Genomic DNA, 144,179 nt, shown 5'->3' on the forward strand with positions numbered 1-144,179 from the left:
ATTCAATGGTCTGTGGTCTTATGGTCTTGTATGATTATACATGGAAAGCACTAGTTAAATATCAGTTAAAGAGTAGTCACATAGTAGGAAGTACTTAGTATGTAAACATCCACCAGATGTCTGATGTTGGACTCAGTACTGGATAGAAAATACCAAACGAAGCAGAGATGATCTCTTTCCTTCAGGAGTTTACAGTCTAGAGTGGGAGACTCAAAAAGTAACATTTTTAAAAAAAACTGAATTTGTGACAGTTTGTTGGGAACAAGTGAATGAAACCATGAAATGCTTTCTCAATGGAAAGTGGAAATTTACATTATTGTGTTTCCTTTATTCAGAGTTTTATCCCCTTTAAATTTTTGTATTCCACAAGAAAAGAAAGACATTAGTGTCAATTTCAGGCAACCAAAACAATAGTTAAGTAGAAGGAATTTCTGGGCACAAGAGTGGAAAGAGAAATTTTGGAATCAGATAGACCGGGAATTAAATCTTGGTTCTACCACTTTGAAGTCCAAAACTACTGCAATCTCATCTATAAATCACAATGGTGATACTTAGGTTTCAGAGTAGCTGAGAAAATGAACTCATTTAACTTTTTTTAGCATAAATCCTGTTCTGCGCACTGTTAAGAATTTGGGGTGTTGTGGTTTCTAGTCAAAATCGTCAACCTGTATGTATTAAGGAGAAGAAGGGAAGGAAGGAGGCCTGATATAGGTGAAATCTCTGTATTTCTCTATAATTATGTCCCTGTAATTGTAATTAAGGCCACCTTGGGAATAAAATGCTATGGTAACACTCTCCACATGATTCCAAATTGTGCTCTTAATTTTCTACGCCAAAGAAAAAAAGCACATGATTGCACATCAAAAAAATGTTGGCTCACTGGCTGAAGTTTCAGATTGGAGTCAATTTCAAGGTTGCTTGGAACGTCAGAGTTAATGATTTTGTCCCCCAAAACTTGGAATTTGTAATTATCCTAAAAACTATAAACAGTGTTGGAAAGCGCCTATTTGTCTTCAACTTGTTTTTCCCAGAATTACCCCCCACCCATAATCTCTTTCTGCAAAACCTCAACTGCCTGCAATAGTAGTTAAAATCATGGTGCCTGACACTTTCTCCTGAATTTATAAACCACTGTCTGTTATCAGTGTTATTAAGTCACCAAGACCGTTTAATCAAAAAGTGACCTGATTTTCCTCCCTGTAGTATCTGGAGAGGTGGCTAAATAATAGATGTGAAAATATATACATAAGTTAAATAAGTTGGTTTGGAAATTAGATAATAAAACACATGCATCAAAAAGAGAAGTGAAAGAAGCAAAGTTCTTGAAAAATGAGAAAGTAATTGTCAGTAGCAAACCAGGACTAGGGGAGGAGAAGGGAGGGGAAAGGAGCCTGGAGAGAAAGAGGAGATGGAGGAGGAGAAGAAAACGGAGGAGGAAGAGGAGGAGAAAAAGGAAGAAAAATACAAGAAAAAGAAAAGAAAGCAAGCCTGAATTCAATCCTGCAAAAGTTCACAATCGACATTAGAGTTTCTAAGAAGAGTGAGTTTTCTCCTCTATTTTGGCATCCAGTGTCATTGCAGATTTAAAAGATTCCACTATCCAGGGATTATTTATGGACTCCAAGACTGTAAATCTTTTCTGTATGACCTTGGAGCATGGCTTGTGTCCTCTGGGACATGATATATGATACAGCTGAGCCTCCTATCCAGCCCATTCCCCACCCTTGATGCCTTTCTCTCCACAATCTCTCGGTCTTCCCCCATTAACCTGGAATTCCACACTGGCAGAGCTGGTGGGCTCCTGGAGGTCATTAGGTCCAACCCAGACATTCTAAAGAGAAACTGAAGTCCCCAGAAGAAGAGCAGCAATTTGTCCAAAGAACCAAGGCTGGAAAAAAAAACAACCCTTCTTCCACACCAGAGTGCCTTGAAAAGATGAGTTTTATATAGAGCTGCAGTCAGGGTGAAGGGATCGGGAAATGCCTACCTACCTCTCCCCCAATCCCTTATCTGCTCTTCCCTGTGCTCAGTGATTCCTTGAGCAAGAAACAAAGCTCCTTACTCTTCAGGGAGAGTGAGGAATGTTGGGACTCACATTTATGGAGCACTTCCTATGTGCCAGGCACTGTGTTCACATCCATGACCTCATTTAATCTTCACAACAATCCAGTAACACAGGTTCTATGAGTCCCCCTATCCTTCTCTGAGCTTCAGTTTCCTCAGCTGTCAGATGACCTTCCCAAGGTCACACAGAGGAAGTTCCAGAAACAGGATCCAACCAGAGGTTTGTTTGCCTCTCGAATAGCAGTAGTGTTACAATGGGGGAAAGAAAGGATTTTGGAATCAACTTACATTGGATAAAAAAGCACAAAGAGGGCTTCTCTGATGGCGCAGTGGTTGAGAATCCGCCTGCCAATGCAGGGGACACGGGTTCGAGCCCTGGTCTGGGAAGATCCCACATGCCGCGGAGCGATAGGCCCGTGAGCCACAATTACTGAGCCTGCGCGTCTGGAGCCTGTGCTCCGCAACAAGAGAGGCCGCGACAGTGAGAGGCCCGCGCACCGCGATGAAGAGTGGCCCCCACTTGCCGCAACTAGAGAAAGCCCTCGCACAGAAGCGAAGACCCAACACAGCCAAAAATAAATAAATAAATAAATAATTTTTTTTTAAAAAGCACAAAGATGAAAATTCTCAATACGTTCTGAGTAATCTCTTCAGAATCTCTCCTGAGGACAGACAGGTAGGGACTGGAGGCTGGGGCAAGAAGAAAGCAGTGTTCATTCACTTACTTTTCGCATAGTCTGCTGAGTCATATTAACAATTGTATTAGTCAGGATAGGCTATCATGTGTTTCTAGAACGGCACAGCTTTACTGTTAAGCCACTAAGATTTAAAAGTTATTTCTTGCCCACTCCATAGTGTAATCAAATGTTCAGGGGCAGCCTTCAGGGTGATTTGGGGCCCAGACTCCTCCCATCTTGGGGCACTGCCATCTCCAACATGTGACCTCCAAGGCTGCACAGAAGGGAAAAGAGAGGGTGGAGTACCTTCAAAGGAGAATATAGCAGTTTAACCCACCTTCCATCGGCTCCATCATAAGTGAAAGGGGGCTGGAATGAGGTGTAGCTATGTACCCAGGAAGAAGAATGGAAACTGGATCTTTCTCAAACACTAGTGTTCTCTGCCACCATGGCTGCCTCAAAAGGCAAAGAACACTCTATCATTCGGTGAGATTCCCTCCAATAACCATGTGATTGCAGTGCTCTCAGGATGAGGCTCTGAGAGGAGAGGAGAATTGCATTTGATCAAGATCACACGGACTTAAGTTGCAGAGGCAGAAACCCTCTAGATCCAGAAGTCTCTCCTACAAGCTGTGTGTAGGTCCTGGCCAATCTCCAGGCTGACAAAGGGAACCAGGTCAGATCTGGCCCCTCCTTACCTAGAAGAGCTCTACAAGGAGTTTCTCATCACTGTACGTACTATGATAATCATCACACACATTGAGAGCCCCCTCCACTCCTCTGTTTGCTTCCATCAGAATCATCAGATAAATGCAGCCAAAGAAGGAAGAGTCTGGGTTTTTCTGTCTGAATTCTTGGAAGCACTGAGTCAAACTGTCTGGCCTGGGAAATCTCAGGAAACCATGTTGGCGCAGTCTCAGTGGAGGAAGTCAGGCATTCTGACTTCTCACTCAGAACTCTCTAAGCTTCCAAGAGCACTGAGGCCCTCTGGTTTCTGCCCATGAGATAATTGGTCATTTTCCCCCAATGTCTCCCCATACAAGATAATGGTTTACAGATTGGAAAATTAAAGCTCAATCTTCAAATGCAAAGGGTGGGTTGGCTTCAATATATGGTTGAAATTGTAAAATCAACAGAATTTAAAAACAAAAAACCACTGGGAAATAGAACATTAATAGAAACCAAAGCAGAGTCACGAAATATGAGTTCGGGGCCCGACCTTGACGCTTCCAATCTGTGAGACCCTGGACAGCCAGATCCTCTCTGAATCTCGACATCCTTTCCCTTTGAAATCAAATGGGTTTTGTTCAGTGGTTCTAGACTGGGGTTAGCTCCGTGATTTAAGGGGCATTTGTAAAAGGGTGAAGGCATTTTTTTTAAAGAGATTTCAAAGAAATTTTATTTGTGTGCTAGGCAGTTTCTGATTGTTCCCCAACCCTCTCTACCTGAATGTTTCATTTGCTATCATTAAGTTTATTTAGATATGAGAATTTGAGAACTACTGCATTTAGAAACTTATCTTTTGTAACTTTTTATTTTGTATTGGAAAATAGCTGATGAACAATGTTGGCAGAAGCATTTTTTTTATTGTCACGGTGACTAGAGGTTACAACTGACATTTATCAGGCAGAGGCCAGGGAAGCTCCATGTCCTGCACTATGTGGGACAGTCTCACCCAATCAAGAATCTTCCCTCCCATAAATGCTAATGGTGCCCTTGTTACAAATCCCTGGATAATCTCTACTGCTAGGATCAAAGCTTTGTAATGTAAAACTGGCCTAATTTTCTGCTTTGGTAGCTAGGAAACTCAGAGCAAATTAGAGAATTCTCATTCACAGCTCCTTGTAGCCTAACTCCTTGTTATTAAGATACTTTCTACCTATACTTCCCCATGTCTCCACTCCACACATACCAATTTCATACTTCTAGACTTTTCATCTTTACTTTAACAGTCAAATTTCAAATTAGTCTTTCTTTTCTATTGTTATAACATTTTTTAATGTTTTTCTACTTTAAAATCAACATTGTTTCACTGTGAGCTCTTCATACATATTCCCCCACTAGACTAAACTCCTTAATGTCAGGGAATGTGTCTTATTGATATTTATTCATTCATTCAATCATTCAAAATGACATTTATAATAACTTACATACATTGAGCACTTACTATGTACCAGAAACAGATGAGGAAATTGAAGCTACAAGAAGTTAAGTAATTTGCACAGAGTCACACAAGTAGGTATTGTGTTAGGCACTGGAGATTCAGAGATGGAAGCAGGTTCCTGAACTCATGAAGCTTGCATTCTGACAGGTAAATAAACCAATATATACAACACAGCACAAAAGTTTCCAAGTGTTATTGTAGAAATGCCAAATGAGCCCCAAGGAAGGGCACAAAGTCCCATGTCTGGAGAAGAGCCCCAGAGCAGATGATGCCTCACCTTAAACTAGAGGCCCAGGGAGGGTGGTCAGATAGTCAAACAGAACAAGGACACACCAGTGGGGACCCCAAAAATGAGAGAGTGCCTGTTACAAGAACTGCAAGGGCTCAGCATCATTAATTCATTGCTCAGAATATAATTGACCAATAGGAAAACTGAAATCCAGGAAGAAAAGATGCCTTGCTCAAGTCCCAAAATTTGATTCTACTGGAAGTTAGGGTGAATAGATGTTTGTGGCATAGTCTGTGGCCTCGGTGTCAGTTGTCCTCACATCATAAGTCTCCTGGCTGACTTCCCCAGATATTCCCCAGGCCAGGAAGAATGGCGGAACTAAGCTCCTCCTAAAAGGCATACTTGCTGTTAGGCATCTTCCCTGCTATCTCACTTCACCCTTCCCTCAGCCCAACTGGGAAAGCATTATTATCCCATTTCACTAGTGGGAATGCTGAGGCTCAGAGAGGACAAAAATGGTAGTAAGTAGCGAAGCCAGGAATTAAACTCAGATCCGTCTGACTGCAAATTCCAGAATCTTAGGAGGGTACCACGTCATTCCTGGGGGCTCACTCGACATTTGCTCAGCCCAGCCATGCTTATCAACTCTGCTTCTCAGGGACTCCTAGAGGCCTGTGAATCTCTCTGTCAGGTCTGCCACTGCTCCTAGACATCAGTGTTTACTTGAAAGGTTTTCTCCCCTCTTCTGTGTGGTCTGAAGCAGCAAATCCAATGTCAGTTTTGTTCATGTTCCATCTCTTAGATAAACCAGTTAGCAGAATATGTATGATAAAACTCTCTGCCAAGTTATAAACTAAGTAGTCAAACAAACAAACACAAAATCAAATGAAGATCTAATTAGCTTGGTCCAATTACTCTGTTCCCTAGTCTAGGATAATGTATAACAAACACCAAGGAAGAAAAATAAACTACCTGGTTTCAAGTCTTTTTCTCCCCCCTTCTTTTTAGCATCTCTCATCTTTCCTTTCTCTCTCTCTCTCTCTCTAGTTTCACTTCCCCCTCATTTTTTCATTCTTTCTTTTTTCCCTTTCTTTCTCTTTCTCCCTTTATTTTCTTTCTCTTTTCCCTCCTTCCTTTCCTACTTTGCTTCCTCCTTTTTTTCTCCTTGTCTCCAGGGCTCAAGCAGGGAACTTTAGCCCGGGAGAAATTTAAGCACTCATAAAAGCTGAATTCTGCAAGTGATCTGTCAGTTTTTCCCTCTGACACAAAGAGCCTTGAACTAAAAATCATCTCAACATCTTTTAGCCATGAAACTAGATCTGGGATGCTGGAACCAGAGTGGGTCTCCTGCCCTGTCAAAGTGTCTCTGATCCAGCTGACGTTGAGGACCGCTCCTTGTTGAAACTCCAACCGGAAGGAGGCAGAGCGGCATGGAATCGCCTGGCAGGCACAGTGGGCACCAGACCCAAAGCCTTCTTTTCATTTCTCAGTCCCTGCCCCAGTCAAAAAAAAAATCCATTCCAAGCAGGGAGAAGATGACAAGTGAGCCAAGCTTTAGCTTTTTAATAATGTGAAAATTGAAGCAATTGAGGAACAGTTATTAATAAACACAGTTCACACTATGAAAGCATGGAAATTTTTCCTCTGTAACATAGCACAACCATGAGAGTGGAAATATTGATTCATTTGAAATGTAGCTCTGGCCCTAACCTCCAGCAATCAAGAGGAAATGTGCCTAGTGGGAAGAGCATGATCTTGGAGTCAAACTGTCCCCCACGTGAGAGTTATATGACCTTGGGCAGGTCACTTACCTTCTTACACCTACCTTCCCACCCGTCTCTTCCCCTGTAAAATAGGGCAAATAAATAAGCGAGCAAACCAATAAATAGACCTTCCCTCACAGAGTTCCTCTTGAGAATTACATGAAATGAATGGTGTTAAATCTCAGGTTAATAAAAGGGGAGCAGGAGTGCGAGTTATACGAGTCTTTCCCACATTTCCTTGTTTGCTTTGTGATCAAAAGGAAGTCACTTCCCCTCTCTGGGCCTCACGTGTCCTCCATTCAAAACTAAATCACACTCCTGGGAATGCAAAATGGTACAGCCACTCTGGAAAACAGTTTGGCATGTTTGATAAAATTAATCATATACTTAACCTGTAATTCACCAACCCCACTACCGAGTATTTTCTCTAGGGAAAAAACAAAATAGGTTCACACAAACACCCGAACACCAATAGGTATAGTTGTTCTCTTCATAATCACCAACAAGTGGAAACAGCCCACATTTCCTCCAGCAGGTGACCGCATAAACAAGCTGTGATACTTCCATGCCATGAAATCCTGCTCAGCAATAGGAAGGAATGACCTGTTGACCCATCCAACAACTGCTCATATGTCAAGGGCGTAATGCTGAGTGAAAGGAGTCAGTCTCAGAAGGTTATATACTGTACAAGTCCATTTATCTGTCATTTGCCATTTACAAAAAGATAAAACTACAGTGACAGAGAACAGACCAGTTGCTGCCAGGGATGAGGGGTGCGGGGATGCTGGGACTATGAGGGAGTTTTAGGGGGGCTGATAGACCTATTCTATATCCTGATCATGGGGGTGGTTACATAAATCTATACATGTGTTAAAATTCCTAGAACTGTACACCAAAAAAAGAGGGCATTTTCCTCTGTTATTAAAAATAATAATAAATTGAGTAGAAAGAAGAATAATAAATTACTCTTATGTGCCCATCATTTTTGACCCACAAAGTATTTTCATTTGATTCTCACAGCTCAGAAACCACAACTGACAGACACAAAGTGACTTGCCTGGTAAATTTTGATGTGAACCTTGAAATCCATCCTTCCAAGTTTAAATTCTGGGTCCTTTTCAACACACCTCACTAGGTGATACTTGAAGTCCTTTTCTTGTCTAAAAGGCTGTGTGAGAGTTTGTAGGAGAACCAGTTATATATTGTCTATTTTTTTGTCCTGTTTTATTTTTTTTTCCAAGTTCCTATGTCAACCTGCTCATGCTCCTGGCAATGTTTATATTTTCTTAGAGAAAAACAAAATAGGCCAACGCACAATTCAGTTAAATGACCCCTTAGTGGGAAGGCGCTTTTTTGACTGGCTCTTGGAACAAATGATTAGGAAAATCAGTTGTTGTAAATGCTAAAGCATTTGTTCATGTATTAATTCCTTTGATACATCTTTACTCAGCTACATCACAGGGGGTGCTGTGACTTAGCACAAGTCATTTCTACTGCTGTGAACACTCTCCCAATGTCCCCTTGTGGCTAACTCCTACACATCCTTCAGATCTTTCCTGCAACATCACTTTCCTGGTGGCTGTCCCTGTCCTTCTCCAACAAGAAGGAGTGCTTAGGTGTTTTCTTGGGACCCCATAGCATCCTGCACACTGCTCTACATTGATGCTAATAATTTCAGTACAACAGGGTAGCTGTCTCTCCCCCTGGGGTGTGAGCACTAAAAAGGGAGGGACCAGGTCTGAATCATCTGACACAGGCCTTAATTACCACAAAAAAGGGGCATTCATTCATTCATTCATTGGACAGTCGTTTAAGTCCTTTCTTTGCATCAGGCAATGCTCTGTTGCAGAGAAAAATGCACAGCCCATGTCCATATGGAGCTTATCATCTAAAAGAAAAAGGGACAATAAGGAAACAAAGGGCATGCACCACTTCTTGATATTATATTATATATCAATGAAGGAAAATAAAGGAGAGCAAGGGGACAGAATGTAATGGGTTCTTGAGGAAGAAACATTCAAGCAGAGATGCGAATGAGGCAAACCCTTCACTCAGTCCTCACCCAGCAAGCATTTCCTGAAATCCTAGTACTTCATTTTCTTTCTCCCAATCTTCCAGGGCTGGGGTCCTTCCCTGGCCCCTATGGCTCGGTAAACATGGGCCCATTGGCTAACATTGGCCCGTTGGGCGCTGGCCCCGTGGTGACTGGAGCGACTGAGATTCCATGTGCCTGGCCCCGGGGCTCACCTCCCACTCCACGGCCTCTGACAGCCTCAGCAAACTCTCCTGGGCAAGGAGTGCTGGGATTAATTTTGTTCTGCAATCCGAGTTGGTGTTTAGATTTCAAACAAGTAACCTGCAGTCTCCAGCCATTTGAGAACTTGGTTTCCTTTGACTCATAAAGTGCCCTTTATGCCTCAGAGGTGACATAAAATATCATTCCATCTTTGCCCTGAAATACTCCTGACTGGTGCATGAAATGGGCCTTTATGGTCTCTTTTCCTGGACCTTTGATATTTTAATATTTGGCCCATGGAAGTATTATCTCTTCAATCCACAGAGTACTTATTTATTTTGTTGGTTATATCTTTGTTATTACTTCAATGGTGAGAGGACTAGGCCAGGAGAATGTCCCAGCCTCCTGGCAGCTCCAGATCTGAACGTCCTCTGATTTTCATCTCAAAAAGCAAAGGCACTCCGTGTTTGAACTCCTTTGGCCCAGGTCTCGTAAGGGAAATGTCAGACAACATCCCCCTTAATGAGTGCCTCTAATTTATGCTTCTTCAGAAGCCACACAAATTCCTTCACTGGCCTCCCATGGGGTCTAGATCTTGAGGAACTGCTACTCAGTTTAAAATAGGAGCCCAAACTTCCTTATTAGAAATGTGCTGCTCACATTCAGCTGAGGGGTATTGAATACCTACTATGTGTCTCCTTTTAAATTAGAAACCTGAGAACCATCTGAAATCTCTTACCCATTTATTCTTATATTCAAGAAGTATTTATCCAGGTTCTAGTTTGCATCAGGCTCTGGGCGAACACCAGGGATACTAGTTATGAGACAGTCTGACCTCAAAAACCCTTCAGATGAGTTCATTCTCACATTATCTTCATCTTAATTTATTACCAAGTCCCGTGGATCCTGCCTCCCAAATAATTCTCAGATTCATCCTCCCCTCTCCATACCCTCTGCCTCAGATCAGGATCTCATCATCTCTCCACTGAATTACTGCCACTGTCTCAACAGGATTCTTGGCCTCCAGAGTTACCCCTTATTTCCCCCCAGGGATTCAGCCATAGGCATCAATCTTAAACTCAGATCTGATTTCATCAGCACTCTGCTCTAAACCTCTCAAGCTCAAAGGCCTACAAGGTCCAGGCAATGAATAAAAATAAGTGAAGGAGCAGAGTAAGGTCAGGGCTAGGAAGACGATAGAACATAGAATTGGAGAGCGCACATCCCACCTAAATTAAGGTCCCACGTCAGTCAAGCAAAACACATCTTTGGGCTAATCCGCAGGCCACCAGCCTGTGTGCTCTGGCTCATGTTGAATTATTCCTCCTGAAGCGTCTCACTGCAGTGGCCTCATGAAGGGGCCCAGACCAAACCCTCTTGCCTCACTTCTCACCCTGACCACCCCTTACCCCCACTTTTCTTCTGTGCTCTAGCTATATTAAATTATTTACTATAGTTTTCCCCAAACCCTACACGTTCACACCTTCATGCATTTACTCATGGTATTACATTTCCCTAAAATTACCCCGATTCCTCACCTAGAGAGTTCTGTTTCATCTTTCAAAACTTATTCTCCTGTATCACCTCCTCTGGAGGGCCTCCTGTAACTACCTAGAAATAATTGATCCCTCCCTCCCTCCCTGTCTTACTTCTTTGTCCTCTATACCATTCTATTGCTGACTTTCTGTCACTGTGCATTTATTGATTAGTGGGTGGAGAAGACAGATGTGTTATCAGGAAGCTCTCTCTTGGTGGTGCTTGCAGGGTGACACTGAGCCATCCTTGCTGCCCTGGTGTCTTGCGCAGAGCAAACACTTCAGTAGAAGTGTGACAAACTGAATTATCAAATTCAGCAGTTGCTGTAAAATTTGTAATTTTTACAGCAGCAGCTTGACAAGCATGCATTATTTTCACGCCCATTTCCTAAGTGAGGAAACCAAGGCTCCAAGAGACAAAGCAGCAGCCTGAGGTCACACAGGGAGTGAGGAGCGGAGTCAGGGTTTGGCCTTAGGTCTTCTAACACAGAGGCCAGCCCATGTCCAATAACGGGGCCCAGCTGCCTCCAAGTCAAATGAAAATACGCCAGTGAAGAGTTCTAGAAGCATCTACTGTGTCTGGAAATGGATGAAAAAGAAAATGCAGAACCAGTCATACACAAAGCATATGTCTCTCCTTAAGCATGCTTGAGTACCTATCACAGACTGTTAAGTACAGAGACTGCTCTCTGACGCAGGCGTCCTAGGTTCTGGCCCAAGTCTTGCTTCTCACTTGCTGGGTGACCTTGGGCAAGTCACTTCCCTGCTCTGAGCCTTCAAGTCTTCACCTTTAAACGTGGGGGCAGGACTCCCTGGTAATTGAGGTTCCTTCCTGCTGTGTGTCTCTCTCATTTCATGTCACCAGCATCTGGAGAAGTGGCCAGAATTAATTGTTCCCAGTCCATCATTCCTGGGACTCCGCCTACCACCCATCTTTCCTTGTCTATCTTTCCCTTTGGAGCCCCTAGAACCTGGGAGGCCAGGAATGGGTATAGAAAGTAGCAGCAGTGAACAAGGATGACCCAAAGTTTTCACATAAAGTGGGCGGGTTTCCAGGTGAACAGACCAGTCAAATGCATGGCCTCACGCAATAAGAAGTCCTGCTGTTTTGAAAGACTTGCATTTCTCATCATTTTTGTGTATATCTTTAAAATGCAGGACTAAAGAATTTGCTGATATTTAACGGGAAAGATCTCAACTCTTTTTAAATATACTTGATTCCTATCCTTTCCTCCTTGCGGAAAAAAAAATAAAAAGCAAAAGAGAAAGAAATGCTTTCAGTGACATATTTACCAACCATTTATTCAGGAAAAATTTACTGGTCTTATGATAATTTCTGGCTTTCACTATGTCTTTTGCCCTCAAATCCATACCTCACACTGGGTGCCAGAGCCTAGAGATGGGGAAATTCATGAGGAATTGTAGTAGATCAGACTTTCATCAAGCCTGGCTTGGATTTTGACAGTGATTGAGGAAATACGAGAAGAGGTAATTCAGAAACAGAATCCACAGGACTCAGTTGACAATTGGACATAGGAGGTGATACCAAGGAGAAATACTCTACGACAACACCTCAGTTCTGGTTTGAATGGTGGGGTAGATAGATGGTGGTGCCATTTCTGTATTGAAGACATATAGAAAGAGGGGTCCATTTGGGAAGCTAAGGTGATAAATTCAGTCTCGGACACGTTGAATTTGAGATGGGACACCTAAATGGAGATGTTCAAGAAATAGTTGGATACACTAAGTTTAACCCCATCTTGGTAGACTGCATTATTGTCAAACATGTTCCTTTAGGACTCTTCTCTACTGGGCCTGTCCTTGAGGAGAATCATAATTTCCATCCCATTGACATTGGACTTGTCCATGTGACTTGCTTCAGCCAAATGTAAAAGAAATGATAAGGGTTATTTCCAAGCAAAATCTTTAATAGACAAACAGTGGTTCTGCTTTGCTTCTTTTCTCTCTGCCATGAGACTGGCATGTGCCAGAGAAGGGCTTCTCCTTCCATTTTGATCCAGGAAAAAAGAAGACCCACAGCAGAGTCACAGCTGGTCCAAGAAAGCAAGAAATAATTCTTTGTTGTCACGAGCTGTTAACATTGGAGGGTTCTTTGTTATAGCAGCCAAACTTAGGCTATGCTAAGGGATATGCCCACCCTCTCATTTTATGGAAAAATAAATGGAGACCCAGGAAAAGAATTTGGAAGAGGAATAGGAAAAGAAATTATCTCAAGTCTTGCGAATCTTAATAAAGCGTATTTTTTCTCATATCCATGCAGAAGTTCTCGTGTCAACAGTCCTTTGTGTTCCTTGAAATTAATATGTTAGAGTTGAATACCTTGGTAGCATGGCCCAGTTTCCTTTCTTTTGAATAAGTAAAACATTATTTTCCTCTGCAGAGATTTCATCTGTAGCTTGTTTTTTTTTTTTTTTTTCCTCAGTGTAAAGGTTCCTGTCTAGCATCAAAGTCCATTAATGTGAGATTTCTTTCCCACCAATTTTTCTCCCAGCTTCATAATGCTGACTTTATACACAAAAATATTACTTGGAGTGAAGGCCAGGTGTGGGAAATTTTAAGACCAAAAGCCACTTAAAAATATTTGTATAGAGAAAGAAAGAGCACAGGACCAATAGTTTAAAAATCTGAGTTTTACTCCCAGCGGGGCTGTCAAATTGTTGTGTGACCTTGGAAAGTTCACTTCACCTCTCCGGACCGCAGTTCCCTATCTATCATAGAGGAGTAATATATGCCATGCTCATTTCTAAGGTTAATTGGAAGAGTTTGTTGATTAAAGAGTCTATTTGGAAATGTCCTTTGAGAGATGGAACATTGAAAGAGAAGATGTGTGGGAGGTGGGAGACTCCAAGTATTGCCAAACAACCTTGGACAAGCAGACTCTTGGCACTGATTAAAATCCTAGCTGCCTGTGAAATCATCTGCCCCATGCCAGGCCAGGAGGCAGAAGTTTGGATGGAGGAAAAAGATTTTTAAAAGTGCTTCCAGCATTTGCGTTTCCCGTAGAGTGGGATTTTTGGCCCAAGGTTCAAGGGGGCATGATTCTAGGGGCCTATTCTGCTGTGGTGGAGGTGGTGGTGGTAATGATGGTGACCTCTTGTCTTTAGAACCATATAGTACAGATCTCAAAAGACCTTCACAATAATCCAACTGCAGTCTGTTGTCATGAATCCTCTTTCTATGAGAAACTGGGTCTCGGAGATGTTAAAACGTGCGAAATGAAGACCCAAGGATAACTTTTGAGGAAGGGAGAGAAACCATTGAAGGCACCCTTTAGAAGCTGGAGGCGGGCTAGAGGGGTGAAGTGAAGGCAGAGAGACCAGGAGAAGGGAGACTATCCCAACTGTCCAAGGAAGACGATTAAAGCCTGGTCCACACAAATGATCTGGGAATGAACTGGAACTATTGTCAAGAGAGGCCATTTGCCCAAGGTCATGTGTTAAATTAGTGAAAAATTAGACCTGGATCTCATGTCTTGGACTCGCAGCCCACTGCTCTTCCCCTTATTTCTACTTTCTGCCTAGCAAAAAAAAGGTCCTCATAGGATAAGTGAAAATTTACATTGAACAAACCCTTGAATCTTAAAGAAAAAAAAAATTTAAAGAAGGAGCACATTGATAAATGGACTCAGAAAACAACCATGTCAAATGGTTTCCACACCACCTAACAAAACTGCTGGGGCTGGACGTGTGCCCTGTTGTCTTTCCTTATTCCCTCTCCCACACTGCCCCCTTTGAAAGAAACACTGAGAATGTATCAAGAGAGTTGTAGGAATTAAACCAGTGGGGAAGGGATATATGCATAGATGTACATATATATTTTTTTAATAATCTATGCAAAAACAAAGCAAAACCTTTTTACTCATCTAAGATCATTCATTTAGGACAGGAATTGGCAAATGTTTTCTAGGAAAGGCCAGATAATAGAAATACCAGGCTCTGTTGCATCTATTCAACTCTGCCATTACAGGGCAAGAGCAGCCATAGGCAATATTTCAATGGAGTGTCTATGTTTCAATAAAGCTGTCTTTACAAAAACAAGGGGTGGGCTGGATTTAGCCCAAGTAACATAGTTTGCAGTCCCCTGCTTTAGAATAAAGTTGTTTGTCTAAAATGGTGAAACATCAGAACGGAAGCTAGGGAAATAATCAGCATTCAGTAATCACGTCAACACAGTAGATAAACATTCTAATAGCTATAGGACAGCCATCTTATGGTATATTGTAGAATCATTAAAACAAAGGTTATGGAGTCTGGAGAGGTGCATTGACATTTACCAATTGTCAGGCTCTGTTCTAAGCATTTTGCATGAAATAACTCATTTAACCTTCCCAACTATACCTACGAGGTAGGTGCTGTTTTACTTCCCTACTTTTCAAAATGCTTTTATTGTGCTTGCATAGCTTATGTAAAGAATAGGTGGATAGAGAGGGGGCAAAAAGAGAAACTTACAGGCCTCAGAGAGCTCAGGGACAAAGGTCCCTGGCTAAATCCAGGCCTTTGCCACCTGGGTGGCTCATTCCTGGACTCCTGTCCCCTTAGGACAGACTCCTTAGTGAAAAATGCTGCCATCAGATTCTAATAATTGGGGCTTCCCTGGTGGCACAGCAGTTGAGAGTCCGCCTGCCAATGCAGGGGACACGGGTTCGAGCCCTGGTCCGGGAGGATCCCACATGCCGCGGAGCAACTAAGTCCCTGCGTCACAACTACTGAGCCTGCACTCTAGAGCCCACGAGCCACAACTACTGAGCCCACATGCTGCAGCTACTGAGACCCACGCGCCTAGAGCCCCTGCTCTGCAACGAGAGAAGCCACCGCAGTGAGAAGCCCGTGCACTGCAGCAGGGAGTGGGCCCTGCTCGCCGCAGCTAAAGTCTGGGTACAGCAACGAAGACCCAACACAGCCAAAAATAAATAAATAAAATAAATAAATTTATTAAAAAAAAAAAAGGCTTAGAGAAATTCTTTAAAAAAAAAAAAATTCTAATAATTTCCAAAAGCTGAACGATTTGGAAGTTTACAAAGCCAAACTACCATTTGAATTTAGTTTCTTGTTCACTAGGAAAAACTTGAAACCTGAACGGCTCCCTTATCGCACAGACTTCCAGAGAAAGACCGAATGTGCACACAAGGGCCTATTCTCCATTTTTCATTGTAAATAGACTGTCTGCATGGCCCAGGAGGAGAGCAGAGTCAGGAAGATTGTGTTCTATCCTGGCCCTCACGCCATCTCACTTTGATCCTCTCACTCAAGCTCTCTGGATGATGATTTCCTTTTGTGTTAAATGGGAGCGTGATGATAGATCACACCCAAGCTAGTTTTTCCCTCTAAAATTTTACGTCTATGTTCAGAGGGAGAGGGGCAGAAGCTGTAATTTGAGAGAATGGGATTCTAGTTCAGACTCTGTCACCACATAGTTCTATAACCTTAAATAAGTCTTAGGCCTCAGTTTTCCCAAAAGGTAAAAGAATAATCATTGCTAATTCTTACATTTACTGTGTACAAGGCACTAACCTAAGTCTTTTACGTGTATTTCTGCATTTAAGTTCTTACAACCGTACAGGCAGATATATTATCATCAAGCCTATACACAGGTAACAGAGGTACAGAGAGGTTAAGAAACACGCCCCAAAGTCACATGGATGCATCTGAACCCAAGTCATCTGGCCCCAGAGGCCATACCTTTAAGCTTGACATTAGAATTTCCCTGAAATAGGTGAATTAGATGATCTCTAAGGACTCTCCTGGTTTGAACATACTATGGGTCTGTGATTCTGAGTCATCTGTACCTTTTTACTTTTCTCTCCCCTGTGCCCGTCTGCCCTATGCTCCCCTCACCTCCCGCGCACCTCCACCCCATCCAACATTCTGTATGTGGTCGTGAGGACTTTCTCTGTGGCTAGAGAAGAAAAGACAGCCTACTCTGTTGCCCTCAGCTCCTCAGAAGCCCAAGGCTCTGGCGAGAGGCAGCTAATTCATGTCCCTGGTGAAAAGACATGGGCTCAGGCCTTCCCTATGTCAAGTGGGCCTTAATAACAGAAGGTAACAGTTATAACTTTCTGAGATCTGTACCTGGTACAGCCTGGGGTAGAGGCTGCTTCTTCATCCTCAATTCAAACCCAGATTTTTAACAAGGACATTATATTTTTATTAAGCAAAACAGTATTACCCACCGACTGTGTGTTGGGCACCTTGCTAGGAGTTGGGAGAAATAGGAGTGAATCAACAGATCTAGTCTCTGCCCTCCTGGAGCTTCCAGCTATCAGGGAAAGAAACAAGCCACGGCGTCTGAAGTGTGGGTACACAGCAGGTAAGGCTGATGATGAAGAGTCACTAGTCAAGGGGGTGGGGGACAAAAATCAGGAGGAAAAAGAAAAATCCAGGCTGAGGGGACAGTGTGGTGCCCTCAAAGGGTAGGAGCAAAAAGTCAGACCTGCCCTTGTTTCTGCGGAGTAGAAAAAGAGCATTTGGGGAGCAAGCACTGAATGCTAGGAGCCTCCCATATTTTACCTTGTTTAATCCTCAAAGCAATCCTGAAAGGTTGGCATTATTTCCCCACTTCAAACTGATGGACCTGAGCACCTAAGCCTGAGGGCATCTACAGTCAGGCTGCATTGGGGTTTGATCGCAGGCCGGAATACTCCCAAAGGCCAAGCTCTCTTCTCCGAGCCAGGCTGCCTCTCAGGGGCGTTTGGGGGGATGAAGGAAGGCAGAGTAAGAATCAAAGACCCGTGTCACTCACACTACAGTCCAGGGGCAGGAGTCCAGGCCCTGAATTGAGAACAAGCGTTTAGACACTTTAGAGCAATTTAGCAGAATACTTTTCATAAGTCTGTTGAACTTAATAATAAAAAACTCAGACTTGTAGTTGGTGTGTCTGGTTTTTTCCACTATATTTCTCCATGAATTTATTTTTCTTGCATTTTTTTAAAGTATTGGTCCACAACAGGTTGAAATTTTTAAACACTAGTTTTGAAATGCTGAGAAATGCTGCTCTCCAGGAAATGCCCTGGATTTGAAATCTGGAGACCTGGACCCCGGTCTCTGTCAGCTCAGCTGGTGACACCCCGCCACCACTACCAAGGGAACTTAGCAGGACATCAAGCCTCCTTTGGATGAGCTACAACTTGCTCTCAATGGTTAGATTGTCAGAGGAGGCCTCATATTAAAAGTCAAATCACCATTTGTTGCTATGGGAGAGGGGTGGTGCTGGAGGAAGAGGAGGGGAGAGGAAATAAAATCAAGATTATACACTTGGCTCCCTTTTTATTATTTTCATTATTTGATGAAGGAGACTAGAAAAGACAGATGAAGGCGATTATTTTCTCTAATTTTAAAGAAAGTCACACACTACAAATAAAGAAGAGGAAGACGAGGCTCCCTTTTGGAGAGCGCTCGTAATCAAGGTGTATGATCCAACTTCTCCTAGTGCCAGGAGGGTCCACAGCTGCTATGACCTCATGTCTTGTGCTCTGGGGTCCTCCCCAGCCCAGCCCTCTGCCCTGGCAATGTGAAATAGGTGCTCCCTTTGTCCCCTCGAAAAAGGCTATCCTTCAAAGTCCTGTTTCCTCCCCTAGAACTAGAAATCCCTTCCTACCCCTGCCAGGGTTGGGAGTCATCCAATTTCCTGTTGGAGAAACTGGGAAAATTTCACTTCCCGACTTAATACTCATGTTTTAACTACGGAATAATTGAGTCCCCATGGTGGGGAGTGACATACTCAGGATGGGTATGTCAGATCTCTTATCTCTCAAATGTATGTTCCCTTTCCCCTGCTCCAGTATAGCTCCCTGCCCTGAATTGCCTCTCTTTCCCCCATTAATGTTTGTGTCAGAAGCAACCCCAGCATCGTGGCTGTGAGTTCATTTTTCACTCTGCAATTCCTCAGGCAGGTAATTTTATTTCCATTGCCCTGAGCAAAGGAATTTATGAAGCATGTGGCATGCAGTTCAAAGAGAGGGGCAGAATGAAAGTACAGCCACCCACCTTCCGGATTCCCTCCCCCGCCCTGCCCAACCATTTCTCATCTTGTCTTACAGCTCAAACCAAATATGAGTCTAAATGAAAGAAGGAACCTTTGCTGGTGTTTTTTAAGTTAAGTGCAGCCAAGGGCAATGGCTGCGCCAGACTCAGAGGTCATCTTTTGGGAACACTCCGAGTGCCAGAAGATTAGTCTGCCTTGCAGGGCTGTTTTGTAAAACCAGACAGGTGGGTTATGTTTTGTTCCCTGCCTGACAACTGCCAAGAGCTCTTTGCCCCCCTCCTTTTTTGCTTTAAGGCAGAAGGCAAAAATCCTGATCCAACCCCAAACATAGGGGTTTTCCTCCCTTCAAACAAGTATTTCGGGGTCTCCTTTGCCCGAACCTGGATGTTCCAAGTTCCTCCTTTACCTTCCCCACCAACAATTTTGCACCTGAAGTTTCCTGCTGCTCCCTCCTTAAACAGCTCACCCAGTATCTGAGGGATAAACTCAAATTAGTACAAAGCTTTGATGCCTTGCCGATAGAGAGTGCCAGAAGCATTCTCTGGATTTTCCAAACAACTGGCCAAATTCAGCATCATCATTTTATTTGCTAATTTTAAAATTGATTTTACACATACACAAACACACACACACACACACACACATATCTATGCTTCAAAGCCCTTCTCTGTAAAAGGAGGGAATAGAAGAAGTTCAAACAGAAAATCTTGTTTTAGAAGAAGCAGGGGTTAAAAGCATGAATCAGCCAAACCTGGGGGCTAACCCTATTTCTGCCACTTAGTAGCTATGTGACCTCAGTCAGTTAACCGAACCTCTCTGGGTCTCAGATTTTGATAATAACAGCACCAATATCATAAGGTGCTTGGAATAACCAAAGTTATCCTTGTAAAACACTTAGCACAGCCCTAGCATAGCTAACATTCACTTCATAGTTATTATAATTATTATTAATATGATAATTAATATGATCTGATATGAAGCCCCATGAGGGCAGGAACCTCAGGTGTCTGTTTGCTTCCCTATCCCCATTGCCTGGAACAATGTCTGTCTCAGAGAACATTCTCAATACATATTTGTTAAATAAATAAGTAAATAATAAATGTTAAAAAAAAAACCGTAAAGATGACCTGCTCTTAATCAGATGCTTAGAGTTCTACCAAGATATTAGCCATCTTAGCTTATTTATTTTTGCATATTTATTTTTCTGATTTACAAGTTTTCCAAATGGACAAGCATTCATTCTTTTCTATTTTTTATTTATATTCTTTGTGTTTACAAATTACCCTTAATTCCATCACTTAGAGACTTCTAATATTACCATATCCACATACCTTCTTTTTCTCTCAGAGCAAATTTTGATATACGATACAAAGACATTCATTTCCCAGGGAACCCTCCTACACTGTTGGTAGGAATGTAAATTAGTGCAGCCACTATGGAAAACAGTATGGAGGTTCCTCAAAAAACTAAAAATAGAGTTACCATATGATCCAGCAATCCCATAATCCCAATACCCAGACAAAACTATAATTCAAAAAGACACATGCATCCCTATGTTCATAGCAGCACTATTTACAATAGCCAGGTCATGGAAGCAACCTAAGTGTCCACTGACAGATGAATGGATAAAGATGATGTGGTACACACACACACACACACACACACACACACACACACACACACTGGAATACTACTCAGCCATAAAGAAGAATGAAATAATGCCATTTGCGGCAACATGGATAGACATAGAGATTATCATACTAAGTGAAGTAAGTCAGACAGAGAAAGACAAATACTAATGATATCACTTATATGTGGAATCTAAAATATGACACAAATGAACTTATTTACAAAAACAGAAACAGACTCACAGACATAGAGAACAGACTTGCAGTTGCCAAGGCAGGGGGAGGGGCGGGAGGGGGAGGAAATGGGGGAGGAATGGATTGGGAGTTTGGGATTAGCAGATGCAAGCTATTATATATAGAATGGATAAATAACAAGGTCCTAACTTGCACAGGGAACTATATTCAATATCCTGTGATAAACCATAATGGAAAAGAATATATATATACCTAATATAAAACAGAATCACTTTGCTGTACAGCAGAAATTAACACAACATTGTAAATCAACTATACATCAATAAAATTAAAAAAAAAAAAAAAAACATTCCTTTCCCAGAGGTGAAGCCACATAAATGAGACTTCTTCAATTTTGGTTGGAAACCTGTCAATTTGGTGGGATCATATTGCTGGATATGAGTTAGTCTCTTCTGTGGACATTTTCATTATTTTCTAAGCTATATATAATGTGTTGAGTTTTCCCCCATTTTAAATTTATCAGTTTAAGAAGCAAAATGTTTCAAAACATAAGCTCCTGTCTGGAATTATAATAGATGAGGTCATTATTGATGAAAAATTAGGGAACCCTTGAATATGTCTAGTACCTTAATTTAACCAGTTGGTTAAGGGAAGGTAATTAATGTTCATAAACATTTATTATATACCTTAATCCAGTTAATCTTCAGAAGAGTCTACAGAGCTAGCTAGGTACCTCAGCTGGGTACTGTGATAGGACAAAAAATATGTATTTGGTCTTTGCCCCCAGTTCCTGGGACAGAGCTTTAAAATCCCTTGGACTTTCTTGAGTGACAGAGGTGTCTTTTGATATTCATAATGAGTCCCTTTACACTGCCCCTGAGTTTATTTAAATGGGGTGATTCAAGTTGGGCCCTTAGATGGTTTCAAGGAAAAGGTTGGCCACACACTTGATCAGAAGGTTGGAACTTTCAGCCCAACCTCCTAACCTCCAGGGAGGAGAACGGAGCTAGAGATCAAGTTCAATCACCAATGACCAATGATTTAATCAACCATACCTACATAGTAAAGCTTAAACAGAAACACTTGAACAGTGAAGTTCGGGGAGCTTCTGGGTTGATGAATACGTCAATGTGCTGGGAGGGTGGTACAGCCTGAGAGGGTTTAGAAGCTCTACACCACCTCCCACCAGTGCTCTTGTCCTAGGCATCTCTTCCATTTGGCTGTTCCTGAGTTGTATCCTTTATAATAAAATGGTAACTGTAAGTATGGCACTTTCCTGAGTTCTTTAAGTTGTTCTAGTGAATTATTGGATGGGGCGGGGGGGCGGGGGTTGCAGTTATGGGAAACCCTGAATTTGTAGCCAAGTTGGACAAAAGTACCAGTAGCCTGAGGACCTGGGACTTGCTACTGGCTTCTGAAATAAGGAAAGACTTGTGAGACTGAACCCTAAAATCTGTGGTGTCTAACACTAACTCTGGGTAGTTCACGTGAGAACAGGATTGAATTGTGGGACATCCAGTTGGTGTTTGAGAATTGGTATTGGAAAGATCTAAGTAGCTCATCTGTTAAATGGGAAAAATGAGGCTCAAAAGGGAAAAAAAAAAGTAACCAATGTCACATTTCCTTTTTTCTCTCCACGTATTTCATAGGGAGACTGCCTTCTTCAGAGTCAACTTGTAGCCCATCTTCTCCACATCAGACTCAATTGGAGAAGAAATGATTCCTCTCATAGCTGAGCAGTGAGAGCCTGACTCTCACTGGCTCATGTTTCTAAAGCAGGTGGGGTTAAGAGCCTTTATCTCTATTCCTTGCTACTGGAACTAGCTGGTTGAGGGGCAGCAATTCTTCTTGCACCAGGCTGTGGAAGCATTTGTACATTCTGTGGACTCACACTTTCTTAAATGTGTCATCCAAAATCCTGTTCTTGGCGAAAAGGATAGGAAGTCTATTTGGCCTCAGATCCAAGGCCTGCCATCCAATGCAATGCTACCAACAGTGAGGCCAGAACTTTTACTTTCATCCTTCTGTCTCTTGTGTTTATTTCTCAATTGGTTCAGAGCTCAGAGAGTGCGAATTATTATCACTCAAACCCCTATTCATAAGGCACTGCTTTCAACTTTGATTCCAAAGCCTCATTCCCTTCTATTATTCCACATAGTCTCATAACACTGAGGCAAAAGACTTAGGGAGAAAAGAATGAATATACAAATAAGCATGTTTTTCAATTTGTAGACCAGAACATTAATAATATTTTGTAAAAGAAAGCAGATAGTCTCCATATCCTATCCAAACTGCCTCATGTGGCCTGAAAGTTTTGTAATAGTTCCTGGAAATACTTTTTGTCAAAAGAGAACTCACCATGGGTAGTGCCAGCATATGTTTCCATTTGTCATTTTATATATTTTATATTTGCTTCAATTATGGAACCGGCCCTTTTAAAGCCAGGAAGTGTGCATTAAAAAAAAAAAAAAAAATGTGCGTAGAACAATAATTTTTCTAAAGGTTTATTTCATTTAAAAATAAAATAAAATAAAACCCACCATGGGTCAAATGAAATGACCCAGTTAAAGACAACCCTTCTCTTCCTGCAGGTCTTTTCCTAACTGTGGGACTAAACTTTCCAAGGTATCATTCTGTTTTCCTAAATTGTTAGCATATTGAAAACAGCTGTTAGGTAGGTGCAATGAGCTACAGGGAAAATGCCAAAGGTATCCTTTTCTCTCCCACATGAGTCTACCTGTTGACCAGCGGGTCATCTCTGTTCCTTTGTGATTTGGGAAAGATGAACTTTAGTTGAAATCCATTGTTTCCTAAAGGGCCCTGCTTCCTGCCTCAATGGATTTTCTGAAATTTGCATTTTCTGCCCAGGTGTGTTTAATCAGCTCATTAAGCCTCTCCCACTAAGACTGCCCATAAAGTAAGGACCAGAAGCAATCATTTACTACCTGTATGTATGCAGCTGCCTTGCCTAATCCTCAGGTCAACCACACAAGACAGGTATTTTTAGTCACACTTTACGAATAAGGAACTAATGTTCAGAGATGCCAAAAGATGCAGGGCCTTTCCAAGGTCACAGATGCTAGTGGGTGGCTGAGAAGGGACCGAAATGTAGATGGGGCTGGCTCCAGAGCTGGTGGTATTAAATGAAACAGCATGCCTGGGGAGGAAACTCCAGACCAGGAAGCCAAAGGGAGAATGCACAGATGTTGCCGAACTAGTGAGCTGGCAGCTACAGCCTCCGTAAATGTTTAGCAAATGCACAGGGCATAGAATCCTATGTTTTGTTTTAAAGTGAAACCATCTGAAGCGGCCTCATTTCCTCCTGTAAAGCAAGTTTTAAGGAGAAAAAAAAAACAAAAGATCTGAGAGGCTGCAAGGCGTTGATATGGTTGGTGGCTTTCCATGTTATCAGCCGCCTATGAAGAGAAGGAAAAGGAAGCATGCTCCCTTGGAGCTGTGGTCCTGGCTCCGGAAAGCATCTCACTGCCCCTCAGAGCAAGGGAGGTGATGAGCTTGGAACCCTACCTGCCTCTCCTCCTGTGGCAAGGTGGGGTTGCTGTGGAAAAGCGCCAGGAAGTTCAGTGTTCTAGAAGACTCCGGGGTGGGGGGAAAGGGAGGCCTGTGACCCCACCCTCCGCTTCCTCCTCAGACACGTTCCAGCAGTGGAGTAATTAGACCAAGGAGAATATGCCTCAGGAAGCCCTGTCCCCAGAGGCCCGTCCAGACTTGTTTAAAGACAGCTGCTCTGATCGTTAAAATGAAATAGGACATGTAACCAGATTATGGGGAAATTATTGCTATTAACAGCAATAATTACCCTCTGTTCAAGTAGCTTCCTGAAATAAAAAAAAACATCAAAGCAGAAGCTTTCAATTACTTTACTTAGCACCCTGTGTGAACCCTTTGGGTATGTGTGTACCGCCATGCATCAGGGAGAAAGAAAGAGAATTGGGGTGGGGAAGAAGGGGAAGGAGAGTGCGTGTGTGTGCGTGTGTGTGTGTGTGTGTGCACGTGCTCATAGGCACACTGGAGAATGGAGGAATAGTTTGTGCTTTACTGGATATGTATTTTAGATTGTGTAAATACCTATTTTCTCTAAAACAAAACAAAACAAGTTAGTGAGTACCTGTAGTGTGCCAGGCTCTGTCAGAGGTGCTGTGGATACCACCCCAAATAAGACTGAGTCTTTGCCGCCCCCTCACCCCAAGCTCAAGTCTGGAGCAGGAGGCAGACAAAGAGAGGACTATAGCAGGGCATGGTAAGTGCTGTGCTAAGGGAACCATGGGTGGCCTCAGTTAACACCGGGGAGCAAGCCTCATTCCACCTGGCTGGGGATAAGGGCAGGTAGACTTCCTGGAAGATGGGATGCCTAAGCCACAGCCTGAAGGGATGTATAACGGGAGTGAGATAGAAAGGGGAGATTAGGCAGGGCTTCTGAGCAGAGAGTCCGGTACAACTAAAGGTTCATGGTTCGAAACAAACAGCTGTAATTATCTCAGTCACGGGAGTTGAGGCTGTGGATGAACGGGTAATAGACAGAATACGGAAATCCACAGAGGATTTTAAAGAGGGTAAGGAGTGTTTTAGAAAGACAACTCTGCTCATAGTGTGAGGAGACCATGCTGGAGAAGAGATAGCCCCAAACCTAGGAGGGCATAGATAATAGAAATCTTTAACGATCAAAAACTTCTAAGATGTGGTTTGTTAGTGGTAGATGCAGGGAGGGGATATTCAAAAGGCTCTACAACAAGAACAGCACAGGCACTGACCCATCACAATGAACACCAGCCCAACACAAAGCCAGACTATGCATCCTGACAGATGGCAGCCCTGGGCAGGGGGGTATAAGTACTCTTCCATCCAGGTCACCCTGCGGTGAGGGGGCCAGTATGAAGTATCAATAGTATCTTGTTTTCACCAGGATTTCCTCTCTCCCCTGCTGTGCTAAATTGATCGCATTGAGGCCTCCTCTATTTTACTCCTCCCTATCCTTCTGGACTTCGGAGTTTCTCTCTAAAAGGTAGAGTACATCTCCCACACCCTCACGTGACCCACTTTAGCCACTATCACCAGGTGGACGTGACAGTGTGCCAGTTCTGAGCCTAGGCCACAGAGGCACCACATGTGTCCCTTTGCTCACTTGCACCTCTGCCATTGTCAGAAGGCCGTGCCTGGGCTAGTCTGCTGAAGAATGAGGGACACACAGAGCAGGGCAGGGTGACCCCAGCAAACCCAGTGGAGGCCATGCTGGAACCACCATCAGCCAGCCAATCCCCGACATGGTGAGCAAGCCCAGACGAGATCAGCAGAGCTGCCTTGCTGATCCCAAATGAGCTCCTGACAGAGGCTTATTTATTGTCGTAGGCATTGAAGTTTTATGGCTGTTTGTTAGACACTCTTATTATGGCAAGAGATAATAGATAACACCCTCCCTCCCGCCCCCTGCTTTTCACAGAGCTCATAGACAAATCTGTTTTACAAAACTGTCGGTGCGTCATCCAACTTTCTCATCAGCATTCCTTATACAAAAATATCAAAAATATTTAACAGGGAAAATACTTGAAAAATCAATCTGCAGGTGGCTTACAAGCTGAAAGTCTCCCCAAATCCCCACTCTCTCCAGAAAAATACCCTGGAAAATGTATACAGGTGACTGGAAATGCACAGGTGGGGAATTAGCTGGAGCATCTCTGCCCTCCATTGTTTGAGCGACCTGCACCCACATTAAGCATCTCTTTGTTATTAATCCAGTGCATAGCGACTTTAGGATATCAGCAAATAACGTACCTTTTTTCTTGTAATTCAGACCAACTAAGATAAACCTGGGAGACAGGCAGATATACAGAAAAATGTTAGCTTTTATGCTGATAAATGGAGCATATGGTTTGAGATATGGTCAAAGGGCCAGTCAACAACACTTCAGCCCGAAATTAAACTCACCCACCTGGCACAGGGTGGGCGGGGGGAGGAGGGGCGCTCTGGAAACTGCTGGTTCCCAGCAGGACAGGCTGCCTAGGCATGGCCGAGAACAGACCAGGACACACTCTCCCTGGAGGCAGGCAGCCTCCCACACCCACCATTGCAGGGGCGTTCCTCTCCCCAGTAGGAGAAGGAAGGAATGAGGAGAGATGCCACGTGCTTGAGGCCTCCACGTAGAAAGGTGAGGGGCAAGGAAAAAGGTGACCGCTGATGTCCTGGCAATACCCTCTTGTCCCAGATTACAATGGACTTTCCGGTGAAGTTGCTGCTGACTTAGCCTGGGGACAGCGCATCTTCCCTGCTCCCTGACAGCACATATGGCAGGAAGATTTACTTCCAATCCTGCTGTCCACAGAAGCCTCTTCTCGTGTAATCCGGCCACAGGGATACACGTGCATGCACACGCGCGCGCACACACACACACACCCCATGCAGCAAGTAGAAGGCCTTCACTCTTGACAACTTTCTCACCTAAACTCTGAGGACCCACGCCTCCCGGCGAGAGGCACCCTGGCCAGAGCCACGCAGATCCCAGAGAGGTATAACTGCAGTGCTGAGAGCCGTACGCTAAACTAAATGAGTCTGAACCCTGCTCTGTTACCTCCTAGCCATTTGTCTTGAGGGAAATTAATCTCTTTGAGCCTCTGTTTCTTCATCTGTAAAATGGGATAATAATAGAACCCCATAAGTTTGTTGTGAAGCTTGAATGAAATAATTCATACACCCAACCTTTGGTAGTTAGGGTCATAGCTCTCACTGAATTGTATGTTATGTAAAAGCATACGCATAAGATGTGTAACTGCACCTTATCTGGGGGCAGTAGGGCCCCCTGGAGGGATTCTTATCCTTAGCCTGGCTTACTGGCCCAGCTTGACCGGTCCAGCTACCCCTCCGCCTTCATCTCCTCCACCCTCTATGTTCTCTATGCTGTAGTTGTACCGAACACATTTTGTTCCCCATGCTTTCCACATACTGCCCCCTGCGCCTGGAGTAGTCTGCCCATGCCTCTTTCTCCCTTACACGTACCCTTAACCTGGCTAACTGCTACCCATGGATCAGGGCTCAGCTAAGTCTCATTTTCATGCATTCATTCATTCATTCAATAAATATTTGTTGAGTGTATACTTAGTACCTCTTTTAGTCCGCTCAGGCTGCCATAACAAAGTACCACCAGCTGGGGGGCTTAAAAAATAGAAATTTATTTTCTCACAGCTCCAGAGGCTAGAAGTTCAAGATCAAGGTGTTGACAGGGCTGTGTTTCCTTAGGCCTCTCTCCTTGGCTTGCAGGCAGCCATCTCCCCTCTGACTCCACTTGGTCTTTCCTCTGTGCTTGTACCTATCTGTGTCCTAATCTCCTCCACTTAGAAGAACACCAGGCATATTGGACTAGTGCCCACCCACGTGACCTAATTTTACCTTCAGTGCCTTTAAAAAAATCTCTATCTCCAAATACAGTCACATTCTGAGGTACTGGGGGTTAAGTCTTCAACATATGAATTTTGGAGGGACATAGTTCAGCTCCTAACAGCACCAGAATACAAAGCATTTTCTCCTCGCCAAGTCTGGATGAGGAGACACTTCCAAGCACTCCTCTACGTCTCGAGTTATGTCAGGATCTTTCATTATTACCTGCTTCTTCACAAAACAAATTGTGTCTCCAGCCAGACTCCAGCCCAGTGAGGAAAGGCTCTGTATCAGTCTTAGTCACCTTGTTAAGCTCTTCAGATACGATGATGAGCAATATATAGTAGACGACAACGGTTATATTTTGAATGAATGAATGTCCTTTGTTGCCATTTCTGCATGCCAAAACCACATCCTTAATAGAAAACATGGCCAGGAAGAATGTGTGATAATCATCCTTTACACTTAAAGAGCCCATTACATTGTCAAGAGCCTTTACATCCCTTATCTTATTTCCCCTCCTAAGTGGCCCTGTGGTGTGGGTACAATTGTCTTCATTTGGCAGAAGGAGCAACTGAAGCCCCACTAAAATAAGGATCTTGGCCAAATTCCCTCTGCAAGCAAGTAGCTCCAATGGACCCATGCTACCTCAGGGGATAACCACAGCTTTTGAAATTACAGTGAAATTAATTAAATTTGTAGTAAAATTTCCTGCCTCCCTTGAGAAGCTTGAAGCTACCCTGGCGATTGGAATAACCGAGAAAAAGCGTCTCGGCTTCCCTTGTGCTACTCTGTGTATCATTCTTTCTTCCCAGGGTGACAGGACTCTATGCATCCCACATATTTAAAGGCTAGTCTCATCCTTTAAAGTTTGAAAGGCTAAAAAATAGCCTGAACTTCAAAAGGCAATTTAAGAGCTCTGCCCTTTCAAGTTTAACATTTCTTCAAGAACAAAAAATAGTCCGGTGCTTGTTGCTTTTGGAATCCAGTTCTTATTACTCATGTATTTTTGCTCCAAAAGAAAATCATTTCACATTTGGGTGATGCCTCTTGGCAGCATTTGTTGAAAGCAGTCTGCGAGCACCTTCTGGATCCAGCACGACCTGGCTATAGAAAGGGAAGCAGGGCATGGGAAAGTATGTGCCCTTTTAGAGCAGCCATTGGAAAGAGGGAGAGTCATCAGAGAGGCTTACTCCAAAGTACCCTGTGACCCATGGGTGAAGGAGGCACAGAGTCTGGCTAAAAAACATGAGCTTTGGCACATCTGTTTTCAGATCCAGTTTCCCCCACTTTCACTGTGTGATTTGGAGCAGGTAGCTTAGCCTTCCTAAACTTCAGTTTCATCATCTGTAGAATGGAAATATAGTAAGACATACTTCAAAATATTGTGAGAATTCACAGATTACTACTGCATGTCAAACTCTTGCACCAGTGCCTGGCACATTAAATACCAACATTTGTGCAGAGCTTACCCACACCCTACCAGCCTTGGGGGATGGTCAAGAAGAGGGGTCCCAGAAATGATTCAAGATCCAGCATGGAAGTCCCATCCCAGTCCTTCCTCTCTAATCAGGGTGCTCTTGATGGTGGCTCTCTTGGTCCCAAAAGACCACAACAGTCTCCCTCTCCACTTATCCTTGGCATCTGCCCTCTGCCAAACCATTCCTCCTCAAATTCCCCCTGTTCATCTCAAATTTCCATCCAACTTCAGTTCTGATGCTCGAGCCCCCCTGACTAGTAGCCTTCCACCCAACCCCACATCCCCATCCCCAGGCAGGGCTCTTTGGTTGCAAAGACAATAGGTCATACTTGAACAAGCAAAAACAAAATAAAACAAAAACCAGAATGGTAGGAAAGTAGCTACATAGACATTGCCTGGAAACAAAACACAGAACATCATCACAGAACATCAATAGGCACCAACACTATCATGGGGTCTCAGCTTCTACGTGAACCTGTTAGAATCTCCCAACCCTCTCTGCCCTCCAGATTTCTCTGCTTGGCCACCATATGTAACCAACCTCAAATTCAACCACTCACCACTGTTTGACTATGCACTTTGAGTCTCTCTCAAGGGACAATCTGGTTGTCCCTGCTCTCTCCTATACACAACTGCCCTTGAATCAGCTGCCCACTTGTACCCCAACTGGTGGTCGCTAGGTAGGGTGTGTGGCATCAACATGGCCAGCCATGTCCCCTCCTTCAGCAGGAACCTCAGAAGAGGTTTAATGCTCAGAGAACAGGTTAGGGACTCTTGTGACATTATCTGTGTTGCCATGAAGTCATCTCTCTGTCTCTGGTTTTCAATTACAGGACTGCAAAGTCTGTTGGGAAGAGGGGAAGAAGAAAGCACAAAGAAAGGGTGGGCTGGAATTGGGGTGCACTGGCAGGGATGTTTGCTAGAGACAACAAGAGGCAGGGTAATCAGCTGGGTTACCAGAATTATTGTCTAGAGACCCTGGGATCAGCACCAAGGAAGTGGGGTCCAGGATCAAATCAGCCAAGTGAGGCAGGTTGAGCAAGTAGAAGAACCTCATCACAGTCAGAGACAGGCAGTATCAGAAGCAGCTTGGAACTAGGTAGAAGTACAGGTCAAAGAACTTGCTCAGAACTAAGATAGGGAATGGCATCCATGGCTGAATCTTAGGAGGAATTTGGATTGTCTTGCCAGGGTGTGTTGTCCATTTTAAGGTGACCATTAGGAGAAGGTTATCCATTCACCCCAACAGTCACTACATACAAGGATCCTTCTCTCATCCTGGTGTGGAGAAGTACCCTCCTCCCATGTACATTAAATTTCCGATTTTTCTGGTACCCAGTAGCATCTCCAGTGGCTCCACTCTTTAACCCAATTTCATTTTTCAGTTCTCCACAGTCCCCGTCTCCCTTGGAACATTACTCAATTCCCTGGGTTCATACTAGAAGACAATTTGAAAGATCCTGCCCTGAATTTTGCTCAGTCTCTCACTCCTCGCTGACCACCGACCTGTGTCGAAGGCCAACTTGATGCACCAGCTTGGTCCTTTGAAATGAGTTCCTTTTCCATCCAGTATTTACACTTACCTGTGGGATATGAGGTTGCCATTATTCCGTTATTTCTCACTGAAAGTGATCCTGGCCCTGGGATCAGCCATTAGACCCAATGGCGCCAGTCATTTTCTCTCCTAAAAGGCACACTAGGAGCTCTTGTAAATAGCACCCCCATGGACCCTGGACAGTGTGCCTCCCCATTTGTCCAATGCTTCATGGTCAGCTTGGCCTCTCCCCAGCCCTGCTCCTGCATCTTATACAACATCTGGGCTTCCTTCCCCTCACTCTTCTTTGATTAATTAATTCATTTCATAAGAATATTAACCTAAGACCTACTCTGTACAAGACACTCTGTTAGGTGCACTGACAGCATTTTTACTTTAGTTTCCAAGAGTTTATACTCTGGTGAGAAGATAAGACCTGTAAGTCAACAATCACAATAAAATGTGATACAAGTGCTTAAATAATGGGGCAAGAGGCTGTATCGAGAATAAGGAAGAGTAGAACTTATCCCAGGCTGGTGGGGGTGGGGGCATCATGGAAGGCTTCCAGGAGGAGGAGACAAAGAATTTTGAAGAGTCATACTGAGCTGACTACCTGAAGAAGAATGGGGAGGGAGAGGATGCAGGGAAAGAGCATTCCAGGCAGAAGAAAACTATGTTCAAAGTTTGGAACGGGAAATGGAATGCTGTGTGTGAAGAACCACACAATTTTCCAGTTGCCTGGCATTTTCCCCATGAATCCGTCATCTGAGAGGTGAGGTTAGGGAACAAAGCAGAAGCAGGACCCTAAGGGTGACTGCACAAGTTGAAGAGTTTTGTGGAGCTAGCTGTGGATTTTAAGTAGGAGAGTGATGCCATCAGACCCATGTTGAGGGAGCACGACAGAGGACCGAGGTATAACCCTGTCTCTCTCTGAATGCTTCAGTGGGAGACCACCCTTCTACCCACCCGCATCTACTGCAGGGCCTCCAGAGAGAAGTGCCCAAGGAGGCAGGGGGTGGGAGGACATGAATAGTTGACCTCTCAAATGACTTTGTAGTCTCTCCTTTCCTGAGCACAGCAAAGAAAAATAAATCGTCCCTCAAATGGCAGAGGCCAGGGCTTGCTGCTTGAGTGTCTAATTAGGTGTAAGATTACACCACAGGTCTGGTTACTGGAGGCCCAAGGGAATCAAATAAAATAGCATCAGACCAGACAAGAATAAGTGAGACCTCGCTTAAAGTGAAAACAGGAAAGATATAAAAGACTGCCACGACCCCCTCCTCACCCTCCAGCTACCAAATTGAATAGCCAAATAATGAGGGATTTAGAAGGAGGAAGATAAATGATCTGCTGAGATTTTCCACACAGTTTCATTTCTGACGTGGATCTCTGATTCCATACAGATAAGGTATGAAAGAAGCAAGGAAGTGGGAGATGACCATAAGCACAGCTTGCTCTTCTAATAAATATTACTGAAAAGCAATTGTCTGCTATGTGTAAGACACTGCACTGTCCACAGTGTACACAGAAGTGATTAGGATGTGACCCCTTCCCAAGGTGCTCACAGCCTAATGGTGAAGAATGACTCAATAAATCAGAGCAGAAATTTCTGTTTTACTCCTAATTTTGATAGAGACATGGAGAACATTCAGAAAGTTGTCACACAAGACATTGGTTTAAACTGTGTCTTCAAAAGTTCACCAGGCAACGAAGAGAGGAAACTGCTTACTCAAAAGCATAGATTGAGAAAAATTAAGGCTTTGTCATAAATAACAGGGATGTTATTTCCTTGGTTCCAAGAGTACATTGTTTTTCATGCATGCCACTCATTATACTTTCCTAAGGGGGGATAAAAAGGAAAGATGTGTTACTAAATAAACACATATAAAAATTATACCCATAATAGCATATATGTGTCCCCACCTTTATAGAACACTTTACATCACCATCAATTTCCCTGTGTCTTTTATATATTCAGCATCCAAAAATACTTCTGAATCATTTTTAGACATTAGAGGTTATGCATAGCGTAAGAGTGACTCACAACTTATGCACACCTTGACCTCATTTATACCTTTATGGCAGTATAATTTTTAGACGTATTTTAGAATAGCAGGATTTCATTTGCATTTGCTATTTGATAATATTCATAGATTTCCTCCCCTTTATTGAGCTATGCAATGTTAAATATTAACCTCTTAGTTTTATTATGTTATATTTCTTAGGGATTCATCTACTTTGTCTGACACAAAAAGAAATAAAAAGCCTAAATACTAACATAACCATTAAAGAAACTGAAGACTTGTTTTAAATCTTCCCACAAAGAAAATTCCAGACTCAGACGGATGGTTTTAAAAGTGAATTCTACCAAATTCTCAAGGAACAGATAATTCCAATACTATACAAAGTCTTTTAAAGAACAGAAAAAGAAATATTCCCTAACTAGTTTTATGAGGTTAGTATAATCTCGATGCCAAATCTAGACAAAGCTAGAATAAAAAATAAAAATTACAGGCTATTGTCCCTCATAAATCAAGATTCAAAAGTTGAGAGCCAAGATACCTTCCTGAATATGTGGAAACTTGGTTCATGTCAGAAGCAGCTTTGCAGATAGGGGGGAAAGACCAGCGATTTAATAAACAGCACTAGGAATATTGGGTATAAATTATGGGGAAAAATATACAATTTTATACTACCTCCCATCATACATAACAATTAATTCCAGTGGATTAAGTACCTCACTGTAAAAAGTGGAACTTTAAAAATTTGAAGGAAAGTATAGAAGGTCTTTATGATCTTGGTAAAGGGAAAGATTCTGTAACAAGACAGGAGGCACTAACCATAATAAATAAATAAATAAAATTGATAAATGTGACTACATTAAAATTAAAAGCTTCTGTTTGTCAAAAGAGCTTGTAAAAAAATGAAAATACAAGTCATAAATCAATAGAGAAATGTTCCATATAAATAACAAAGCATTATTTTCCAAATATATGAAAGAATTCCCTCTTAACCATTAAAGATGTTGGAGAGAAGCACACTGGGGGACTTCAAAAGCATCGATAAGCTTTTATTTCTGAAACAGAGAGGTGGGTACAGGAGTGTTTGTTTTATTATGCTTTATACCTGATATGTGCATAGTATAGTCTGTTCAAATGAAATGTATGATAATAAAAAGTACTATCTGAGAACTATACAAAATTTGACTACAGGAATGTATAAAGAAACCATAACCACCTATAATTCTACTATCCATAGATGACTGTTGCTAGCATTTTTTATATTCTTTTACTATTTATTTTACATCCCTGCATTAGAAAGTTCTTTAAAACACACACACACAAATTGGCTGGAAGCCGTTGACAGGAATTGGTCCTTGCATGATAACATTTTCAAAGACAGGAGAGATAATTATAGTAATAGATTTGGAGCCTATGTTCACACACACACACACACACACACACACACACACACACACACACACAGGCAGGGACCACTCTATCACAACTTACTTCCCTAACTGGCTAATGGAAAATTTATTTTAACAGTAAGTACAAAGTGCATCTCAGAAATATTAGAATGTGAAAAAAATACATCTTCAAATCTAGAAAATATGCTTGCTTAGTAAGCGGGATCAGAGAGTACGAATGAAGAGAGAAAGGGTCGGGAAACAACCGGACATGAATCTGGAAAGTGAAACTGGCACCAGAGAGCTTTGCACGGAAAGCGAAGGAATGTTCAGACCTCTGGTCCATACTACAGTGGCCAAACGTTTGGATTGTATCCCCTTCTTTGTGAAGAAAAGAGAAATGAGTCTATGCCTGTAACATGTGTGTATTTATATCTTTATAAATTATATATGTTTATTTCTCTACCAATAGACTAAATATGAGAAGCAATATTTTCCTCTTCACCCCAATCACTGCCTTGAGCACTTCCCAAGAAATATATACCCCTCTGCAGAGACTCTGCTCTAAACAAGGAGGTCTATGGGAGGGTTTTAAACAAGGGTGGGGGGAGGTAATATGTTCAGATGTGCTGTCGGCTCAATCCATATTAAATAAGATCACAAAGGAGATTATTCTTCAATAATAGGTGTAGAATCCAAGGAATGCACTCTGACAGCAAAGCAAAAGAGAGAGGGAGAGGGAAAGACAAAAGAGGGTCTGCAGGTATCTAGCTGCCCAGGATACGGGTTTGGAATAAACTGCATCCCTGCCTCCAAAGTCAACAGCAGGGGAGGAGGGGATGAAAAGGAGAATTTCAAGATTTAGTTCCTAAGTAAATTTGATATAACTAAAAAGCAGATTAGATGTGATAGTTAAGAAAGTGGCAGTTACTGAGGATGGTCGTGATGGGCTGGATCATGACACCCCTAACCCCTAAAGAACACCGGAAGAGGAGCAGGGCTGCAAAGGAATGGGGGAAGGGCAGTTTTGAACCTGAGAACTTGAGAAGTCTACAGGATATTTATTGTCTGGACCAGAGCATGAGAGAAGGATGATAGAGAACTCTTGACTGCAACTAGGATAAAATACGTTTACAAGGCAGTCAGTTCACATTCTCAGGCACAACTAAATACATCTATGCATATAGACCTGAAACAGAAGTGTCACAAAACAAGACGTATCCTTATTGTATGGAACATCCTGTAATATTTTTGCTCTATTCTATTATTTTAAATGTCAACAACAATCCACAAAGTCCATTTCATGACTCCAGGCTTCAGAAAACAGTAGGCTAGAGAAATTTGTCTAAACAGAACAATTCATTCTAATCACTCAAGCATCATGTGGTGAAAAGATATTGGACTATGGAAACTGATGGGCTTCAGTTTAATTCCAGAATTACCGCCTAGGAACTGGGTGACCTTGGACAAATCTGAGTCTCAGATTCCTCATCTGTAAAAACTGAAATAATAGTGTTTGCCTCATAGGCTTGTGGTGATGATTAAATAAAAGAACATAAGCATGGTATCTGACACGTGGCTGACACTGAATCACTGTTAGCCCCTCCTTATCACTCCTCCAATGCTGATAGATGACACAAACTATGAAAGCATTTTTTTCCTAAGAAACCCACCAATTTCCTGATGATGAATGTCAAAGCTTAACTACTTATCCCAAAATTTAGAGAAAAAATTAAGACTGAGCTGACCTTGTTTTATCCAGAGATTTAAGGGTGATTTATGCTGATAATATGGATGCCTTGAAATCCTGCATAATCTGGGTGTCCTGTGACCCAGTAAGGTAATGCTTGGCCAAAATAAAAAAAAAAAAATTGCCCTGTATTGCAAAACACTTGACACACACTCATATTGAAACTATGGCTTGTTGAAAGGTCAGCATGGCCCCCGAGGACAGAATTGAAAAAGAATACTTGTTGTTGGTGGAGGTTTTGAAAACATGATGATTAAACACATAATCCCAAAAAATAATAGTCTGATATCTCCAAAACCTGGACAGGGTTTAAAAATACATAGCCTGAAAATAAGAAGTAAATGTTCAAGAGAAGCAAAGAAGGAATGTTGTTGTTAATAAAATCAGCTTTGGAGTCAAATGGACCTCCTCAAATTCCTGCCGTGGAATTTAGTAATCCTATGAAATTGAACAAGTACTTGGGCTCTGGTGCCTCAGATTCCTCATCTGTCAAACGAGGACACATAATACCTAGCTTACCGGTATGTCAGACTCTTATCATAGTGCTGTCACACACATAGTTCAGTAATAGAGCACGGGAAGTGGTAGCTTCAAGCACAAAAGGAAATGGCACACTGAGTTACACACGTTAGATACACATTCTCTAGTATCTACTAACATAATCTATACTGCCTGATAACTAGAAAAGGGTCATGGGCTTCCCTGGTGGCGCAGTGGTTAAGAATCCGCCTGCCAATGCAGGGGACACGGGTTCGAGCCCTGGTCCCGGAAGATCCCACATGCCGCGGAGCAGCTGGGCCCGTGAGCCACAACTACTGAGCCTGCACGTCTGGAGCCTGTGCTCCGCAACAAGAGAGGCCGCGATAGTGAAAGGCCCGCGCACTGCGATGAAGAGTGGCCCCCACTTGCCACAACTGGAGAAAGCCCTCGCGCAGAAACGAAGACCCAACACAGCCATAAATAAATAAATAAATAAAATTAAAAAAAAGAAAAAGGGTCATATTCCTTTGTGCCTATGCTGAAACTGTAATCCTTTTAACCATTTTAATTGTATCTTTGCAACTATAGGCATCTGTTTTTAGAAACCATCTCAGCTGTGATTGAATTCAGGTTTCTGAGAAGCGGGCTCACACTTTAACCTGCTATCTAGAGCCTTGTAACTAAGAACGCTCAGACACTTTGAAAAGAGTCAAACATGTTTTAGAACCTTGTGAATGTCATCTTTGAAATCTTTGGAAACGTTGACAACAGCTATGTTTAGCTTTGAAACATACAATTTTTTTTTTTTTTACTACATCATACTTCCCACGTTCAATAATATGAAGTCAAATTGAGATCATTAGAACAAAGGCTTAGGACTATGCCATGTTCTCTCACTTCTTCATGACTACAGGAGTTAAAACACGCATACATACACAGCTAACACAAAATAGGCACTTTCATGCCTATGGGCTTTTATTCCAGCTGTGACTTCAATATGGAGTGCACTTTCCCCTTTTCCTCCCCAGAGTAAATTCTTGTTCATTCTTCTAAACTCAGCTCAAATACCATCTCCTTTGTCATACCTCCCCCAGCTTGATCCTAACCCACCCAAGCTGAAAGAATTAAGCATTCCTTTTCTCTGCCACCATAGCTTTTCCTTTTTTCATGTGACTAAAATATAGCAGTCAACCATGCTATTTAGTTTTAAAGATACATTACATGAGTGTTCCACATATTAGTTAGGGTTAAACAGTTGTAGCAATAAACCCCCCAAAATAGAACAGCACTAACAAGACAGATGTTTATTGCTTTCTCACTAACAGCCCAGAGGGGGTATTCCAGGTCAGTGGGCAGCTCTCCTCCATGTGGTCATTCAAGGACTCAGGCCGACCTTGGATCTGGCATCTGCAACACCTGCCTTCCAAGGCAGATCTGGCATTTGTCATCCCAGCCCAGGGGAAGGCAGGGAGGAAGGACGCATGCAGGAGGTACTCCCTGTGGTGTGACCAATGCCACTTCTACTCACACTGCACTGGAGAGAACTTAACCCCAGGGCCACACCTGACTCCAAGATGGGGCTGGAAAATACAGAGCCTGGCTTGGCTGCCACATCTGTCCTACCTATAATCTTATTACCATGGAAGAAGAAAAGAATACATTTTGGTGGGCAGCCCACACCTCCTGCCACACTCCCCTGAGGGCAGTGACAATGTCCAATAGAGCATTTGGTAAATTTCAGTTCTCTCACCACCACCAAGGCCATCCCCAACGCCCACAACAACAGCACCAACAATTTATAACCCCCTCCAGCTTGATTTCTTTCTTTAAAAGTTACTACTATCTAACACATTATATATTTTCCTTATTTTGTTTCACTTCTGCCTCCCCCTTTAGGATGTAAGCTCCATGAGGACAAGAATTTTTGTCTATTTGTTTCCTATTTTATCTTTAGCACCTAGATGAATGCCTGGCATGCAATAGTTGCTCAGTAAGTACTTATCAAAAGACTAACCAGCAAACTTTTTTCTTTGAGAGCTGGCCTGTCTCATTCTCTGAGCACTTGTTCTTGTACTAACCTCTCTGGTTGCCTGTGCTCTCAGTGCTTCAACTGATTTCAATCAACTCCCCGATCTAAATCTTGTGAGTTAATTTGCAAAATCCCTTTTTGGAGGTCCAGATACTTTAACATAGAATTGTGTATTCCCACTAGGTATTTGTTTAGCAACTATAGATAAGTAGATGTGCTTACACAGATGATAAATGGTGGGAAGGAACTTTTAAAAATATAAAACCATGCACAAAAGTTAAGAGAGGTGCTTAAAGCTAGTCCTTGCTTTTGTATAGAAAATGGACTTTATTCTTAAAGTGGACGGCTGTTCAGACCTTTGGCAAAGACTGCAACAGAGTGAGTTCTGTCTCAACAGTCCTGAGACGGGCCAGGGAAATGGGGAGGGGAAGCGTATCCAGCTGAGATCACATAGGTTTGCATCCATGAGAAACTGTAGCTGCTAAGGTGCATGTCACTGAGAAGAAGAGGCAGTTCTGTTGGCAATGCAGTGAGAACCTTGAAGGGACTGTTGACACTGCTTCAGGGAAGTCCTCCTGGGCACCAGAGAACCAAGGAGAGAAGAAAACTCACACTTTGTTGGACCATGAACCAGAGATGGGGTTGATAAGCCTTGCCTGACATTGGCAACATCCCAGACTCCCCAGAGGAAAGTCAAGCAGCCCAATGGGAGGGGAGGACAAATGCAAACTGTTATTTATTAAGAACCTACTACATACCAGACACCAAATACAAATCATCCTAGGCAATTTACATTCTTCATCTCTTTTACTCCTTACTGAAACACTATAAAATAATATTAATAATAGTAATAATAATATATATGCTAATATTCACTATTTATTGAAGGCCTAGTGAGAGCTCCACATTATACCAGGGTCTGTACAGCATTGTCTCATTAATTCTTCCAAAAAACTAAGGTGTAACATATTTTCCCTATTTTATAGACGATAACCTTCATAAATCTCAGAGAGGTAAAGAACTTGCCAAAGGCCACCAAAGGCAGGATACAAATGCGAGTCTAGAAGTCTAAACCTGAGTTCCTTCAACCGTCCCAAGCTACTAAATAATGTAAACAGCAGGCTTCCTTCTATTTTCCAGTTCCTAAAGCATGAAATACTGTTGTCTGATAGCAGTATCCTTGGGGAGTGAGGCCAGGTAGGCAACACCAAGGAATTCTTCTCATCTCTCTGTTGACCCTTAGGAGAACTTGGTCATTAGTTGACTGTATCTATGACAGTGGGATTTGTTAGATCCTTCACACCTGGACAGCCACAAAATCCCCTGCTTTCAGTTTGGGGGCCTCTGAGTACATCCAAAAGAGGCTGGCAAGTTAATTGTCCTAAAACCAAGCTCCGATCGCATCAGTGCACTGCTCAACACGTGAGGGGCTCCCAACTGCTTCCAAAGTTAAGCTCAAGTCCTAAACCCAGACTTTGAGAAGGCCAGCAGTGGCGTCGAACACCCTCTGAGCATTTCCCCCGTGCCAGGCATCGTTCAAAGCACTTTTCATGTGTTAAACAAGGTAAACCCTATGACGAAGTGGCTGTTACTCTCATCCCATTTTCCAGACAGAGAAACAGGCACAGAGAGGTTAAATAACTTGCCCAAGGTCACACAGATGACAGTGCCAGGATTCTGACCCAGGGACTGTGACAGCAGAATCAGTCCTCCACCTCCTCAGCAGGCGCTTCACTGCTGCCTTGGTGTGGGGAGTCCATGGGAAACCCTAAGCACTCTCGTTTGTGCAACACAGAAAGCAGCGGTGGGGGATGAAGCCTATAGGGTTGCTCTTGATCCAGTGTTTAAATGCTTCTGCCTTTCTCTCCCTAGGCAGTTTGGAGATGCAATTCTGAAGTCTCATGGGGTCCAGCGCTAGCCGTCCAAAGTAGTGCTGAGCTAAGTGGTGCCCCTCTGCATTGGTTTTCTCCTTCCCCATCTCCCTCTGCAGTCCTTCACTCCTAAGTGTTCCCCAAGACCATTCTCAAATAGACTGCTTGCACACAAGTCTTTGTCTTGTGTTCTGCTTTTCAGGGAACCCAGGTTAAGACAGTGAAAGGGGGGAGAGGAGAAGATGGCAGAAGAGTAAGATGCAGAGATCACCTTCCTCCCCACAGATACATCAGAAATACATGGACACGTGGAACTGCTCCTATAGAACACCCACTGAACGCTGGCAAAAGACGTCAAACCTCCCAAAAGGCAAGAAACTCCCCACGTACCTGGGTAGGGCAAAAGAAAAAAGAAACAACAGAGACAAAAGAATAGGGACAGGACCTGCACCAGTGGGAGGGAGCTGTGAAGGAGGGAAGGTTTCCACACACTAGGAAGCCCCTTCGTGGGCGGAGACTGCAGGTGGCAGAGGGGGGAAGCTTCGGAGCCACGGAGGAGAGCGCAGCCACAGGGGTGCGGAGGGCAAAGCGGAGAGATTCCCACACGGAGGATGGGCACCGACCTGCACTCACCAGCCAGAGAGGCTTGTCTGCTCACCCGCCGGGGCGGGCAGGGGCTGGGAGCTGAGGCTCGGGCTTCGGTCGGATCGCAGGGAGAGGACTGGGGTTGGCGGCGTGAACACAGCCTGAAGGGGTTAGTGCACCACAGTTAGCCGGGAGGGAGGCCGGGAAAAGGTCTAGAGCTGCCAAAGAGACAAGAGACTTTTTCTTGCCTCTTTGTTTCCTGGTGCGCGAGGAGAGGGGATTCAGAGCGCCGCCTAAACGAGCTCCAGAGACGTGAGCCGTGGCTATCCGCGCAGACCCCAGAGACGAGCATGAGACGCTAAGGCAGCTACTGCCGCCACCAAGAAGCCTGTGTGTGAGCACAGGTCACTCTCCACACCTCCCCTCCCGGGAGCCTGTGCAGCCCGCCACTGCCAGGGTCCCATGATCCAGGGACAACTTCCCTGGGAGAACGCAAGGCCCGCCTCAGGCTGCTGCAACGTCACGCCGGCCTCTGCCGCCGCAGGCTTGCCCTGCATCCGTACCCCTCCCTCCCCCCAGCCTGAGTGAGCCAGAGCCCCCGAAGCAGTTGCTCCTTTAACCCTGTCCTGTGTGAGCGAAGAACAGATGCCCTCAGGCGACCTACATGCAGAGGCGGGTCCAAATCCAAAGCTGAACCCCGGGAGCTGTGCGAACAAAGAAGAGAAAGGGAAATCTCTCCCAGCAGCCTCAGAAGCACTGGATTAAAGCTCCACAAACAACTTGATGTTGCATCTGTGGAATACCTGAAGAGACAACGAATCATCCCAAATTGAGGAGGTGGACTTTGGGAGCAAGATATATTATTTTTTCCCTTTTTCCTCTTTTTGGAGTGTGTATGTGTATGCTTCTAAGTGAGATTTTGTCTGTATAGCTTTACTTTCGCCATTTGTCCTAGGGTTATGTCTGTCCGTTTTTTGTTTTGTTTTGTTTTGCTTAGTTTTTTTTTTTATTACTTTAAATTTTTTTTCTTTTTTTCTTAATAATTATTTTTATTTTTTTATTTTAATAACTTTATTTTATTTTATCTTACTTTATTTTATTTTATACTCTTTCTTTTTTTTCTTTCTATTTTATCTCCCTTTTATTCTGAGCCATATGGATGAAAGGCTCTTGGTGCTCCAGCCAGGCATCAGGGCTGTGACTCTGAGGTGGGAGAGCCAACTTCAGGACACTGGTCCACAAGAGACCTCCCAGCTCCACGTAATACCAAACGATGAAAATCTCCCAGAGATCTCCATCTCAACACCAAGACCCAGCTTCACTCAATAACCAGCAAGCTATAGTGCTGGACACCCTATGCCAAACAAATAGCAAGACAGGAATACAGCCCCATCCATTAGCAGAGAGGCTGCCTAAAATCATAATAAGGCCACAGACATCCCAAAACACACCACCAGACGTGGACCTGCCCACCAGAAAGACAAGATCCAGCCTCATCCACCAGAACACAGGCACTAGTCCCCTCCACCAGGAAGCCTACACAACCCACTGAACCAACCTTAGCCACTGGGGACAGATAACAAAAACAATGGGAACTACGAACCTGCAGGCTGCAAAAAGGAGACCCCAAACACAGTAAGCTAAGCAAAATGAGAAGACAGAAAAACACACAGCAGATGAAGGAGCAAGGTAAAAACACACCAGACCTAACAAATGAAGAGGAAATAGGCAGTCTACCTGAAAAACAATTCAGAATAATGATAGTAAAGATGATCCAAAATCTTGGAAATAGAATAGACAAAATGCAAGAAACATTTAATAAGGACCTAGAAGAACTAAAGAGGAACCAAGCAACGATGAACAACACAATAAATGAAATTAAAAATACTCTAGAAGGGATCAATAGCAGAATAACTGAGGCAGAAGAACAGATAAGTGACCTGGAAGATAAAATAGTGGAAATAACTACTGCAGAGCAGAATAAAGAAAAAAGAATGAAAGGAACTGAGGACAGTCTCAGAGACCTCTGGGACAACATTAAACGCACCAACATTCGAATTATAGGGGTCCCAGAAGAAGAAAAGAAAAAGAAAGGGACTGAGAAAATATTTGAAGAGATTATAGTTGAAAACTTCCCTAATATGGGAAAGGAAATAGTTAATCAAGTCCTGGAAGCACAGAGAGTCCCATACAGGATAAATCCAAGGAGAAACACGCCAAGACACATTTTAATCGAACTATCAAAAATTAAATATAAAGAAAACATATTAAAAGCAGCAAGGGAAAAACAACAAATAACACACAAGGGAATCCCCATAAGGTTAACAGCTGATCTTTCAGCAGAAACTCTGCAAGCCAAAAAGGGAGTGGCAGAACATATTTAAAGTGATGAAGAACAAAAACCTACAACCAAGATTACTCTACCCAGCAAGGATCTCATTCAGATTTGATGGAGAAATTAAAACCTTTACAGACAAGCAAAAGCTGAGAGAGTTCAGCACCACAAAACCAGCTTTACAACAAATGCTAAAGGAACTTCTCTAGGCAAGAAACAGAAGTGAAGGAAAACACCTACAATAACAAACCCAAAACATTTAAGAAAATGGGAATACGAACATATATATTGATAATTACCTTAAATGTAAATGGATTAAATGCTCCCACCAAAAGACACAGACTGGCTGAATGGATACAAAAACAACACCCGTATATATGCTGTTTACAAGAGACCCACTTCAGACCTAGGGATACATACAGACTTAAAGTGAGGGGATGGAAAAAGATATTCCATGCAAATGGAAATCAAAAGAAAGCTGGAGTAGCAATTCTCATATCAGACAAAATAGACTTTAAAATAAAGACTGTTACAAGAGACAAATAGGACACTATATAATGATCAAGGGATCGATTCAAGAAGAAGATATAACAATTGTAAATATTTCTGCACCCAACATAGGAGCACTTCAATACATAAGGCAAATACTAACAGCCATAAAAGGGGAAATTGACAGTAACACAATCATAGTAGGGGACTTTAACACCCCACTTTCACCAGTGGACAGATCATCCAAAATGAAAATAAATAAGGAAACACAAGCTTTAAATGATACATTAAACAAGATGGACTTAATTGATATTTATAGGACATTCCACCCAAAAACAACAGTATACACATTTTTATCAAGTGCTCATGGAACATTCTCCAGGATAGATCATATCTTGGGTCACAAATCAAGCCTTCGTAAATTTAAGAAAATTGAAATCATATCAAGTATCTTTTCAGACCACAACGCTATGAGACTAGATATCAATTACAGGAAAAAATCTGTAAAAAATGCAAACACATGGAGGCTACACAATACACTAATTAATAACGAAGTGATCACTGAAGAAATCAAAGGGGAAATCAAAAAATACCTAGAAACAAATGACAATGGAGACATGATGACCCAAAACCTATGGGATGCAGCAAAAGCAGTTATAAGAGGGAAGTTCATAGCAATACAAGCCTACCTCAAGAAAAAGGAAACATCTCGAATAAACAACCTAACCTTGTACCTAAAGCAATTAGAGAAAGAAGAACAAAAAAACCCCAAAGTTAGCAGAAGGAAAGAAATCATAAAGATCAGATCAGAAATAAATGAAAAAGAAATGAAAGAAACAATAGCAAAGATCAATAAAACTAAAATCTGGTTCTTTGAGAAGATAAACAAAATTGATAAACCATTAGCCAGACTCATCAAGAAAAAAAGGGAGAAGACTCAAATCAATAGAATTAGAAATGAAAAAGGAGAAGTAACAACTGACACTGCAGAAATACAATCAATCATCATAGATTACTACAAGCAACTCTATGCCAATAAAATGGACAACCTGGAAGAAATGGACAACCTGGAAGAAATTGACAAATTCTTAGAAATGCACAACCTGCCGAGACTGAACCAGGAAAACATAGAAAATATGAACAGACCAATCACAAGAACTGAAATTGAAACTGTGATTAAAAATCTTCCAACAAACAAAAGCCCAGGACCAGATGGCTTCACAGGCGAATTCTATCAAACATTTAGAGAAGAGCTAACACCTACCTTTCTCAATCTCTTCCAAGATATTGCAGAGGGAGGAACACTCCCCAACTCATTCTACGAGGCTACCATCACCCTGATACCAAAACCAGACAAAGATGTCACAAAGAAAGAAAACTACAGGCCAATATCACTGATGAACATAGATGCAAAAATCCTCAACAAAATACTAGCAAACAAATCCAACAGCACATTAAAAGGATCATACACCATGGTCAAGTGGGGTGTATTCCTGGAATGCAAGGATTCTTCAATATATGCAAATCAATCAACGTGATACACCATATTAACAAATTGAAGGAGAAAAACCATATGATCATCTTAATAGATGCAGAGAAAGCTTTCGATAAAATTCAACACCCATTTATGATCAAAGCCCTGCAGAAAGTCGGCATAGAGGGAACTTTCCTCAACATAATAAAGGCCATATATGACAAACCCACAGCCAACATCGTCCTCAATGGTGAAAAACTGAAACCGTTTCCACTAAGATCAGGAACAAGACAAGGTTGCCCAGTCTCACCACCATTATTCAATATAGTTTTGGAAGTGTTAGCCACAGCAATCAGAGAAGAAAAAGAAATAAAAGGAATCCAAATCAGAAAAGAGGAAGTAAAGCTGTCACTGTTTGCAGATGACATGACACTATACAAAGAGAATCCTAAAGATGCTACCAGAAAACTACTAGAGCTAATCAATGAATTTGGTAAAGGAGCAGGATACAAAATTAATGCACAGAAATCTCTTGCATTCCTATATACTAATGATGAAAAATCTGAAAGTGAAATTAAGAAAACACTCCCGTTTACCATTGCAACAAAAAGAATAAAATATCTAGGAATAAACCTACCTAAGGAGACAAAAGACCTGTATGCAGAAAATTATAAGACACTGATGAAAGAAATTAAAGATGACACAAACAGATGGAGAGATATACCATGTTCTTGGATTGGAAGAATCAACATTGTGAAAATGACTCTACTACCCAAAGCAATCTACAGATTCAATGCAATCCCTATCAAATTACCACTGGCATTTTTCACAGAATTAGAACAAAAAATTTCACAATTTGTATGGAAACACACAAGACCCCAAATAGCCAAAGCAATCTTGGGAAAGAAAAATGGAGGTGGAGGAATCAGGCTCCCTGACTTCCGACTATACTACAAAGCTACAGTAATCAAGACAGTATGGTACTGGCACAAAAACAGAAATATAGATCAATGGAACAGGATAGAAAGCCCAGAGATAAACCCACGCACATATGGTCACCTTATCGTTGATAAAGGAGGCAAGCATATGCAGTGGAGAAAAGACAGCCTCTTCAATAAGTGGTGCTGGGAAAACTGGACAGCTACATGTAAAAGTATGAAATTAGAACACTCCCTAACACCATACACAAAAATAAACTCAAAATGGATTAAAGACCTAAGTGTAAGGCCAGACACTATCAAACTCTTAGAGGAAAACATAGGCAGAACACTCTGTGACATAAATCACAGCAAGATCCTTTTTGACCCAGCTCCTAGAGAAATGGAAATAAAACCACAAATAAACAAATGGGACCTAATGAAACTTAAAAGCTTTTGCACAGCAAAGGAAACCATAAACAAGACCAAAAGACAACCCTCAGAATGGGAGAAAATATTTGCAAATGAAGCAACTGACAAAGGATTAATCTCCAAGATTTACAAGCAGCTCATGCAGCTCAATAACAAAAAAACAAACAACCCAATCCAAAAATGGGCAGAAGACCTAAATAGACATTTCTCCAAAGAAGATATACAGATGGCCTACAGACACATGAAAGAATGCTCAACATCATTAATCATTAGAGAAATGCAAATCAAAACTACACTGAGGTATCATCTCCCACTGGTCAGAATGGCCATCATCAAAAAATCTAGAAACAATAAATGCTGGAGAGGGTGTGGAAAAAAGGGAACACACTTGCACTGTTGGTGGGAATGTAAATTGGTACAGCCACTATGGAGAACAGTATGGAGGTTCCTTAAAAAACTAAAAATAGAGCTACCATACAACCCAGCAATCCCAGTACTGGGCATATACCCTGAGAAAACCATAATTCAAAAAGAGTCATGTACCAAAATGTTCATTGCAGCTCTATTTACAATAGCCACGACATGGAAGCAACCTAAGTGTCCATCGACAGATGAATGGATAAAGAAGATGTGGCACATATATACAATGGAATATTACTCAGCCATAAAAGGAAACGAAATGGAGTTATTTGCAGTGAGGTGGATGGAGTTAGAGTCTGTCATACAGAGTGAAGTAAGTCAGAAAGAGAAAAACAAATACAGTATGCTAACACATATATATGGAATCTAAGGGGAAAAAAAAAAAAAGGTCATGAAGAACCTAGCGGCAAGACAGGAATAAAGACACAGACCTACTAGAGAATGGACTTGAGGATATGGGGAGGAGAAAGGGTAAGATGTGACAAAGTGAGAGAGTGGCATGGACATATATACACAACCAAACGTAAAATAGATAGCTAGTGGGAAGCAACCGCATAGCACAGGGAGATCTGCTCTGTGCTTTGTGACCACCTAGAGGGGTGGGATAGGGAGGGTTGGGAGGGAGGGAAATGCAAAGGGAAGAGATATGGGAACATATGTATATGTATAACTGATTCACGTTGTTATTAAGCAGAAACTATCACACGATTGTAAAGCAATTATACTCCAATAAAAAAAAAAAAAAAGACAGTGAAGGGTCCCACAACACAGGACACTGAGCAAAGAACCCAGAAAATACTGTAAGGAAACCAGCTCTGGTGGCTCCTACCATGTCATCAAGTCAATTCAAGTATCTGAACCTCAGTCTCCTCATTCATGAATTGGGCTAAATGATAGCTACCCTGTCTACACTCTCCCTCAAAATTGTTGTTGAGAAGACAAGAGTTTGCAATAAATTCTCAAATACATTAAGTACTGTAGAAATTCAAGGATTCATTTAGGAATGCTTGAAAGCTCAGCTTCTGTCTCAGGGTTTGGCCCAAACATTCCTTTCAGCTTCAGCTTGCCCTTGGATTTTGACTCTTTTGATATCATTTCTAGTATCCCTGAACTCGCGTGTGACCAGTGATTGCATGACTGCGTAAGTCAACATCATACCCGATAACATCAGTAATTCCAACAAGGCAAGTCTTTTGAATTAATTTGTAATATCTGGTTAACTATTTTCAAATATAGATAATCATTCTAGATGTAACTTAGAAGTAAAAAAAAAAAATCTGTTTTGCTTTACATGATAGTCTATCAATATGTCAGTATAATTATTATTGCAAGTGTAAATACTGCTGTATTCAATGTTTATTATAAAAGCTATTCACATGTTTTTAAGTTTTCAAATATGTATGATGGGAAATAGATTGACATTTAATATGAATATTAAGAAAGAATCCTTTTGCTAGATAGCTTTAGGAAAAGCATGTTATAGTTTTTGAACCTAAAATTTTTCTAGAAGTTTAAGTAAAAATAGGAGTTAGAAGTGCTGAGAAATTACTGTTCCTACCTTTTGTTACCAAACTCTTAAAGTTTAACTACTAGAAATTTTAATAACAAATGGCTAATAATTAATTTTTAATAACACTTAAAATTAGCCTTTCAAATTTTCCTCTTCTGTGACGGTAATATTAAGCTTTAAGCAGATATTGATTTTGACATTTGGCCATTTGACATTTGGTCCAAATATATTTTGTGAACCTCTAGTATGTTTTTTCTTTATGTCTATTCTCCAACAACATCTGGGGATACTATGAGCTCCTTTAAGTAAAAGCTATTTATTCACTCACTCATTCACTTATTCATTCATTCATGTTCATATAACAAATGTTTATTGAACACCTACTATGTGTCAGTAGACAATGTTCATCTCTATATTCCCAATTCCCAAAGCAAAATCCAAAAGAGCCATTTTAAACTTTTTTAGCAGAACTTTTTTTCAAATAAAACCTTATTTAACATAAGACAAGCAAAAGTAATAAACTCATTCATTCATACAAAATCTGTGTTGAACACCTGCATGTGCCAGGCACTGTGCTAGGCACTGAGGATACAGTGGTGAACATAACAGGCAGAGTCTCTGCCCTCATGGAGCTTACACTCTAGTCAGGGAGAAGGATGCAGCAAAGAAATATACAAGTGAATATGTCATATATCAGATGGTGGCAAGTGCTACAGAGAAAAGTAAGGCACAGTAAAGAGAGTAAAGAGTACTGAAGCCAGAGGGGTCACTAATTTTATACAATGTGGTCAGAAGATGCCTCACTGATTAGGCAACACTTGAGCAGAGATATAGCCATCTAGGTTCAACAGAACCCTGCTATGATGGGGATAAGAAAAATATTATAGGAATTAGACCTTACACAAATATAGGAGGAGCTGGGGAAGGTGAAGATCTGGCTTGGTAGTTGGGGCTGAGTCCCTAATTAGTACTCCTAAAGGACCAACTTAAACGGACAAATTGCAGCTTGCATGGACTCTGAGAAGCCAATGACTTACAGCCACTGAAGGAGACCGTGAATAAAACTCATGGAAAGGTCTATGGAGCGCTATTGCGTCTTTGTAACTATTGCCTCTACAAGGTCATAGCCAAAGATCTGAGCATGGACGACAGGAGAGTGAGAACACTTCTGTCTGTCCATTAACACTGCCCATAAAAACTTTCCTAGAGAAACGCCCACTGCTCCTTTTCAGCCTTCCAAATCTCATGCATGTTCCTTTTTTACCAATTCTAACCTAGAAAGATTATAGGAACAGGAATTCTGGGAAATGCAGGTCCTATCTCAACCATGTTGACAGAGCTCAATCCAACAGAAAAGTAAAGAAAGTGAAGACCTAGCTATGGGCTCACCAGAAGAAGAGACTTCCAAGCAGAGCAAGCATCAGGTGCAAAGGCCCACAGGTGGGATTGTACTTGGCATGATATGAGTAATGGCTAACTTCTCAGATAACTTTTCACTGTTTGCAAAACTTTTTAAGGTACCTCTAAGTAATAGTAGGTTATCTCTATTGGTAGGTTGAAATCTATAGCCTGCATAGCGAGGACTCAATACATGATTGTTGAATGAATGAAAAATATCATAGTGGTCTTATTTTTCATCCTATTTTTGGTGTTATTTGGCTTGGTTTTCCTTGCCCAACATTTAAGCCCTTTTCCTACTTGTGGGAAATTCTCCATAGTATGGAATATTAGTAAGATCCAATATCCTTCCCTCTGTAGAAGCTGAGGAGCAGAAATCCTTCATCTCCCCATATCCTGGAAGCCTAGACAAGGGCCAGTGAAATAGACTCAGCCATTCAGATGATCCCACCTAATGCTGAATCTTAAAGAAATAACCCAAAGATGTGGAGGTAGTTTTGGAAATTATTCTCAGTGGAAATGGCAGCAGTAAGAGTCCAGCACCAGCACAGGGCCAGTGGCCATAGTGGTGAGCAGTGGGAATGATGGTGCCATTGAAGTATCTTAACCAATCTGTGCCCAGGGCATGATCTTGGCTATGTTCCTTACTACTCCACCTCCTTTGTTCTTACCGACATTCTGAACCTAGTTCTCCAGAATTTCCCATTGATTCTGTGTTTTAACTAATACTCTTCCAATATATTACTTATCTGTAAAAGTTAACCAGAGTCATTTTGTTATTTGCAACTAAGTGTCCAGGAACGACTCACAGTCCAGAAAGCCTGAGAGAACGAGGGGGGAGGTGGAGGAGTGGGAGTCTAGGAGGGGCAGGGATTTTGAATTGACTAATCTAGGGAAGCTAAAGGCAGGCAAATTCCTATTAATTTCTAGGGATGAAAACTTAGAAACTCATGGCATATAATAGCAACAAACAATAATAATAATGACTAAATTATTGCCTGAGGACACATAGAGAACAAAGTTTGGAGGACTATCACACTAGCCATAAAGCATGAGTGTGGAATTTAAGGACCAAATGGTGGAGAGCAATCAATAGCTCAAAGAGACTGGCAAGCACAAATCCCTAAATTCTCTACTCAAGGTACGGACTGAAACCCAGAAAACCTTCATGCCCAGGCAAAAAGAATCTCATATTTTACAACTACAAGGCTGAGGCAGAAATAAAGTCTATTCAACCTGACCCTTGGATTGACAAAGTAAAATATAAAATGAATTCCCAGCATCATCACACCAGTTCTCTCTAGTGTCAAAGTTAGGGTACTTATTAAGAGGGAATGGTTCCCTAGAAATTGCAAGGGACCACAGGAAATGGTTTCAAGGGTACCCTGAAATTCCAGCCAACGCTGAGCATTTGGCAACAGAAAGAGCAATTCATCCCTTGTTGGTTGAGGCTGGACCTTCATTGCTGGAGAATCTATTATTCCCTTGCCTGAGGGAGATGTCCTGCAAGAGGAAGGCAAGGTAACTCCCCTTCTTCCATCATTGTCTTCAGAAGTATAATTAGAATCAAATCCATGAGAGCTTTAGAGGATGGAAAGGAGGCAATTTCAAAGTCAAACCTGAGATGAGAAGCCTTAAAAAACTGGAGAACAAGTGTAGGAATAGATTTTAAGACTGCTTCAGCCAAAATAGAAGAACATAATACATCTGGGTGAAGTTATCAATAGGGTATCCTTCCAGGGATTCTGGATTCAATGTCTAGCTTGAGTACATGGGAGTTGTTGATGGAAACATGGACATAGCAACGATGTAAATAAAGGAAGTTGAAATTCCAGAAATCCTTTGGTATTAGTAGAGGAAGGAAACCACAGTCTTTGAGGGCTAGGAACGCTAGAGTGGATTTATTATGTGTGACCCACTCATTCTCTACCAATGATTGTCGTGTTGATCTGAACACACTCTCCTACCAAGACCTCAATATCTACATTGATGAAGACAATGCCAGCATCACTGAAAAGTACTTTGAGGGCATCTCTCTATGGGTCAGGGGTGCTGACGGGAGAAGTTCCAGGTAAAACGGAATCACTGATTTCACTGAGAAGAGGGAACTTCAGTGGGACCAAGGGCAATCAGAAGCATTTCACCTATGGTTTTAAACTAGGCATGGTCATCGTAACAGGCAGCAATATTGCGGTGTCTGACTTAACAGGGATAAGAGTAGAGAGTGCAGGGATCCCGTCTGGTTTCTAAGTCGGATTCAGGCCAACTCCAGTTGGTTTCGGGACCCAGTTTGGAAAAAAAAAGATGCTCAGAGTCTGAAAGCTCATGACAAAAAGCTGCTGAACGAGGACCTGGATCCAAGGGGACGTCCCCACACCGCCAGAGGCAGCGAGCAGGCAGCGGCTCCCGGGAGCTCAGCAGGCTGCCTCATCTGTTCTACGTGATGTACGTGGCTGCATAGGAGAAAACCCCGGGACTGGGGTTGTCCCTTCTGTAACTTGGGTCCTTGGATTGCTGGCAAGGGTAGAAGTCTCCTGCCTCTACTGCTCTCCCAAGGCTTGCTTCCACCAGCAAGAATCGAATCCCTTAAAATGGTGAAGATTTAGACAAAGATTTTGGAAAGATGGTGGAAGAGTAAGATGCAGAGATCACCTTCCTCCCCACAGATACATCAGAAATACATCGACACGTGGAACTGCTCCTATAGAATACCCACTGAACACTGGCAGAAGACCTCAGACCTCCCAAAAGGCAAGAAACTCCCCACGTACCTGGGTGGGGCAGAGGAAAAAAGAAATAACAGAGACAAAAGAATGGGGACGGGACCAGCACCAGTGGGAGGGAGCTGTGAAGGAGGAAAGGTTTCCACACACTAGGAAGCCCCTTCGTGGGCGGAGACTGCAGGTGGCAGAGGGGGGAAGCTTCGGAGCCATTGAGGAGAGCGCAGCAACAGGGGTGCGGAGGGCAAAGCGGAGAGATTTCCTCACAGAGGATCGGTGCCAACCAGCATTCACCAGCCCAAGAGGCTTGTCTGCTCACCCGCCGGGGTGGGCGGGGGCTGGGAGCTGAGGCTTGGGCTTCGGTCGGATCCCAGGGAGAGGACTGGGGTTGGCTGCGTGAAGAGAGCCTGAAGGGACTAGTGCATCACAGCTAGCCGGGAGGGAGTCCGGGAAAAGGTCTGGACCTGCCAAAGAGGCAAAAGACTTTTTCTTGTCTCTTTGTTTCCTGGTGCGTGAGGAGAAGGCATTCAGAGTGCCGCTTAAAGGAGCTCCAGAGACGGGTGCGAGCCATGGCTATCAGCGCGGACCACAGAGACGAGCATGAGACGCTGAGGCTGCTGCTGCCGCCACCAAGAAGACTGTGTGTGAGCACAGGTCACTCTCCACACCGCCCCTCCCGGGAGCCTGTGCAGCCCACCACTGCCAGGCTCCCGTGATCCAGGGACAACTTCCCTGGGAGAATGCAGGGCTCGCATCAGGCTGGTGCAACTGCAACTGCTAGCATCGGGTTGGTGGCCTCTGCTGCTGCAGGCTCGCCCTGCATCATTACCCCTCCCTCCCCACGGCCTGAGTGAGCCAGAGCCCCCGAATCAGCTGCTCCTTTAACCCCGTCTTGTCGGAGCAAAGAACAGACGCCCTCAGGCGACCTACACGCAGAGGCGGGTCCAAATCCAAAGCTGAACCCCCGGGGAGCTATGCGAACAAAGAAGAGAAAGGGAAATTTCTCCCAGCAGCCTCAGGAGCAGCGGATTAAATCTCCACAATCAACTTGATGTACCTGCATCTGTGGAATACCTGAATAGACAACGAATCATCCCAAATTGAGGAGGTGGACTTTGGGAGCAAGATATATCATTTTTTCCCCTTTTCCTCTTTTTGTGAGTGTGTATATGTATGCTTCTGTGTGAGATTTTGTCTGTATAGCTTTGCTTTCACCATTTGTCCTAGGGTTCTGTCCGTCCGTTTTTTTGTTTTTTTTTTTTTTTACTTAAAAAAATTTTTTTTCCTAATAACTTTATTTTATTTTATCTTACTTTATTGTATTTTATTTTACTTTACCCTCTTTATTTCTTTCTATTTTTTCTCCCTTTTATTCTGAGCCATGTGGATGAAAGACTCTTGGTGCTCCAGCCAGGCATCAGGGCTGTGCCTCTGAGGTGGGAGAGCCAACTTCAGGACACTGGTCCACAAGAGACCTCCCAGCTCCACGTAATACCAAATGGCGAAAATCTCCCAGAGATCTCCATCTCAACACCAAGACCCGGCTACACTCAACGACCAGCAAGCTATAGTGCTGGAAACCCTATGCCAAACAACTAGCAAGACAGGAATACAGCCCCATCCATTAGCAGAGAGGCTTCCTAAAATCCTAATAAGGCCACAGACACCCCAAAACACACCACCAGATGTGGACCTGCCCACCAGAAAGACATGATCCAGCCTCATCCACCAGAACACAGGCACTAGTCCCTTCCAACAGAAAGCCTACACAACCCACTGAACCAACCTTAGCCATTGGGGACAGACACCAAAAACAACGGGAACTACGACTCTACAGCCAGCGAAAAGGAGACCCCAAACACAGTAAGATAAGCAAAATGAGAAGACAGAAAAACACACAGCAGATGAAGGAGCAAGGTAAAAACACACCAGACCTAACAAATGAAGAGGAAATAGGCAGTCTACCTGAAAAACAATTCAGAATAATGATAGTAAAGATGATCCAAAATCTTGGAAATAGAATAGACAAAATGCAAGAAACATTTAATAAGGACCTAGAAGAACTAAAGAGGAACCAAGCAACGATGAACAACACAATAAATGAAATTAAAAATACTCTAGAAGGGATCAATAGCAGAATAACTGAGGCAGAAGAACAGATAAGTGACCTGGAAGATAAAATAGTGGAAATAACTACTGCAGAGCAGAATAAAGAAAAAAGAATGAAAGGAACTGAGGACAGTCTCAGAGACTTCTGGGACAACATTAAACGCACCAACAATCGAATTATAGGGGTCCCAGAAGAAGAAGAGAAAAAGAAAGGGACTGAGAAAATATTTGAAGAGATTATAGTTGAAAACTTCCCTAATATGGGAAAGGAAATAGTTAATCAAGTCCTGGAAGCACAGAGAGTCCCATTCAGGATAAATCCAAGGAGAAACACACCAAGACACATATTAATCAAACTACCAAAAATTAAATATAAAGAAAACATATTAAAAGCAGCAACGGAAAAACAACAAATAACACACAAGGGAATCCCCATAAGGTTAACAGCTGATCTTTCAGCAGAAACTCTGCAAGCCAGAAGGGAGTGGCAGAACATATTTAAAGTGATGAAGAAGAAAAACCTACAACCAAGATTACTCTACCCAGCAAGGATCTCATTCAGATTTGATGGAGAAATTAAAACATTTACAGACAAGCAAAAGCTGAGAGAGTTCAGCACCACCAAACCAGCTTTACAACAAATGCTAAAGGAACTTCTCTAGGCAAGAAACACAAGAGAAGGAAAACACCTACAATAACAAACCCAAAACATTTAAGAAAATGGGAATAGGAACATACATATCGATAATTACCTTAAATGTAAATGGATTAAATGCTCCCACCAAAAGACACAGACTGGCTGAATGGATACAAAAACAAGACCTGTATATATACTGTCTACAAGAGACCCACTTCAGACCTAGGGACACATACAGACTGAAAGTGAGGGGATGGAAAAAGATATTCCATGCAAATGGAAATCAAAAGAAAGCTGGAGTAGCAATTCTCATATCAGACAAAATAGACTTTAAAATAAAGACTATTATAAGAGACAAAGAAGGACACTACATAATGATCAAGGGATCGATCCAAGAAGAAGATAAAATGATTGTAAATATTTATGCACCCAACATAAGAGCACCTTAATACCTAAGGCAAATACTAACAGCCATAAAAGGGGAAATTGACAGTAACACTATCATAGTAGGGAACTTTAACACCCCACTTGCACCACTGGACAGATCATCCAAAATGAAAATAAATAAGGAAACACAAGCTTTAAATGATACATTAAACAAGATGGACTTAATTGATACTTATAGGACATTCCACCCAAAAACAACAGAATACATATTTTTCTCAAGTGCTCATGGAACATTCTCCAGGATAGATCATATCTTGGGTCACAAATCAAGCCTTGGTAAATTTAAGAAAATTGAAATCGTATCAAGTATCTTTTCAGACCACAACGCTATGAGACTAGATATCAATTACAGGAAAAAAATCTGTAAAAGATGCAAGCACATGGAGGCTACACAATACACTACTTAATAACGAAGTGATCACTGAAGAAATCAAAGCGGAAATTAAAAAATACCTAGAAACAAATGACAATGGAGACATGATGACCCAAAACCTATGGGATGCAGCAAAAGCAGTTATAAGAGGGAAGTTCATAGCAATACAATCCTACCTTAAGAAACAGGAAGCATCTCAAATAAACAACCTAACCTTACACCTAAAGCAATTAGAGAAAGAAGAACAAAAAAATCCCAAAGTTAGCAGAAGGAAAGAAATCATAAAGATCATATCAGAATAACTGAAAAAGAAATGAAGGAAACGATAGCAAAGATCAATAAAACTAAAATCTGGTTCTTTGAGAAGATAAACAAAATTGATAAACCATTAGCCAGACTCATCAAGAAAAAAAGGGAGAAGACTCAAATCAATAGAATTAGAAATGAAAAAGGAGAAGTAACAACTGACACTGCAGAAATACAAACGATCATGAGAGATTACTACAAGCAACTCTATGCCAATAAAATGGACAACCTGGAAGAAATGGACAAATTCTTAGAAATGTACAACCTGTCAAGGCTGAACCAGGAAGAAATAGAAAATATGAACAGACCAATCACAAGCACTGAAATTGAAACTGTGATTAAAAATCTTCCAACAAACAAAAGCCCAGGACCAGATGGCTTCACAGGCGAATTCTATCAAACATTTAGAGAAGAGCTAACACCTACCCTTCTCAAACTCTTCCAAAATATTGCAGAGGGAGGAACACTCCCCAACTCATTTTACAAGGCCCCCATCACCCTGATACCAAAACCAGACAAAGATGTCACAAAGAAAGAAAACTACAGGCTAATATCACTGATGAACATAGATGCAAATATCCTCAACAAAATACCAGCAAACAGAATCCAACAGCACATTAAAAGGATCATACACCATGATCAAGTGGGGTTTATTCCAGGAATGCAAGGATTCTTCAACATAGGCAAATCAATCAACGTGATACACCATATTGACAAATTGAAGGAGAAAAACCACATGATCATCTCAATAGATGCAGAGAAAGCTTTTGACAAAATTCAACACCCATTTATGATAAAAGCCCTGCAGAAAGTAGGCATAGAGGGAACTTTCCTCAACATAATAAAGGCCATATATGACAAACCCACAGCCAACTTCATCCTCAATGGTGAAAAACTGAAACCGTTTCCACTAAGATCAGGAACAAGACAAGGTTGCCTACTCTCACCACTATTATTCAACATAGTTTTGTAAGTTTTAGCCACAGCAATCAAAGAAGAAAGAGAAATGAAAGGAATCCAAATCGGAAAAGAAGAATAAAGCTGTCACTGTTTGCAGATGACATGACACTATACATAGAGAATCCTAAAGATGCTACCAGAAAACTACTAGAGCTAATCAATGAATTTGGTAAAGTAGCAGGATACAAAATTAATGCACAGAAATCTCTTGTATTTCTATACACTAATGATGAAAAATCTGAAAGTGAAATTAAGAAAACACTCCCGTTTACCATTGCAACAAAAAGAATAAAATATCTAGGAATAAACCTACCTAAGGAGACAAAAGACCTGTATGCAGAAAACTATAAGACACTGATGAAAGAAATTAAAGATGACACAAACAGATGGAGAGATATACCATGTTCTTGGATTGGAAGAATCAACATTGTGAAAATGACTCTACTACCCAAAGCAATCTACAGATTCAATGCAATCCCTATCAAACTACCACTGGCATTTTTCACAGAACTAGAACAAAAAATTTCACAATTTGTATGGAAACACAAAAGATCCCGAATATCCAAAGCAATCTTGAGAACGAAAAATGGAGCTGGAGGAATCAGGCTCCCTGACTTCAGACTATATTACAAAGCTACAGTAATCAAGACAGTATGGTACTGGCACAAAAACAGAAATGTAAATCAATGGAAAAGGATAGAAAGCCCAGAGATAAACCCATGCACATATGATCACCTTATCTTTGATAAAGGATGCAAGCATATACAGTGGAGAAAAGACAGCCTCTTCAATAAGTGGTGCTGGGAAAATTGGACAGGTACATGTAGAAGTATGAAATTAGAATACTCCCTAACACCATACACAAAAATAAACTCAAAATGGATTAAAGACCTCAATGTAAGGCCAGACACTATCAAACTCTTAGAGGAAAACATAGGCAGAACGCTCTATGACATAAATCACAGTAAGATCCTTTTTGACTCAGCTCCCAGAGAAATAGCAATAAAAACAAAAATAAACAAAAGGGACCTAATGAAACTTAAAAACTTTTGCACAGCAAAGGAAACCATATACAAGACCAAACTACAACCCTCAGAATGGGAGAAAATATTTGCAAATGAAGCAACTGACAAAGGATTAATCTCCAAAATTTACAAGCAGCTCATGCAGCTCAACAACAAAAAAACAAACGACCCAATCCAAAAATGGGCAGAAGACCTAAATAGACATTTCTCCAAAGAAGATATACAGATTGCCAACAAACACATGAAAGAATGCTCAACATCATTAATCATTAGAGAAATACAAATCAAAACTACACTGAGATATCATCTCACACCAGTCAAAATGGCCATCATCAAAAATTCTAGAAACAATAAGTGCTGGAGAGGGTGTGAAGAAAAGGGAACACTCTTGCACTGTTGGTGGGAATGTAAATTGATACAGCTACTATGGAGAACAGTATGGAGGTTCCTTAAAAAACTAAAAATAGAACTACCATACGACCCAGCAATCCCACTACTGGCCATATACCCTGAGAAAACCATAATTCAAAAAGAGTCATGTACCAAAATGTTCATTGCAGCTCTATTTACAGTAGCCAGGACATGGAAGCAACCTTAGTGTCCATTGTCAGATGAATGGATAAAGAAGATATGCCACATATATACAATGGAATATTATTCAGCCATAAAAAGAAACAAAATGGAGTTATTTGTAGTGAGGTTGATGGAGTTAGAGTCTGTCATACAGTGAAGTAAGTCAGAAAGAGAAAAAGAAATATAGTATGCTAACACATATATATGGAATATAAGGGAAAAAAAAAAAGGTCATGAAGAACATAGTGGCAAGACGGGAATAAAGACACAGCCCTACTAGAGAATGGACTTGAGGATATGGGGAGGGGGAAGGGTAAGCTGTGACAAAGTGAGAGAGTGGCATGGACATATATACACTACCAAACGTAAAATAGATAGCTAGTGGGAAGCAACCGCATAGCACAGGGAGATTAGCTCGGTGCTTTGTGACCACCTAGAGGGGTGGGATAGGGAGGGTGGGAGGCAGGGAGATGCAAGAGGGAAGAGATATGGCAACATATGTATATGTATAACTGATTCACTTTGTTATAAAGTAGAAACTAACACACTATTGTAAAGCAATTATACTCCAATAAAGATGTTAAAAAAAAAAAAAAAAGAGTAGAGAGTGCAATTGACCTTTGGGTACCCTAGGCCCTAAATAAACACATCTCATGAAGGACCTGCTTGATTGGCATATCTTAGGCTTTATGATACCAAGATTTTATGTTACTAATATTGTTGCAGTCCCTGAGACAATATCCATATCTGAATGAACCCAAGGTCCCTTGAATGGAGGGATGGCCAAGTACCCTTGAACAGGATACAGTGAACTATATAAAAACTGTGGATATATGCACTATAACTCTTCCTCCTGGGCTTTTCCCAAGGTACCTGTGCTTTTTTTTTTTTTAAACAGAGTAAATATACTTCTAAGGAATTACTAGTCACTGGCTGTAAATAAACACTAAATCCTAGGACCCAGGACCTACTGCAGCCCAGTAGGCAGAGTGAGCTCAAGTGATAAATGGAATTTGACTCAACTTTGTTTCATGGCAAGATCAGTGGAAACTCCAAATCCATCCTGGGATTTCTGAGTATAGTGTTGGAAACACATTCTCAGGAACTCACAGAATCCACATCCATACACTGGGGCTTCCTAATCCATGGAGAAGGGGCCAAGTAGGAAAGGCCAAGGGAATACCCCCTGCAGCTCCTCCTTCCTAGCAAAATAAATAGTAGATCAAAAGCACTCTCATGTCCCTGAAGACAGAAATCACTGAGATTAGTGTCTTTATCAAAGAACTGGAAGATGTAGAAATAGTGATTCCCACCACATCAGTAACTGCCAGTTTGCACAGCTCTGGGGCACCATTTACATATGGAATATACTATGATTGACTCTTCCAGAGCTGTTTGATACAGTGACCTTGCAGAGGCTCTTTCAGTATCTATTTTGGCTTAAGTGGAAGATAGATGACTTTTGGAACCATTCTAGACTGCTAAAACTGCCAGTGACATCTAGAGTAAGAGGTAATACATTACATATGATCAGAACCACTTGTTCTCTGGAAGAAAGCAGTCTCCTTCCCAACTGAATGTGGAGAATCCACAATTTGGACTTTCCACCTTCACCTTACATATGGAGAAAACGAAGACTGAGAGCAAAATGACCCACCTTGGCTCACATCACCATCAAGAAGCAGAGCCAGGGCTGAACCTCCTCCAGCCCCTTACCCTGTAGTGAAAGCACCTAGAGTCCACCAACTTCATGCTGAGGTGGAAAGTGCAGGTTCTGTGGACTTTGAGCCATGGCTAGAAGACAATATTCTTCCCTGGGAAAGACAAGAGAAAGACAAAAAAAAAAAATCAAGAATTGACTGCTGGCCATGCTCAGGATGCAATTTCTTCCCAACTCTGACATCATGTGGGAGCTTATTTCCAACTGAATGCTGTGTTTAGAGTCAGTGAGGGCTAGTACCAAGGGAACACAGTTGGCAGATGCATTTTCCTCTTTAGTTTCCAAGAAAGCAGGTGGCTGCAGCCAACTCCCCAGGTACCCAAGTGTGCAGTATAAAGGTCTCTGAATTGAGGAACAGCCCCAATCCCACAGACTCATCATTTGGATAGAGAGATGATTCAGTCGGCTGACATTGGCCATAGCCATTTGAGCGTCTTTTATGATGTGGTCCAACTGTATATCAGGGATTTGGCCAAAATGTAAAGAGATTTTCTTTAAGACTAGTCCCGCTTGCTTTCAAATATGTAGACCATTTGGAACATGCTCTAAACCACCTGGGCCCTGGGATTGAATTTCATGATGTACTTTATAAGAAACAAGTCTTAGAACTAACGTGCCGCATTAGCAACTAAGGATGTGTTCAGATCCTATTGTCGGATGAACTCTCAGGGCAGAAAAGAGGGTTAATGAGAAGGAAGAGTTTGCAAGGGGCTTGCAGAGGTTACACCTGAATGGAAAGAGAAAGCTAGGGTTCCTGTGAAGCTTTGAGAAGACTAAAAAAGAGCCTGAGAGCATGTTCTAAAGCTACTGGGCTCTGGCTGTCACCTGTTTATGGCTGGTAGGCCAGGGGAGGGGAGGGAACAAATATTAGCACCAGTAATCACAACACCCCAGAAAGATGATTGTATCTCTGCAAGTTGCCTTTTGGGGAGGAGCTTGCATCAGGTTGTGGAGAACCCTTGGGCGACAAAGAGTAGCTCCCACTAGAATGTCTTCATCTTTAGTCTCAACTGCTTTGTTGTAGTTCCTCGCTTGCCCAGCTCACATCTCATCTTCCATTACAAAATTTGTGTCCATGGGGAACCCACACAAAGCCAGAAAGTCCCACAACCCTGTATCTATTAGGTGCCACACCAAAGAAACCACAGTCCCATTCTGAAAGCTTGAATAACAACGGAGAGCTGCACTGTTGATTTTGTCAAAGGCACAATGCCAGACAACTTGCACCTACCCAGAAATCCTTCTGAAAAATCACCTTTAGACATTTTCTCCTCTCCTCAAAGTTTCATCCTCATGGAAAATTCTGAAAGTCCCTTTCTTTCTCCCTCTCTCTCCCCCTCTCGCTGCACCCAAGCCCTTCTCTAGTTTGCTGTGGTCTTAGTCTCCCACCACTCATGCCTCCTTAACCTGCCATCTTGCCACCACAGGGAGCCCAGTGTAAAACATGGTCTGGATCCCTGCTCTACTTTCTTTCTCCTGGAAGCAGCCATGTTTTTATCCACGCCTTATCTCTCTGCCCACTTGTAAGTTCCATGAGGTCAGGACTGTGTCTAACTCTCTCTCTGTTCCCCATCATGGCCTATACAGCAACAATGTATAGTAAAATCACCATGCATGTTTGTTTCTGCAGCAGAGTCATGCAGGGATAGAAGATAGGGGCTTTTTCCGCTTGCCTGTCTGGAAACTGACCATTAGCACCTGCCCTCACTCACCCAAGGTATACCATTTATCAGATGTATTAATTTCCTGGGTTTGCTGTCACAAATTACCACAAACTTAGTGGCTTCAAATATACAGAAATATATTATTTCACAGTTCTGGAGGCAAGAAGTATGAAATCAGGGTGTTGGCAGGACCATGCTCCCACCCAAGGCTCTAGGGGAGGATCCACCCTCCCTCTCCCAGCTTCTGATGGCCACAGGCATTTCTGGGCTTATTTCCACATCCCTCCAATCTCTGCCTCCATCTTCACATGGCCCTCTGTGTCTCTGTTCTCCACACATAGCCTTCTTATAAGAACACCAGATTAAATTCTTTTTTTTTTTTTTTTCTTTTTTGGCCATACCACATGGTTTGTGGTATCTTAGTTCTCCAACCAGGGACTGGTTGAACTCGGGCCCTTAGCAGTAAAAGCACAGAGTCCTAACCACTGGACCACCAGGTCATCTTAATCCACTATGACCTCATCTTATGCTAACCAATTGGATCTGCAAAGACCCTATTTCCAAATGAGGTCACATTCTGAGATTCCAAGTAGACCTGAATTTAGAGGGGACAACTCAGTATAGTAGGAAATGAAGACACAATATTTTGAGATGGACAGATAAAATGACTTTTTTCTTTAATGCTATACACAGGTGATGCCATATAGTAAAACTCTTGCCTTGTTGGTCAAGGATTAGCTAATTGTTTCAACAAATAAAAAACTTTATATTGTACATTACACAAGGAATTCCTATCCCCTTGGTCTCTAGGTCCTGATGGACAATTTTCCATCCCGTGTTCCTCCATCGTGAGGGCCACAGAAGCCACAGCTACAATTTCCTGCCTGCTAGAGGCTGATTCAAGTTTGGTGTGGCCTAAAGTTCATATGGTTTATTCCTATGCGGGCTCTCTTAAAGAAAAAGGATAAAAAATTATGAATCTAAAAGTAGGTTCAAGATTGAATATTTACTTAGAATGAGAAAATAAATGACCATAAGCTATAAATTTTTAAAACCTGACATATCATAAAATCCCAAATTTTTGTTTTTATTAATTAGCTTTTTTCCTACATTTTTGGCTGCAGATTCTTTGATCACCTCTTCGATCACCTCTTCATACATTAACAATTTTGTAATATTTTCTACAGAGGGAACAGAAAGATCATTGAGCCCTTCTTCCTCTAGCTTGGACCCTTGAAATTTGTTTTTTTTAATGGATAGTTTAGAAAAAGTTTTAGCAGCCCAACTTGTTATTGAGTATGTCAAGTAAATTTCCAGGATTATCATTAAATTTGGGGACTGTCTATAAAGTTTCTTTCATATGCACGCTATGTTTCAGGGCATTTCAAGTTTTATTATGTATGACTAGTGTTAAATATTCTTTGAGTTGACGACATTCAATGACCAGTTTGACACTGATGTCCTTGTATAGCACATAAAGAGGTTTACGTTATTTTTTTTTTTATTGTCTTTCACCACATCAAGTTGAATGAAATTACTGCCCATTTTAACAGGACATAATGAAAAGGCACAATGAATTCATCCAAATAAAGCCACTACTGACCTCTGACCTTTGTGTGTGCTCTATTGAGGTTACAAATTACCTTATTCTCTACTATTATTTTCATCTCTCTTTGGTTTTGGTGCTTTCTGATTAGGGGTGTCCTGATTCTCATCATCTTCCCTTCAGCTCTGTTGTCAATTTCATTATCTATATTTTCTTGGCTATCATTATTCTTTTCTCATCTTCGTGATTTGACCAGCAGAGATTATAGTTACCTTTGTGATATAATAAGAGAGCTTTTGCCATTTAAAATTTCAACTGGCATTCTTTTTTTCGGTTTATATTTTTGGCTTCCATTCATAAGATCTGAATTCAGGTATGATCAATGATTCTGAAAAAATTTACAGAATTAATCTAAAATTAAGGCATACCAAGAGAAATTCAAGTACATTTTTAATTGCCTGTATATTTTATCCAGGTATATAATTATATAAGTAAATTATTTTTAACCTACATAGAGTGACTTGTTAATTATTAGGAGCAAGTATGTTGTCACTGAAGTACTTGTCCATATAGCCTATTTTGTGGCATCAGTGATAATTTCAAGTACAATTTCTTCTGGAGCCAACACAGGCTTTGTAAGAACCAGATGTGTCAGACACATTAAGACAGGTCAGGCAAACTAAGATGGGATGCAAAAGCTAGGAGACTTCACACTGACACAGTCACTGTTGGTAGTACTGATACAGGTCTGTGCCCTGTGAATGCAGGAATGCTCCTAAGTCCTATTTGGTGCAGCTAATGTAAGGGACATTGGTAATTGTGCATGCTGCCTTGTTGAATATTCTCCTAAGAGACAAGAACTTCCATTTTGACTAGGTGCCAAGGAGAACCAAATCTACCACTCACGATTTTAAACATCTGATAATTGTATATACTTTCCACAGACTAGATGCACAGACTAGCTTCTGGCCCCAGGCATTTCAAAAACTATTTCTTCCCCACTGTCCATGTAATTCTTCTGCCATAGACTAGCACATGTGTTCATATCAGGATCCCACCTCTGGCCCTGCCAGAGGGCAGTGAGTGGTAGAAATAGTCCTGGAAGACTTTCCCATGCCAGGATGACCATCACAACTTAACTAGACATGGAGGGGACCGTGATTCACATCAATACATCTCACTAAACCAAAACTAAATGCATCCCAGACCCAACGTCCCCTCAACCAAATCCCAGCAATGTCTGCATCCCTCCAACACCAGCCAACACAAGGTGAAGTAAGTGTGACATATTGGAAGCTGACACCAAGAGGCAGTGGCCTGGACTGATTTAAGTGTAATACCTTACTTTTGAATGTTGTACAGATACACGACCATGCAAGCAAATTACTCGATCCCTCTCAGAGCCTTGGAAGGTACATGAACAAGTCAGGAGCCCTAAACCCTAAGTGTTATTAACCTCAGGGTAAATTTATGTCTTCTTGGCAGTCATCAATATTCTTCTTAACTTGGATTCCAGGAGAAAATTAGACGCTCTGGTCCACTCCTTTCCTGGCCTAATATTTATCTATAAAGACCCCTTAGATATTAAACCACAGGGACTTATTTCCAAGGGCAGGAAAAATTACCATATGCTGGTAGATAAACATTCTAGTCTTTTTATAAATGAATGAACCCTGTGATTACGCCCAGTCTACTCGGTCTACATCGCTCAGTGACCACACACCTCCCAATCATCAACTGCTCTGAGAAGGTGTGGGGAATATAGACAATATTTTGTAATAACTGTAAATAGAAAGTAACCTTTAAAATCTGTACCAAAATTTAAAAAAAAATTTTTAATAAAATAAAGTAGGAAGGACCCCAAGTCACCAGGGTTCAATACTGGATGCTGGACAGGGCTACAGCTTTTGGCCCAGAGAGACCTAGGCAGAGTCCCAGACCTACAATTCAGGTGGACCACAGGAGAGCAAGGCTCAACTCAGAGTTTATTGGGAGGCTGGGCTTGACTGTGACACAGGAATCAAGGGTCCTTTAGCTCTGAAGGAGCCTGAGTCAGAGAGAAACAGAGAAGGGGAGCAGGAAAATGCCTTTTAGGTCTTTCCAGCCCAGTGCCCAGGCTGTCTTATCAGCTTGCTCAGATGTGGCTCAAAAGTTGAAGATGGAGAGGTGAGGCCTGAAAGCTGTCAGCTGTCAAACATTAAAAAACAGAGTCAGATTCTTGATTACAATATCTAACTTCTATTTGACATCTCCCCCTGGATGTCTAGTAAACATTCAAGCTCACCATGGTCAAACAAAGCTTTTGATTTATAATGCTTTCACCCCTCAACTTGACCCTCCCTTAGTCCTCCCCATTTAAGTAAATGGCACCATCATCTGCCCATGTGCTCAGGCCAAACTCCTAGGAATGATGACTTAAACATAAGGTGGTAACAGGGGAGTGGAGGGAAGAGGGTGCATTTAGGATAAGTGCTGGCAGTCTAGCTGGATATGCAGGATACGTGATGGAGAGAAATCGAAGGTGACTCCTAGGATTTAGACTATTTTTAGTCTGTTTTCACTGTCTACATAGACCTTCTTATTCTCCCTCCTTCCTTGAAGAAGGAAAAAAAGAGGCTCTCAATGGTTTTTAGACAAATGGTAGTGGAGAGGTAGCCTGGTCCACTGGAGAGAACATTGATTTTACAGCCAGAAAGATCTAGGTTGAACGCCTTTCTCCGCCATAGCTGGGTGATCTTGGACAATGTATTTGTCATGTCTAGCACTTGCAGCTGTAAAATAGTAAGGCTAGTAGCTACTGCACAGAATTATTGAGATATTTTAAATTAATAGATGTAAAGCACCTAGGATTCCATACTATACATGACAGGTAATAATCATGTAAAGGGAGAAGAAGACTCTTTCTCCCATTAATATGCCCATTATTAATAGTAATAATATATACTACAGACCCAACTCATTGCCTTCCTACTCAGCCCTGACCCCTGGTTTCTCCAGAAATGAAACTGTCTCTGATGGGAGCATAGGCCTTGGAGGTGTCTCTGAAACTGATTCACTGAGGGACCTTGGGAAGTTTTTCAACCTCAGTGAAACTCAGTTCTCAGTATTCATGAGAAATGATAATCATAGGATTTTGATGCACATTTGATGAAATCATCTATGTTTAATATCTGTCTTACCACCAAACTGCAAGTTTCCTGCAGGTAAGGTCACATCTGTGTGGTTTGCTTCTGTGTCCCCAGAACCTGGCACCAAAATGTCCCACCCCAGAAGCTGGAGTTCTGACATCTGCTGCCAGATTGCTTGCCCACATGCTCACTGTCTACTGACCATCTGCTACCAGACTGTACCCAAACCAAACTGCCTTCCTACACATTCCATTGGATGCCCTAGCCTGGACCACCTGGCGGAACCCACTTGCCTGCATGCTTCATTGGGCAGAAAAGCCTGTCAATAGCAAATAGACAGGCCCCATCATATCCTCCCTCTCCGGACCTGGCCCAGTGGACCTCCCTGACAATAAGCCACGCTTTAAAGGAGGAGAAGAACTATGGAAAGTGTGTTTCAGCGCACAGAACAGAATGAACAAAGGCTTCAGGCTTGCAAAGGGAATGGCAAGATGTTCAGGCTGAGTGAGGATGCTACAGAAGTGGTGAGACGTAAAGGCTGGAGGGAGTTTGCGCCAGATCACGTGCAGCTTCAATGTCAAGGAGGCTGGGCTTTATTCTTTAGGAGCCACCAAGGCTTTTGAACAGAGAGAGATGTGATCAGAAGTTCAACCAAGAAGATGAGTCTTACAGCATGAACATGTTAATTAGTCGGGGAGAGCCAGAGACAAGGAGACTAGTGAGAAGGCTAATGCACAGCACAGACAAGAAGCCTGCCCAAGCTCAGGGATGTTTCCTAAGAGTCACACCAAACACTGTTGTACATTTTCTGTAACTCCTGGATGACCTTGAGTCAGTGACCTGGATTGCAGTCCTGGCCACAATCTGCTGCGTGACTCTGGCCAGCCACTTCACTCCTCTGAGCCTCCCTTTTCTTATCTATATAACGAGGGGCTTGGATCAAAGGATCACTTTCAGCTCTGCATTTATTTGGCCTTCACAGATTTATTTCAACATTTGCAAACCCTTGTAAAATACTGATAAGGCCCTTTGATAGAAACCAGAAAGCCAAGGTGTCCAGGGAGACCCCACCAGGCTTCTCCAGATGTGGACCATTACCATTTAGCTCTAAGGACGGCCAGACAACAAAAACAGAATATTCAGGGAAATTACTCTGTAACTGGCCATTTCTCCTTATAAGCTTAAATCACAGTACTATGAGAATAAACTGTTCCAGTAAGGAGATAATATTGTTTCTTCCGACGTGGCAATGCAATGGATGCGGTGCTTCTACTGATCCTTCTCCAGTTCACCAATCTCAGAGGCCGTAATATATTTCTAGAGGGAGCCAGCCAGCTGTCAGGTAACTGGAGAGAAGTAGAAGAGAAAAACACTATGGGAGCCTGATACTTCCCTCCAGCTGGGTGTCTCCTTGACTCTGAAGAAACCAGCAGCTGGGAAGACAAAGGCAAAAAGCAAACAAACAAACCTAAACAAATCAAAAATAGGGAAACAGGAAAAGATGTTGGAAACAGAAACCAAGTCTTGGGAAGAAGCAATACAGTGAACTGGGAGGAGTGGAGAGTCAGGGCAAGATTCCCAGCCACCTCTACCCTGGTGCATAGTACCCACTTGTCTCCTGGGAGCATTTCAGCTCTCACATTCTGGGGTTTGACCTCCCCAGTGTGGGTCAGATAATTTCCAGCCCTCGGGTTTCCAGGGGAAAAAAGAACATATTTTGGAATCTGTATGTCACACCAGGCTCTGCATACACCAGTGTGTGAGGTCAGGCAGCTTGTTTAGCCTCTTGGAGGCTCAGTTTTCTCCTCTGGAAAGCATGCAGAGTAGCATCTACTGTATTTCATCAAATCTAACACACCATAAACTCTAAGATTCACCATTGTTCTATGTACGTTTAGAAAAACACACTAACAATTAAACCACAACATAAGGCTCTCTTATCACATAAATTGTAAGATGCAACTTGATCTTAGAGTTGTTAACATGTGGAAATGTAGAGTCTGAGAATCTACAAAATATGACACTTGCAAGGCTGTTGTGAGCTCTAAAATGAGACCACATGTGGGAAAATGCCTACCTAGTGCAGTGCTAGACACATTTTAGGAACAGATATATATTTGTGATTACCATTCATTCTCATAAAAAATTGTCTGAGCCCTCTGCAGTCTCCTGGGAAGTGGGATTTGACATCAAATGCTGTAGCCCCTTTCGCTTCTCTCCACCAACCACCTGATCCTTTAGAACATTTAGCAAATGTCTTCTAGGTGCCATCAAGATGCTAAGAGCTCTACAAGCATCGATTTATCAGATGAGTTAGCATTTCTTCACTGATACACAGAATGACGCACTAAGACCAGGATGACCACAGCTTGAACCTTCTGTCCAAGGCTCACGTCCCCACCAAATGTTTGACAGAAGTGTTGCCTCTGGGCTGGTGAAGGCAGGGAGGGTTAGGAGAACCATTTGGACTTCTGCCCATCAGAGTTCCTGCTGCCCAAACAAGTGATCAGAAGATGCTCAGCCTCACCAATGATTTTTTTAATATGCTTTATGCTTTGTCCTCATTCTCATATTTTTAAAATATTTTCCTTTAAAAATATTTTCTTAATCATTTAACAACATACACGTGTACATACTATAGTTTAACTTTTTACCTTTATATTTTTAGTTTTTTAATTCCTATTTTACATTTTAAAGATCCTCTTCTTAACTTTTTCACTTCGTAGTTTATGGCCTATAATCATTATTCTTTACCTCTTTCATTTTCATATTTTTATTCATTATTTTTTAGCCTTTCATCTTATTTTTAATTTCATCCAGACTTTCTCATTATTATATTTCAACTCTTAGCCTTTCATTTCACTAGACTAAAAATTCTCATTTTTATTTCTAATGGATGCCCTTTTACTTAAAAATAAGATCATTGAAATTTAAAATTATCTTCTTTCCTACTTTGTTTTATTCTTCATCCATTTCTACCCTAAAATTTTTCTTTGTCTTTTTAGTATGTTCTTATAATGACATATAAGAAGCATAACTCCTGGGTCATATAAAAAAAGAGAGTTCATCAGACACAAAAGACATATATACTACATAATTCCAACAAAAACAGGCAAAATTAATACATGCTGTTAGAAGTCAAGATAATGATTATTCTGGTTGGGAGGTGAGGATTTATCCACATCACAGATGGTCATTGGATGCCTTAGAGATGCAGCTGGAGGGGAAACTGCAGGAAGATGTGGAGGGGAACAGCCTTAACTCTCTCTGTGCTATTAAGGATTGTTTACTCTCTTGTCCCTCAAACTTTTGAATACTCCAAAACCTCCAGGATAGCCCCTCTCAGGCTCACAGTTCTCTCTGTGCAGACAATCCACCTGCCTTACTAACAATCTCACTCATTTATCCATCCCACAATATTATTGTCTGTCTGCAGAACTTTGAACAAGGTGTGGCATGGAGTCAGTAACAGATGTCAACAGACATCATTTCTTTTTCTCTCTCCGCACTGGACCATAAGCTCTGTAAGGAAGGGGGCGTTATCTGAGATGGGAGGGGGATGAAACAGAAGCACATGGAGGTCAATCTAACACTTTAGGTGTGTGGGTGGGGAGAGCTTGGGGAAAACTCTCTGGAGAAAGATTCACCTTCAGCTGAAATCTCTAGGATCTAGGCACATGGAGTCAGAAACAAGAGGAGAGTGCTCCAAGCTGAGATGACCACATGGGCAAAGGCCTGCAGGTGAAGAGTGCAGAACTCTTGAGGAACTGAAAGAGACTCAGTCTGTAAGGTTCTCAGCATTTCACACCACCAGCACTTTAAAATCTATGAGTTTTGCCAAACTGTGCCAACATATACCATATGCCAGGCTGGGTAGATGGGTGGGAGGTCTCACCTGAGAAGAGCATTGCTTTTGAGCAATGAGGTGGCTCCACCTGGGAGGAGCACAGGGACAGGTCTGAGCCAGGCTTCTGGCAGCCTTGTCTGTTGTTAGCCTTGTGTTTCCACGTTGTTCCATAAACTGTCTTGGTAGATTTCCAGGGGCTGCCTCTTGATATGTGGCTTCTCCCATAATCTCCTTTGTTTGATGGTCAGAGAGAAGCTGACTAGAGTTTTAAAAACAGGATAAACTGCCCCAGTGATGCATGGACATCTGCCCCAGTGTAACAAAATTTACACTGAGTGTACCATACTCACCCAAAGCACTGGAACCCAAGGCATCCCTGGCCTTTGGGCCCACTAGAAAAGATCATGGGGCCCAGGGAAGAGAACAAGACTGCCCTTCTCTATTTCTTTTCCAGGTTTCACAAGGGGAATACTAAGTTGCTCTGTATACTATAAACCTTAAAGTAACCATTAAGATAACAAAACAAAGAGATCTAACTAACAAGTCAAAAAGGAGATAAAACTGAATCATAAAAAAATACCCCATCCAAAAGAAGGCAGAAAATAAGGGAAAAGGAAGTGAAGAACAGATGGTACAAATAGAAAACAGCAAGATGACAGACCTAAACCTAAGTATGTTAGTAATCATATTAAATGTAATTGGTCACATAAACATAAATGCAAAATTATAAACAAAATTTTAGCAAATTGAATTTAAAAATATAAAAAAAAGTCAATGTATCATGACCAGGTAAGATCAATCTCAGGAATTCAAGGTTGTTTTTGTATGCAAAAAATTAATTAATGTAATTCACTGTATGAACAAACTAAAATATATATAGCCATCTCAATAAATGCCAAAAAATATATAATAAGCACTTGACAACAACCAACATCCATTTCTGGTAAAAACTCTTAGCAAACTAAGAAAAGAATGGAACTTCCTCAATCTGATAAAGCACATCTGTGAAAAACCTACAGCTGGAATCATTCTTAATGGTAAAAGACTGCATGCTTTCCCTCCTAAGATCAGGAACAAGACAATGATGTCTACTCTTACTACATCAATTCAACATTGTACTGGAGGGTCTTGTAAGCATAATCAAGCAAGAAAATGAAATATCATGCATCTAGATTGGAAAAGATGAAATAAAACTGTCTTTACTCACAGATAACATAACCATCTATGTAGAAAACTCTGTATACTTTACAAAAACACTACTAAGACTACTAAGTGAGTTTAGCAAAGTGGAAGAATACACTGTCAATATTCAAAAATCAATTGTATTATGGGGAGGGGGAAAGGTAAGCTGGGACGAAGTGAGAGAGTGGCATGGACTTATATATACTACCAAATGTAAAATAGATAGCTAGTGGGAAGCAGCCGCATAGCACAGGGAGATCAGCTCGGTGTTTTGTGACCACCTAGAGTGGTGGGATAGGGAGGGTGGGAGGGAGACGCAAGAAGGAGGAGATATGGGGATATATGTATATGTATAGCTGATTCACTTTGTTATAAAGCAGAAACTAACACGCCATTGTAAAGCAATTATACTCCAATAAAGACGTTTAAGAAAAAGACCAAAAAAAATTAACCAATAGAATAAAAATTGTATTTGTGAAATAGAACAACAAAAAAAAATCAATTGTATTTCTATATACTAGCAATAAACAATCATAAATAGAAAGTTTTAAAGATACAATTTACAAAAGCATCAAAAATGTGGAATACAACTAAGTCTGACAAAAGCTGTGAAGAACCTATACACTTAAAACTACAAAATATTGCAGAGGTCAAAGAAGACCTAAATAAACAGAGAGATAAATTCTATTCAGGGTTTAGATGTTTAAATGTCAATTCTCCCCATTTTGTCTTGTTGATTCAACACATCCCAACCAAAATCCCAGCCAAAATCCCAGCAGGGTTTTTTGCAGAACTTGACAGGCTGATTCTAAAATTCATGTGGAAATGGAAATGATCTAGAATAGTCAAAACAACTTTGATGAAGAACGAAATTGCAGGGCTATTGCTATCTAATTTCAAGACATTATAAAGCTACAATAATGAAGACATTTGATACTGTCATAGACAAATAAACAAATAGATCAATGGAATCAAATAGAGTTCAGAAATAGACCCACACATATGTAGACAACTGACTTTTTAACAAAGATTCAAATGGCAATTCAATGGAGAAAGAATAGTCTTTTCAAAAAATGGTGCTGAAGCAGACATTCATATGCAAAAAAGTGAACTTTTATCTATACTTCATACAATATAGGAAAAATGAACTCAAATAGATCGCATGAAAACTTAATGTAAAACCTAAACTGTACACTCACAAAAATTAACTTGAAATGGATTAAAGACTTAAATGTTAGACCTGAGAAGCATAAAACTTCTAGAGGAAAAGTCTCCTTCACATTGATCTTGGCAATAATTTTTTGTATATGATATCAAAAACACAAACAACAAAAGCAAAAATAAACAAATGGGACTACATCAAACTAAAAAACCTCCGCACAACAAAAGAAAAAAAAAAATCAAAGGGAAAGGCAACATATGGAATGGAAGAAAATATCTGCAAACCATATATCTGATAAAAGGTTAATACCAAGGTGTAAAAGGAACTCATGCAATTCAATAGAAAAAAATATATATGATTTTAAAATGGGCAAAGAGACTGGATAGACATTTTTCCAAAGAAGAAATACAGGTACATGAAATGGCCACAAGGTACATGAAAAGGTGCTCAACATCACTAACCATCAGGGAAATGCAAATCAAAATCACAATGAGATTATTATTTCATATCTGTTAGAATGGTTATTATCAAAAAGACAAGAAGCAAGTGTTGGTAAGGATTCAGAGAAAAGGGAATCCTCATGCACTGTTAGTGGGGATGTAAACTGGTACAACCACTAAGCCAAACAGTATGGAACTACATCAAAAAATTTAAACTAGAACTACGATATGATCCAGCAATCCTACTTCTGGGTATATAGCTGAAGGAAATGAAATCCCTGTCTCAAAGAGGTATGTTTCCCCATGTTCACTGAAACATTATTCACAATAGCCAAGACAAGGAAATAGCCTAAGTAAGTGTCTGTTGATGAATAAAGGGATAAAGAAAATGTGAATAAATATTTGTGAAATTTTTAAAAAACCTAAACCATTAAACTTTTAGAAGATAATAGAGGAAAAAATGTTTGTAGCCTTGGGTCAGGCAAAGATTTTTTTAGCTATGACAATACAACCTTGATCCATAAAAGAACAAATTGATAAATTGATAAACACTGTTAAGAGAATGAAAAGAATGAAAAGAAAGGTCAGAGACTGAGAGAAAATATTTATTTACAAAGCACTAATTTGATAAAGAACTTGTATCTGAAATGCAAAAAGAACTCTCAAAACTCAATAGTAGGAAAACAAAAGACCCAATTTTTAAAAAGCAACAGAAGATTTGAACACACACTGCAGAAAAAAGATTTATGTATGTCAAATAAGCACATGGAAAGATGCTCAACAGAACAGTATGGAGGTTCCTTAAAAAACTAAAAATAGAACTACCATATGATCCAGCAATCCCACTCCTGGGCATATATCTGGAGAAAACTATAATTGAAAAAAGATACATGAGCTCCAGTGTTCACTGCAGCATTACTTACAATAGCCAAGACATGGAAACAACCTAAATGTCTATCGACAGATGAATGGATAAAGAAGATGTGATACATATATACAATGGAATACTACTCAGCCATAAAGAAGAATGAAATAATGCCATTTGCAGCAACATGGATGAACATAGAGCTTATTATACTAAGTGAAGTAAACCAGACAGAAAAAGACAGATATCATATGATATCAGTTATATGTGGAATCTGAAAAAAAAAAAAGATACCAATGGACTTATATACAAAACAGAAACAGACTCACAGACATAAAAAAGAATACATCCATCAACAAACAGGTCAATGGATATAAAAATTGTGGTATATTCACACAATGGAAAACTACTCAGTGATAAAAAATGAAGACACAAAATGGATGAATCCCAAAATAATTATGTTGTGTAAAATAAGCTAGCTTTTTCTTAAAGAGCACACTACATGATTGCCTTATGTAAAGTTCTTTTTAAAGTGAACAGATTTATAGTGACAGCAGATCAGTGGTAGTCTGGGATGGTAGGGGGTCAAGATACCAGAAGGAAGAGATTATAAAAAAGAAAACTTTTGGTGGTGATGGATACATCTACCATCTTGATTGTGGAAATGGTTCTACGGATGCATGCATATGTCAAAGCTTATAAAATTGTACTCTTTAAATTCCTGTAGCTTAGTGTATGTCAGTTATACATCAATTTTTTAAAAATGAAAAGAAAAATCCTCTAATGGTTTCACATCATCCCATTGTCATTTGAATTTTATTCCTACCTTTTATGGTGGCCCACAGGCCTTGCATATTCTGGCCCATGCCTACCTCTCTCACCTTATCCCATACGTTCTGTCCTCTACTCTCCTCTACTGCCCAGTCACAGTGCCCTCCCTTCTTACCCTTTAAGGCCCTTTCGCACACCAAAATCTTTCAATTGCTTTTCCCTCTTCCCCAAGACATTCCCTTGACTGGCTCTCAGCTTCAGTGCTCAGCACACCCATCACCCGTGAAAGAGGTTTTCTGGATGACCCAAACCAAATAAGCACCAGCACTGTTCCTCTCTGCCATACAAGGTTTATTTCCTTCATAATATTTATCACCATCTGAAAGTAGCTATTGTCTACTTGTTTACTCTCTATCTCTCCTTCCTAAAAAGCAAATACTTAAAGGGTAGAGTCCTTGTCTATCTTATCCATTGCTTTATCCCAGTGCCTAAAGAACCCGCTGGCATGTGGTAAAAACTTCGTAAATTTTTTGGAATGAATGACTAAATGTAGTACACTGCTGAAGTCTTGTAAGTAAAAGCTACTGAAGTGTTCACTTTCCATTAACTATAACATTCTATACATGTGAGAGAGCTTAGTTTTAGAGCATTTATCTTCCTATAATTAATACGCTTAATCTATTCATCTTTCTGCCTTTCAGGAATGTTTACTTTTCTGTTTAAAAGCCCAGATCAACTCCTTTGATAAACTTCAGGCTGCTTTCTGACTGGCTCCCAATACTGCCCCCTACGATATTGTTATTTATCAAAAACTCAGGTTTAAGATAAAGAATTCAGGAGAGATTTCTTTTCTAAAAATACCGGGTGTATGGAGGCAAAAGCAAGTATTCTGATGTGGCTGAAGTGCTGGGGTGGAGAGAAGAGATGAAATATTTTATGTTGACCTACTGTGGGACAAGAAAACTACTCTGTATAGCAAATATTATTTATCTCCTTCCTCTAAAGGTGAAAACTGAGTAAGTCTTCTGATGTCAAAATCCATGTTCTTCCCAGTAAGGAAAGTAGCTACAGGTAAAGCTATAACAGGAGAGAGAATTCTGTTACCAATCATGACAAGCTAACTTGTACTGCAATAACAGTCCCAAATGTCAATGATAAAGCACAATAAAAGTGATTTCTAGCTCACAAAAAATCCCTTGTCAGTCCGAATACCTATCTAGGATAGCTTTTCTCCACATTGGTTCAGCATTCAAGGATTTTTCAGTTTTATGGCACCTCCATTTCGATGCATACTTCCATGATCATTGGAGCAAGGGAAGAAGAACCATGGAGAATGGCTCTCCAACTCTTAAACATTTCTACCTAGAAATGACCTATGTCAGTTTTACTCACATTTTATTGGCCAAATTAAACCTCATGGATTTGGCTAATGTCAAGGTGCTGGAAGGACAATCACCCATGTGACTGGAAGAAGAAGACAAGAAATACTAGTGGGCAGCATCAAGGGCTTCCACAGGTCTCAATCATGGAAGATTTTGATCCTCAACTGAAGAAAGGGGACTTTACTGTAAACCAGTGTACAGCCATGGAAGGTTTTGAGCATTAAGTGGCATTATCAAGAATTAAGGCTCTACTGAAACTGAGCCAGGCAAGTGCCTTGAGCCCTACCACCCCAAACAGTGCACAGACCACAGCTGGGTCTGCAAGCACCCCAAGGAGTAATTAGCCTTGGCAGGCGCCCTGAGCCTTGCCCACCCTGCACAGAGACTGAGCCACAACCAGCATGGGTGATCACCCTGAGTCCCACCTTCCCTGCACAGCAGCAGAGCAGTGACCAAGCCAGGAGACACCCTGAGCCCTGCCCACCCCATACAGAGACTGACCCACAACTAGGCTGGGCAAGCACCCCAAGCCCCACCACCTCGATTCAGCAGACAAGCTGCAACCAGGATGGACAAGAATCTGAGCCCCACCCACCCTGTGCAGAGACCAAGCCACAAATGGAACAGGCAAGCTAAACAAACCCCACCCTCCCCATGTGGAGGCCAATTGACAACCAGGCTGGGCAAGTGCCCTGAGCCCTACCCTCCCCACAGAGCAACCATGGCCCGATCACAGCCAGTGGGTGTGTGCAGCCCACATGTGAGAAGTCCATAGAGTTCCTGGCTCTGGAGGCCAGGGGGGTTGCACTTCTAGGCCACACGGAACATTTCCTACCTACCCAAGACTACTCCTTCAAGACTGAGGGAAGTAACCATTTCACCTAATACATATAGACAAACACAGAGAGACAGGCAAAATGAGGAGACAGTAATATGTTCCAAACCAAAGAACAAAGCAAATTCCCTTAATGAAATGGAGATAAGCAACCTACCTAATAAAGAGTTCAAAGTAATGGTCATTAAGTTGCTTACCAATCTCAGGAGAAGAATGGATGGGCCCAGTGTGAATTTCAACAAAAATAGAAAATATAAGAAAGTATCAAACAGAAGTTATAACAACTGAAAAATTAATTAGAGGGGTTAAACAGTAGAATGGATAAAATAAAAGCACAAATCAGCAAACTGGAAGACAAAGTAGTGGAAGATACCCAGAGCACTAAAATGAAAAAAGAATTAGAAGAAGTGAGGATATCTTAAGGGACCTCTAGGACAATATCAAACAGTACACCATTCACATTATAGGGGACCCAAAGGAGAAGAGAGAGAGAGAGAGAGAAAGGACTAGAAAAATTATTTGAGAAATAATGGCTGAAAACTTCTTTAATCTGGGGAAGGAAAGAGAAATCAAGGCCCAGGAAGCCCAGAGAGTTCCAAATACGATGAACCTAAAGAAAAACACACTGAGACACATAATTAAGTGGTAAAAGTTAAGGATAAAGAGATCATCTTGAAAGCAGCAAGAAAAAGCAACTTATTATGTACAAGGGAAACCCATAAAGCTATTAACAGACTTTTCAGCAGAAACATTACAGGCCAGAAGGGAGTGGCATTACATATCCACAGTGCTGAAAGGAAAAAACTGCCAACCAAGAATTCTCTACCTGGGAAGTTTATGATTCAGAATTGAAAGAGATAAGCGTTTTAAAGATAAGCAAAAGCTACAGGAGTTTATCACCACTAAACCAGCCTTACAAGAAACATTAAAGGGACTTCTTTAAGCTAAAAAGAAAAGGCACTAATTAATACAGCAAGTCCCCTAAATACAAATCTTCAAGTTGCAAACTTTCAAAGAAGCAAACATGCATTTGCATGTCCAATCACATAAGTTAGTTCACATGTCTGGCGTACATTGTCACGTTCATGCATCCTCTACAACTGGTTGTGCTTTTGTGTACTTTAACGTACATACTGTTGCTGTGCAACATGAGAAGCTTACTAATGGAGACCTGATGGAATTGGAAGGCCATAGAGAGGATGAAGAGAGACAAGAGGAAGAAGTAACTGAAGAACTGAAGAGATTCACAACATAGGAAATGGCAAGGGGATTTTCTTTATTTGAGGAGGCACTGTTAGTTTTTGAAGCACAGTACCCAAATGTAGAACAGAAGACGAAGGTTGCAGCAGCCGTTCAGAATGCAATCCAGTGCTACCATGTCATCTATGATGAGAAAAAAAGAGCTACTATCCAGACGTCACTGACGTCCAGACGTTTTTCAAGAGGGTAGATAGAATTGAATCCAGTGAGGAACCAGAACCTGTGCCATCAACATCAGGCATGAGTGAAATTGTAGCTTGCCCTCCGTCTTGTATTGGTGATGATCCTTCAGCTCTACCATCTCCCACCTCCTCTCCCTTCTCCAGTCAATAACTATTCTTGCCTGTTCACTTGATGCCAGCCCCTGTATGCCAGCTATTGTACTATACTACTGTACTTTTCAAGGTACTATACTGTAAGATTAAAAATGTTTTATTTGTGTTTGTTTTTTATGTATTATTTGTGTGAAAAGTATTATAAACTTATTACAATACAGTACTATATAGCTGAATGTGTGAGTTGGATACCTAGGCTAACTTTGTTGGACTTACAAACAAATTGGACTTACGAATGCACTCTCGGAATGGAACTCATTTGTACGTAGGGGACTTACTGTAATATGAAAACATATGAAAGTAAAAATCTCACCAAAAAAGTAAATCCATAAAAAAGATCACTTATAAAGCAAGTATGAAGGGTAAAAGACAAAAGTAGTAAAATTAATTTAAAGTAAAATAAATTAGTTAAGGGATACACAAAATTAAAAAAAATGTAAAATGTGTCATCAAAAATATAAAATAGGGGGAAGTAAAACTATAAAGCTTTGGAATGTGTCCAAAATTAAGTTATTATCAACTTAAAAGAGATTGTTATAAACATAGGATGTTATATATTAACTTCATGGTAACCACAAAGAAAGAATATATAGTAAATACACAAAAGAATATGAGAAAGGAATCTAAACATAACACTAAAGAAAATAATCAAATCATAAGGGAAGAGAGAAAGAAGAAGAAAGGAACAAAGAAACCACAAAACAATTAACAAAATGGCAATAAGTACATACTTATCGATAATTACTTTAAATGTAAATGGACTAAATTCGCCAATCAAAAGATGTAGGGTGGTTGAATGGATAAAAACAAACAAACAAACAAAAAAGACCAATATATATGCTGCCTACAAGAGACTCATTTCAAACCTAAAGAAGACACTCACTGACTGAAAATGAAGGGCTGGAAAAGGGTATTCCTTGCAAATGGAAATGAAAAAAAGCTGGGGTAGCAACACTTAATACCATACAAAACAGACTTTAAAACAAAGACTAACAGAAGTCAAAGAACAGCATTATGTAATGATGAAGGGGTCAATTCAACAAGAGGATATAATATTTGTAAACATTTATGTACCCAACATAGGAGTGCCTAAATATATAAAGCAAATATTAACAGAATTATAGGGAGAAATAGACAGCAATTCAATAATAGTAGGGGACTTTAATACCCCATTTAAATCAATGGATAGATCATCCAGACAGAAAATCAATCAGGAAACACTTGACGTAAACTACACGTTAGATCAGATGAACTTAACAGACATTTATAAAACATTCAATAGTGGCAGAGTTACACATTCTTCTCAAGTACACATGAAACAATCTCCAGGATACATTACATGTTAGTTTACAAAAGAAGTCTAAATAAATTTAAGAAGACTGAAATCATGTCAAGCGTCTTTCCTTATCACAACGGTATGAAATTAGAAATCAGGTTCAGAAGGAAAAGAGAAAAACACACAAATAAATGGAATCAAACAACACGCTCCTGAACAACAAATGGATCAAAGAAGAAATCAAAAGGGAAATCAAAAAATATCTTTGGACAAATGAAATTGGAAATACAATTTATCAAAACTTATGGGATAGAGAAAAAGCTATTCTAAGAGGAAAGTTCATAGAGATAAATGCCTACATTAAGAAAAAAGAAAGATCTCAAACAATCTAACTTTACACCTCAAAGAACTAAAAAAAAACATGCTAAGCTCATAGTTGGTAGAAAGAAGGAAAGCAAAGATCCAAGTAGAAATAAATGACATAGAGACTGAAAAAACAATAGAAAAAAATCATTAAAACTAAGAGCTGATTGTTTGAAAAGATAAACAAAGTAAAAAACATTTAGCCAGACTCATCAAGAAAAAAAGCCCAAATAAACAAAATCAGAAATAAAAGAGGAGAAATCACAACTGACATCACAGAAATACAAAGATTCATAAGCGAATACTATGAAAAATTATATGCCTACAAATTAGACAACCTAAAAGAAAGGGATAAAATCCCAGAAACATACAATCATTCAAGACTGAATCAAAGAAATAGGAAATCTGAATGGACTGATCACTAGTAATGAAATTGAATCAGTAATCAAAAACTCCCAACAAACAAAAGTCCAGGACCAGACGGCTTCACAGGTGAATTCTACTAAATATTTAGAGAAGAGTTGACACTTATCTTTCTCAAGCTATTCTTTAAAAAAAAAAAAAAAATGCCAAGGAAGGAATACTTCCAAACTCATTTTGCAAAACCACCGTTACACTGATACCAAAACTAGATAAAGATGCTATCAAAAGAGAAAATTACCACCCAACATCCCTAATGAATATAAATGCAAAAATACTCAACAAAATATCAGTAAACTGAATTCAACAATACATTAAAAGGACCATACAGCATGATCAAGTGAGATTAATTCCAGGGATGCAAGGGTGGCTTAACAGCCAATCAATGTGACACACCATATTAACAAACTGAAGAATAAAATTATATGATCATCTCAATAGATGCAGAAAAAGCATTTGACAAAATTCAACATTCCTTTATAATCAAAAAAAAAAAAATATCAACAAAGTGGGTATAGAGGGAACATAACTCAACAAAATAAAGGCCTGGTATTACAGACCCACAGCAAACATCCTACTTAATGGTGAAAAGATGAAAGTTTTTCCTCTAAGATCAGGAACAAGACAAGGATGCCCCCTCTTGTCGCTTTTGTTCAACATAATATTGGAAGCCCTAGCCATAATAGGCAAGAAAAATAAATAAAATGCATCTAAATTGGAAAGAAGTAAAACTATCACTATTTGCAGATGACATGACACTATATATAGAGAACCCTAAAGACTCCACCAAAAAAACTTTTAGAACTAATGAGTGAATTCAGTAAAGTTGCAGGATACAAAATATACAGAAATTTGTTGCATTTCTATACACTAATAACAAATTATCAGAAAGAGAATTAAGAAAACAATTCCATTTACAACTGCATCAAAAAGAATAAAATACCTAGGAATAAACTTAACCAAGAAGGTGAAAAACAACTATACTCTGAAAATTATGACATTGATGAAAGAAACTGAAGATGACACAAATAAATTGAAAGATATACTGTGCTTATGGATTGGAAAAATAAATATTGTTAAAATGTCCATACTACCCAAAACAATCTACAGATTCAATGAAACCCCTATCAAAATACTCATGGCATTTTTCACTTTTCACAGAACTGGAACAAATAATCCTAAAATTCATATGGAAACTCAAAAGACCCTAAATAGCCAGAGAAATCTTGAGAAAGAAGAACAAAACAGGAGATATCATGCTCCCTGATTTCAAACTATACTACCAAGCTATAGTAATCAAAAGAGTACAGTACTGGCATGAAAACAGGTAGCTCAACAGAACAGAATAGAGAGTCCAGAAATAAACCCTTGTTTATATGGTAAATTAATCTACAACAAAGGTGGCAAGAGTATACACGAAAAATATGGTCTCTTCAATAAATGGTCTTAAGAAAACTGGACCACTTTCTAACACCATATACAAAAATAAACTCAAAATGGATTAAAGACTTAAATGTAAGACCTGAAACTATAAAACTCCTAGAAGAAAACATAGGCAGTAAACTCTTTGACATTGGTTTTAGCAACATTTTTTTGGATCTGTCTCCTTTTGTTTTGGGCAACAAAAGTAAACTAATAAACTAAATAAAATAAACTAATGGGACTACATCAAACTAAAAAGCTTTTGCTCAGTAAAGAAAACCATCAACAAATCAAAGTGCAACCTGCTGAACTGAAGAATATATTTGCAAAGAATATATCTAATAATGGGTTGATATCCAAAATATGTAAAGTATTTATAACACTCAATATCAAAAAAAGAAAAAAAAAATTAAAAAGTGGTCAGAGGACCTGAATAAACACTTTTTCAAAGCAGACCTACAGATGGCCAACAAGCACATAAAAAGATGCTCAGCATAACTCATCATCAGGGAAATGCAAGTCAAAATCTCAGAGGTACCACCTCACACCTGTCAGAATGGCTATCATCAAAAAGACAAGAAGTAACAAGTTTTGGCAAAGATGTGGAGAGAAGGGAATACTCACACACTGTTGGAGGGTCCAGCCACTGTGGAAAACAATACGGAAGTTACTCAAAAAATTAAAAATAGAACCACCATACAATCCAGCAATTCCACTCCTGAGCATTTATCCAAAGAAAATAAAACACTAATTTGAAAAGATACACGTACTCCTATGTTCATTGCAGCATTATTTATAATAGCAAAGGTATGGAAGCAACCTAAGTGTCCATCGATGGGTGAATGAATAAAGAAAATGTGGTGTATACATATATACAATGGACTATTACTCAACCATAAAAAGAATGAAATCTTGCCACTTACACCAACATGGATGAACCTAGAGGGTATTATGCTAAGCAAAATAAGTCTGACAGAGAAAGACAAATACCATATGATATCACTTACAGGTGAAATCTAAAAAACAAAATAGATAAAACAAAAACAGACTCATAGATACAGAGAACAAACTGGTGAGTGCCAGAGGGAAGGTGGTTGGGGAGACAGGCAAAATAGGTGCAGGGGATTAGAGGCCCAAACTTCCAGCTACAAAATAAGTCACAGGGATGTAATGTACCGCATAGCGACTATAGCGAAAAATATTGTAATAACTTTGTATGGTGACAGATGCTAACTAGACTTATCATGGTGACCATTTCACAATTTATAAAAATATTAAATCACTATGTTATATACCTGGAACTCATATAATATTGTAAGTCAATTATAATGCAATTAAAAAAAAAAAAAGAATTAGGGCTCTTATGGCCTAAAATAGGGATTAGTTATCCATGAGGCCTGATTCCAACCTGGGAACACTAGAAATGTTCATGGTGTCTATGTCTATGCCTATGAGCACATAGGCCTGTGTGTCTAATCATTTGTATTTAAAGTAAAGGACACTTAAGACCCATCTCATCTTGATGTAAATAAAGATTAGTACATGTCTATTTGTCCAACTCTGCAGGTGGGAAATTTCTAATCATATCCCTACCTCCAGTCAGTTATTACTGCCCCACACCCCCAGCCCTGCCAAAACATCTTTTAAACAGCTGCAAGTTCTACTTGCTGACTTTGCAAAAGCCCCTCTTAAATTCCTCTTTTCTTAGAAAGTAGCTCTGCCAAGTTCTGAGAAGTTCACACCAGATGGGATGCATTTACGCAGAACCAGGGCCAAAGAACGCCCATTTCTTTGTGCACGGCCCACAGGCTAGGCAGAAAACATTGTCTGAACCCCTGCTTTTCACACCTGCCAGATGTAACAACCCTGCGTATGTCTGCTTTTTGGTGAAAGTGACTTCCCTGATTAAGAAAATATCTTTAAACAAATATAAGTTAGACTATTTTCCACTATAATGCCATTCTCTTCAAGTACTCATGGTCTTGAATCAAAGCCAAAAAGATGTTCCCTAGTCATGTGTCTTTGAAAGTTGGAGCTTGGATCTGTCCATTCCCTATTTAATTTATGAGAGAAAAATGTTCTGACTACAATCAAACGCCAGTTAGAGTCATTTCTTTTTCCAGGGCCTTTCTCTGTGGAGTTGGAATGTTCATCTTCAAGTTCAGGCCTCTTCTATTTGGAAGATATTATGCTGCAGGTTCTTTGGAAGGGGGGGCTCCAAGATGGAAATTAGCATGCAGGAAGTTCATGAAGGCATACTCAAGATCTATGGCTGTGGATGGGAAGGAAAGGATGCAGGTCTGGGTAGAAGGAAAAGCCAGGCTTCAGCTGTTCCCACAGCAAGCTCATAATTAAGCCCTTCAGAATTACCCATTCTGCAGAAAAAGCAGTGGGCTTTGTGCATCAAGCACTCATTGAATTCAGGCTACCCCAGAAAGGAGGTTATGGCTTTGGGTGAGGAAACTCTCTCCAAGCCAGGGTAATTTCCAGAGAAAGCCAGAAGCATTTTCAGCCACTAGGGAGAAACGTCATTTATTGGTGAAGGGGAATTTAGGTGGCACATTACAGCATCCACTACATATTTTATATCCACAGCCAGAGTTCAAGTTAGGCAGCATAATGTCATGGGGTGGCCCACTGGACCAAATTAGCACTAGACCAATAAGAGCCTTCAAAATCTGGGTGACCTTTAGTAACACAGCCATCACAGGGGCTCTGCAAGCCAATAAAGATCCAGCCTCCAGTCAAACTCTTGGCATATCTGATCCTACCCTCAACTCCATCACACACAGCCCATGGTCAAGTCCCAGGCTGCACCAGCCTGTAGGCGGAAGCTAGCAACAGATTTGTCTCATCCCAACACTTCCTGTGGTTTTGTTCCTGAACGACTGATATTGACTAACAAAGAGCCCACTACTATCAACCATCCTGTGCCTTTAAATCAGACCCACTCACCCACAGCCACCAACACAAAGGATAGCAGTTGCTCCAGCCCCTTTAACTTTGCTTAGGACCTGACTCTCATTCCCAGATCCGAGCTTTTGCCTGGCTTGGAGATTTCTTTTATACTGTTGGCCTCTGGGAAGAGTTGAAGGGATTATGACTTCTCCCCATGGGGTCCTCACTTTCTGTGATTCCAGCTCTAACTCTTCAGCTCCCAGATGTTTCCAGTAACCTCTGGATGCAAGCTAGAAGATGCTTGATGTTGCAGGTTGATTTGTGTCCCCCCAAAATCATAATCCCCAGTACCTAGAATGTGACATTATATGAAAATTGGGTCTTTACAGAAGTAATTGAGTTAATAACTAGTGTCTATGAAAAGGGGAAATTTGGACATAGTTATCCACGCAGGGGAAATGTCATGTGAACATGAAAGCAGAGGTAGGAGTGATGTGTCTATAAGCCAAGGAACACCAATGATTGCCAGCAACCATCAGAAGGTAGAGGAGAGGCATGGAATAGATTCTCCCTCACACCAACCCTACTGACACCTTGACCTTGGACTTCTATCCTCCAGAGCTATGAGACAATAAATTTCTGTTGTTTAAGCCACTGAGTTGTGGTACTTCGTTAGGCAGCCCTAGAAAACCTGGGAACCTTGCCCACTCATAGCCTGCATCCTGGTCATCACTCTAGATAGGCCTATCACAGGCACCCTTGAAACAAGGAGACTAAACATTACACCAGGGTCACAGGGCAATCAAGTAAAGGAGATAGCAGCACATTAGAAGCTAGGTCATCTGCAAATCAAAACCACAGTGAAATATTACCTCAAACCAATTAGGATGGCTATTATTAAAAAAAATAAACAAAAAAAAAAACAAAAAAAGAACAAACAAAAACAAAACAGAAAATAACAATTGTTGGCGAGGATATGAAGAAATTGTGCATGGCTGGTGGGTATGTAAAATGGTACACTTTGGAAAAGAGTATGAAGTTTCCTCAAAAAACTAAAAAACAATTACCAGATGATCAAGCAATACCACTTAATTTCACTTCTGGGTATATACCCAAAAGATCTGAAAGCAGAATCTTGAAGAGATATTTACACATCTGTGTTCATTACAGCATTATACACAATAGCCAAGAGGTGGAAGCAGCCCAAATGCCCACTCGCAGATGAATAAAGAAAATGTGGTTTATACATATGATGGAATATTATTCAGCCTTTAAAAACAAGCATCCCGTCACATGCTACAACATGAATGAAACCTGAGGACGTTATGCTGAGTGAAATAAGCCAGTCACAAAAAGACAAATACTGTACGATTCCACTTACATGAGTTTTCTAGAGTAGTCAAAATCATGGAAACAGAAAATAGAATGGTGGTTGCCAGGGGCTGGGGGGAGGGGAAACGGGGAGCAGTCCGATGGGTCTAGGGTTTCAGTTTTGCAAGGTGAAAAAGTTCTAGAGATCTGTTACACAATAATGTGAATATAGTTAACACTGCTGAAATGTACACCTAAAAATTAAGAGGGTAAACTTTATATTATGTGGTTTTTTTTAACCACAATTAAAAAGAAGCTAGAGGCTAGGTCATCTGGCTCCTGGCCCAGCACGTTTTTCCCCAGCACACCACCTCTCACTGACTGCAGCATCCACACCAATGCTTTGCAGAAGGACAAGGGACAGACTGGTCATTCAGGCAAAACACTACCCATCCACTGAAGGCAGTAAATCAGCTTATGAACATCAGGAATGAGGGGCATTCCTTGTGCCTCTGTTGCAGGGGCTGAAAGTATACATTGTCTCATGCGATCTTATCAGCAGTGCTGTGAAACAGTCCTCATTCCTCCAATTGTAGATGAAAAACTGCCCCTTGGACGAGTGAAGAGAACTAACTGCCCAAGTCCCGCTGCTGAGGCCTACCTGGGACTGCCGGCTGCCACCCCAGTTGCCTATTGGATGACTACTTCACTTGCTAAAATCACTTAGCTCACAGAGATTTCAGGAGTTTTCAAAGAGGTAACTGAACCCTGTCTCTGCCACACGCATTCATCCTGTGTTGGTCTGTTTTTTCTTTTCTTTCTCTTTTTTTCTTGAAAGGAAAACTGATCATCCAGTGAAAAAATATTTTCCTTAGAGATCATTTAAGGTATTTGGCAATTGCCAAATATCGCGAAAGAGAAAGAAGTAAGATGCAGGGCTGAGGAGGAAAAGAAAACATTCAGCCAGTCCTTAAAGCCTTGGGAAATGCTTCAGGCCTGCCTCCCTTGTCACTGCCCCAGAAGTTCACACAGCCTTTCAAGTCGGCAAACCCTTGGGAGGCTGAGCAAGGGTGGCCCAGACCACCTCTTGCCAATCTCAGGAACCCTCTCAAATTCTACCCACTCAAAACAAACCAACTGCCCCCACCCCCAAGCCTTGGTGTGTTCGAATTTCTTTCCCTCTTGCCAAAACCTGATTTCCTGTTTCTAAGGAAAAAAACTTTTAAAATACCCCTTAAAAAAAAAAAAAAAAAGAACCCTTAAGGCAGCTTAAACATCAAAGAGCTCTTAGAAAGTAGGGTTCTGTTTGGTTAAGTTCACATGAATCAGAAAAAGATTCTGATTAAATTTCCCCTTTTAAGTGCTAAGGATTTTTACTGGATTTGGCCAAAAGATTTACAAACAACACATAGATTCTTGGGGACTGCAAGGAACATTCATCTAGTCCAGTCTGCTCATTGCACACATGAGGAACCCAAAGCCCAGAAAAAGGAAAGTGACTTACCTAAGAGCTCGCAGCAAGTAAGTGTTGCTGACTTGGGTCCTTGGACTCTTTAATCAATTGATTAGAGACCAGACGAGGAATTCAGGCAAGGCTTTATTGGGACTTGTGGTGCTGCAGCACGAGGGAGTGAGAACAAGAGACAGGTGCCCTTGCTTGCTCTCGAGGAGGGCAGGCTGGTCCCTTAAATGGGGTGAAGGTAGGGGCGGATGGATGGGTCAGGCTGTAGGGGTGGCTTAGGTGGTGTGCCCACCCCCTTGGTGGTGCTGTGTGCAGGGATCAGGCAGAGTACCCTGCTTTTGCTCCTGACACCTCAGAAGTAGCAGTTGGGTTTTGGCCTACTCGTATCTCATTGTTCATAATTTGCCCCAACTGTGTGTGCATGCAATTATTTTTAGTCCCCTGTTGTTTCTTTGTATTCTGTTGATCGAGGTGACATTTGTCCAGGTGCAAGCACTCCAGTAAAGGGCCCCAGGTCCCAGCCTGTCTCAGCACCAGAATCAAACCCAAGCCAAGGCTTTTAATTCCCAGTCTGGTGTTGCTTCTACGCATCTGTCAAGTTCTCTTGAAATTGGAAATCGTAAGATTTTTTTCAAAGTCAAAGGTAATTTGAAGTTTGAAACATTCAGAAGGAAGCTAGTAACATCTCATTTTTTTAAAAACATATTAGGGTCTGAAAAGAACAGCCTTAAATACCTTTTACTGAGCATGTATTATATATGTGCGTTGTTCACTTCATCACCACAATTCTATGAGATAGTAACTGTATCCTCTCCATTTTACAAAAGAAAAAGGAAAGAGAGGGAGGACAAGGATTCAAATTCTGGTTCAAGCTTTTGCTGTATTTGTTAGGCTCCCTCTAAAACCTGACATCAGTTAGGCCTCAAGGCAATCATAAGAGGTAGGCATTATCATCTCCATCGCACAAAGGAGAAAATCAGATGTTAAAGAAATTTCTCACCTTTCCCAAGTTCTCAAGGCCAAGAAGTGGTAGAGCTGGGATTAGAACTGATGACCTGAAACCCCATTCTCTTTCTGTTACCCACTTCACAGGGTTGTTTCAAGGGTCAAATCAAATCACAGAAGTCAAGGCCCTTTGTAAAAACTGTAAAGAACTTAACAGATCCGGGGGATGATCTGTTTTTAAGTCTAAGTTGTTGTATTTTCCCCTGACTTTTAGCAACAGAATCCTAGAGCCTAGCAATGACATGGGGCCCAGGTCTCTCAGCTGAGAAACATTTTCCAAATAAAAGATTTGATTGAGCACACTCTTGTTTTCCTTGGGTGGGTCCCAACCACCCCAATGTTTAATTAGGTTGGAAAATTTTGATCCCAATTGCTGTTGTTGCAGGCAAATGAGAAACGGGGAGCTTTGGCCTCTGACCTGGCTGTGGAGAAGAGGACCCAAAATAACCACAAAGAGCGGTCACCCTGCTGGCAGTTATGCTATCCAAATAGCGACGTTATTAGATCAAATGCTAACTCCTTCCTGTACTTGCTTGTTTATTCCCGGCTGTCTTAAGAGCATCTTCTACAAACTGTACCCCACTCTGGGCATGTGGGATACAGAAAGAAATGAACCACTATCTCTCTCTCAAGGAGCCCACGGTCCCCAGACTTCTGCTCACAGCCCCCATGAATGTCACCCTGTCCTTTCTGGTCACAATTTATTCTTCTTTCTTCTCTGCTACACAACAGTTTATGCCAGTGTTATCAGCTGAATCATGTCCCCCCAGATTCCTAGGTTGACATCCTAACCTCCAGGACCACAGAACATGACTGTATTTGGAAACAGGCTCTTTAAAGAGGTGATTAAGGTAAAACGAGGTCCTGTGGGTGAGCCCTCATCCAATAGGACAGGTGTCATTATAAGAAGAGATTAGGACACAGACACAAACAGAAGGAAGACCACGTGAAGACACAGAGAGAAGACAGCCATCTGCAAGTTGAGGAGAGGGACCTCAGAAGAAACCACCATGCCACACTTTGATCTTGAACTTCTAGCCTCCAGAATTGTGAGAAAATAAATTCCTGTTGTTCAAGCCACCCAGTCTGTGATAATTTGTTATGGCAGCCAGAGCAAACTAATATAACCAGCTAAAACATTGACTCTGATCTGCAGATTATGAGTTATTTTTTGTGGTTATTGAATTAAAGAAACAATAAATTTAAAAAAAAAATGGGCCAGTCCTCAAGAAATGTGCAGTCTTAAGAGGAGTCTAGTCCTTCTTCTTCCTTGCCCTATACTAGGTGCTGGAGGCACTGGGATGGAAAAGCTGTGGGCCTTCTCCATGGAGCACATATTCTAGCAGAAGAGCCAAACTTACAAGTATCTTCTGTGTAGTCATTTTCTAAGTCTGGTTATAAGGGGATGCGATCACAGCACATTCCTTTGTGTATCCCCGAACCCAGCTAGGGGAAGAATGGGGTCAGGGGGTGTTTCCGGGAGAAGACTCTCCCCCACCAACAGGACATACAAAGAGCTGTTGTCCAGGAGGAGGTGGGGACAGAGCATTCCAGGTGTGGGCACGTGGTAAGACCATGCAAGTGAAGGATTGGGAAGAGAGAGGCTCGGGCCAAGGCAGGGCCGGGTCACAGAGGGCCTGTGGGTCCAGAGAGGCAGTTGGGTGGTGGCTGATGGGGACTCGGACACGGATTTTGTCACTGAATCTTCCTCCAAACTCAGCCTTTCACAGAAGCAGCACTGGAGGAATGTTTGTTGATTTGAAGTGACTAAACCAAAAGTTGGCTTAGAGACCAACTGCTGAGGAGAAATCACATTTCCCTTTTCCCTCTCCTCCACCTAGCCAGGCCCCAGCTTCCCTCCTTCAAGCCCTTCTTCATTTGTGAAACCCTCCCAGAAAGTTCAGGCCCACATGATCTTTCTCTGGGTTATAGCTCTTATTACTAGTCACACCTGTGCTGTTCATTGAGCGGCCCTGTGGGGTAAGAGAAACTCAAGTTAGACGTGGGAGCCAATCCTGACATGTTCTGGGACCTTAGGCCAGGTCACTTCAGCTCTCTAGGCCTCAGCACCCCATCTTTAAAATGCAGGCAACAATACCCAACAGTATCCGTTCTCCTTTTCTTCTTTTTATGATAGAACCCCCATCCCTTTTTAACGGGGCACCCATGGTCATGAGCTGGAGGCCCCATCTCCCAGCCTCCTTTGCAGCCAAATGTGGTCACATGGTCACGTGACTCAGCTCAGAATGATGGGACCTGAGCAGAAGTGAGATGTGCTCCTTTCAAGTCGACAGGCTCAGCTTTTTGCCCAGGACCTCTCTCATCCTTTCTGCAGGTTGGGGAATGGAAGCAACCAGAGCGGTCACAGAGCCACACCACACAGGTGACAGACTGACCTACCAGCCAGGTTTCCTCCACAGAAGAGGGATAAACATCAGCTCTATTTACACCACTGAATTCCTGGGTCCCTTTGTGCACCAGCTTCGTCTGTACCCTAAGCAGCCCACAGCCTTATTTCGGCAATTGTAGAAAATATATCCTACATGTGGCGGGTCTGTGATTAAACAATACTATCAATAGCTATTATCAGGATGCATGATTGAGTGTGGTGACTCGCTAGGCGTGAGTGGCAAAGGGAAAGGAAAAGTTCACCAGACTCTGAGCTTTCACCCTTGAGAGTCTGGGAAAATGGTGGGACATCTGATAGGAACAGGAGCTGCGGTGGGGAGGGCAACGTGGGGAGGAAACATCAAGGCAGGCTTTAACTGAGTTGAATTTGAGTTGCTGGCAGAGCTCACGGAAAGAGATGCCAACAGGCAGTTTGAAACCCAAGCTGAAGTTGAGGCCTAGAAACAAAGAATTGGGCTGGGTGGGGGAGGAGCTGAAGCCATGGGACCAGATGAGGTTTCTAAGGGAGAGGGCCGCACACACAGGTATCTGAAGGCTAATGAAGGGCCAAGTCTGGCTGAGCAAAGTCTTCTTAGGGTACGAGAGGCAGAAAGGACTGGAAATGCCCCAGTGAGAAGATCAAATCTCACTGTACAGGTGGCAGCGGCGGGGGAAGGCTGGTTCTGGGTGGGGAGAGGGGGGGGGTCTCCCTGCTCTACCAGAGGATCCCTGGGAGGACACAGGGGAGGAAACTTCCTCTGGCAGACGAGCAGCCAGCAGGTCCGACCATTTCCCTGGAGTTTTAACAGACAACAGGCGCATGCCAAATACAAGGAACAACTTCAATAAACATCTAGCTTCTAAGAGGTGGGTTGTGGGATAATAGAATGTTTTTAGTATAAAAAGTTAGACAAAATCAAATGTTTTAAAAGAGGTCTGAGTGTGTGTTAGGAATTCGGTCCATCAAAGCACTTTAAGGGCAGATAGTTTGAGGCAATTCTTGTGGAGTCACTGAAACTAAAGATTTAGCAAGAATGATCCCGAGGAAGGGAAAATAATGTCTTGAAATAGGAGGAAAGAAACTTGTCTCCCGTGCATCCTGTCAGTCAACAGATAGGCGTGGGGGGGGGTCTCCTCTGTGTGTGCGTGTGCATGTGCTGGATATGTTAGTTCACGCTGAATGGAGGGGAGAGACAATAAACAAACAGGTCAGGAGTTTTGAGGGCTGCTGTGGAAAATAAAGCCAGAGGAGGGGATAGAAATGAACAGCCCAATATACCCTGAGAAAACCATAATTCAAAAAGAGTCATGTACCAAAATGTTCATTGCAGCTCTATTTACAATAGCCAGGACATGGAAGCAACCTAAGTGTCCACCAACAGACGAATGGATAAAGAAGATGTGGCACATATATACAATGGAATATTACTCAGCCATAAAAAGAAACGAAATTGAGTTATTTGTAGTGAGGTGGATAGACCTAGAGTCTATCAAACAGAGTGAAGTAAGTTGGAAAGAGAAAAACAAATACTGTATGCTAACGCATATATATGGAATCTAAAAAAAAGAAAAAAAAAAGGTCATGAAGAACCTAGGGGCAAGATGGGAATAAAGACGCAGACCTACTAGAGAATAGACTTGAGGATAGGGGGAGGGGGAAGGGTAAGCTGGGATAAAGTGAGAGAGTGGCATGGCCATATAGACACTACCAAATGTAATATAGAAAAGCTAGTGGGAAGCAGCTGCATAGCACAGGGAGATCAGCTCGGTGCTTTGTGACCACCTAGAGGGGTGGGATAGGGAGGGTGGGAGGGAGACGCAAGAGGGAGGGGATATGGGGATATATGTATATGTATAACTGATTCACTTTGTTATAAAGCAGAAACTAACACACCATTGTAAAGCAATTTTACTCCAATAAAGATGTTAAAATGAATAAATAAATAAATAAAAGTATAAAATATTTACTTAAAAAAAAAACCAAAAAAAAAAAAAAGAGGGCTTCCCTGGTGGCACAGTGGTTGGGAGTCTGCCTGCCAATGCAGGGGACACGGGTTCGAGCCCTGGTCTGGGAAGATCCCACATGCCGTGGAGCAACTAGGCCCGTGAGCCACAATTACTGAGCCTGCGCGTCTGGAGCCTGTGCTCCGCAACAAGGCCGTGATAATGAGAGGCCCGCGCACCGCGATGAAGAATGGCCCCCACTTGCCACAACTAGAGAAAGCCCACGCACAGAAATGAAGACCCAACACAGCCATAAATAAATAAATAAATCAGTAAATAAACCCAAATTTAAAAAAAAAAAAAAAAGAAATGAACAGCCCAGCTGACTTACCTCAGTGAAGCTCCCTCTGAAGTGACTTTGGAGCCCAGAAAGGGCAGTGAGGGGAGCCATGCAGGGGCAGAAGGAACAGCAAAGTCCCCAGGGTAGGAGAGGGCACAGCACGTTTTAGGACCAGCCAAGAGATCAAGGCCAACATTAAGGTGAGGCAAGGGAAGAACCTAGGTGCAAAAAGGAACCCACCTACACTGTTGGTGGGAATGTAAATTGGTGCAGCCACTATGGAGAATAGTATGGAGGCTCCTTAAAAAACTAAAAATAGAGCTACATATGATCCTGCAATACCACTCCTGGGCACATATCTGGAGAAAACCATAATTTGAAAAGATACATGCACACCAATGCACACCAATGTTCATAGCAGCACTATTTACAATAGCCAAGACACGGAAGCAACCTAAATGTCCATCAATGGATGAATGGATAAAGAAGATGTGGTTTGTATATATATACAATGGAATATTACTCAGCCATAAAAAAAGAATGAAATGCCATTTGCAGCAACATGGATGGACCTAGAGATTATCATACTAAGTGAAGTAAGTCAGACAGAGAAAGATAAATATCATATGATATCACTCATATGTGGAATCTTAAAAAAATTGATACAAATGAACTTATTTATAAACAGAAATAGACTCACAGACATGCAAAAACTTATGGTTACCACAAAGGAAAGGGGGGGGGTGGGTAAATGAGGAGTTTGGGATGAACAGATACACACTACTATGCATAAAATAGATAAGCAACAGGGACCTACTGTATAGCACAGGGAACTATACTCAATATCTTATAATAACCTACAATGGAAAAGAATCTGAGAAAAGAATATGTATATAACTGAATCACTTTGCTGTTCACCTGTAACTAACACAATATTGTAAATCAACTACACTTCAATTAATTTTTTTTTTTAATCAAAAAAAAAAAAGAAAAGGAGGCACTCACTCTCAGGGCCATGCAAATGCCAGCCCAAGAGGAAGTTACATTTTCTGCCCTGGCCACCTTTCACCCCTCCTTGCCTCACCTTAGCCTAAGTCCCAGAGCTGGGTAGGAGCTGGCGAGAGTGGCAGAGGCCCCAGAGTGGCCACCAGACTCAGAAGATGTGGGTATCAGGAAGCCCCAGGCTGTAAAAGGCTCACTTGCTCATTCTTCCTAAGAAACTTGATGTAAAGGTGCCCCCTACAAGCCTGGAGGGGTTATCTAAAGCATAAGAGGAGCGCTTGGATCCACTCCTTGGTATGTTACAAGATCTTCACTGAGAAGCAGGAAAGAAGAAGAGTCCCAGCCTTGTCTCCCAACAGGACACGGCTGTGCAACCTCAGGCCAGCCCCTTCTCCACTCTAGACTCAAATTTCTTTACTGTACCATGAAAGAATTGCATTGCATGGCCTCAAAGTCCTTCCACCACCACCCAGGTCCAAAATTCTATGATTCTATGAGCTCACAACAAACCTCTGTTTCAAAAGGAGCAGAAGGGTTACAGAGAGGCTATCAAAAGCTCAAAGAAAACAGACCTTTTTCTCTTCCTCCCCAGGTATTTCTAAGACCCTTGAGAGCTAGTTTCAGAGCTCCAGTTGGCCCAAACTTGACCAGAGTCTGGGATCAATCTCTCTCCATGGGACGGAAGAATCCCTCTTGGCTGGTGACAACATGGCTGTCACTAACAGTCTGATAATCTGCCATCCTAGTGTCTATACGCTGGTGCTTCTCAGATCACAACCACAGTGCACACCCATGGGAGGGACCACGTTAAGAATAAGCTAATAAAGAGGAATGTTCTGTTTTGAACAAAGAGGTCCACTTGCAGCCAAATTTTCCATTCACGATCCTGAGCCAACACAGATATAACTGCCCCATTACTCCTTTCTCTTAGGCTTTTCACAGCTAATTTTGCTCCTTCTACGTGACTAACAATCGCCAAGGGGATTAGAGTTTTTGAAGAATTTTACATCTTGACATCCAACCTGACTTCTGCACCCAGGATCTGAAGCAAGAACTATCATCATTCCTCCTTTACAAACGAAGAAGTTGAGGCTCTCAGAGAAGAACTTGGAACCATCTCCCAAGTAGGTGTCAGACCCAAAACGCTGACAGCGAGACCCTATAAAATCGGTGCCATGAAAGCTCATGATACCTGAGGGTAAACGGCAAGAAATACCCCTACCTGTTGCATCAGTGAATCAAGTGTCACTTTCACATTTTACAAATATCCACTGTCGACCTATCCTGTCCCAGTTTTGCAGACAGCAGGGACACAGACACCGACTCTACCTTCCACCCTCTTCACACTGTCGGCTTCTCCATCAAGGCCTCGAACACATTTTGACTACTTCCTCCTTCCACCCCTCCTCTAATAGTCCATGAATATCAGCTCGAGGAAACAGAGGCCTGGGAGGATCACCATGCCACTGGTTCTGCCACCAGCCTGCCTCCAGGGCAAGTTTGACCTCCGTTGGAGCCTTCCTGCTCTATGCTGCTATAAGGAAAATCTTTGCAAAGCCTCAGGGAGCCTCCGCCCTCTACAGGTGGAGGGATGGGGACACTTAGATCCAAGACACCAGCGACTCTCATTTTCCACTCTTGACTCACAGTGCCCTGCCCAGAAAGGCCACTGGGCCCCAGACTACCCACAGGTCAACATGCCAGGATTTAGTAAACATGTTTGTCTGTGTAAAATAAGCCAAAGAATGGAAACTCTGGGCCCATCTAGGGGGAAAGTCTATGAGAGACGTGCTTTCTCTGACTTGACCTGATAGAAAAAGTTGGGAGAGGTCAGAGCTGGGAGAGGAGAGATCATGATCTCTTTAGTCAGAGAAAGCAGCTGTACATATGCAGAGAAAGCCAGCTGCACCATCACCAAGAGGAGGGTGGACCCATGGCAAGGGAAAGCAGGCTGCAGAAGTTACCTTCATAAATTCCTTTGTTTTCACTTGGGGTTTTAGCAACCAATGATTAGTTTTATAGAAAATGGAAAAATCCAAGTTCAAAGACTCTAGTCCTCCTACAGCCTGCTTCAGGCAATTCTAGTCAAGTAATAAGTGAAAGAATTAACATCAAAAAGGGCTAGGAAGTTCAGAATGGATTCCAGGTTGACCTGGAAAAATCTTCTGCTTCCCTTGAACTTCATATAGTACTTTCATTTGCTACTCTTAGCTCTGAACCATCCTAACAGTCTTTCAAGAGATGCCCTATTATGCCCATTTTGCAGATGAGGAAACTGAGGCTCAAAGAAGTGAAGTGACTTACTCAAGGTTACATTTTACTAAGCATCATAACTGAAATTCTATTCCAGGTCTGCCTAAACCTAAGGCTTCTAGCCACCATACCACATGCCTCAAAAGAAACCAGAGGGATTTATTATACCTCTGATTCAAAGAGGTTAGGTAATTTGCCCAAGGTTGCACAGAAAATAAATTCAAATACTAGGAAGTGAACCCAGGTCTCTTAGCACCAGAACTAGGGCTCTTTGTGTCATGCCGCACTGTCCTTATCACCTCTCTCTGCTCTGATCCATCCCTCCCAGCTGCCAAAGCAGCATCTGGTATGTAATAGGTGCTAAGTAAATATTTGATGGATAAACGAGTCCTTCTTTGAAGTGAGATTTTATTAGGAAATCAGATAATGCTCATAACTAAGTGAGATAGTGATTCATTTTGCTCAAGGCTTAAATCTGAATTTGGAGAAAAGCTCTTGACTTAGCTGTAAAATATGTCCCTGGGCTCCTCCCCAATTAAGGATGGGAATGACTGGAGAAAGAACCCACTGTTCCTCTCTAGTATGAGAATAAAACTGTAAATGAGGCTTTTCTGTTTTTCTTTTCCAGGACAATCAGGGAATAAAGACAGTTCTTGACTCCACTGTAACGTCCAAGAGAACAGGCCTCTAAGCGTCCAAACACTACTTTTCTTCCCATTATCTGTCATTTTGTTAAGGTGTAGTGATTCACCAACTGAAAATTGTAGAGCAAGAAACTGCGGCGCTTACCTCTAGGGAATATTCCTTATACATCTATCTTACACATTCTCTCAATTACTGGGAAATACATGCAGGGGAAGCAGGGGAGGGTAAGGGGCTGCCATGTGCAGCCTCTCCTCCAGACAGGATCCTGGGCGTCCTCTCAGTGAGTCTGCAAACGGGGATCCCCAGTCTACAGGGGAGGAAACTAAGGATCAAAGTAAGTGACAGAGACAGGATTTGAACCCAAGATTTCCCCAATTCAGAGCCTGTGTTCTTTCCGACTTACCACAGTTAGAGTCTTCTAATGAAAAGTATCACTGCAGAGGAAACTGCTCTACAAAGAGGTCTCACTTGCTTTATCTCGCAGTATGTGAGGATCAAACGAGAGGGACAGAGTAGGATGATGCCCATTTTATAGATGAGGAAACTGAGGCTTAATCTATGTTGAAAAATGATACATGTATATACTATATACTACATATAATTCTTATTTTACAGAAGAGGAAACTGAAGCTCAGAGACAACCAAGTTACATACATATTTACATATAATAATATTATGTTTCTATGATGTACAGGTTCCAGCCTAACATTTATATCTCTCCAAACCTCAATTTCCTCTTTTCTAAAATGGGGATGAGTGACTGAACTAAAAGTGATCATCTGGAGAGCGTTGCATTTGGAATTAGAATCTGGTCTTTCTGATTTTAGAACTTATTAAACTGTTGTCCGTTACAAGGATCTCCAAGTCTTTAACTGAATCTTTCCTTCCACCTTGATGTCATAAAATATGTGGCTCTTAAAAGCATCTAAATGTAGAACATTTTATCAGTTGCTAGCCAGGGTAGATACTTAGACAAATACCTCACTGAATCTGTGCAAAAAGTCACCTCTGACGTTTATATGAATAATTCATTTGTGGAGACAAAACTATACATTCTACCAGTGTAGGAAGATGGCATCTAAATAAATCCTGTCTGGCGTGTCACCCATGAAATGGTGGGAGGGAAAGAATTTGTTATTAACTTCCACCAAGAGCTGGACCAGGAGGCCCTTCATCAGTGCTCTATACCAAGTGCTTAAAATTAAAATGGCCTTTGTCCTCTTGAAGTGCAAGAAATGCTATATCGGACAAAATCATGGAAGATAGAGAACACTTGGCCAATCTCTGCAGAAAGGTTTCTTTCCAGCCAAGATTGTTGAGCACCAACCCCTTGCTTAGGGAAGGTCAGTAGAATGCCTGGGTGAGCACTTCTCCATGCCAGGGCCCAAAAACAGAAGAGGGTGGGGCTACTTAGCTGGGCCTTGAAGAGGAGCTGCATTTCAGAAGTTTCAGAGAAGCCCAGGCAGAAAGTCTGGTCTGAGAAAAGACTTGAGTTTGGAAACTGAAATTGGAGGCTAGGGCCACATTGGGAAAGATCAGAAATGTCTGCATCAGAAATTTGGACTTAACCCACTAGACAATGCTGAAGGTTTTAGTAGCAAAGAAATACAATCAGAAAAGTTTTAGGAAAACCAGTCTTTTATTCATTCATCATACATCTATTGGGTACATGGCTAGCCATGGCATCTTTTTGTTACTGCTTCGCAGGGACTGGCATGCTGGAAGACTAGAGCACAAACAGGCACTTGATGGTTTTAAATGTGGTTGCAGTGGAGATGCATGCCAGCTGCAACAGGAACCAAGGACGTATCTCAGGCTGTGCTCTCCCAGAAGCAGATCCAGAGACAAGGGCTTGAGGGCAGGTAGTTATTTAGGAGATGATCTCAGGATGCATTCATGGGGAACTGGGGAAATGAGACAGGAAAAGGAAGCTTATACCACTGGGGCAACTGGGGCTTAATCTCACTGGATGCTCCTGGGAGACTGTGTAGAACACCTTTCAGAGTTGTTCCACCTAAAGAATGAGCAAGCTGGGGTATTTACCTACCAACTCCTATATTTCTTAGCTGAGGGCTGCTCCCTAGAGACAAGACCACCCAGGCTACCCACAGGCTATGTTCTGTGGCCAGAGCAAGCCCTGAGGCAGATGGTCCCAGAGGCAGTGTGTATGGGATTGGGAGTCCTGAGGGGATCCGAGCAGCAAAGGGGATAAGCCCCTCCATGGTTCCCAGGGCATCACTGCACAGGTGGTGCTTGAGCTGAGGCCAGGAGCACCAGCACAGCAGGGTCCCCAAAGGGCAGTAGAGTAGATAGTCCCCTGTGTCCGGTAGGTGAAATGAGGGAGACAAGGAGGAAGAGTGATGAGTGATGTAACAGAACAAGCAGGCAAGAGCCAGATCATGCAGGACCTTGGGTTCCCTATAAGAGTTGTAGATTTTCTGCTGCACCCAACAGGGAGCTTTTGACAAAGTTTAACTAGGATGTGACATCATCCTAACAGCATGCTTCTTGGAGGAAGCATGGGGAGGCCGGATCTGGAGGTAGAGACCATTTAAGAGGGGGCAGTGGGAAGGGTTCTACTGAAAAACCCACATGAGAAATTACAGGCTTGAGCTAGAGCAGGGCCTGAGGGATTTGAAACAAGGGAACTGACAAGAGAGAGATTTAGGAAGAAGATGCTATAGGTTGCCCTCCCTGAGTCAACTTGTAACTATCCCAGAAGGATAAGTAGAGTTTTCTGCTGGACAAGTTAGGGAGGGGGAACAAATTCCAAGTAAAGAGATATTTGGTAAGAGTATAACAAGTAAGGAAAGGAGCTGAGGGGTAGAACCCAGAGGCAACACCACAGCCACATCCAGGGCCTGGAGGCACAGGAGCCAGCCACAGAGCCAGTGAGTTTTGAGGACACCCCAGATGTGTCCTTACCCAGAAGCCAAGGGAGGAATGCAGCTCAACCAACACCACGAGTCAGCAGAGCCCAGGGGCAGAGCTCAGGAAGCAAGAGGCCATGCCAAGACTGCAGGTGGTGGTCATTGGGAGGGAGCTCACCGATGACTCTTTTACTTCTTCAATGAAAGATCAGTCAGGTGACAGCCTGGTAGCAGTGAAGATTGGTGAAGATAAGGAAGCCAGTGCAAGCAACCAGATGGCAAGAAGTGTGGCAGTGAATAGACGAAGAGAGGCAGGTAGCTTTGGGGGATGATGCTGTAGGGTGGGCAGGACAGGGGAGGTGTGGCAAGTACCACAACCTCACATGAGGCCTCTTCAGGCCAAGGAGTGCAGACCACGCTGTGACCTGAGGAAGAGACCAGAAGCAGAAGGGGTTGAAGGTGATGAAAAAGGAAGGACTTCTTGCAGGGGGAATCAGTATTTTAATAGAAAGAATTAGGACTCTTTTAGTAAAGCCATTACTGTCATTTACTCTCTGGGTGACCATGGTAACCAGCCTCCAAGATGACCACCAATGATCCCTACCTCCTGGTACTCACACCCTTGTGTGGTCCCCTCCCACACTGTACCAGTGGTGGTCTGCGTGACCAATAGAATATGGCAGAAGTGATGGTATAGCATTTCCAAGATCAGGTTATAAAAGATGCTGTAGCTTCCCTTTAGTGCTCTCTCTCTCTCTCTCTCTCTCTCATTCTCTTGCTCTCTCATTCGTACTCTTTCTCTCATCACTCACTCTGGGGGAAGCCAGCAGTTATGTCAAGAGCAGCCCTACAGGGATACCCACATGGGAGGAATGAAACCTTCCCACCAACAGCCCGGTGAGTAAGCTTGAGCTTGGAAGTGGCCCACCCCTCCCCCACCGATGGCTTAACTACAGCCTCATGAGAGACTCTGAGCCAGAACGACCTAGTTATGCCCCTCCCAGCCTCCATAACTTCAGATACCAGGGGGCAAGGGGTGGGGGAGATAATACCTGCTTGTTCTTTTAACAAACACTGTGTCTTGGGGTAATTTGTTACACAGTGGTAGGTAACTAGTACAATGATCATCCGGGCCTGGTTAATGGGAGGGTAATATGACGTAAAGAATGGCCTGGCATAGAGATTCATGAAAATACAGAGGAGAGAGGCAGAGGCAGACTCAGAAGCTTAAGTGGGTGGAAGGGCCACCTCTCCTTCTGACCTAGGAGGGAAGAGCAGAAGCTCTCCTGAGCGCCGTCCTGGCCGGGCCCAGTGACACCTTATACAGGGCTCCTCCCTTCACCCCGGGTCCTCCCTGCAGGACGCACACATCACACGGCTTTTCCCAGAAAGAGACCACAGTTGACAGAGGTCTGTTTACTACCTGCATGACAGTCACAGAACTGAGAGGGGAGAAGGGGAGAAACGGAGGTGCTCGGGGCTTGCTCTGGACAGGGAGGGGGTAGGGGGCCTTGAGGAGAGGTGAGAGGTGTGGAGGAGCCGGGGGAGGGCATGAGGAAAGTGAGCGCGGATCAGCCAGCCCGGGCAGGAGGGCTCTCCGCCCTCCGGGGCAGCTGGCTCCCTGAGGCAGGAGACTTCCCACATGTCTCTGATTGAAGGTCTGGCTCACTTTTTATCCTTTTAAAGTAAAAACTCAGGGAGGTACCCAGGCCATCTGTGTTTCCCAGAAAAGGCCATTTTTTTTTTCCATCCCCCTGACGGCCAGGAAGGCGTTCTAAGGAGGACCAGAGCGTGCCTCCCCCTTCGCCTCCTCCTTGCTGGCAGGCCCAGCCTGGATCCACGCACCTCCATCCAGAGACTACTAAGTGCCCTTTGTAAAGGGCTGACATAGGTCTCCTGCGGCATTTCACCTAGTCCTGGAAACCCCGGAGATGGTGGCTGCAGTCTGAGATATTTCCCTTTTTAAGTAAAAATGATGTTCCCCAAGACTAACTGGACATGTTAGTTCCTGTCTTCTCTAGAAAGCAACCAACCACATGAGATACCTTTAGTTAACAAACACATAATAAGAGCGAAAAAAAAAAAAAAATCAGCTGTTAAATTATTGACTCATTTCCAAATTGTCTTCGTTTTTTTAACGTTATAGAAATACAAAGGTACTTGTGGCTTAGGCATTTAAGTAAATGAAACCAAAAAACCTAAGGATTTTATTTTTATAAAAATAAAGCAGTTTTCATTTATTGATACTCTTTTTCTATCTGGAATCATTATTTTTCTCAATGATAATCACACCTTACAAGTGTGCATTTGTATGTGTTTTGCAGTTTGCAAAACCATGCCTTACTTAAGCTTCACACCACCCATGTACACACAGCAGGGCAAGGTCGTCCATCACTCCCTGACCAAGGAAGGAACTGGCACTCTGGGAGTCAAGATGGTAGTAAGGTAGTATGGTATGGAGCTGGACAAGCCTGGGCTTGAATCTGGTCTCTTCTAAACGCTGGCCCAGGTGAGTTTCTTAGGCATGTTCAACTTCAGTCTCCTCATCTGTAAAATGGGCGTGGTCATAGTACTGGCTTCAACAAGTTAAAATTCTTCTCATAGTGCTTAGAATGTAATAATTGGTGACATTTGTTTATGAGTTGTTGCTTAATCTAGTCTGTCAGCCAACGAGGGTTAGAGGCAATGTTTATTAAAATGCTGAACACAGTGCCCAGAACAGAGACGGCATTAATTTTGAAGAGGTAAAGCTGGGATTGTGAGTCAGCAGCTTCCAGTTGCTTAATAATTAATTTTTTCTCTGTATCCCAGTTACCTGGCCATGGGGTCAATGAGACACATCTCTTAGCTTTGAGAATAAGTCGACTAAATCTGGGTTGTAAAATAAATAAATAAATTAAAGGAAGGAAGGAAACATTTTACTGTCAGCCCTAACATAATACCTGGCTACACCCATGTTTTTGAAGATTCAACACATTTCCCCATAGAAGCCCTGAGTGAAGCAGGGATCATAAATCTGCAATATGTCAGCATCTCCCCATCCTCTTAAGGACAGAGCCATCTCCTTATCCTACTCAAGCTCTCCCTAAGTGGCTCCAGCCACAGTCCCTCTGGGGAAATCTCCCCCCACCCCGTCTCACCCTCCACCTTCTCAAACCTCCACACCTTTGCCCAGGCTGTAGCCTCTGCCTAAAATGCCTTCCGTTTTTCACCCACTGAAAATCTACCCACTCTTCAAGCTCTGCCTTTTCCCGGGGACCTCCAGATGGGGCTACCTTTGAGGAGAGGGGCAGCACCTCCTCCTCTCTGTCCCTTTAGCACCCAGACCTGGTCTTGAACTAAGGAGATGCTCCATGTGTTTGTTAAAACACACCACCGGGAATGAAGCCATTGACTGGAGTTCCTTTCTGGCACCGGGGGTGGGAGGGGCCAGTCCTGCAACGCTGGAGGGAACGCTCTCCTGGAAGAAGGTGCTGGAGACAGCACGGAACACTCTGTTCCTCTCTTTGCTCATCTCCCAGATGTCAGGAGTATGGAAAAAGTGGATCTCATCCTCGTCATCACAAATCATCCGGGTGTTGCTCTGGTTTTTCTTCAAAAGGATTATGAAAAGGGAGGGACCCTCCAATTTCAGCCATGTGGGGAAAGCATCACACATTTCAAGAGAAGAGAAAAAGTGCTCTGGTAACTGGCCTGGCTTTGGTCCACAGCCTATCTCCCTCCAGGTCCTAGAAATGCTGCCACATGGGGAGGAAGGTCAGGCAAGTGATGCGCATTGGCTCCTATGGCACACAATGCAGCTGCAGGTGCCGAGCAGGGACATGAAAGCATCGTGGAGAAGCTGCTCCCAGGACGCCTGCCTCCTTGCTTGCCGACCTGGTGGCCTTCCCCACTCAGAGTCTCTCTCTTTGCTGTTTGGCAAACACTGAGTTAGTAAAAACAAACTTTCTGAATTGTGGTGCAGATTAAAGGAGACCATCAGCTCCACGAGGACAGGTAGTTTGTGACAGCTGACAAATTGCCTCCTTCCTGGTCCTCAAGGAACAGTTGTTGGATGCGTGAATAAAGAAATCATGGTAGCCCTAGGCCCATAACCATAAGTTACACTGATGCTAGTTTCCCCTTTCTCTGCCAGGAAAAAGTGGAGCCCAATAAATACTTATGAAGTATTTGTCCTGAATGTGCTTAGTGTGGTGGAGAATACAAAAGAGATGATACAACGTGAGCCCTCCTCCAGATGCTAAGATGATGTCAACATCAGTAAAACACAAGATAGAATGAGGTAAGCGGACAAAGAAGGCTATGGGAAGTTGGCTTGAGTCGGGGGTCAGATCTGGTTGATCCAGCTGGAAAAAAAGAAGTGAGGAAAGGCTTTCTGGACAAGGCTGAATGCCAGTGCACACACAAAAGATGGCATTAAGAATGATAGTGGGGTTCACTTGTTTTTTATTAGACTAAGGGATGCAGGATTGCCTAGGCTCTCTTACACGTGAAAAACCAAAGCCAATATTAATAGCTGGACATGGACGCAAACCCTCCAAGGGGAGTTTGCTGGAGCTTTTCCTGAAGCTCTTGAGCCCAAATTCATATCTTGGGATCATACCACCAGCCAGCTAACTGTGGGGGACAAGAGGCCAGAGTTGAAAGTCCTCGAGCATATGCCTGAAGGAAAGGGGAAGGAGCTGGGTCTCCTCCTTGCAGGCTGGGCCTTGGCTTCCCTCCTGCTCCTGGATCTAGGAGGGCAAAGCAGAGAGCCACACTCCCATGCATAGCCTTTTCATATACAGTGATCCCCCCAGCACTGTTCATCAGTTTACCTCCCTGTCTTGGGATCTGAGGAGTGGATGAACAATTTACCCACAATGCTTGGAGAGGGGGAGGAGAGGAGGTAAGGAGGAGGGGAAGAGAAGAAAGGTCTCTCGGCTGAGCCTTACCCTCACTTGGGGTCTACAGTTGGATAGGATACATCTTACTGTTTTCTGGCTCTGTGCTTTTGTACCTACTGTGTCCTCTGTCTGGAATTTCCTTCCCCTTTGTTCTGCTAACACCTACTCATCCTTCAAGACTCAGCCAGGATCACTTCCTCCAGGATGGCCTCCCAGGTGCCCTATCTGAGTCAGCTGCTCTCTCAGAGAGGAGCACAGGGCACCACCATGCCCAAGCAGAGCACTTACTGCATTGGCTTGTCATCTTCTGTTTACTTATCTGAGACCCTCAAACATCAGTGAGCTCCTTAAGGACAGGGGACCCATCTTCTTTTTCTTTTCTAAACAGGCACAGGAGCTATCACATGGTGGTTGCTCAGAGGATGAATGTGGAAAGGGGAGGGGAGGGAGGAGGGTTTTCCAACAATGGAAAGTGCTCTTCTAGATAACAGTGAAGTCTCTACCACTTGCAGTGGGCAGATATCCTGTGCATCTTGTGGAAGAGGAACCTCAATGGGGGTTCCTGCAACACTAACCCCAGCCAAGACTTGAACCAAAAACTTCTAGGAAAGGCAAGGTCTAGAGTTAGGGACCCACAAAGCAGCTTATGTGCTTGCTTCTCTCGCTCTCTCTCTCTCTCTCTCTCATACACACACACACACACACACACACACACACACACAGTCTCACACACACACACACACAGGCATCACAATATATCCAGATGGCCCCTGATAATGAGAACTACTTTTCCTTGTTAATATCTTACCCCTTATTATGCATCTTCCCAGATATTACTTTGTTCAAGTAGCGTAACAGTACTGCTCTGAGCAGAGGCAGGTCTCATCCTTGCTTCCTACATGGGCCAGTTTAATAAGATGGGAAAGATTCTTGAACAAAAGTCAGAAGATTGAATTTGTATATTTGGAATCTATTGAGATGTGCAACAGACTGAATGTTTATGTCCCCCCCCAAAATCCATATGTTGAAACCTAATCCCCAATGTGATGGTATTTGGAGGTGGGGCCTTTGGAAGATAATTAGGTCATGAGGGTGGAGCCCTCATGAATGAGATTAGTGCCTTTGTAACAGAGACTCCAGAGAGCTCCCTTCCCCCTTCACCATGTGAGGACACAATGAGAAGATGGCCATCTATGAACCAAGAAGTTGGTGCTCGCCAGACACCTAATCAGGACAGCACCTTGATCTTGGACTTTGCAGCCTCCAGAACTATGAGATAAGTTTTCTTGTTTATAAAACACCCAGGCTGTGGTATTCTGTTATAGCAGGCCAAGCGGACTAAGACAAGATTCAAGGCTGAGAACCTTAAAAAAATTACCTACCCTTTAAGGCCAAAGCAGGAGTTCCTGGGAACATCAGAACTTGCCCCTTGTGGAATGTCTGTGTCTCCTGCAGACTGTAAGCTCCCTGGAGCAGGGCCTATACCTGCTTTGTTCAGCACTGTATCTCCACGACCTAGCCCTGTGCCTGGTACATGATCAGGGCTCAAATTAATGAACAAGTAAGTGAAAAGTGAATGTTCTTCTCTGAATTTCAAGTGGCTGTGCTTAGCAATGTCGGAGGCCCAATGGAGGAGCAGGGGTGTGGTCACAAGTCCTTCCAGGCCTGAACTCCATGAGTTACCTTCACCACAGACATGTACACAGCAGGTTACATGAACCACAGAGAGCCTTGATCCTCGTGGGACCTCATGGGTGAATGATTTATCCCACACTAGATGCCAGGTTCATTGAGGACAGAATCTTAATTATTTCTGTGTCCCAGGACCTCACCCCTATTCTGGCATATGACAAATGCTCAGTAAGTTCATTCAAATAGGACTAACAAAGTAATGACCTGATGCTCAGAGAAGTAGCTTGTTCTGGTCACACAGCTTTTTGGTGACGGAGCCAATGCGATGCCCAGGCCTCTGTACTTTCTACCATATTATAACAAGTACTGTGCAATTTCATGCACGAGGCTGTGAGCGACACTCAGAAGCAGGACCTCAACCCCCTGCCCTACTGGCCACTTTGCTCTTCAAAGGCCAAGAGGACAGGTTTCTGCCCTGCTCTGGCAGGGCTCCACTGGGACTGATGCAATGGCTTGCTTCAGGTGTCCTTGGGAATATCTGAGCTTGGAACACATCTGCCTCCAGCTGCAAAGAACATAAACTATGGGGACAGTTGTGGGATGAGTCACATCCCCAAAAGATAGGTTGTAGATCTAATCTCTAGTACCTGTGAACATGACCTTATTGGGAAATAGGGTGTTTGCAGATGTAACCAAGTAGAAATGTGGTCATACTGGATTATATCCAGCTGGTATCCTTATTAGAAAGTCACGTGAAGACAGGAGAGAGAGAGAAGGCCACATGACAACAAAGGCAGAGATTGGAGTGATGCATCTATAAGCCAAGGGTGGCCAGAAGCCACCAGAAGCTAGCAAGAGGCAAGGAAGGATTCTTCCCTAGGGTCTTAAGAGGGAGTACAGCCCTGATGACACTTTGATTTCAGACTTCTAGTTTCCAGAACTGTAAGATAACAAATTTCCATTCTTTTAAGCCACTCAACTTGTGGTACTTTGTTACAGAAGCCATAGGAAACTAATACAGTAACAAATGCTTGAAGTAAGAGGTGTTTCTCTGCAGTACAAGCAAGAGGAAAGGACATGAGAAGAGGGTTAGTGGAGAAAATAAAATGAGATGGAGATATAATTCATAGTTAACATTTGAAGAACCAAAGATAGATTCCTGTTACATACAGTTTTAGAAGGTTTACATGTTTATCAACACCATCAGATGATATTGGCAGAGAATTGTGTGTGTGTGTATACTTTATATTTACACAATTAGGGAACAGTGTTCTTTTCAGATCAGAACAGTCATCTGATTTGTTTGTTCACAATTTGGAGAAAGGTCCATCCAGTCAAATGGTCAACAAGTGTTCACTGAGGCTGCTCCCTGGGGCTGGTACACAGAGACTCAGTATAAATGAGGGCCCTGCCCAAGGGGGCTCACAATTTACTTTGGGAGACATTACATTGGATCGGGCACACACACAAGCATTTGACAGAACTCCTTGGGGCACACAGAGGAGGCAGGGCAGGAAAGTTTAACAGAAGAGGTGTTCATGTGAGCTGAGTCATTGAGGAGAAATGCACTGTAGGGTTGCTTAAAATACAATCAAAGTGATAAATGAAAGAGCATTCATGAAACAAGGAAGCACACATGCAAAAGCCAGAGCATGTCCCATTAAATGGTATCCTTTGATTTGGCTGGATCCAGCAAAAAGGAAGGAGGCAGATAAGACTTGTTGATTACCTATTTAGTATATGTGAATTTCTTACTTTATATATTCAAGTGTATAAGAAATGCAACTTATTTTTCTACAGAGTACCCTATTTTCTCTTCTAAGCCCATATTCTGCCCAAGAGCAGAAATCCTAGTATAATCAAATTGAGGTTTTTCTTAAACTAACTAGTTTTTTCTCAAATCAAAATTTCTTCCCTCCCAGACCAACCCCAAGATGGCAACTTAGTCCTGATGCAGTGAGGAACGTTGGAATGGAGGGGCTGGTACGTGGTGTCAAGGCACTGGGGAGAGGGCGGGGGAGGCAGATATCTCATCCTCAGCACCATCCTCCGTAGAGACAAGTGTTGCCCATGTGACCCATGCAGACCCTGCTGCCCTTCATCCCTGGCCCAGCCTTGCAATCCCCAGACCTGCTCCATGTCAATGTCATATCAACCTCCACTGCTCTGGACAACATGAATATTGTGGTTTGTAACTGTGTCAACTTGACTAAGCTACAACTACATTTCCCAGAATAGCTTTCTTATACAATTTCAGGTTGGAATTGGTCAAAAGAGAAAAGTATGCAAGATTTAGAAGTGGAAGTAAAGCAGCAGCCATCACTCTCTTAAGGTTGTCGTATTTAGATGAGGTGAGAGACAGATGAGAGGTCCTGAAGATCTAGCACATTCTCCCTCACTGGTCTGCCTCCACTGGTCTCAGAAGTGTTGGTTAGAGACTTTCCTCTAATCCTCCAACTTCCCAGTCCAGACCTTTATTTCCCCAGCTTCTCCCCCAATTGTGTAAGGTCTTGTTTCTAAACTAAATCCTTTATTTCATAACAGTTATAACGGTTCTACTTCCTTGATTGAACCCCGCCTGATTCAATGGGGAAATATCTGATGTTTTATGTGGGTTCTCTGTAGCAGGATTACTAATTGTCCCCAATATCCATTCTACCCTGATTCCTATTAATTATAAGGTCCCACACCTATAAGTTTCGGCCTGTCTAATAACCATGCAGCCAGGGAATCCATTTCCAAGCCTTTCTTGCAGTTGGGGATGACAATGTGACAAAGTTCCAGCCAATAGGATGTGAAAAAGACATATAAAACTTCTGGTCATGCCCTGAAAAGGAAGCAGCTTGCTTCTCTTTCCCCCCTTCTTCTTTCCCCCTTCCAGCTCACTGAAGTGCAGATGTGGTAGAGGAGAGCTAACCACAGCTCTCATGGTTGAGATGGTTCGAGGAAACCGAACCATCACCCTAGGACGTAGCAGAGTAAGGAGAAAGAAGGACTCATGGAACAGAGCTGCCTTTCCTTCCTGGACCAACTAGTCTAAACTTCAGGTGACAGAAATAACCTTTTCTCTCATTTAAGTTACTGTTATTTACCTGTTGCTCAGTTAAAGAAGCAAGCAAATATCCCATTACATCTTCACTCCACTCATCCAGGACAAAGTGAAGGAAGATCCTTGCAGGGCTCACGACGTCCCAGAATGAGGAGTCAGATTCTGGCCAGAAGCTCCCAGGTCTCTCTTCTTTGGGATTCATCAAACACATCTGGGGATGCATTCACTCTCTGTCTTATATCTTCAAGAGGGACAAGTTAGCACTTGGACCAGAGACTCATTCTATGGCCCTCCTCTCCAGCTCTTCCATCTTTCTACGCACTCAGAAAGGTTTGAGCTCTTTTTATGTAAAACAACAGCACCACCCCTGGATCCTCAGTTGTTTAACGTGTAAACTGCAGGCCCTGAGTTGGTCTGGGTTTTGTCCTCTGTATAGACTCTTTGCTGCTAGGAGCTTCAAATGCTTACTTAGAAATCCTAATGGTGACTTTTTAAAATCAGTGTTTCTTCCCTAATAACCATGCTTCAGTGAGTCTACAACATGCTGCCTGCTCTCTGAAAAGAAGAGGGGACAGCAATTAATACTTGACAGCATCATCTCCAACACCTGTGATGTGCAGAACATCATGCTAGACTTGATTCATTTCTTCTACAACCCAGCCCTGAGGACTAATTTCTTCATTTGTGAAATGGACATAATATGACACAGACCAATGAAGTAACTTGCTTGAACTCACACAGATAGGAAGTTGTGGAACACAACCTAATCTGAAATTCATGCTTTTGCAGCTACACACCTTTGCACAGCTTGTGTGAGCCAGCTGGTGGGAGATGTGGAAGGCACTCTGGGCAAAATCTAAGTGACAAGTAACCTTGAAAATCAAGGAAAATGGACTTTGGTTTCTCTTTCAATTTTTTTTTCTTTTTAGTTTTAGTTTATTTTTGATGATTGCTTTTCTTTCATTTTTTTAACTAAAGGGGGCTTATATTAAATTCATGTTTAAACCAATCTGTTAATGTTTAACTACTTTTTATGTACTAGGCAGAAATCTGACCATTAAATAACACAAATATTAAAGTCATATTCCGTTTCAGAATAATGAAAGATTAAAACAAGCACGGAGAGATTTTTCAGAGACACACTCCTTAATATTCTTTGGACTTCTAAACTAATATTTATTGTTTTGCATTGATAATTTTCATGATTTAACTATAAATATTGAAATCTGTTTTCTTGCATATTAAATGAACCTCAAGAAAAGGAATTTGAAAATCTTTGAAAACCTTTGAAAATTTGTGAATTCTACAATTATATAGAAATGTTATGTAAATGTTTTGAATGTTTTTCTGTTGAACTAGAGTTCTATTACTCTTCCCTAAAACCTCCAGAATGATTCCTTCTTCTTCTGCAGATTTAAAGGTGAGGGTAGGAGGGAGTCTTCGAAGCAGGGTGTAGTAGTTTCCTTTTGCTGCTATAACAAATTACCAAAAAATTAGTGGCTTTAAAAACAAAATTATTCTTTTACAATTCTGGAGGTTGGCACTCCAAACTCAGTTCGACTGAGCTAGAGTGAGGGCGTCAGCAGGGCTGGCTCCTTCTGGAAGCTCTGATGGTAAAATCTCCTTGCCTTTTTCAGCTTCTAGAAGCCATTTGTATTTCTTGGTTATCAGCCCCTTTCTCCATCTTCAAAGTGCATCACTCCCATCTCTGCTCTGTCATCATATTGCTTTCTCCATGGACTCTTAACTCCTCTGTCCCTCTTTTTTTTTTTTTTTTAAACATCTTTATTGGAGTATAATTGCTTTACAATGGTGTGTTAGTCTCTGCTTTATAACAAAGTGAATCAGTTATACATATACATATGTTCCCATATCTCTTCCCTCTTGCATCTCCCTCCCTCCCACCCTCCCTATCCCACCCCTCTAGGTGGTCACAAAGCACCGAGCTGATCTCCCTGTGTTATGCGACTGCTTCCCACTAGCTATCTATTTTACATTTGGTAGTGTATATATGTCTATGCCACTCTCTCACCCTGTCACATCTTACCCCTCCCCCTCCCCATATCCTCAAGTCCATTCTCTAGTAGGTCTGTGTCTTTATTCCCATCTTGCCACTACGTTCTTCATGACCTTTATTTTCCCTTAGATTGCATACATATGTGTTAGCATACTGTATATGTTTTTCTCTTTCTGACTTACTTCACTCTGTATGACAGACTCTAACTCCATCCATCTCACTACAAATACCTCCATTTCATTTCTTTTTATGGCTGAGTAATATCCCATCGTATATATGTGTCACATCTTCTTTATCCATTCATCCAATGATGGACACTTAGGTTGCTTCCATGTCCTGGCTATTGTAAATAGAGCTGCAATGAACATTGTGCTACATGACTCTTTTTGAATTATGGTTTTCTCAGGGTATAGGCCCAGTAGTGGGATTGCTGGGTCGTATGGTAGTTCTATTTTTAGTTTTTTAAGGAACCTCCATACTGTTCTCCATAGTGGCTGTATCAATTTACATTTCCACCAACAGTGCAAGAGTGTTCCCTTTTCTCCACACCCTCTCCAGCAATTTTTGTTTGTAGATTTTTTGATGATGGCCATTCTGACTGGTGTGAGATGATATCTCATTGTAGTTTTGATTTGCATTTCTCTAATGATTAATGATGTTGAGCATTCTTTCACGTGTCTGTTGGCAATCTGTATATCTTCTTTGGAGAAATGTCTATTTAGGTCTTCTGCCCATTTTTGGATTGGGTTGTTTGTTTTTTCGTTATTGAGCTGCATGAGCTGCTTGTAAATCTTGGAGATTAATCCTTTGTCAGTTGCTTCATTTGCAAATATTTTCTCCCATTCTGAGAGTTGTCTTTTGGTCTTGTTTATGGTTTCCTTTGCTGTGCAAAAGCTTTTAAGTTTCATTAGGTCCCATTTGTTTATTTGTGTTTTTATTTCCATTTCTCTAGGAGTTGGGTCAAAAAGGATCTGGCTGTGATTTATGTCATAGAGTGTTCTGCCTATGTTTTCCTCTAAGAGTTTGATAGTGTCTGGCCTTACACTTAGGTCTTTAATCCATTTTGAGTTTATTTTTATGTATGGTGTCAGGCAGTGTTCTAATTTCATAATTTTACATGTACCTGTCCAATTTTCCCAGCACCACTTATTGAAGAGGCTGTCTTTTCTCCACTGTATATGCTTGCCTCCTTTATCAAAGATAAGGTGACCATATGTGTGTGGGTTTATCTCTGGGCTTTCTATCCTGTTCCATTGATCTATATTTCTGTTGTTGTGCCAGTACCAAACTGTCTTGATTACTGTAGCTTTGTAATATAGTCTGAAGTCAGGGAGGCTGATTCCTCCAGCTCCATTTTTCGTTCTCAAGATTGCTTTGGCTATTTGGGGTCTTTTGTGTTTCCATACAAATTGTGAAATTTTTTGTTCTAGTTCTGTGAAAAATGCCAGTGGTAGTTTGATAGGGATTGCATTGAATCTGTAGATTGCTTTGGGTAGTAGAGTCATTTTCACACTCTGTCCCTCTTATAAGAACTGTTACGATTACCTCTGGCCCACCAGATCTTCCAGCACAATCTCCCCATCTCAGGATTCTTAATTTAATCATGTCTGCAAAGTCCCTTTACTATATCATGTAACATATTCACAGGTCCTGGGGATTAGGACAAGGACATCTTTGGGGGCCTTAGCTTACCACAATGGGGACACTGGTTGGGAGTGAGGCTGTGGGGACCAACAGAGACCAAGGATGTACGTGGCTGTGACCCTGCAGATGGTAAAGGAAAGAGCAGACATTTGAAGACCAGAGAGACCCAGTCAGGAATGGCTACATAATTTGAAGGGCCCAGTTCAAAATAAAAACGCAAGGCCCCTTGTTCAAAAATTAAGAATTTCAGGAAAACACAATAGAGCATTAATCTGCACAGGTGGCATGTCCAAGAAGCCAGCCCTGAAATGAGTTAGAAACCAGTCTGGGGCATTTGCTAATTCTGTAACATTGGACAAAGTCATAACCTCTTTCTCGGCCTCAGTTTTCATATCTATAAAATTAAAAATCATTCCTGTATTACAGGTATAAAAAAATTACCAAAAACTTGCTGGCTTTAAACAACAGAAACTTATTCTCTCACAGTTCGTGAGGCTAAAAGTCCAAATTCAGGGTGTTGGCAGGGTTGGTTCCCTCTGGAGACGCTGAGGTAGAATCCATTCCACGCCTCTCTCCGGGATTCTGGTAACCATTGGCAATCCTTGGCGTTCCTCGGCTTGTAGATTCATCACTCCAATCTCTGTCCCCGTCTTCACATGGTCTTCTTTCTGTGTCTCCATATCAAATCTCTCTCTCCTTTCTCTTATAAGGATACCAGTCATTGGATGGAGGGCCCACTCTAAATCCAGAATGATCGCAGCCCAAGATCTTTAACTTAATTACATCTGCAGACCCTATTTCCACATGAGGTCACATTCATAGTTACTGGGGGTTAGAGTTTGGACATTCCTTTTGGGGGGAACACTATTCAATCCACTACAATGGGGTTGTTGTGAGTATTCAAGATATTGTATATGAAATGCTCAACAGAGCACCTGGGACATAGGAAAAAATTACATATTATTATTATTATTATTATTATTAAATGTATTAAAACTAAAGCTTGGGCATATATTTAATAATTACTAACATCTTAGAATGGAAATCCAGAGAATAAAAATGACTTGCCCCATGAATATCATAGGGGACCTGAGGAGCTTGCTTATTCCTAAAACAGACCAAGCACAAGAGGGTGAAGCCCTGGGCTCCAGACTTGCCACAAAGCAAGAAAGTTCCCAGAGGAGCAGACCCAGACACAATGGGAGGGAGCTTGAAGTGGAGGCAAAAATGGGCACAGGGAGGCCCCATGGGAAGAAAGGAGGACTCTGGCAGGCCCATTTGTCCCTTCCATCACCAATCATTTATGGCCCACCTACTAGAGTCAGGCACGGTGCCAGACTCCAGGGATACCGAGCATAGCAAGAACACTACATCTTAGAAAGATTTCTATTTGGGGGGTTGGGGGGGGACAACCTTTTAAAATTTGTTTGCTTTTGTCAAAAAATTAATTTAAGGTTATTAGAAAATATTACAGGAAACAGAAGGCCTGAGTGGATAGTTGTGGTATAGAGAAGACTGTAGGCTTTGAAGCTGCTCACTTAGCTGTAGGGCCTTGGTCACGTCATGCAAACTCTCTGAGCCTCAGTTTCTTCATCTGTAAAATAGGGATAATAATATTGCTCACATCCCCATCAGGGAGATTCTACATGAGATGAGATAACACATGTGAAGCACTTGGCACCAGGACTGAAACAAGGAAGGTCTGCAACAAATACTCCCTTTCCCTTTCAGGTCGGTATTTCAGAAAGAAGGCCCTGAACATCCTAACACTCAGTCGCTATATTATATGACACTCGTATTCCCTAAGTCAACTTTCACCAGAGGCTAACAGGCTGTTTTCTTTCAGTTCAAGCAAGATATTTTCCTGGCTGGGTTGTAGGTGGAAAGAAAAGCAAGAAATATAGGATACAGTGAACTTGGGAAATCTTTCCTGTAAAAACCCTGGCAGATTTATCACAGATGTCTGGCCCACTCATGGCCTCCTCCTGAATTCTATTAAGAATAATAACAAACAATCAGGAAATTGAACCCCGAAGCCCAGAAAACAGTGTTCTGGGTCTCTGGCAAAGTAGGGTCATGTACACACACAAGAGACCCGAAGCCCTCCAGGCACTCCTTGGTTGCCGGGACCAGGAAGTCGGCAATTACAGAGCACCCCTGATGGACACTGTGCTGGGCCCTTTCACATGCATAAGCTCTTTTGGGTCCTTGAAAAGAGCTCTGGGTCCCCCGTTTTTCAGATAAGAAAAACCTAGGGCTGAGAGAATGTGAGTTTTTTATGCCAAGGTGTTCAAGCGTGCAAGCACATCGGAATCACTTAGGGAGCAGAACTTACACAGAGGTTCTGATTTGGCAGGTCTGACGTGGGGCTCTGGCATGAATAATTTTTATAAATGTCAGAGGGGATTCCAATGTATACATTCTGCTGACTAATAACCTCTATAGCACAGGCTCTGAGTCTGCAAGACTTGGACTCTGTCAATATCTAATAAGGTAGCACTGGGCAAGTTACTTAATCTCTCTGAGCCTCAGTTTCTACCTCTGTCAAATGGGGATAATTAAACCCAATCCATGATGTTATTTTAACCAACAACCTTACCATAATAATATTAGTGGCTAATTCACAGGAAGTGCTCAATAAATCATAGCAAGTAGTATAATTATTGATTAGTCGTGTGGCCTTGAGCAAGTTTCTTAACTCTTAGACTTAAAGTTCTCTTCTGTAAAATGAGGACTTTAGGATAGAATCTTTTTTTTTTAATATATTTTTTAATGTTTATTTATTTATTTATTGGCTACATCGGGTCTTAGTCGTGGCACAAGGGATCTTTCGTGGCAGCTCGTGGGCTCTTTGTTGCAGTGCATGGGCATCTCTCTAGATGTGGCATGCAGGCTCACCAGTTGTGGTGCCCGGGCTTAGTTGCTCCACAGCATGTGGGATCCTAGTTCCCCGACCAGGGATGGAACCAAAGTCCTCTGCATTGCAAGATGGATTCTTAACCACTGGACCACCGGGAAGCCCCAGGATAGAATCTTTAGGAAACATTTTGCCCCACGTAACCTTGATGAGTTCCTATTAATATATGGCCCTCCTCCAATGAGGACAAACCCCACTGGCCGTTTAAGAGATGAATCAATTCTGGACAAAGAGAGTAAGTTGAGCAAGAAAACAATGATTTCTCCAGGCCACTGTGTTTTTGTTCTGTCTTCTGAAGAGCTGGCTCATCTACCCCAGGCTGTATCTGTAGCCGATGCTTGCTGAAAAGTCTCCCCATGACTCCCAACTTGCCCTTCCCGTAACACTTTCCTCATGCTGCCTGGAGTTACATAATGAAACCTCATGAAGCAGGAAGGAGCACGACTGAGCCTGCGATCATGACAGTGAGCTCTGGTGCCTGGTTTTTTTCCTCCAATTTGCAGCTATGGGTGAACGAAATGTAGGACCAGCCATTCGTTCATTGCTTCAATATGAATGGAGCACCCACTGTGGGCCAGACACAGTGCTGGGAGCCGAAGATGCTGAGACAAGACACCAGGCCTGTACTAGTGCTCACGATCAAAGGAGGGAGGAACAATCATGATGTGGGCCCAGTGCTGTGACTGAGGGAAGGACAGATGCCTGAGGGTGCACCAAGGGGTTCCTGGAAGCCAGAGCCCAGGGCTGCTTTACTCACTGATTCCTTCATGCATAAGCACTGCTGTGTGCCAGGCTCTGGGCTAGTCACTGGTTCTCTTAGGTCATCATCACATCTGCTCTCAGGGTTTGAGCTGCTTCCAGCTCCGGTCCCCGGCTCTCACGTGCAGGACACAGCACTATCCCAGGAGTATAGCTCTGTACTCCTATGCCCCTGCAGCTCTAGGCCTCTGTAGGTAGAGCTCTATACCAAAAGCTGAGAACACCCGGGGTGGGGGGGGGGGTGACTGTGCCACAGACACAGCAATCTCTATCCTGAACCTGAACCAGGCATAGAAGAAAATGGTGAGATGTGGTCAGCCAGTTGACGACAAAAAGCAGGGAGCTCGGAGACTCCAGGCATCCTACGAGAAGGAGGGAAGGTCAATTTCTTTCTGTCTGACAGATTCTCGAACAACGCTATGCCAGGCACTCTGAGGAATAGAGACACAGCCCCACCTAAGGAGGTCAGTCTAGGCCTGGCCGGGGGCAGCAGCTGAGCTAACCCATGACCTGTCTCAGAGGCGTCAGGAAGGACCTTGGCCCCAACCCCCAGGCCCAAAGGGCCACATTAGATGTTCCATGTAGGTGCCAAAGAGGTGATATGTACAGCCCCTGACATGCTCCAGCAGGATTAGAAACAGGGGATGATCACTGTCTGACTTTAAGCGCATCCTATTTTATAATGCTGTTTGTCTTTTTTTTTTTTCCATTTTTTATTGTAGAAACATCTCAGAGAATGACAATAACTGAGGCCCCTTGGAATCTCTGCAAAACTGCATCTATGAGCAGCTCTCCATGTCAGAGACCCCTTGAGCTGCCCAGCCAACCACGAGGCTGTAAAGATGGTAAAGGCAGAGGGAAACGAAACTCGAGGAAGTGATGGGACTCGCCTACGGCCACACAGCTGCCAATCCAAGACAGGAGGCAAGCTATGGAGTCGGACAGCAGTCTGTGTACACGGGGCCATTTCATCCAGCCAAGAACGCTGGCCTTGGAGATGGGGTGGTGGACTCCAAGCTTGTCTTAGCACACTGGGTGCCCATAAGGTAGCCTTCTCACTGATCTCTCCACACTCTCAATCAACGGGGAAAAGTGGGCAACACTTCAAGAAAGAGATTTCAGATGGAGACTGAAAGAATTTTAGAGTCAGCCTGGCCCAGGAGAAAGCACAAGGTCTTTGGAGTTAGGTTATCAGGTTATCAGGGTCCACACCTAAGACCACTGCTCTCTGTGGGAGAATGAGTTGTGAGGATTTAATAAGAGATCGATGCATGTAAAGCACCTGATACACAGTAAGTATTAAATTATAGCAATAATAATAACAACATTTATCTAGGGCTTGTTATGTGCCAGGCACTGTTCTGAGCATTTCCTGTATAGGCCTCGCATCAACTCTATGAGGCCAGTGATAGCAATATTCTTCCATCTGACAAATGAGGAAAGAGGCACAAAAAAGATTAAGAGAATTGCTGAGGATCACACAGTTAGTAGGGAGCAGAGTGGCTAAAATGTGAACCCTGGCTCAAGAGACAGGGCCCTAAACCAGTGTGCTTTTGTAAGCTGCATCCCTGGTAAAATAGAACTAACTCCCTTTTACTTCCCCTAAAACCGACTTTAGCAAATTTCAGAAAGGATCCTGGACCTAATACCGCAGGCCTTGGTGGCTGCTCCCTAAGCGAGAGTCTTCTTGACTTCCCCTCCCAGCCTCACCCCTCTCGGCTGAGGCCATCCTGGTGCCCCCGGCCCACCCACCGCCTACCTTTCCCAGGCTGGTACAGAACCCCTCTCAAGCCAGCCTGCCTGGATTCTATTTGGACATTCTTCTCGGAAGCAGATAGCACAGATGCTTTGCTGAGTGAGAAGCAGGTACGAGTTTACCCCAAATGTCAAAGGACAAGACAGATGGGTGCCCCTCAAGGTACTCTCGTCCCACCCAGCAGCAGGCCACCCACCAGCCTCCCATCCAGCCCTAACCCCCTGGGGGCCCCACCAAGCTGGTGATTCTCTCTCTCTCCTGGTCATCATTTCTCATTTCTCACTCTGGGGGGGAAGAAAGGTCAGTGTTGGTGGGAGATAAATTTCCATGCAGACATCTCCATTAGTCACTGCGCCCACCCAGAGGACTGAGGGAATTAAAATGTATTGAGCATCTTCTGAGAGCAGGCCTCTAGGTGTGGTATGTATATGCTCATGTATATTTCCCATCCATAAAATGCAGATACCTATTGTACAGTGCTGTTTGGGGATGAGATCAAATAAAGAGATATTTTTATGCAGAAGGACAGCCTTTGTCACTCATTCTCCTCAGATAATATGCTTTTTTAAAAAAATTTATTATTTATTTTTGGCTGCTTTGGGTCTTCATTGCTGCGCACGGGCTTTCTCTAGTTGCAGCGAGAGCGGGGGCTACTTTTCGTTGTGGTGAGCAGACTTCTCATTGCAGTGGCTTCTCTTGTTGCAGAACACAGGTTCTAGGCGCTCAGGCTTCAGTAGCTGTGGCACGAGAGCTCAGTAGTTGTGGCTCGCAGGCTCTAGAGTGCAGGCTCGGTAGTCGTGGTGCACGGGCTTAGTTGCTCCACGGCATGTGGGATCTTCCCAGACCAGGGCTTGAACCCGTGTCCCCTGCATTGGCAGGCGGATTCTTAACCACTGCACCACCAGGGAAGCCCAATAATAAGCTTTCTATTGTGTCTTAGAACTGATCCTAAATCAGAGTTCAAAACGTCAGTCACTGGATAGAAAGAAGGCCCTCTGAGCCCTCCCCAGGGCAGCAAGATGCCTTGGAAAGAGCCCTGGCCTGGACCCAGCCCAGTTCAGAGTGTCACTGGCCATGTAACTGGGCAAGTCCCCTCTCTGCCTATAAATACGACAGCACTAATAACAACAATAGCAAAGGCTCGCCCGGCACCTGCTATGTGCTCAGCACTCTTCCAAGGGCTCTCGTATGTTAACTCATTTAAATAAAATAAATAAGATAGGATGAAGCCCGGATCTCCGCGTTTCCTCCCAGCTCTGCCTGTCGGGGACTAACAGGCTGCTTTGGGGTTCTGTAATTAAGAAAGGTGTTAATGGCCCTTATCTGTCCCCCGAGCAGATGGAGTCCAGCTCTGCGTTGTCTGCACCGGCCACCAGGGGTCCCTGCAGCAGTGTGGTGGGCCTTCCTCCTAGAGCCCAGGGTAATTGACGAGGCATGGGGGCAGCGACTGGACAAGGAACCAATGAGAGAGCGGATGGGGCAGGTGATTTCACAGGCAAGGAGGGGCGGGCCACACTCAGCCTCCTCAGAAGACCCCTCTTTGGAGGCCGTCCAGATGGGATACATGATCCTCCCTGAGCCACCTGCCAGCTGGGTCCTTTCAAGGGCAAACCTGGTTCAAATGGGAAAACACTTTTCAGTGGTCTCTCTCTTCTGATTTTTAAATTAGAGGGAGACAATGGACTTGCCCAGGGAAAAGATAAAGTTTGTTTCGTATATGAAGTCAGGTCTAGTTGCTAACGGTCTGCCTGCCTTCTCCCTCACACTCTCTCCTGCTGCCATCCTAGACCCCTTACATTCTGCATGAGCCACAGACCTCCGTCCCTCCCAACTCTTGTCCATGCTGGTCCTTCTACCTGGAGCACCTTCCGTCTCCTCTCCACCTGGACAGCTCCTTCTTATTCTTCAGGACTCCAATTAAAGAACACCTCATCATCCTTCTAGAAGGTTCCAGGACCCTCCTCTGCAGGCTTACTGAACCAAAGACTTAGGTTGAATCCTAGCTCTCTTCATACTGTGTCCTAATTACCTGGTTTTATGTTAGAATACAAAAAACTGTCATCCATCAGAGACCAGGGTTCAAGCCTGGTCTAATGCTTATACCTGCATGACCTTGGGCAAGCTGACTAACCTTCAGCCTCTGCTTCCTTGTCTATCAAATGGGGATAACGACTCATACCTGGGCCAGCTGCAGCAAGGAGCAGCTGAGACCACGTGGGGATGAAGCCTGCAGGGTGCTTGGCAGGACGCCAGTGCTCGTGGCAACTCTGCTCAGCGTCACTGCTATTAAATGACCTTCCCCAGGCTGTGAAAAGAGAGGGGGTTGAGAATCTTATACTTAGGAGATCTGGGTTTAGTAAGGGCCCCCCCGCTCCTTTCTTTAGAATAATTGTTTTTATTCTCTTAGTAAAGAATTTCAACTGCCTATTTTGAGTTCTATTTTCTCTCTGATTCAGCCCTTTCCAGCAGGCTGTCCTGAGTGGTTAGAGTGATCTGCCTGGACTTGGGGCGGTGGAGGGGGGTACAAATTAGCAGTAGGTGAGATTAGGGGCATCTCTGTAATGTGTCAGTCTCTGAGCCATGTGCTTCCCATGCCTTTCGTCTCATCTATGAGATCAACGTCCTCATTTAACAGATGACAAAACAGAGGAGCAGGCGGTCCGGATTACCATCCACCACTCAGTGGTTGCATGACCTGAGGAAAGCTACTGAAATTTCAGAGCTTCTGTTTCTCACCTGGAAAGTAGGGATGAGCATGTGAGGACTGGATGAGAGGATGCAGGTGGTGGGTTAGGTAAGTTGCCTGGTGCATAGGAAGCCCATGGCACGTGTTGTTGTGGGTAAACCTAAAGTTCGCCCTTGATAAATGTCAGCCCTCTCCACCTACATTAATGTCAAGCCTTCAAGTTTCCCTTCAGCCATAACAGATTTAGGTTCCTTGATTCCCCACACTCTCTCCCCTTAAGCTCTTCACCCACGCTGTTCCCTTTGCCTGAAGCATTCCTCCCCTCCCCACTGCCGATCAACTCCAACTGATCAGATTAAATGTCACCTCCTCCAGGGGGCCTTCCCTGTTACCTCACACTGGGTTATATGCTCCTCCTACAGGTAGCCTACACTTCCCGTATCATTTCACTTCACAGATAATAGGTAATTTTTCTAAATTCAAGGTTCAAAACAACATAAAATGGTATAAAATGGTGAAAACCTGGCTTCTAGCCCCGCCCCATCCACCCACATTCCCTCACCTCAACAGGTCATCACGTTCATTTGTTCCTTGGGCATCCTTCTAGAGTTACTTCAGGCAAACAAAAATATGTATTCTTACTTTCCCCCCTTTCTAACATGAAAAGTAAGACACCCCATACTCATTTCTCACCTGGCTCTGGCCACGTCACACCCCGCCTTGGAGATCATTTCTTATCAGTATGTACAGCACTTCCTTATTCTTTCCCACCGTAGCCTAGCATTCTATTGTATGGAATTTACTTAATCAGTCCCCACTGATGAAAATGCAGATCGTATATCGTCTGTGTTGCAGGTGTGCAGTACATCTAGAAGATAAATGCCCAGAAATGAGGAAAAGGCAGTTATAATACAGTGTAATATCTTCCCCAATTCCAATGTAAGCCTCATGAGGGCTAGGACATCTGTCTTCACCAAGCACAGAGCACAGGGCTGAGTCCTCTGCTGGGGCTTTGCATCCTCCAAACACACAGCCCCACTTGGAAAGGAACACCGATGCCAGTGCTTTCCTCTTTCTGACCCCTCTCCCCATAAGCAGTGCTCAAGGTACTTCCTTAAAAACTACTCCTGCAATACCCAAAGACACCTCAAAACTCCAGGAAATGATCTATTTGAATGTTCATGTCAGGTTGCCAAATACTAACCTATCCAGATTAGTATTTGAATTTCCAACAAGACAGTGAGGATGAGGAGCCTTAGAGATTGGCCTGGTTCTTTGCCATTTGCCCATCGCCTCCCGGATGCATTGCCAACCATGTAACTTTCCACGGCTTCTGAGACTAGTCAGCAATGGTATTCCCAGCTCTGTGAAGGGCACTGCCATTAACATTGCCACATCAAGCTAGCCTTGGGAACCACTCATTCTCTCTCCCCTTTTTCGCTCTTTCGTATCATCAGTCATCAAGTCCTACCAATGATACCTCTTAAAAATCCCTAACATCTCTGTATTCTCTGTATCTTTTCTGGACTACAGCCTTTTCCTGAATCTCTCCTCTGTTAAAGTGCAGTAAAATTTTCAGAAAGTTAAGATAAAAATGATTGTCAGGCTTCCTTGGCAGAGCAGTGGTTAAGAATCCACCTGCCAATTCAGGAGACACAGGTTTGAGCCCTGGTCCGGGAAGGTCCCACATGCCGCAGAGCAACTAAGCCTGTGAGCCATAGCTACTGAGCCCGCATACCACAACTACTGAAGCCCATGCGCCTAGAGCCTGTGTTCCGCAACAAAAGAAGCCACCGCAATGAGAAGCCTGCACACCACAATAAGGAGTAGGCCCCGCTAGCCACAAGTAGAGAAAGCCCGTGCGCAGCAATGAAGACCGAACGTAGCCAAAAATAATTAATTAATTAATTAATTAATTTTTAAAAATATTAAAAATGACTGTCATACTAACATAAAGTTAACATGTGTTCAAGATTTATTTAACTCATTAATGAGGGAACCTGATAGTAAAGCTGGTTTGGAGAATATTTGAAGAGCTGAGTATTGATATTACATAAGTGCTGCAGAGAGAATATTGGAATAAGATTTCTTGTTAGATACAAAACTAATTAATGTCCTTCAGGACAATGAAAGCAGAACCTTTGGAATTATTTTTTCTATCAGACAGAAATTATTTTATCTCTGGCAGACAAAAATCCACAAATCAACAAAGAATTTCACAGAGCCTGGGTCTAATCAGTAGTAAATAATATGTCCAACAAGAGTACATTCCCATAGAGCAAGATGGCGGCCACCTTTTGTTTTTGTAAATAAAGTTTTATCATTCATGCTCATTTACTTACATATTGTCTTTTGCTGCTGCCCTGCTTCAATAGTATTGTTGAATACCTGTGATGGAAATCATATGGACCACAAGGATTCTCACTTCCCTCCCAGCCATTCCCCAGACTGTTACCAGAGCTCTCCTTCAAAATCATACAACTCACATTGTTGATTCTCTGCCTAAAATCTTTCTGAGTCCCCATTGCTCACTAGTTATCTTGACCTTGTACGAAACCCTGAACCTTCCAACCCCCAGTCACCTTTACCTGTGATGAGCTCTACCAGGAGATGTGTGTGAAAGCTCTGTGGACCTGAAAGGCTGTGCACAAGGTCTGTAATTGCATCTGCATCAGCAGGATTCATTTTTCCCCACATCGCAGGGCACTGGGAAGACTTTGGGCATTTCTGGTTTGAGGGAACTAGGGCTGAAAAAAGATTAATACCAACCACCCCTGAAGCTTCTGGGGAGAATTAAAGGGGAAACTTGTTTATAGAACTTGGCACCTGGTAAAGAGCTCCATAAATGTGAGCTTATTCTCCTATAGTCCCTTACCTCATGTTGATCTGAAACGAGGATTATGCTTCTGAGTGGGAGAAGAGGCAGAGAGGAAGAGAGGGAAGCTGAGGATGGAAGGGAAAATCACAGTGAGGACAACATCTGCTTTTTATTCCCCAGACTCAGGGCCCCCGGCCGCCCTCCTGGTGTAACATTTCTCCATTCCGTATAAACAGAAAGGATGATTCTCGTAATCTCGGCAACAAAATACGCAGGCATAAAAATGGGTCATATTTTACTTTAATGGGAGAAATGAGGGCCTGTTTCCTTCACACAGAGAAGCCTGGGTTGCTGTAATTAACACCAAATGGGCCTGAGGCTGATTTCTCAAATGTGAAGAGGTTGTTGGGATTGGAAGAAACCTAGGGCCTCCAGAGGTGCTAAGCATTGCCAGCCCTCCACTCCTCCCAACCCTAACCCCCTCCTCCAGCCCCCTCCAGCCAGCTGCCAAGGCCTGAAAAGCAAGGGAGGATTAACTTTCATTAAGCACTTACTAGGTGCTTCATAAGCATACACACACGGGAGTGCATGAACACACACACACACACACACACACACACACAGATGCAATCAGGAAAGGCATTTCCAGATCAGAAGACTAAGGCTCAGAGAGGTGAAGCAATTTGCCTAATCTCTCCCAGCTTGGAAGTGATGGGATCCTTCACCATCTGGCATTAACCTCTCTTTCAAATCTCACCTCTCCCATAACAACCCTCCTGTAGTTTACAATCCAATCACATGGGACCCTTTCCCATTTCCCATTTACACCTGAGTCCTGCATGTTTGTGGTCTGGTGCCTCAAACCGATCACCCTCCCTTTCCTTCTTTGCTCTTGAAATCTTGGTTCACCTTTCAAAAGTCAACTCAAAATTGAGCACAGCATGGATTAGTGGCATAGAGCATGCATATGGACATTGGGATCACCCTGACCATATTCACGTACCAATTCTGCCATCTCATTTACCTCTGCTCTTTGAGTCCCACTTGCCCATTTGTAAAATGAGGATAACAACACAGAGGTGTGGTAGGAGTGAATGAGTCAACATTTATAAAATAACTTTCACAGAGCTTGGCACGTGATTCTTGCCTTCTATACCTCTTGGTTGGAAACACTGGCAACTTTGCCAGTCATCAGGAAAGAAACTTAAACAACAAAGGCATTTCAAAGGTATCCTCTCATGATGAGACTACTACTATCACAAACAACTATGACATGTCCCAACCCACTCCCCCCACCAGAGATACATTCTCCCACTATGCCTACCTGCCCATCTTTGTTCGGGGGCTACTCCAATGATGACAGACTTGGTACCAACTCCCTTAGCTAGCCCTCAAATGCTGACCCTAGGCTTACAACAGAAAATTGTCAACACCAGATAGGATATCTGACCTGGAGGAAAGTAAAAGTATGGTAACAGTGACAAAATCAAACTATTGTTCCCCGTTTTGTAAGACTTCTTTGGGAGGAACAGGTTGACATGCCAATATAAATAAAGAAGAGAGGCTTGGGAAGATAAGAAGATGGGAGGGAAGATTTGAGGGAAAATTCTTGGGGGATTCCACAGAATAATGACCTGAGCATGTGCTCAGGATCCTTTCACTGTTCCAACTCCCTGGGATAAATCAATCACGAAAATAAACTTGGCTGGTTGTAGTAGCCTAGAGGACAAGCCAGATATGGCTGACACCTCAAATACTAGGAAAAAAGACTTAGGATGAGGTATTCATTTATTGTAATACCAATACCCAAAACCCCACCTGAAAAGAGGCCTGTCTTCCTAGAATAATCTGCAGTGAAGACTTCAATTATGAGGTCATAGGAAGAAAGCCTGATGAATCCTCTAGGATCAGGGAGAGGTACCATTCCTCTAACTACTTCTATGTAGCTCTAGGGGAGGTCACCTATTCTCAGAGCTGGCTGTGTCAGAGGGGAGTATGGGGATGAGGACACCCCATTTCCACTGGGACATTAGATCAAAGAGGCCTCCCTTCCTTACCCCATCTTAATAAACTTGTCATCAACAACCTACTGGAAAAGAAACTTCTCCCTATCTTCCACTGCCTATCAACCCCCCTTGACCCAAAAGACCCCCCCCCCACGCTTTGTGTGCATACCCTCCAAAACAAGCATTTACAGACCAGATATTATTAAAGGGATCAAAAGCCAGTGAAGGAGGGAGACCATTCCCAACAGGTGGTTTTTAAGGAGACAAGGTATAGTTAGGATTCTTAACGAGATATTGTGAAAGTACAAAAATACCCTTTAGTACTAGACACATGATTTTTAAATTTTAAAATTCAATAGAAAAAATTTAAAACTGTTAATTTTTTTAAAATATAGCATTTTGGAAAATTAAATATATGAAGCAATCCACAATACAGAGCAAAAACTACATAAATTGAAGACTATAAGTGAGAAGGTAAGAGACATGAAAGACATAAGCAGGAGATATTGTATAAGAATAGAGGTCCAAAAGGGGAGCAAGAAAGGAAGGGAGAATTAATAATGGGAGATAGAATTAAAGAAAATTTCACTGAGAGGAGGAAAGATAGGAAACTTCATATGGAAGTTGTCTTGAGCAGGAGTAATCTTAAGTGACATGCACCTAGACATACCCTGGCAAAAGTACTGAACTCCAGAAAAAGAAGAAAAAATATTTATAAGCTTCTTGTGGCAGCCATGAAGATGTGCCTCTCAGATCTCCAACTGCAGGGAACCTAATTAACTGATGGCCCCATCTGCAGCCCCTCTGAAACTACCACCAAGTTCACGCCGAGGCCATGCTTCCTGCAGACAGCTCCCAGCCAGTGACTAAGCATGCAGGGGTCCTAGGGCAGGCCCATGCCTGAGAGATGCGAGACGCCTCCCAGGGACAATTTTGGTTTAAAGACTCTTGAGAGACCTGGCCAAACCTTTCTTAGAGCTGTGCTGCTATCAGAGGAAACTCCTGCCTCACTAAACCTTCCTTCTTTACCACTCTGCTTTCACAGGTTTCAGATCTCCACTGTGGTCAAAGTTTTTCCTGGCTTTCACCTCCTCCTGCCCCAATAAATCTCTTATTTATCTAATCCTATCTTTGTGTCATCTTAGCGGACCTCAACTAGCACAGATATACAGGTAGATTGGTAGGTAGATAGATGAATGGTAGATAGATATATAGATGGATAGATAAATGATAGATAGATAGATAGATAGATAGATAGATGATAGATAGTTAGAAAGGTAAATACACAAAAATAAAAATCTGACTTTCTATATGCCTCACTGGTAATAGAAGACAGTGAATCATAATTTTTAGATCATTGAGAGGAAAAAAATTGCACTTCAAGTCTATATTCTGCCAAAACATCAATTTTAAGTGAAGGCTGAGTTAGATACTGATGGTGCTCACAAGTATTTCCAGTTCTCTGCCTTCCAGGCACATAGAGGACTTGGCATGACTCTGTTCCATTTGCAGTTTGGCATGGTGACATTCTTCAGCCAATGAAAATGAGTGTGTCCCTTCTGGGCAGAAGCATTTAATGGTGTTATGAGACTTTCCAGCACTCTCTCCCTTGCTGCTGGAATCTGGGCAGCTTCTATTTATATAGACTCAAAACACAGAGCCTTCACGTGGTAGACAAGCTCCCTAGCAAGTTCCCTGGGACCAGCAGCAAACTTTGCATGAGCAAAAAGGAGACAGGTTTTTTTTAAGCCGTTGAGGTTGGGGGAGGGGGGCAGGGGTGTTCATTCCTGCAACATAAACTAGTCTATTCCACCGGCGCAAAGGCCAGAGAAAAAAATGTAAGCTCCATGAAGACAAGGCCCTTGACTATTCTCTGTCATACCCGCTTTGCCCGGGAACAGCATGAACTATTACAAATATAGTATTCCTCTTGTTGCTATTGTTATTGAAAGAAATTTTCAAACATTAAAGAAGTCAAAGAGTTATGTGCCTAAAAAAAAAAAAAAAAAAATCATGTCCCTAGCTAAGAAAATCACTTGAGAAGGATTCTAACCCTAACCAAATGAAAATTAAATTAAAACAAAAGTCTCAAGATGGAGAGGATGACAAGTATAAGAAAGAGTAGTGAGCAATGAATCTTAGAGTATCTTATAGTTAAATCTGAAAAAAAAATGATGAATGCTTGACTGGGAATTGCAATATGAGTTAAGTGAGGATTATTGAAACAGAATAGGCATATTGTAAGAAAATATGGGATAATAGAATGAAAGTGCTGAATTTACTCAACAAAACTCAAGAGGTAGGGGTTGGCGGTATAGGGGGAGAGGTTTCATGAGGGACTAGGAAAATAAAGAAGTTAAAACGTTTAAAGGTTTCATCACTGTGGAGAGCACAGGGCCAAGTAAAACACTGAGGGGTGGAAAGAATTAGGAAGAGTTATTGAATTTTTACATAGAAATGGAGGAATATTTAACTGTAAAGATGGGTAACATTTACTATGATTAAGATGCCTATTCTTTGATCATTTATTCAACAAATAGGTATTAAGCATTTAGAATATGTGAGCTATTTTTCTAGGTGTTGGGGATACATCGATAAGTAAAACAGACAAGGTTCCTACTCTCATTCTCAAGAAGAAAGGCAAGCAATGGACTGGTTATCAAACAAACAAGAAAATTTCAGATGGTGAAAACTACCATTTCTTTTCCTTGGCTGATACCTTAGGAAAGAATAGAAATTATCCATGTTTAGCTGAGGACAGCATGATGTTCCAGGCAGAGAAGTTAAGACAGTGATAAGCTTGATATGGTCAATCATTAAAAGGAAGGTCAGAGCAGCTGGAGCTCGTGTGCTTGTCCAAGGGTCAGGGTGGGCGGTGCAATACCAGTTCACAAAAGGGACAGATCCCGTAGGACTTCAAGAGGCTGAGTGCAAAGGTACAATTACTCCAAATGTGTTGGGAAGCCATTGGGGAGTTTTAGGAAGGGGAGTGTCATGATCTGATTTGTTTTAAGAAGATCACTGGCTGATGCTTGGAGAAAGAATTGTAGAGGGCAGGGCAAGAATGAAAGCAGGGACAGCAAGTTGGACATGATGGTGGCTTGACCAAGTGGTGGCAGTGGTCCCAGGTGAAGGGAAGGGGGGAATCAACATTGACTCAAAATTTCTGACTTGTGCCCTTGAGTAGAAGAATCAGAGACAACATATGGGGAACTAGGGGCAGGTAGGTTGTAAATAAAGCTATGTTTAGGCAAGTTCAGTTTGAGATGCTTACTAAACCTCCAGGGGAGAGATATATCCAAGCTCACGCTTGGATATGTGAGCTTAGTGAGAACTCAGGGATGAAGAACACTCATCAGAGAGAAGGCCACTAAAGCCAAAGGAGTACTCAGGCTACTGTATTTACGTAGCCACGATATAAAGCACCTACTCTGGGACTTAGCATGTGGTGGGTGCTCAGTAAATGGTTCCCTCTCCTTTTCTTCTGAGGATGATTGATGATAGTCTTCTAGAATGAATACTGGGCCAAGTGTCAGGAGACTGGATATTAACCCTGACATAGGCAGGACATATCACCTTCTGGTCTTCAGTTTTCTCAGTGATTATAAAAAAGGAAACAGATCAATAGTGATCATTTGGGCATGGGATGGTGTGGGGGATGGGAATGGATTACACTGAAGCATGAGGAAACTTTGGGGGGGAAGGGTATGTTCCTTATATTGACTGTGATGTGTGTTCTTTAGATTCACATGTAGGTGCATGTCTCAAAATTCATCAAAATTGTACGCTTAAATAGGTGTAGATTATTGTATGTCAATTATACCTTAACACTGCTAAAGTAAAAAGGAAGGGAACAGTTTCTGCTTTATTTATCTCCCTGGGTCGTCGTGTCCCTAGGATTAAATAAAGTATAAAAACACTTGAAATAATACAAGTAGACACAACATAAGACACATGGAATGCATTCTATTGCTGTGACTTTTTGCTCTCTGCAAATAGCCACTGTCTTATCTGGGAGTGGATAGTAAGAACTAAAAGATGTATGAAAGAAAAATATGAAGATTTTCCTGAAAAACTGACAAGGCAGATGGGAAGGAAACCGTATGAGTCAGGGTTCTCTAGAGAAAGAGAACCAACAGGATGTGTGTGTGTTTGTGGGTGTGGACACGGGTGTGGGTGTGTGATTTATTTTAAGGAATTGGTTCACACATTACGAAGGCTGACAAGTCCCAAGGTCTGCAGTTGGCCAGCTGGAGGCCCAGGAGAGCTAATGGTGTAGTTCTAGTCTGAGTCTAAAGGCCTGAGACCCAGGAGAGCTCAGGGTCTGGATTCAGTCCAAACATGCAGGCTCAAGACCCCGGTAGAGGTGATATTTCAGTCCTGAGCCTAAAGGCACGAAAAAAACAACGTCCCAACTCAAAGGCTGTCAGTCAGGAGGAGTTCTCTCTTACTCAGGCTTTTCGTTTTACTCAGGCCTTCAACTGATGGGACGAGCCCCCTCTCATTAGGGAGGGCAATCTGCTTCACTAAGTCCACCAATTTAAATGTTAATCTCATCCAAAACACCCTCACAGACAGCATAATGTTTCACTAAATAGTCAATATCTTGGCATCCTGTGGCCCAATCACGTTGCCACATAAAATTAACCATCACAGGGACTAGTACTTACTGCAAACCTCTATTACCCACCAGGCACAGATAAAACCCAAAGGGACAAAGAGTGATAACCATTTGCCCAAGAAAACAGGGCTGCCAAAATGATAGACATGGATTTTTAAATTTCAGTTCATCTGAGTCTACTGACCAAGCCCCAGTTCTTAGAATCCCAAAATTCAGATTTGAATGAGCCTTTACAGATTCTCTAGTCCCATCTCTTGTTTTACTGAAATCCAGAGATCAGTGACAAGCTGAGGTCAGATAACTAGTGATCCAGAGAGCTGGGGGTCCAGCTTCTGTCTAGTTCTCCTCTGCCCACGTCACCCCTGCTGTTTTGCTGTTAGTCAGAATCTGACTCCATCTTTGGCCCCTTGTCCCAGCCTAGCCTGTAGGGAGAAAGAGCCTGCTCTGGGATCATGTTCTGCCCTCCAGCCCTCAACAGTGCTGGAGAAGTTTTCACAGGCAAGCCCCATTCCAGCCCCTCACCATGTGCAGCCCCCCCTTCCCAGGCTGCCATGGTCAAGAAGCCCAGATTATTTCACAAGGAGCCCATTAACATGTTTTTTCCTCCTCTGGTGGAAAAAATGACACTCAGACTTCCTGACTTCAGAAGTGTGGGGCTGCCTAGTGGGGTAGTCTCCTTTGTAGGAGGCCAGTTGCCCTTTGAGGAAACTCATTTCTTTAAGGCCATAAATGATTGGATCCCAGGATGCTAGTGAGCTCCAGAGAAGAGATAAAGAAAAGAAAGCCGAGTGGGGAAAGGGAAGGAAAGGAATGCTTTACCAGAAAGAGGCTACCCCAGGGAAAATTCTTTATAACACTGCTAGCCTTTGAGAACTTACTGAGTGTCAGCTGCTAGTCTAAGTGACTCAGAGTATCTCAGTTATCCCAATCACCCAGCAAGGTAGGTATATTTTTTTACCCCATTTTACTTAGACTAAAAAAAAAAAAAAACTAAGGCACTAAGGTGCTAAATAATGTCCCCAAGATCACCCAGAATAGCTGTGGAGATTATTTTTTACCTCTGTCAGTCCAACTTCAGAAGCTTGGTACTAACTCTTATGCAGAAGTTTACAGTTTACAAAGCGTCTTTGCACCAGGTAGCTCATCGGATTTACACAGCACGCCTGTGAATTAGAGTTTGCTATTTGCCTTGGTTTCCTTCCTTGTAAAATGAGGTCCACAGAGCAGAGAGACTTTTCCAAGCCCACCCAACAAATCAATGGTAAACCAGGAAGATATTGGTCTACCATTTTGATTCTGTCAAAAAATGTTAACTGAATACCTACTCTGGGCCAGGCAGAGTCTCTGCCCTCAGGGAGCTGCAGACTAGCAGGAAGTATAGGCAATTTCATTACAGTCGTTTTTATTCTTTTCTTTTATTTTTATTTTATTATTTTTACTGAAGTAAAACAATGCAGTAAAGTACACAAATCAAAGTGTACAGTTCAATTAATGTTAAATACAAACATATATATACATATATATGTATAAATGTGTATCTATGTAGAACCACCTTCTGAATCAAGATATAGACTATTTCCAGTACCACGCAAGGGTATCTAATACCAAGGGTCACCATTATTCTGACCTCTTTCACCATGAATTTATTTTGCAGTTTTTCACTTTTATTCAAATGGAATTCTATAGTGTATACCCTTTCATACCTGGCTTCTCCCATCCGACATTCACGTGTTGCCTGTGTTATAGTTTGTTCTTTTTATTGCTGTACCGTATTCTATGGTATGAATTCACCATACCTTGCAGGTTCGTTCTCTGTGACACCAACTCCGAGACAGAGATTAGCATGCAGTATAGTCACTAGGAAGTGCCCTTGGGATGACAGCTGTGGAACTGAGGGACGGGGAGCAGGACTAGCAATAGGGAGAAGTCCAGAGCTCTGTGCAGACCCAAGCACTGTCCCAGCCAACCCCACAGGGAGCCCTGAAGCTAAAATGGTCTTAGCTGTATGGATATGTGGATGCGTGTGTCGGCTGCCCCAGGAAGGGCAGCCTTGGGAAAGGCGACTTTTGGCAATCGGGGCAATGCTGGAAGGGGCTGACAGCCTGAAGGTTCTCTGCCAGCAACACTTCCAAAAGCTGGGGCAACAAGTCCCGCTTTGAAGGGAAATCTGGGCAGCACATGACCATGTCCCTCATTCTTCAATGTATTTCTCCATTCTTCTGTTGATGGACATTAGGGTGGATTCCAGTCTGCACTATTATGAATAATGCTGCTATGAACATTCTTATAGATGTCTTTTGATGGACATAACCACTTGTTTCTGTTAGAAAAATAACCCGAAACAGAATGCTGGATCAGTCATAGGGTATATATCAATTTATACTCACACCAGCAATGTATGAGTGTTTTAGCTGTTCCAAATCCTAAAATTAAAGTGTCTTTAATTTTAGTCATTCTTGTGGGGGTATTTAGGGGTATCTCATTATGGTTTTGCTTTGCATTCCCTTGACTGACTAAACCACAGAACCATCAAATATCTGCCCAAGCTCTCATGTCTGGTCTAGGTGGAGCCAAATTTGAGCCCAAGGTAAGTTGGATCTAAAGATGCCATATTTCTCCCTGTACACAATGTTGCCTATACAAAGGCAGGAAGTATCTACGCAAAGGCTGAACTACTTCTGAAATAGTAATGACCTTGAGTCAACCCACCCTCCTGCTGGGCCTGTGGTACGTATGGGTTCCTTTCTGGGGCAGACACTGCGGGATATCTCCCCATAGCCAGTGCCCGCCCTTTCCTTGCTCTCATACACTTTCTGATCAGGTATCTGGTGGCTCTGTGTTTAGGGGAGAAGACAATGAAACAGGAGAGTATGCTATTGGGGCCACTGAGACTCAGCTCGGGGTCTCTGACAATGTCATCAAACAATTCAACCCACTAAGCCCAGAACCGCCCATAGTTCTAACGTCCCAAAATATGAAATGACAACTTTTCTTGTCATTTCTTGTCATTTGAGTCAGGTCTTCTTTACTTACAGCCAAAAACATCTGAAGTCTCCCTTTCCCACACCTCAACTTAAATAGATTAGAACTTTTCTTCCCAGTTTCTCCTTACAATGTGGTTTGATGGAAAATGCAGAAGCCTCATCCTTATAATATTTATAACAACACAGATTATTTTCATTCTTACGCAGAGCAACTCTGAGAGGTAGGTGTTAGTATGAACTCCATCTTCTAGATGAGGAAATGACAGAATCAAGTCTCTGTTTCCTGAAGCTTGAACATCTCCAAAAGCCCTTCCAAGCAACGACCTCATTTTCTTTCAGAAGCTACAGCCAAGACGAAGAGAGAGGAAGCATTTTGCTTGTGGCCACACATCCAGTAAGTAGAACAGCCGAAATGTGATGGACTGAAGTTCATGCTCTTTTCTTTAGATCTCTACGCAAAACAATTCTTCCCTTAAAAGAAATTAGCACATGAGTATTAAAACCGGCACTTTGGAAAGTCCAAGTACACAGTCTCCCCAGGTTGTAACTGCTCTATAAACAGTCCTCGGCATCAGAGGATGCAAAGCTGAACCTCTCCCACGGATCTCACAGAGGACACGTATTCTGACACCGAGGAGAAAACGAAAGCAACTCTGTGTCCAAGACTCATAAAGTTAGCACCTTTGCATAGATGGATGGTCTTCCCTGAGGCTGGAAACTCACTGAAAGCCAGCCCTGCCGTGCAGAGAAAAGGAGAGCAGAGCTGAGCTGGAGGTCCCTCTCCTCGGCCTCAAGGCCAGGGCAGGGGAGAGAGGACGGCTCCTTTCCACACTGTACACATCACAGGGCTCAGAGTCACCACAGAGAGAGAACTGCAGGCCTTTCTCCTACTCTAAGGTCTCTGACTCGTCTCTAATTCTGCCCTTTCTTGCCATGGTCCTACTTCCCTTTCTTCTCTGGCGCTGCCAACATCCTCTTTTCCCTCTGTAGGGCTCCGATGGCCTCATCCCCACGCTGGATGCTGGAGAAAGCACCATCTCCCAGCTCCACAAACACACTCTCACCTGCTGCCCCAAAGTTAAGTCCTTGGCCTTTTTGTTTTATAGGTCTTGCTGTGGGCTTTTTTTTTTTTTTTTTTGGTTGTGTTGGGTCTTCGTTGCTGTACGCAGGCTTTCTCTAGTTGTGGCGAGCGGGGGCTCCTCTTCGTTGCGGTGCGCGGACTTCTCATTGCGGTGGCTTCTCTTGTTGTGGAGCAGGGGCTCTAGGCACACGGGCTTCAGTAGTTGCAGCACGCAGGCTTCGGTAGTTGTGGCTCGCGGGCTCTAGAGCACTGGCTCAGTAGTTGTGGCGCACGGGCTTAGTTGCTCTGCGGCATGTGGGATCTTCCCGGACCAGGGCTTGAACCCGTGTCCCTGCATTGGCAGGCAGATTCTTAACCACCGCGCCACCAGGGAAGCCCTTGCTGTGGGCTTTCAATGAAAGGGAATAACTGAAAGTCACTTGGCTTTGCTGAGAGAAGAAGGAACGGGGCCACTGCAGATGAAGATAGATGAAAAGGACAGGCCCCACCTCAGGCAGGAAGTTGTAGGCTTTGTTACAGAGTTGGGACTTATCTCGAAAGCAAAGGGAAGACATGGAGGGATTTTAAGCAGGAGCACAAGATCAGATATGAGTTTTAGGAAAATCACTCTTACGGCCAAGGGGAAGGTTGGGGAGGATAAAAAAGAGACAAGACTAGAGACCAAAGGCAATAGTCTGAGCTGCTGTGTCAGGTAAGGAGGTCCCTGTCACTGGAGTATGCAAACAGAGAGAGAGAAGTTGTAGGAGGACTCCTATGATGCATACACAGTTGGACTAGCTCATGCCTGAGGCCCTTCCAGCTCTGAGACACCAAGATTCTCTGCAAGAAAACTTACCTGATGAGGTCCAACCTCCACTCCCCCAAGTTCACGGGCCAAGAAACTGAGAAGTGCCATGGACTGGAGGTGGGTCTGGGATGGCAGTGTCTCAGTCCAAGCCCCAGTAGGTTTCTGTCTCCATGGCCTATTTGAGGTCCCATAGCCAGTGCCCACCAGGGGGATGAGGGGTGCTTCCATTTTGTTGTGCAACAGCTCATAAATCCAGGAATTACAAACAGAGGGGATTCTGTTACAGGTAAATACCATTTGAAATACAATCTCTGTAAGGGCTTTCTGTTTGTCGTGAATTTTATAAATTGTTGCAGTAATTAACAGGGCATAAAACAGGCTTCCTACCCCATCCAGGAAGGCCTTCCTGAATGCCGCATTCAAGATGTACCACTCAGGCTCTTAGAGTGGCAGTGACTTGGGTGATCCTGGGTGTGGGAGGAGGGTGGGGGCTCGCAACCCTGGGAAAATCGCCTCCATTCATAAGCTGGTAGTTTAGTTAATTTTAGTAGTTTAGTTTAGTTAATTTTAGGTTGCTTAGAGGAGGACATTGAGATTTACCTCCTGGGTCCTTCCCTCAATAAATTAGAACAGACCCTGGGGCCTGGGAGACAATCAGGACCTTCCTCTGCATTTCAGGCAGAAGTTGGGCAATGAGAACCATTTTCTCCTTTGCTGTGACTGCATGCGTTTGGGGAATTTTCCCACTTTTTTCCACTTGTTTTCTTTCTCCCTTGGAAAACCATCAAACGCCGTATGGAAAAGAAAGACCCCAATTCATGAACACAGTTTTGATTTCTTTCTGGAAAACTGTATGTTCTTAAAGTCTCAAATGACCTGAAGAATTGATTCAGGGCCCTCCTGTTCCTGCCACCCTGGAGGATGCTGTGTCCCCTTCCAGACAGCTTGCAGGATATCAGGACACAATCAAGGAGCACGGTGGCCTTGGTACTCCCTCCTCATGCATTTTTAATTAAAAAAATGTATTTTAGGCAGACACAAAGTATAACTGGTATAAATAATATTTATGAACCTACTACCTAGCTGAAAATATAAAACATTATAGATCAAACTGAAGCCCCTGGCCCTTCTCCTATAGTCCAATTACGTGTCCTGTGGGATTTTAGCAGGAAATGACATAGTCAGATGAGATTTGGGGAGCTCACTAGGACTACTGCATGGATTGGAAGAATCACGCTGGACTCACAGAGACCACCAGACCAAAGACTAGAGTGCCAAAGGCCCTGCCCTGCACCCCTTAATGCTAAGCATGGAAAATCAATAGGCAAACAAAATTTGTAATAATGGCAACTCATACTGGTTTCTCACCTTCAATTCATCCAGTATTTTTCAAACTGACTAAATCACCAAATTCTATCCATAACTCTTCATTTAATCCCAATTTTACATATATGCAAGTGAAACTAAAGGGGATTAAATAATTTTCCCAAGATCATCCTGCTGGTTTTTAGTTCTGGCTAGTGCCCCATAGCCAATTTCTTTGACTTTGTGTCAACCTAACGCCTGGGACAGAATCTGGCTCAGAGACCGTTTGTGCTTTGTCAATGCTTAGCGTATAAATGAATCACTCCTACTACACATCCTCTCTGTTTTTTGGAGATTTAATCACATAAAGCCCAGTGCCAGTTATTTTGGCATTTATGCACATAAAATAATTAGCAATAATACATTTCCTAACTTGGTAGTAAACTCCTTGAAGGAAGAGGAAGGAAGGTTTCTTAGCTCCTGGCACAAAGTAGGAATTTATCATTATAATTATGTAACAGGCACATAGACTTCTACAACCAGAGGAAATATTTGAGGACATCTAGTTAAATTCCTTTACTTTACAGATGAGAAAACTGAGACTTGAAGAGGAAAAAAATGCCTGGCCACGGTCCATAGAGGGAGGCAGGAGAACTATATGTGTGTGCGTGTGTGTGTGTATGTGTATGTAGTTTGGCCACTTTCTCCCAGATTCTTTGGCAAGGTCATATTTAGAAACTCTCTGCTACGCCAGGCTCCAGGATGGACACTGGGATACCACAGGCAACAAGGCACAGTTCTTACCCTGCAGGTCACAGGGGCTCGTGGACAGCCCCACAGTATGAAGCCATATCACAGAAGAAAACAGAGAGAGGGAGAGCGCATGGAGAAAGGGAGAGCCTGTGGCCAAAGAAAGACATTCAAATTCCATTTTTACACACTGTTTCAACAAAACACAGCACATTTGGAAGCAAAATTTGACCATTTGGCCATTGAGGCCTTAGCTGTGTGCCCATGGTCTGCCTAAAGAGTACAAGTCCATCATTCCACACTGCTCAGGGTGATTCAGAGTCAAGGGGCATGATGGCTAATTCTGCTGTAGATGCATCCACAGGGCCCTATATGGCATTAAAACATTCATTCATGGGATTATCCTGCCTTGATACTGACCACAGAGCCCACACTCCACCTGGGATCAGTTATTGAATGGTCACCTTCCAAACATGAATCTAGAGTCATAAATGTCTAACCCAGTCATTGTGCTTCTGGGAATCTGTTCTGAAGAAATCATCCTCAGTCTTGGAAAAGCCCACACGATGTTCACTGAACCATGGTTTATAATGGAGAAGATCTGCCTACAGTAATAATAATAATAAGCAAGTGTTAAATACTTAGCATTTAGGTAACATATCAAGCATTGTGCTAAAGTACTCATAAATATGATTTCCATCTCATTAGTTTTCACTATCAACTCTATGAAAAGGCTATGATTGTCCCCATTTTACAGTTGAGGAGACTGAGACTCTGAGAGGTAATTAGCTAATCTAAGGTTGTAAAGCTAGAAGTGGTGGAGATATAAGACTCATCCCAGGCCCAGTGATCTTACACATTAGGCTTAAGATCAAACAGCAGAACAGTAAATAAAGTTCTGCATTCAAAGTAATATTATCCAATTTTTGAAAATTATGTTTATGAAAACAGCCTACAGTATCCATAGCAATGAAAAAAAAGGAGTTTGAAATTTGTATGTTTACAATAACAACTATGGTTATATGTATGTAAACATACTCACACACCCTGGAAAGAATATAAACCAAAATTTTACCAGTGGTTGCCATGAGGTAACATTAGGGTGATTATTTTACTCTGTGTCTTGATTTTTCAAAAATTTTAGAATCATCATGGTAAATTATTTTGAGAGTAAGAAAAGTATATTTACTATATTTATGAATAATAATTCTAGTAAGTGTCTACCCTCCTCATATCAATTTTCTGTGGAATCTTCTGACAGAAAACATCCATCCATGAGCCATGCAGAGTATTAATGTTCCAATCCTTTGCCCAAAGAGAGAGAAAAGAAACAAATGGAAGAAGAATAATTGTGCACTTCTATGTCATTTATTCTCATCATTTTCCCTGTCTTGACTTCAGTCTTTTCAAAAACCAGAGGAAGAGAACCAGAATCTCATGGAATCCCTGATTTGGTAGGAAGCCTAGAAGTCGTCTGCCCATTCCCCACTGGGTACAGAAATCCCAGCCAAGGCACCACAGAGACTTCTGAGGCTTGGCGCTCACTGTTGTTGGGAGCAGTTCTCCATGAGTCCCTGATGTTTCTGAGTATCTTGTAAGCAGAGGCACCAACTATCTCTTCAAGGACGTTTGTAGAGCAAACAGTCTTGGAAGCTAGAGATAGTGTGTCCCTCAGAAGCAGAGGGCAGATTTGTTTGCTGTCCCACAGAATAAAGACAATGTCTCTCCCCAGGGCAAAGGTCAAGTGGATTTGCATGCAGCCATTATAAAAGATTTGTCTAGAGTTATATGTGCACTCTGATTAAAAGGAGCTAGGATGGCCACGTTAGCAACGAGAGGAAAAGCCCAAGGGCTGCAGACCCCGTACCCCTGCAGCATCTTCCTGTCAAAACAATAGGATACAAAGTAAGTCTTTATGCTCCAATATTAAAAATCATGGCTTTGGGAAGCTATTGAACCTCTTTGTGCCTTGATTTCTTTATCTGTAAAATGGGAATAATAATAGTATCTACTTTGTAAGGTTATTGTAAAGATTAAATCAGTTAACACACGTAAATATAAAATACTTAGAGCAATGCCTAGTTCATAGTAAAATATCATGCGTTAGCTATTATTATCATTTTTGTTAATACCCTCATCTTCATTTAACCTCAAGAGCCAATGACTTCTTTGGCCATTTGTCAGCACCCACTGGTCTATTTCAAGCGTTCACAGATACAGATAGAGCCCTAAGTAGTTATTTATGCCATACCCTTGACTCCAAGCGAGATTGTTCTCCACCAGATTCAAGATGGCAGCTCATTTGGCTTTTTATGAGACTCACTGGAGGGCTCTCTACACCAGCATCACAGAAACATGCAATAAATATTTTCAAATAAATGAAAGCCGTCTCATTCCTATAAATTTGTATCTGGTTCATGACTACAAACTTTCACCGTTTTATATGTAGATGGTGGAGGGCTGGGTGGATATGCGTGCCTATGTTTTCTTAAAGACTCTACTCCATATCTAAGAGGGAAAGAGGGTGCTATTAATATTTACACTGGATCAATAGACATAAATAAGGACAATGCCAGGCAAATCAGGTCAGATGGCCAGATGGGAATAACACATACAAAGGAACAAAATGGGTTGTCTTAGGAGCTAGTAGGCTCCCCAATGTCAAGGTCTCTCAGTAAAGTTCACTGGGTTGTGGGCGGCAATCAGGGGTCCCTCTTGTTAACACGCTGGTGCCCAGGCCAGACAACTTAATAGCAAAGTAGCATTTCAGTTACAAAGCAAGAACTTTCCAATTCTGGTGGATTGGACAGGGGGTCAGAGGGGGTCTCTGAATCTGTACACTCTATAAAATGCAGGACATTTTTATGGCCCTGGGGGACAATAAATGTGAAAACACCAAAGGTGGCAATATAACCAGTTTGCAAAATATCCTGAAGGGTCTTAAATCTCAGAGAAGCACAGCTTGTGTTTGATTGTCTTCGAGTCCTAACAAGTATAATGAATTGTCCAAGACACCCTCCAGCCAGGCGTAAGGGAGGAAGCATTGAGCATGTCAAGTAGGAAATATTCTTCTTTTTAAAATTCATTTGTTTCCTCACAAAACCTGAGCTGTCTTTCGTACTCCAAATGTGTGCCTGTACCCTTTGTGAACAGAGCAATTGAGATGGATACCAGCATTTGTTAAACAAAGATTTTTGAGATTCAGGCCCCCAGGGCTGTGATCTGCAGTACACAGCCAGCTGTGCAGAGGATTTGTTTCTTCTGAAAATTGCTGGTCAGACTGAGGACTAACATCCTGTGTACTTGTCACTCTGGGTTCCCCTGACCAGACGGGCTGCAGGTTTTTCATAATCAGGAGAAATAATAATAATAATAACAGTTGTGAAAGCTCTTACAATTATGTCTACCATATCCTGTACCCTTACTATGTAGGTATGTGTGTCTGTTAGTTCCTCTGGGAAGCAGACGCTGAGACTCGTTAGGGATACAAGTGGTATATTGGGGGTAATGTCTATAAAAGTTCCAAGGGGGAGGAGGCAGGCTTGGAAGGGGAAAGCCCAATGGACAACTAGGGATCTGACAGCTCGAAACAGAAGGCAGGGAGGAAGCAGGATTGGCAGGAAGTGACCCCAACAGCAGCACGGAACTGACAACTGACTCCCGACACCACAGGGCCCTTGGCAGCAAAGATGGCCCATTGGAGGACTCCCACACTGGGCACAAAGGTCCAGGCCATCGGAGCCCCAAGAGCTCAGTCACTGGCCTTGGGTCAAAGGCTGAGGCAGACCCCGGAAGGGTGGCCGCTGGGGGTCGTCACACCTCTGTGGCTGTCACTGTATTATTCTACCTGCTTTATCACCAACTGGAAAAGTGAGGCCCAGAGAGAAAATTGCCCAAGCACACACAGCCTGGAAGATGTGGGGCAGAAAGTGAGCTCATACAGACCTGCGTTCAAAGGCCCACCCTCTTATAACCATCAAGGAAGACCATTAGGAAGAGGCAGCATCTCATGAGGTCCCCGAAGGATCGTCAAGACTTCGGTCCCTGGGGATAAAGGATGATGAACGTTTCAGGAGGAGGGCACTGTCTGGTCACCCACACAACCATCGCTTCTTGGGAGAGGAGAGGAGGCCTTCCAGCAGTACGGCTCTGTCCAATGTTGGAGTCTGACTCACACCCACCATGTGAAAGCCATGCCCACTGGGGCGCTGTTACAAAGGGCTCCTAACAAACTCCGTGACTCCGTAGAATCACACAGTGTGGATTCAGCAAGCTGCCCTGGGAGCAGCTCTGGCTCTGCCACTCTCCAGAGCCAATCACACGACCTCTCTCGGTCTCCCTTGTCTTGCTGTATTCACGTGCTTGGTAACAAAACTTCACAGAGGGCCCTTGGTGTTGTGTTCCCAGAACCCTGCTGCGGCTGCAGGTACCCAAGGAGGAGACACAACCTCTGTCCCTGGAGAGATGGTTTCAGGCGAGTGTGATAAGTGCTCTGAGTCTGGAGGCATGTACAGACTTAGGGAGGGTAGATCTTCTAAGCTCCACAAGCTTACATCAAGGGCTTAGCATGGCCAGCAGATAGAGGTGCCCAGGAAGTGTGCAGCTGGCAGAGTGTACAGAAGAGCTGTGAATGAAGGGCCCAACACCAGCTTCCTCCCAGCTCCATGTTTCTACACTGTGCTTGTCTTCCCCTTGAACTTCTGGAAACCCAGTGCTTGACTGGTCCCAGCCTTCCCCATTTGGCTCCAATTCAACCCCCAGCCTGGAACCTATGTTTCAGTTCTCTCCTTTAACACCTAGACCTGCAAGGACAGCTGAGAGCCTCAACATTGTAAAAGCATCCCTGTGAGGCCAAGGGATGCGTATTGGACCCAACCTCCCACTGGAATGCAGCCTGGTCATCTACACCACACGAGCCCAGCCCTTGTCCAATATGCTCAACTAGAAAACGCTTCAAGGAAGAAGAGATGGCTGGCTGAACTGAAATGAATTGGATTCAGCATTTCATGGGCTCCGTAGTGTTCAGCGGTCAGAACTAAAATGTCTGCTCTGGAGCTGCTATCAGGGAACCTACCTTCACACCCAGAAGGGTGGAATCTGACCACTGAGCGAGATTCTCATGAGGGATGCAGACTGAGGGAAACAGTGTCAGCTTGGAGTCAGAAGGACTTGGCTTTCAATCCCAGCTCAGCCATGCCCTCATGGGCCTTGGGCAGACCACTTAGTCTCTCTGAGCCTCAGTTTTCCCATCTGTATAATAAGAATAACAATGTTTTAAAGACTTAAGAGCTAATGTACAGAAGCTCTTAGTCACCTTGAGTCACAGAATTGCTCTAAGGTTTAGTGAGAAAAAAATACAGTATGTCTAATAAAATACCTAGAACCAGGGAGGTGCAAAATAAAGTATGCAAAATAACCTTAAAATTAGGGTTATTTATCCTTTGCCCACAGCAACTTTTCTCATCAATAACCCCACAGAATGATGTCTATTTCATAAAACATTTACAAATCCATTATCTTGTTTGATCCTTTTAACCCAGTCGAGAAAACACTCCATACCTCCATTTCACAGAACCGTAAACTGGGATTTAAGTAACTGGCCCCTGG

Source organism: Balaenoptera borealis, assembly GCF_965194805.1.
Source record: "Balaenoptera borealis genome assembly, chromosome: 1".
NCBI classification, from domain to species: domain Eukaryota; kingdom Metazoa; phylum Chordata; class Mammalia; order Artiodactyla; family Balaenopteridae; genus Balaenoptera; species Balaenoptera borealis.